Genomic DNA, 144,179 nt, shown 5'->3' on the forward strand with positions numbered 1-144,179 from the left:
TTTAAGACAGTGTACAACTTAAATTCTGACGCATTCTATAAGAAACAAAAGCTGATTCTATGAAAGTGAGGCTAATTTCTTTGACCTAACACAATTGTGCCAGGTGCTGTACCAAATACCATCAACGTAACAAGCGTGAGATAAAGACCCAGCATTCTAGAGCTTTACTGTCCAATGGAGTAGCCACTAGCCACATGTGAGCACTTGAAAAGTGTCCAGTCCAAACTGAGATGTTCTGTGAGTGTAAAGGACACTAGATTTTCAAGACTTAGTCTGAAGAAGAAAAGAATGTAAATGCAACATTGATAATGCTTATACTGAGTACATGTTGAAATGATAATATTTTGGGTATATTGGGTTAAATAAAACATATGCCTAAAATTAATTTCGCTTGTTCCTTTTTCATTTTTCAGTAGGCTGCTAGAAAAAAAAAACATATATATATATATATATAATTATATGTATGGCTCACTTCATATTTCTATTAATCGGCACCTTGGATTTTTAACATCCAAATAAAAGAATGGCCCTTTAATGCCATGTAAGACGACACATACGAAATGCCAGGTGAGAGAGAAGAGAAGGTATAAATTGTCAAGACCCTAGAATATACCTCACAGTCTGTGAGGGGGTGGGGGAGGAGTCTTGGTTGACCCCAAGGAAAAATGACTGTAACACTGATGGGGCAAAAAAAAAAGCAAGGAAAGGAGGAGTGGGGAGCCACCAGGATTTTGTGAGACGTATATGTAGCTTTGGATAGACTGAATTGCAGATGATGGTGGAATCTGCTGGGAGATGTAGGCAGGCACAGCTACGACCTTGAATCTCAGGAGAAAATTTGGATTAATGATGAAATTTCATGGTTCTCCGATAGACGTGATGGTTGAAGTCGTTAAGATTGAATTATCCAAAGGAGTGAGAGAAAGAAGAGAAAATGTCTGACTTTGGAAGACCTACATTTAGTGGGTAAGAGGAGGGAATTGATCCACTGGAGAAAACAGAATGGGGAGGCAACAGAGCAATGTAGAGTCGTCGAAGACAGAGAGGTTTGTGGGTGGGGAGTGGTTCATTTTTTTTTCCCTCTATGGTTTTTATATACATTTGTTCATTCTTCATTCATTATACATTTCTTAAACATCTATTCTATGCCAGGTATGGTGAGAATTGCTGGAGATATAGCAATAAAAACTTGGTGTTGAAAATAATACGGTGTAAGGGGAGGACTAGGTGAGGAAAGCTGGGGAAGTGAAAAGAAAAATGTAGAGATCATGGAATTTTGTACAACTGGTATTTAGTGAGTAAAGCTATCAGTAGATCACAGAACTAGAGCAAGAACCTAAACTTAATCAGAGACAGAATTAGAAGATTACTAAATAAAACATATAATGAAGTTAACCCTATAGATATAGCCTAAACCAGGGTTTCCCAACCTCAGCACATGGAAATTTGTGCCAGACAATGCAGAGGGGATCTGTCCTGTACATTATAGGAAGTTTAATAGCATCCAGGCTCCAATAGAAGCCAGCAGCCCTACCACCCCCAGTCGTGATAATCAAAAACGTCTCCAGTTTCCGACTCTACGAATTTGCTTATTCTAATTAGAGTAGAGAATGGGGAGTTAATGATTAAATTTTACAGAGATTCTACCTGTGTTGATGGAAAAATTTTGGTAATGGATGGTGATGATGGTAGCACAACATTGTGAATATATTTAACAGCACTGAATTATATATTTGCATGTGATTAAAAGGGGAAATTTTAGTTTGTATATATGTTACTAGAATAAAAATTTAGAATAGTACATAGGACTGTACAACCCAAACAGGGAACCCTAATGTAAACCATGGACTATAATTAAGAGTACACTTATAATATTCCTTCATCAATTGTAACAAATGTACCACATGAATGCAGGAGTTAATAATAGGGAGGGTATATGGGAACCCTGAATTTTCTGCACAATTTTTCTCTAAATCAGCAGCTTCTCTAACTAAAAAAAAGAAAAAGTCTCCACACATTGCCAAATGTCCCCTGGTGGGGGAAGGGGCAGAGGAGAGATATTGTCCCCAGTTGAGAAACACTGGCCTAAAGTTAAACAATTAGCAAACAAATTAGGTCTGGTAAATAATATTAGGTAAAGTCATGCTAGCAGGTGATTCCTTTGACTCCTGGTAGGTTAATACAGTAGAATTTTATTTCTTGCTCACATAAAGTCCAATTGGTGTTATAAAGCTGGGGAGGGAGATGTGGTCATTCAGAAGCCCAGGCTCTTTCCAGCTTGTGACTCCACCAACTTCAATATGTGACCCTCCAGTTTACCCAGAGGGTTGACATTCACCTGACAGAGAAAGGAAGGGTGTGGGATCACATAGGTGGTTTTCATTGGCCAGGTCTGGAAGAGGATATGTCACTTCTCTCCACATTCCATCAGTGAAAATGGAGCTATATTTCCACTGCAAAGAAAACTGAGAAACATAGTCTGGCTGTGAATCCAGGAGGAAAGGGAAATGCATTTCATGAACAATTAGCCAGTTGCTGCCAATAAGCCAAAAGTTGCTTGGACTTCAAATTTAGTTTTGTCCTTTGTTATCAGATTTGAGTGGTTGCATGAGTCTAACAACATTGTTGGATAAATTCCCATGTATCTTATTGCCATGGACGGTCACTGTTGCTTTAGAGTTGACAGTACTGAGTTGCAGAAACCAAGAAAAGCAACAAAATGAATAAGGAATGCTCATACTGAGTGACATGCATTCATTATGCAAATTACTTTATCATCAGTTGGGGAACTTAACAATGCTGGCTTTCAGAGAGATACTGAACAGAATGATCAAATATTAAAATTGAAATCACAGAATGGGTTCAGACCTTGAACTCATATCCAGAGTCACCACAGGAAAATGCCTGGCAGACTCCCTCAGTGTGGGCAATAATACGTGAAAAATTAATCATCAAGAAAGTGAAGGAGCTTTCATTAAAATCCTCTGTAGGAGTAACTCACTCAGCTTCGGAAACCTATGACTTATTTAAAAAACAGAAACAGGATCACAGCTTGTATTAAACAACATTATTGCTTCACAGTTCCCTTTCCTATTTTTTTATCTTTTCAATATTTTAGCATTGTCATCATCAACTCTGAAGCCAGGCAGTTCCTAGACTACCAAGATTGCAAGACTAATTTCTGAATACCCCAAACAAAGAGGAGCACCCCTTGGGCACCAGAGGCCAAAAAATAATGCAATGCCCATCCCATTTTGGTACATGTTGGAGAGGGAAAATCTCCCTATGTACTGTTAGCCTGGTTGACCAAATAAATGTCTTATAATTTGGATCTTGTAGTACATTTTTCCCTAGAAACAATATTATAAATGTTATATGTTGCCCAGATCAGCTACAAAGATCTACATAGCCCATGCTGTAGCTATGATACAAAATTATTGGTGGAGATGTCTAGACTAGCCTGTAATAGGACAAAATTTCTTGTATTAGACTTGGAGGTAGCATGGTGTGGTAGCAGCTGGGGCTCATAATAACTAACTCACAGCATTGCTGGATGCATTACAAAGGCAACAAATAAAACACATGTGGCACCAAACTGTGCCATGAATATTGGTTCTATTTCATTTCATTTCCTCCTGCCTTCTGTTTTTTCCCTCCTGAATGCAACTGCTTTTATTTACATTTGTTTCTATGGTTTTCTGACGTACAAACAAAATGACCTTTCCGAAAACAAAATAGGGAGTTGCTGTAACTAATAAGCTAAGCCATCCCTAGAAGCAGCGAAGGGCGCTGGCTAAATCACACCGCGTGCATTCCTCTCACAGTGAAACAAGTCTGCACAGGGAAAATCAAGTTAAAAGAAACATCTGGAGCAGCCGTGATGGGGAAATAAACATCAACTCTGATCGTATAGCCTATGCTTTCTCTATGTGTGAAGAGAGAAGGGATTTATGCCTTGGATATGACATTAGGCCTTTATAAAATTTTTAGCAGCCACTGATAACAGCATTTGTTTTCTTCCCGACAGCCTGTCAATCTGTGTCACTCTACTGGACCAGCAAAATAAATTCCTTCAAGGGAAGGCCAGTGTGGGGCAGAGATGGCTGGCAGATCACCAAAGACTTGTGCTCCTTTCTAGAAGGGTAGAGCTGTTGCTGCCATCCAGAAACTACATGTTCGAACCCCCTTGCTTTTTTTTAAGAGTTTTTTTTTTTTTTTTTTTGGCCTTTTGAATTTTTTGATGCAATTTTATTAAGATATAAATCATATAAACCATACGAAGTATACAATCAATGGCTCACAGTATCATCATATAGTTGTGCATGCATCCCCATGATCAATTTTAGGACATTTTTATTACTCCAAAAAAGAAATAAAAATAAAAACGAAAGCCCCAAATCCTCCCATCCCCCTTATCCCCCCTATTATTAACCTGTAGTATTGGTGTGGTTCATTTATTGCTGTCAATGGAAGAATATTAAGATATTACTGTTAACTATAGTCCATATTTTGCAATAGGTACATTTTTTCTATATATCCCTGAATTATTAGCTCTTTATAATAGTGTCATATGTTTGTTCTAGTTCATGAAAGAACTTTTTTATTTGTACGATTAATCATAGTCATTGTCCACCACAAGATTCACTGTGTCTTACATACCCATGTTTTAACCTCCAACTTTCCTTCTGGTGACATTCATGACTCTAAACTTCTTTCTACCGCATTCATACAGCATTCAGCACTGTTAATTATTCTCACTCTGTCCATTTCCAAATGTTTAAGTTTGACCTGATTAAACATTCTGCACATATTAACCAACCACTACCCATTCTTTATTCTCATTCTATATCCTGGTAACCTATATTCTATATTTTATGTCTATGAATTTACATATTACGATTAGCTCATATTAGTGAGATCATATAATATTTGTCCTTTTATGTCTGGCTTATTCCACTTAATATAATGTCCTCAAGTTTCATATGTGTTGTCATGTGTTTCAGGACTTCATTCCTTCTTACTGCTGAATAACATTCCATCATATGTATATGCCACATTTTGTTTTTCCGTTTATCTATTGAAGGACATTTGGGTTGTTTCCGTGTTTTGGCAATTGTAAATAATGCTGCTATGAACATCAGTGTGCAAATGTCTGTTAGCATCTCTGCTTTAAGATCTGGATGTATCCCGAGTAGCTGGATGGCCAGGTCATAAGGCAACTCTATACTTAACTTCCTGTGGAACTGCCAAACCATTCTCCATGGTAGAGCAGCTGTACCATTTTACATTCCCACCAACAGTGAATAAATGTTCCAATTTCTCCATATCCTCTCCAACACTTGTAGTTTCCTGCTCAATAGCAGCTATTCTAGTAGGTGTGAGATGATAGCTCATTGTGGTTTTGACTTGAGCATCTTTTCATTTGCCCCCTTGCTTTTAAGAGGAGTTATATAACTACTTCTAGCCAATGGTTGTGAATATTTATGACTTGCAGGCCAAAGTAGTTAAAACTCTGGTATAAATCTTCATGTTCTCTTCTCTTCTGTGGCAACCTTGGAGGCCATATTCCTGAGTCACTGCTTGGAGGAGTATTGACCAAATGAGTCCTCCAACAAATAATGCCCACTTTGGTTGTGGCCTGGTGAGAAGAAAATGTTTGTTCTGTCATATTGCCAATATATTGGTACTGCTTATTCAGGCAGTTAGACTTTGCTTACTAATACACAGCATAATTGGCTAGACTGGGGTTAGTCTGATAATCGTGGTCTGGCTGGTTCAGCAAATGCTAACTTAAGGAGGGATGTGAGTTGGGTCCAGAGAGTGCTTTAGAGAGGAAGAGGAAAGAAATTCCGGTAAAGACCTCAATGTGTAAAATACGTTTGCAAGACAGTAAATAGACCAATTTGGCTGGGAGGTGAATTTGAAATGAGATTTTTGGAGGGTAAGGACCTTTTGGACAGAAGGGAAGCAGGGTTTGAATAATACATCGTGAATTTGATCCTATCAGTGAATGGGGGGGGTCACTATTTTTTTTTCTTTTTTGCATAGTACAATAGCAAGAGGAAGATAATGTTAGGAAGAAGTAAGATTATGGAAGATAGAAGAGCCACAAAAGCCAGTTAAGGTGCAGAGAGGTGTTGGGAATAAGGTGGTAGGTAGTGAATTTATGGCAGCAATCTGTATTGTCTGCCCAGCAGCCATTTCCTATTTGTCAACAAATATCCTGATTTTAATTGTGGCAGCAATGTATGCTGTTCTGAAAATGAATTGGAGTTGTTTCAAGTCATTCATTTCTATCATGTCCCTCTCTACCAGCTGTGACTGCCAAAGGACTATGAGAGGCAGGCCTGGCCAATGAGATGTCAGGAAAAGTCGCCTGGGGAATTCTGGGAAATTTTTCTTCACTGATAAAAGGAAATTGCTGCTTAAAGAAAAAAGAAACTTTTACTCTACCTTTACCCCTACCCCCTACTTCTTGCTTTTGAATGTGATTGTAGTAATTGGAGCTGTGGCAATCAGCATGAAACCACATAACAAAGATGGTGGAATGGACGGTTAGGCAGGGTTTAGTTTTTTGATGACATTATTGAGCTGCCAAACCACATTGATATTCTCTGCCTCCAGACATCTTGTTATGTGAAATAATTAAATGTATTTATAGATTAAATGTATTTATAGTTTACTGCTACCTGGAACTAAAGCATCCTTGGCTCATAAACTCCAAAATAAGTTCTTTTTCAAAAGACATCTAAAATTTTCATATGCTGCAACACATGACTGTAACTGATGATTTCTCACATGGAGACATGTCTGAATCCTGGGTAAAGATATTTTAATGCAACACATGTACATAAATATCTTAGGCCCAGATACAAAAGACTAACCGAGAATGAATGAATCACAAGGAACAGAAAACACAGCTTTGAAGTGTATCTCCAGAAAAACAGAAGTGATTGAAAGACGAGAATGTGCTATTGTCCAAAAAGTCAATATTCTATTTTATTCTCACCCTCTTTCTTCTTAAGAAAAACTTTTCTATCCTGGGACTGTGTTTTCACTTGTGTTTTTAAGGAATGCTTTCCCATCAATTGCAATGCCTGGCATGTTGAGGGTCTCAATAAATGTTTGTTGAATGAATAGCTGAAGACAGCTGTTTCATTTCCTGTGGATGCTGTAAAAAAATATGCAAATTTGGTGGAGTAAAACAACAGAAATTTATCATTTCATAATTTTGGAGGCCAAAAAGTCTGAAATCAGTTTCATTGAGCCAAAATCAAGAGTAGGGGAGAATCTATTCCTTACCTTGTCCAGCTTCTGGTGACTGCTGACATTCCTTTGTTTGTGGCCCCATCACTCCAATTTTCAAGGCCAGCAGCTTCAAATCTCTCTCTGCTCTGTCTTCTCACAAGCTTCTCTGTGTCTGTGTGTAAAATCTTTCTCTCTGACTCCCTCTTGTAAAGATACATGTGATTGTATTTAGGACCCACCCAGATAATCCAAAATAATCTCCTCATACCGAAATCCTTAACTTAATCACGTCCACAAAGACCCTTTTTTTATGCCACACTAAGTGACATTCATAGGCTCCATGGATTAGGAAGTGGATATCTTTTGTGGGGCCATTTTCAAGCTGAGCACAACAGCATTCCAAAAACATGACAAACTGAAAACAGAAGAGATACCAAGGAAAGAGAGCACAAACAAGAGAAAAAATGTTTCTATTACTCATATAGATGACTTTGATCATCTTAATAAAGTTAAAGTCTTTCCTTCCAAAGAAAACAACTTGAAGACAAATTTATGTGTTAAAATTAATGTAGTAATAAAGAAAATTTCAAACCAAACAGTCAGTGCTGTTTGGAAAATTCCAAGCCTTGTCTCTGAAAGAAATAATTAATATTACCTAAGGTGAAGAATGGATCTATTAGTAGTTTTATGGGGAATATGATCCCAAACATCATTGCTAGCATAATCCAGTTGGACTCTATGGAACAAAAGAACACTGGGTGAGATCTTTTCCTACACCAACATTATTTTTCAGATTTCTGTGGATAGTAGAGAGAGAAGAAAATATTGCCAAGAATTCTGAGATCACAAAGGCTGAAAGGAAATGTTGAGTGAATTAAGCATTTTAGAAGTTTAAAACTCTCAAAATGCAGAGTTTTATTTAGTGTACTGAGAAAATATATAAAGATAAAGATAACTTTGAGATTCTTAGAACAACAGAAATCTAGACTGTATTATCACTATTATTTTTCTCCTGCTGTTTTACTGTATTATTGCACATCAGGAAACCCAATAAAAAAGCCGTGAAAAAATTATAGAAATAATAAATCTTTAGTTTTATGTTTTTGTTGTTTTTCTGAATATTTTCAAAATCTCTACATGTTCACAAAGCAATGGTTTATATATATGCATTTGAGAATAAGATTTCTTTTAATGTTCACATTTTAAAGTTGATCTAGAATTCCTTGCCTAGTAAATATTTGTTGGAAAGTAAGTATTTTCTGAGTCAGTGACTGAATGAATGATGGATCAGAGACATTTTGGGGAGGTAGGTAAAGTGAACTGATTCTCCCCAGGATGACCCAAATGAGTAACAGGAGCATGAGTCTTGCTTGCAACTAGGAAACCCTGCTACCATGGGAAGGATATCACAAGCACCAGTCCTTGTATGTCAGAAAACCCTGTAGAAGGATTCTCAAATTGGCCTGGAAACAACAGCAAAGAATAGAGGAGAAATAAACTTATTGTTTCATTTTTTTTATTTTTTATTGAATTATTTTTGGATGCATTTTGGAGGTTTATTCTCATCATTCTCTTGGAAAATCCTCCTCCTTCTCCCTCTCTTCCTCTTCTTTTCCTTCTCCTCTTGCCCCTCTTTCTTATTTTCCTCTTCCTTGTTCTCCCTACCTTGTACTTCTCAATATTGTACCAGTCATTGGACAAATTTATCATTACCAACTGTTCCAGTTTGCTAAAGCTGCCAGAAATGCAATATACCAGAAATGAATTGGCTTTTATAATGCGGGCTTATTAGTTCACAAATATAAGTTGTGAACCATGAAAATATCCATATTAAGGCAACAAGAGGTAGATACCTTCTCTGAGGAAAAGGCCAATGGTGTCCAGAACACCTCTGTCAACTGGGAAGGCATGTGGCTGGCATCTGCTGGTCCTTTGCTCTCAGGTTGCATTGTTTTCAACTTCTGATTCCAGTGGGTTTTTCCTTAAGTATCTGTGGGTTCTCACTTAGCTTCTCCAGAGCAAGCTCTGGGCTTCATCTCTTAGTTCAGCATCTCCAAACATCTGGGTCTGTATCAGCTCTGAGCTCTCTCTCCCTCCCTGAAATCTCTTAGGGACTCCAGAAAATGAATTAAGGCCCACCTTGAATGGCAGGGTCACTTCTCCATGGAAACAACCTAATCAAAAGATCCCACCCACAATGAGTCTGCACCCACAAGATTGGATTAAAAAAAAATGACTTTTTATGGGGTGCATAATAGATTCAAACCAGCACACCAACCAACAAAAATTAGATGTGGCATGTAGAACATTTTCTGTCTCAAAATCACTCCTGACATCTGCAGCTGTTTTTAGCTCTTAAAAAAAGTTAACCAAGATCACTTAGTCCCAAAACCAATTGAAATTTTTTAAACAGTTGCCAAAGCCAAATAAATGATCAAGAATAAGGCACAACCATTGGGAAGACAAGCTACTTAACCAGGATTACAAAGCACATTGCCAATATGGATTTAGAACTAAGCTTTAGCCAACTCAGATATAATGTTACTCTCCTTTTTTAAGTCTAACTAAACCATTTAAGTTTGAGATTATCTGGATTGACCATGGGGGTTTAGAGAATTTACATGCTTGATAACAATGACTCTGTGACAGAACAGAAAGAAACTGGTTCAGATCTTTCCTGTTCCCTAAGTAATAGAGCTGATTTGCAGGTTCAGTTTTTCCCATCGTGAATCTAGCTTGTCATTTTTGTTGGTTTGTAATTTTCCTGAAGCCATGTATGCTTCAGTACTGATCAACTGATAGGAGTAAAGACAGAGTCACTGTAGGCTTAGTTGTTGACAACATTTCTGGAGATGTTCCTAGTTCTCTGGTAGCCACATGTATATAAAAGGTTCAGTAGCCTTTGTGGAATGCGTACTCCCTGGGACCATATACAAAAGCTTTGAACTGAAACTTCAAGTGTAAGAGGGGGTGGGTGTGCATGTTGTGTGTTTGATGCTATGGTAGGTCTCCTGCATCAGTCTTGCTGCTGTCAGAAGGAATTAGCTAGCCAGTCCCTCACCTCCCTGAGAACAGAAGAGGACCTCACCTCAAGGGACTCTCCAGTCTTTCTTAGAATTTGAATTGAGGGTAGTTTATCTCAACCATTGTGGCGTATTATGCCCACTAATCCTGGATTCTTGATATTCTTTCCCCTTTATTCATTTATCCATCCATCCATTCATTCATCTATTCAACAAGCAATCAATAAACACTTATTGAGTGCCAAATATGGAACAGATTCAGGGGTGGGGAGCAGCAGGGTGTCCAGGACCTAAAGTGAATGGCTGTGCATTCACCTCACTGATTTTGATCTAATAAGTGGAAACTGACCAGAGATGTCCTTTTCAAATTATATATAGCTATTAAAAATTTATTCAACGACATATTATCCAATATCAACTATTTAATCTAGGTGAGTGCTTGTGATGGTTCATTGGTCTTATAGGAACCAATAAGAATCCCCCACCCCTACCCCACAGTGTCTGCCTAGACTCTCACCATGGATTAGATCCGGAACAGGGATTTTCAAGGTCCAGAAACTCCTGAAAGTGTCAGTGAGAGGAAGTTGAGAAAGCTCTGCTGCAATGGGAACAAGTGTGTCATTTAATTATAACATTAGGCATATTGATCCTGATGAGATATGGTGGCCTTTACAGACAGCTCTAATGCATTGGTACTAATAATATTCTGTGGCTAGAACTGGGCCTTACACTCAAATTTTATATACATGTACATGGATTTAAGGTATTTTGTTTCTTCCAGCAAAAAAAACACACTTAAGTAATGAATTATTGATGGTGGAATTTCAGGCAGAGTAAGAGACATATTTGATAGCAGGTGACCATTTTTGATCTCCCATGAATGTACTTATCCCAAAGGTTTATTATCCTCTCTACTCAGCCTAGCCCAGACACAGAGCCTGATGATGAGTCTGCTGTCTTTCTAGACCATACGTAAGAGATTTGGTGTGTGTGCTGGTTTGAATCTATTATGGTACCCCGGAAAAGCCTATGTTCATTTAATCCAGCCTTGTAGGGGCAGACTTATTGTGGGTGGGACCTTTTAAGTTGTTTCTATGGAGATATAACTCTGTCCATTCAAGGTGGGCTTTAATCCCCTTGCTGGAGTCCTCCAAAGACATTTTGGAGAGAGCTCAGAGAAGCTAAGAGAGACATTTCGGAGAAAGCCATTTTGAAACCAGAACCCAGGAGAAAAAAGACCAGCAGATGTCGCCATGTAACAGAGGAACCCCAGATGCCATTGGCCTTTCCTCAGAGAAGCTTATCTACCTCTTGATGCCTTAATTTGGACATTTACATGGCCTCAGAACTGTCAATTTGCAACCTAATAAATCCCCATTTCTGGTATATTGCATTCCAGCAGCTTTAGCAAACCAAAACAGTATGTGTTTGCCTTATCTGAGATTTTTTATTTTTAATGCTTCCTGTTTGACATAGCTTTATGTCCATTCTTCCAAATACTTTTCCTTTCATTTTTCATTCATTATTTATATTGAGGTAAATTTGACCCACATTTTCCCTTTCATTTATAAGATACACATCAAAATATTTGACCCTTTAAACATTTAGTGAAATTTGTCAGATGATCTTTTCAATAAAAAGGGTTTTAAGGGCTAAAATTCAGGAAGTTGATTTGCCAAATTTAAACATACTATAATCTGAAAAGGTTTAAGATTGCTACAAAATGTGAAATTAATAAATACAGGATGGACCCATAATTTAGAAAAATATATCATTCTTCTCTTTAATTCTTTTTCTCTAACCACTATTTTGTGAGAAAATAACAGAAATGTTACAGAGTTAAATGGATCCATTTGCTTTAAAGTTTTTTTTTTCCTGTTTGTTTAATTTGAAACTTGTAACAATTTAATCCAGCATTTCTGAAAGTGTGTTCCATGGAACACAAGTCCCTCAAAAGATAGGTAACCAAAGGAAAAAAAAAATTCTCTCGTCAACTAACTATGGAAATTACTCCATAGTATATCCCCTCTGGGAGGTGCACAATGTGTGTTACCATCTGGAAACTCTGAAAGAACGAATGGAAGATAATATAAGAACATATTTAATTTATCTAATACAGCATTGCCTGCTGTGCAAGCATATCTATTAATATCCATGGATTGCACTTTGGGAAGTATTGGCTAAGTTTATCATAGTTATTTAAACCTCTATTTCTCCTCTTCAGGGAATGGAGTCAGTGTACTGTAGTGGCCAGATATATGAACTTTGGACTCTGACAATCTCAATTCAAACCGTAATTCCACTTTTACCAGTTGCATGATCTTGAGCAAATGACTTAACCTCTCTAAGCCTCAGTCTTTCCATCTCTAAAGTGGGCATCATAATAGTACCAATCTCATAGGGTTGTTGGGGAGATATAAATGATAAATAAGATAGTGAGCAATATTTAACTAGTTGGCAAGAGAAAGCTCTCAAATTTTTTGTAATTGTTATTTTATTGCTATTATTAGTGGTGTCTTGATGTCTGTACCTAAGCTACTGTTAAACATGGAGGTCATTTTTGTGATTTCCTCTTTGATCTTGTCATTAGGTGTACAATGATAGTGGACCTCTCAATAGGCCAACTTTCGATATAGGGAATCTGCTCCAAACATACCCAAGTTGAAAGAAGTCAAACTCACACGGCAACAAAATGCAGAAACAAGTACGTCGCCTTCCTTTTCATTCTCTCCTTTCCACTCTTTTCTTTCTTGCTCTCCCTTTTTACTTATGCTTTCCAGCTCCAACACTGCTTTTGGCTAATTTTTTCATGTTCCCTTTGTTTCATCAAGTAACAACTGAAATGATTTATGGTTACCTGGCTAATCCACAAATTCAACAAATATTTTCTGAGTGTCTAAGTGGTCCTTGAATTTATGTAACACTCTTAGCACCCAACTCCAGGATATGACTTTGCCAAAGAGCAGAATCTGAATGTTTGCATAACACGAAGAGAAAGAATAAAAAGAAAACGTTTAGTTTCTTGGGCAAGCTACGTGCTAAAATAGCTGAAATTCAAGAAGTCCCTTCATTAAAAGAGAGATTGCAATCAAAACTGGAAGAAGCCATAGACCTAGTAGCAAAGCTTAAATTTTTCTATGGTAAGCACACTTTTCCAAACGCTGTCCCTGAAAGCTGCTGACAGAGCTTTGGCAAAGAATTCTCCCCGTTGGCTGATAAGCTAAACCCTGTTTTATATTTAACTCACTCCAGGGCAGGAGGAGTAGGGTTAGGGACGGGTTGTTTATAAGGGGAGCTCGTCAGTCCTCTTCTTCGGCTCAGCTCCGCTTACGGAGTCCCTTTTCCAACCTCCTTGTTTTCGCATTCATCCTTGAGTGGCTGGTGGAATCGCAAAAGGGAGAGGAAAAGAAGCCAGGGAGAGGTGTGGGAAAAACGAAAACAGACAGCCAGGACAGGGAATTCCTTCCAATTTAAAAAGGAAGTCTGCTGACGTTAGTTAGCTGAATTTAACATCCTTTTATGTGTCACACTTGACTTCGGAAACAAAATGAACTTTGAGGAGGGAGAAGACTCCAAGAGATACTGCATTAAAGCGAAACATGTGGCCATTATCTGTGCGGTGATAGTAGGTGTAGGATTAATAGTGGGACTTGCCGTGGGCTTGACCAGATCGTGTGACTCCACCACACCTCCTGCCCCTTCCTACCTTCCTCCCTCCCCTTCAGATCTTCCTCCACAGGACCAGGGGGTCTGCCCTGCCAGTGAAGATGAAACTGGAGAGTGGAAAAACTTCAGGCTGCCAGATTTCATCAACCCCGTGCACTACGACCTGGAGGTGAAGCCCCTGTTGGAGGAAGACACATACACGGGCAACGTGACCATCTCCATCAATGTGAGCAAGCCCACCCAGCACCTGTGGCTGCACTTGCGAGAGACCAGAATCACCAAGCTCCCGGTGCTGACACGGTCCTCCGGGGAGCAGGTGCAAGTCAAGCGGTGTTTCGAGTACACAAAGCAGGAGTATGTGGTGGTCGAGGCGGCAGAAGAGCTTCCACCCAGCGATGCCTACAGCTTGACCATGGAGTTTTCCGGCTGGCTGAACGGCTCCCTCGTGGGATTTTATAGAACGACGTACATGGAGAAAGAAGAAATCAAGTAAATATTAATGTTTGCTTTATTTCCCTTAAGTTCCCTTATGCCTGCTCTCCATTTCCTTTCCTTTGCTTTCCATTTTCCAACTTTCAATTTGTTTGCTGGCCTGATCATTATCTACCTTTCTGCCTGTTCATCTGGGAAGCAGAGTTTCTCGCCTTGTTGCATTTTCAAAGACTATCTTGAGATTTTGAAAGTAGTCAATGACCTGCATCAAGTCCTGAATTAGTGTAAGTTTTTTACTCCATCAGCAGAAACCATGATAAACTGCATCCTATCCTTAATATTTACATAAGCGTGTGTATGGTAAATTTCACTAGTGATATTCTAGGACTATATGGCAATGATTTTTAAACTGAACTTTTCAAATGATATTGCATTATATATAAATGATAAGTCAATAAATGTCAATTTTTATTTTGTGAATTTGTTGGAGGAGAGAGACGTTGAGAATATTCCATGAAACCAAAGGAATTGTCTTTGTGTCTTTATGTAGGAAGAAGGCAAGACTCACATGGTAGAACCATGTTTAGGCATAGGCTTTCAATAAATATATTATTGAATCCATAGGTCAGTGATGGCACCAAGGATAAATCTTAGAGCTTCTTGCCCATCATGCAGTGGTGATTCTAAGCCTTTTTGTAATGGAAAACATATATTAAATAATTAAGTTCATGCAAGTATTTTTCCATAATCCTCCAACCAAAGATGATATATCTATGTCTACGTTTATGTCTGTCTATTTTTCTACAGCTATGTAGCTATATCTATAGCTATAAATACCCATACATTTATAAAAACATGAGTCTAGAAAAGATGATTCCTTGCCTTGACAATAGATCAGTGACTATTACAAGAGCTACGTGAAAGGCATAAACTCTTACTGAACTCAAAAGCCTTCACGCCTTGGGTGTGGACCTTGCATCAGGGAGGAAGGCTGCACCTGAGTTCTGACAACTTGAAACTGCTTGGACCTTTGCCTCCATAGATTCTGAACAGTTAATGGATAAAGAAGCTAATATCAGAGTTCATAAATACTAGTTTGTGACCAGCCCAATGACTTTCTCTTTCTTGTGTTGTTTTAAGCATCTTGTAGTGCAAAGGAAGTCTTTTTGTCAAAATTCTTCCTATTGTTTGTCAGAGAGGCTCAGACACTAAAAGAAATGTTTAAATATCCCTATTTATTTTGTGATAAACTGAGTAGAAATGATGGCTTGGAGAAAATACTTGTAAGGATAGTGCTCATATAGATGCTATACCATAATATTGCTAAGAATAAAACAAGTTCCTTTATTGTTTAAATATTTTTTCTGTTTATAAAATTATAGATGTTGAAGGTAGAGAAAATTATTTTAAAACTAGAATCAGAAAAAATCTTTAAATGATTTCACTACCCAGTGGTAACTCATGTTAACATTTTAATGTACATTCTAATTTCTAGACAATCAAAATTATAATTGGGTTATACCTATGTATCTACATATCTATCTATATGCCTTTTTACTTAATGTATTACAAGCATTTTCTCTCCTTCTTAAATGTCTTCAAGAACCTGATTTTGAAGGCTGCAATATTCCATTGTGTAGTGTACAGTTACTTCTAAAAGCTATTTCCCTAATGTTGGGCATTTGAGTTGCCTTCAGTATTTTATTATTCTAAACAAGTCAGAAAAGAATATGATTGTAAATACATCATCATGCATATATCTGTTCATTTCCTTAGGTTTAGGATAAATTCCTAAAAATACAATTACTAGGTCAAAAGATATGCATCTGTCAAGAAACTTAAAACGTTTATTATTTATTTATTACATAAATAATTACATTCATTGTAGAAAACTTGGAGAACAGAGGAAATTATAAGAAAAAATGAAATCCATCCATAGATCCATCACTCAAATATAGCCACTGATAATATTTAGGCACAGATAAAATGTGGCATTATTATGCTGTATAGTATTATATAACAAGTGTTTTCAATATATCATCAACACTTTACCATGTCATTTTATATTCTTCCACAAATGGTTTAATAGATGCATGGCAGTCCATTGTATGATTATAATGTAATTTATTCTATTTTTCCTTTAAATTTGGGCATTTAAGTTCTCCTGCTTTTCATCTATAGACATCCTTATAAGTAACCATTTACAAACATCTTCTAATATTTCTATTTAAAAAATCCTAGGAAATTGGCCAAAGCTACATAGGTATAAATATATGTATATGTGTTTATGTATACATATATGTATATATATAATATATTTGTTTATGTATGTGTGTATGTCTCCAAACTGATTTTCAAAAATTGTATTCCAAATTATGTTTCTGCAAGCAATGCATGAATGTGCCTGTTTCTATGAGCCTCAATAATGATGATATGATTTTTTAAAGTGTTTGCCAATTTGATAGAGGAAATGATATAATATTCTGAAGAATATCCACTTGAAATAGATTCCACATAAAATTCATTAGTGCAAAGTGAAAATGAGCCAAAACTTAAAATTATTATTGCTAAGTCTTTAAAACTGCTTCTTTGTGAAGACAATACAAATTTCATCTGAGAAAGAACCATCAGAATATTTTATAAAAATTTTGTTCCCTCCAGGAAGGCCAAAAGATATGGAACAAGGTTCCATTAATAAAATTTCCATTATGTACTTTGTAAGTTTATAAAAGTAGGACATATTGAAATATGTATTATTTGGTCTGACTCTTTGGATTATTTTACTGTACCAGTTGATTTTACCATAAAGTCTCTACCTGAGAATGGACATTCTGAAACTCAGCTGCTACAACTGGTGGTCAGAAAATACTAAATAACAGAAATATTGGCAAGGAAGGCCAGGGGTCAGCTGGGTTCTCATTGAGGATTGATATTCCCGAGTTTGTCTTTTTTTCATTGGTAGTGGTTGAGGCTCTTACATTACAGTAGATGCTGCTGGTTTTTGTACTGCTCACATGGATTTGGAACAATTTTGGCACATCCTCAATAACCTCATTTAGACTGAATGGAATACTTTTTGTCTTTTTTTTTTTTTGTTATGAAATATTTCAAGCCTATGAGAAAAGTGCATTATGTTTCTTTCCATGTCTGTAACATTTTCATAATGCAAGCCTCCAGGGATTCTCATCCACAGCGTCCATGTAAGGAATGCAGGAGTGAGCTGATTGGATGCAGCACCATTCTTTCATACCACATAGTGGGCTTCATAATCTAGGACATTCACAATTAAAGGTTCCTGTCTTTCAAATAGCATCATAAAAATATATTTTAAATATGCTGCCAAAATTATATTTTCTGACTTTTCTTCCCTGGTGTAAAATTTAACTCCAGGATTGTGTACTAGCAATTTGGGATAATAGTATGGCACACATTATCCTGTTGGGATATTGCTGTGCCATCACAATGCAAACTAAATATGGTTGAACTCAGTAATAATCAAAGTTACTTGATTTCTGCAAATACAGCCATGAATCGAATTTCACAAAGAGGTAGAAACTACCGTGCTTCTTGCTCTCAAGACTGAGAGGCAAAGGGCAAGTAGAGAAGGAGGTGGCTCTAGTTGAGAGTTCCCTGGCAGTATTGTCTATATCATCTTGCTAGGGACAGAGCTGCAGTGACAATTGGGAGGAGAAACTTTGAGAAACTTAAGAGTTACTTTTCCTTTATTACCAACCTCTTCTAACTGTTTGGTCCATCCCTTAGATTGTGAGGAAAACCACTTAAAGCATCGAAACCTTGGAAATGTTCTCCCTGCTCACACCCCAACCCCCCATACTCTTTTCCTCACTTGATTTATGTAGGATTCCCAGTTGTTCTCTTCCCAGCCACAATTCCCCTCTGCTCAAATCTCCAAAGTATATAATATTTTCTTTTCCCCAAGGTTCAGCCTTTCCTCTTCAGCATTTGAATTGCTGTTACACAATTTCCCAAAACTCTAATTGCCTGGGATCATTATAGATATTACCTGAAAAAAAAAAAAAAAAGAGGAGGGCGGTTCTGTGGCCAAATTTGTTTGCAGAATAATACTAAATACAAAATGCTGTGGGTTTTTTTTTTCTCAACGGCAGGTATTTTCAGAGACTTTTATATGATAATGTCCTTATAAATCTTAAGAGGCTGCTATAGTATGCTGTGTTTCCCAATCTTATGTGACTGTAGAATCTTCTGTGAGCCTCTGAGAAAAGAGCTGTGTCTCTCGTTTACTGCCTGACACGCAGTGGGCATTCAAATATTGCAGGAATAAATAGAAATATTTCCATATAAGCTCTCACATGACCAGTGTCCTCTGGACATAGTGAAACATGCTGCATTGCCAGATCCTTTCCCACATAGAAGTCCATCTGCCACCAATGAATCCTCTACCTTCCCACACAGTCAGGGTGGAAAATTCCCACTCTTTTCCTTTTCTCCCCACCCAGTGTGTGAGAATAGGGAGTTTGTAAAATCTTTTTTTTTTTGACTCAGGAATGCAGTCTTCATACTTGAAAGACTGAGAATCATTGGAAGTGACAGGAAGTACAATAAGAATTTAAAAGAGGGGGAGATCATTTCTATTTTTGGTATTCAGGATATTCTTTGTAGCATTGGTAGGATTTAAGCTGAAATTGGATATTATGGTGAGTTTTCAATAAGTAGAGACAAGTGAGGAGGTAAAAACAGGCAAAAAGCAAAGACTCCAAGTCAGAAAAGCATAATGGGGACAAGAAAATAAGTTTGTAGGGGAGATTTATAAGAAGAGGCTAGCTAGAGATAAGTCTGGACAACTCATTGAAAAGTAAAAGAAAGGCCATGCAACAGGTATTTTGAAGGAAAAGTTAACAGGCCTTGATGACTATTTGAATGTGGGTGATGAAGGAAAGAGCAAAATCAAAACTGGGCATATGGAAGATTATTGCAATGATCCAGAAAAGAGAAGATGAGGGCCAGATAGGGCAGTGATTTCAGAACAGAGAGAAGACGACACAATGGAGAAAATAGTTTAGAGGTAAAATAGTCAAGATTTGCTGATTGACTGATTATGGGGAAGGGTGGTTAAAGTTATACCCAGGATATTTGATATGAGTAGTAGTCCACACCTTTAATTAAAATTAGAAATAGAAGAGAAGGAGTAGGTTTGGAAGGGGTCGTGCATTCAGCATTTGAAATGTTGAATGCCTGTGAGACATCTAAGAAGAGATGTCTAGTAGGCATTTGGAGATATAAGTCTGAAGCAAAATGTAAGGGCTCATGATAAAGATTTAGGGGTTGAGCAGAAAAATGGCAGAAAATAAACCATTGAGAGGGTCTTAGATGTGTGTGTGTTGGTGTGTGTGGGGGATCTATCCTGACATGCATGGGCATGTATACTCACACGTGTAGTTTTGATCTTGAAATTTTAGTTGACTGCATAAGTCAACCTATTCATGATATGCTTGGGTTGATCAGTCAGTATACCCATATCAAAGAATATATTTTTGTCTTGTGTACTTGTTGCGGGAAGCTTAGTAATTTCCTTTATTTTGGAAGCAAAGAAACAAAAAGGAATCTTACTTTATACTATGCAAAGCCTTAAATGCCTTCTACTTAGGAAAAACAATTGAAAAATAATCTTTAAATAATTATCTGGTTCATTGAAACCACCATAACAATATTTGAGGGTCTGAATAATCTAGAGGGGCTGCTTTGCACTGATAAGCCCCCCAATCTTACCCTCCCCTTCTGAAAAAAAATTCTGGAACTCTTCACTTAGTCTGCATAAACACTTAGCTCTTCTGGCTGTCTCTACATTATCAGAAGTCCTTTGAAGTTTTTCAACCAGGACTTGCTGGATTTTGCTGGCTTAGTTATTAAATTGCTGAGCATAGCCTAAGATTCTTCACTGGAAACAGTGAGACCCAGATGATTTAAGAGATAATCAAGTAGTTTTGTGGTGTTTGTCTTAAGGTTGATTCTGAGTGAGCCAAGCTGTGACTTGCGACATCACCTCCTCTCCCTTCAGTTTTATCTAAAGTCACCCTGTTCTGATGCCCTCGGAGAAGTCAGAGGGTTGTCCTTTCCCTTTTGTAAATTAATAAGCTACATAGGATTTTTTTTTTTAATGTATTGGGTCTAGTATGTGACCTATTAACATAACATAGGGAGGCCTCTACAGAAAAGTGGTTGACTTCAGCACATTTACCTGGCATGATAATTATTCAGGACCCAGGAGTCACTCCTGGACATATTATTCACTCAGCCAGGCTTTTTCCAGTAATTTGCAACATGATTCATCTGATTTTAAAAAAAGAAGTTTAATCACCAAATAAAACTTCACCAAAGAAGTTGTCATTTAAAATTACTTTGTGCTGCAATTTCATATACCTTGTCTTAATTTGCATATGCTTAGAAATGTTTAGTGGCTATAAACATAATTTTGTATCATATTATATGTGCTTTTGTGTTATTCAGGAGTTCATGAGAAAAATAACTGGTTCTCATGTTTTAAAATGGTTATATTACCTATAGTGTTTGCACACAAATTATACTTTGTTCCAGTACAGATATTCCAGATGAATGAATTTATAAGTCCTTAGATTGTGGAAAGTGCTATACCAGAATGCATAGCTAGTCTTGTAGAGCTAACGTAAATAGAATGAGTTATATCATAATCCCATTATAAAAACATCAAAGAAGTTTCAAATATGTTACTACATGTAATCTCTCCAGCCCACCACCTCAACTCTGTGAAGAGGCCTGGCATATTCTGGTAACTGGGTTTTACAGATGCATACTCTAAAATTGGTAGGTTAGTGATTTCCTCAATATCACATTTAAGAGACAGAGATGGGTTTGGAACCTAGGATTTTTTTTTTTTTTTTTTAATCCTTAGAAAAAAAAAGAAAAAAAATGTGCATTTGGTAGCCCTTCTGTTTGAATGTCACTTTACCAATATAAGTCCAATAATTGATCACAGTAATTGTGTTGGAGTTTCTCTGACTAGCATTTGCTGAGAGGAACAGCGAGACAAGACCAGACACAACACACAAAGCTATCTCCAACACTGTTTTATGCCGTTTCTAAAGGCAAGCTCGGGTGACTAAATTAGGAAGGCAATTTTTGCCTAGAATCAAACAGAACTTCTTTAAAGAGAGAAGGTGAGGAAACGATTAAAAATCTTTCTCTTCCCTGGGCACTCAGAAAGTATGTACTCTCTAGCATAGAGCAGAATGGAATAGAATGTTTGAAAACCTACCCAATTCCCTAGGATATTGCTTAGGAAAGTATAATTCCACTCCCTCCTCATTCTCACCTCCTCCCACACACACAGAGGCGCACACACACACACACACACACACACACACAGAGACACACACACACACACACACAGACACACACACACAGACACACACACACACACACACATATATTTCAAAATTAGTTAGTCAGCTTATTTCCGAGGTGTGACTAAACTAAAACATCTTGCAGAAGGAGACTTTTTCTTTTCCTCTGCTTCTGGAAAAAATCAGAAGACAGAAGAATTCAGAAGAAAAAGGCGGTTGACTAAACTTTGGTTTGGACCTTGGTGGAGCTTCTTATAAAACTTTAATACCCTGGGAAAGTATGTAAGTTTCTTTATATTCTAAAATATTTGTAATTTATTTCAATTTTTAATCAGCAAGGTATTAGAAATTTTTATTGACTACTGTAAAGATCACAAAAGCTAATCAATAATCACTCTATTGAAGAATAAATTATTGGCTGAAGCTTTTTTTCGGTAACTTTTTATTTTTGAAATAATTTCAAACACAAAAAAGTTGCAAAAATAGTACAAGAAATGTCTAGAAACACTTTACCAAGATTCACCAATTGTTTACATTTTGTCCAGTTTCCTCCCCTCTCTCTCCATCTGTCAACCTTAGAGAATAATTTGAGACAGTGTGTCCCTTTAAGCCTTAATATTCAGTATATATTTCTTAACATGAACATTCTCTGACATAACCACATTATAGTTGTCAGAATCAGAAATTTGACAGTGAAACAATGCTATTATCTAATCTGCAGTCCATAACCAAACGATCAAATTTTATTGATTAACCAATTATGTATCCTATACATCTATTATGTAAATATAATATCAAAGTAGCTATTTTTTTTCCAGACCACTATCCAGTCTAGAATCATGAATTACATTTAGGATCATGCCTTTTAGACACCTTTAAAATGAAATAGTCCCTTAGCCTTTTTTTTATCTTTCTCAACCCTGCTATTTGTGAAGAGTACAAACCAGTTATTTAAGACTGTCCCTCAATTTTAGTTCGCCAAACTTTCTCAGGATTTAAAAATGCAAGTTAAGCATTTTTAGGGACCGAAAGGATGCTATGTCTTTCTCAGGAAATCATATCAGAAGACACATCATGTTGATTTGTACTATTACTAGTGATGTTAACTTTGATCATTTCATTAAGTAATTATATCCAACAGGTTTCTCCACTGTAGCATTACAGTCTTTCCCTTTGTAAGTAATTTTTGGAGAGATTCATTGAGATTATGCTAATATCACATCCCTTAACAAACTTTCATTAAAGTACCTGTTTTGGCATCCACTGGTAATTTTCTAACTCTTATCATTCCTTCCAAAATCTACTGTGATGAAGGGCTGTCTTTTTCCCCCCATTTATTTATATATTTTTTATGTCAGCAAGATTCCTTGGATTCTTATTTTATTCAATGAATTATAATCCCATTATTTATTTTTATGTTCAAATTTCCCCAGATTTTGCCAGTGATAGTCCCCTCAGGGTCCTTTTGGCCTCTTCCCATGATTCTTTGAGCACTTTCTTACATTTTTTTTTAATTTTTATCTTGAATTACTTTCAAACTTACAGGACTGTTATAAAAAATAATACAAACCCCATTGTATGCACAACTATGTGATGATACTGTGATTCAGTGACTGTGTACTTCAGAGGGTTTGTTTGGTGTGTGAATATATCTCAGTAAAACAGCATTAAAAAATAATAATACAAACCCAATACAGTTAACTCCAACTTACGCCTACTCCCTCAGATAACCAGATCCACCAATTTTAATATTTTGTCACATTTGCCATATCATTCCATCTACCTACCTATCTCTATCATCCATTTTCTACACTTGAGTGTAGATTGTATGCAACATGCTCCCTGAACAGTTAATACTCCATGTATATTTCCTAAGAACAAAGACATTCACTTATGTAACCACCTTAAGTAAGTACAGTTATCAAGTTCAAGAAAGTTAACATTGATATAAAGCTTACAGTCTCTATTCCAATTTTTTTCTCATGTAGCAAAATTTGTGCCTTTTCTCTTCCCCTGCTAGATCCCATCCAGGATCATGGGTTACATTTAATTGTCATTGTCTCTTTAGTTGCCCTACTTCCGTACTTTTTGGCACAGCAAGATGTTCTGGGATTATCTTGTACTTTTCCTGCCCTAGCACTGGGATCAGTCATTTCTCCATGGAACTCTGGTTCTTTTTAGTGGAGAATGGTATTTAGAAATCAACATCTGGGGACTAGCATGCTCCTTGCAACTAGCTTGCTGTTGCTCCTAGTCCCAGTCAACAGACAGAGCTGGGAAACTTGTGTCTCTGTGCGTGTATTTCTATATCAATCCATCTATATCTATATTAAAAATAATTGAATTCATACTGATGCTTGGAATTTCAATTCAATACCATGGGGTACATTCTAGTCTTTCTTCTTTCCAAATTTATAACTCCCTTTTCCAACAGTGAGAAACCTGGTTTCCATTACTCTCAACATATTTTTTTCATTTGCTCAAATGAAATACAGACAAGATTTTGTTTCAGAATTGCTAGCCCATACCACTGCAGAAAGACAAACCTCCATACTAGATAGAATTCAATAATTATTTATATTTTTAAGGTAAAATATATACACTTTGAGATTCACAAACCTAATGGACGTAATTCGATGAATTTTGACAATTGTATCTCTCTTTATACTCCATACTCCTATCAAGATGCAGAATTTTTCAGTCACCTCAGAAAATTCTCTCTCTCATTGAACACCTCCTGAAAGGTAACAGCATTTCCAAGTTTATTTTTACATAGATTAGTTTTCTTGGCTGAGTTTTTATTTTTTTAAACAATTTTATTGAGCTGTCCTCACATACTATATGATCCACCCAAACTGTACAACCAATGGATTTTGTATAATCACAGAGTTGTGCTTTCATCAGTTTCTGTCTCTCCACCAGCTGGTCTGGAGGAAGAGTGGGTCCTGGAGCTCCCTACTTTGTGGTCTTGCCTGGAAGTTCCCTCCTGGCTGAGTTTTTAACAAGCAGTTTTTGAAAACAATATAAATATTGTAATTCTTATAGGTGCACGTTAACCTATGGTATGTTACTTCTGCGATAGATTAATGTTTATAAAACACTTTTGAACAAGATAAGACAGACTCTTATCAAGACTTACAATATCTTCGTAATCTGGCCTTTTTTGACCTTGCCAAACTCTTCTTTTGCCCTAGTCCTTCTGGTTTACTCTACTTCAGCCACAATGGACATCTTTTGGTTCCTCAGTCACACCAAGTTCTTTTCCATCTTAGGGACTTTGTACTTGTTGTTGCCGCTGCTAGAACACATTTTCCTCAACCTTCATCTTTCTGGATCTTCCTCATTAATCAAATCTCAGCAAATCGTTATCTATTCAAAGAGGTCCTCCCTGACTACTCAACTTAATGTTGCTCACCATTTTTCCTGAGGGACTGTCTTTCACTTCCCATGTTTTATTTTCTATATAGCCCTAGTTATTTATTTGTGTATTTATTGTCTGTCATCCTGTAAGATACCAGAGACCTTATCTATATTATCTTAGTTATTCCCTCATAACCTAGAATAATGTCTGGCAAAGATGTTTGTGTGTATGTGTGTATGGGAAAAGGATTCAATAAATATTTGTGGAATGAATGAGTGTCTGGTGGATTGAGTTGTGTACTCCAGACTGGACATTTTCCTGGTCTTGGTTCACGTTCTTGTAGGTGTGGTCTCATTGTAAATAGGATCTATTCAAGATGGTATTTCTTCAAGATCACCTAACTGAATGAGGGACATTAATCCAGATGACTGGAGTCCTTTACAAGCAGAGTGAAAGTCAGACAGAGAGAAGCCATGGGGAGCAGCTAGAAGCTGGAAGTCAGTGGAACCCAGCAGAGAAATAAGAAGATACTCTCATGTTTATTACCATGTGACAGAGAAACAAAGGACCAAGGATCCCCAGCAGCCAAACTCAGAATGCCACAGTCTTCTGGGAGAAAGCATCTCCTTGCTGATGCCACAGTTTTGGACTTCTCCTAGTCTTAAATCTGTGAGCTAATAAATTTCCCTTATTTAAGCCAACCCATTATTTAGTATTTGTTTTAGCAGTCGGGAAACTAAGGCAGCTTTTGGTATCAGTAAGTGGGATCTTACTATGACAAATACCTAAAAAAATGCAGAAAGCAGCTGTGGAATTAGGGTTAAAGGCTGGTAGCATTGTGAGGTGCTTGGTAGAAAAAGCTTCAATTGCTTAGAAGAGACTGTTGGTAGAAATATGGACAGTAAGGGTACTTCTGATGAGGACTTAGAAGGAAATAATGAATGTGCTATTGGAAATTGGAAGAAAGGTGATCCTTGTCATAAACTGGCAGGGAATTTGGCAAAATTTTGTTGTGATGTTGGATTGAAAGTAGAAATTTTAAGTGATGAATTGGTTATTTAGCTGAGATTTTTAAGCTAAGGGAAGAAGGTGCAGCTTGGCTTTTCCATGTAGCTCATAGTAAAATGTGAGAGGAAAGGAATAACTAGGAGCTGATGTCTTAAGCACACACACAAAAAAAACAAAACTAGAAATTTATGGTTTGGAAAATTCTGAGCCCATCCAGAGTGTGCTCTGAGACCGGGGCCAGAAGCAGCTCTATCAGGGACCTCCCTGAGTTTGGGGGAAGGGAGTCCCCATGGGACAGGGCTCCATGTGAAGGTTTAAGTGAACAATCATTTGCTGCAAGGGATATGACTGAACATGGATATAGTCCATGGAAATCAGGATTGAAAATGTAGTTATCCAGGAAGGATGTGTGGAAAGTTCTATTGTCTGATAATTTGGACCCACTTAAAACTGCACACAAAGCAGACAAGGTTTTTGCAAAATTTTGATGGTGGAACCACTGCCAGCCTGGGCTGAAAGGGACAGAGAAGGGATGAATTGAGGGAACAGTGACATAAATCATGAAAGCAAAGTTCTGAACCTTAGAGATCTCCTTGGGTCAAGAGTGAGCCTCAGATGTGGCCCTCTCTCTCTGGCTAAGCCAACTTGAAAGGTGAAATCACTGCCCTCCCCCCTACGTGGGATCAGACACCCAGGGAAGTGAATCTCCCTGGCAACGTGGAATATGACTCCCGGGGAGGAATGTAGACCCGGCATCGTGGGATGGAGAACATCTTCTTGACCAAAAGGGGGATGTGAAAGGAAATGAAATAAGCTTCAGTGGCAGAGAGATTCCAAAACGAGCCGAGAGATCACTCTGGTGGGCACTCTTACACACACTTTAGACAACCTTTTTTAGGTTCTAAAGAATTGGGGTAGCTGGTGGTGGATACCTGAAACTATCAAACTACAACCCAGAACCCATGAATCTCGAAGACAGTTGTATAAAAATGTAGCTTATGAGGGGTGACAGTGGGATTGGGAATGCCATAAGGACCAAACTCCACTTTGTCTAGTTTATGGATGGATGTGTAGAAAAGTAGGGGAAGCAAACAAACAGACAAAGGTACCTAGTGTTCTTTTTTACTTCAATTGCTCTTTTTCACTCTAATTATTATTCTTGTTATTTTTGTGTGTGTGCTCATGAAGGTGTCAGGGATTGATTTAGGTGATGAATGTACAACTATGTAATGGTACTGTAAACAATCGAAAGTACAATTTGTTTTGTATGACTGCGTGGTATGTGAATATATCTCAATAAAATGATGATTAAAAAAAAAAAAAAAAAAAAAAAGAGTGAGCCTACCCATATGTGTAGAAAGGGTGGGTCCATCCTTGAGTTTTGAGGGAGCAGGCCATCTGCCCCAGCACTTGGAGGGGGAGCTTTGTGCCCCGGTTTTCAGGGAGACTGCTGCCACCCCAGTGCTGAGAGATAATGGGGTCTGTGACGTGGCATTCAGGGAGAACCTGGCCATAGTCCTAATCCTTGGAGAGGCTGGACCTGTTCCCCAGTTTTCTGGGAGAGCACAGCTGCTGCACAAGTGCTTGGAAGGGGTGGGGTTGCCACTCCATCAGGCCTGGAGGACATAACATGTATCTGTAGATGAATCTCAGATATTGAAATCTAATGGAGTTTGTCCTTCTGGGTTTTGGACTTGTTTGGGACCCATAACCTATTTCCTTCTAATTTCTCCTTTCTGGTATAGGAATGTCTGTCCTATGCCTGTCCCACCATTTTATATTAGAAGCAGACAACTTGTTTTCTAACTTTCTTAGCTCCACAGACAGGTCTATTTTGCTCCAAGAAGGACCAAACCCATGACTGATTTTAATCAAAGCTTGTACTTAGCATTGTTTCTGAATTGACTTAAGGCTTTTGGGACACTGTGATGGAATGAATGTATTTTGCCTGTGGGAAGAACAAGGCAGAATGTGGTGGATTGAATTGTTTACTCCAATTTGAACATGTTCTTGGTCTTGGTTCACATTCTGATAAGTGTGGTCTCATTTTAAATGAGATCTCTTCAAGATGTTACTTCAGTTAAGGTGTGGCCATCTGAATGAGGTTGAGCTTTAATCTGGATTACTGGAGTCCTTTTAAAATCAGAATGAAAATCAGAGAGAAGCTATGGGGAACAGCCAGAAGCTGGAAGTCAGGGGAACCCAGAGGAGAAGGGAGTAGATGCGGCCATGAGTAGTGCCTTGTGACAGAAAAGCCAAGGACCCAGGATGCCCATTCTTCACAGTCTTCACCTTGTTGATGCCTCAATTTTCGACTCCTCCTAGTCTTAAAATTATGAGCCAATAAATTTTATTGTGAAGCCAATGCATTGTATGGTATTTGTCTTAGCAGCTAGGAAGCTAAAACAAAGTGAATCTAAAATTTTAGCTTGATATACTTATTATGTGCCCTTTTTAATTCATAAGAATCCTGAAGGACAAAATATTCCCTACAGAAATTATTAATGAACATAAGTCAACATTTTTTTACTCTCTCTTTCTTTTACTCCTTTTCCTTTGCTTACTTTTCTAATGACCAAATATATAACAGCACTGTCTTACTATGAAATACATAAACATAAAAGGTGATGGATTCATTGATTTCTGAGCAATTACTCAGAGGAAAATATTTCCACTTTGAAATTATGGAACCGTTAAACATTCACAGAACTTTAGCTTACAAAGCATATGCCTAGTTAGACTCATAAAGGAATTCAGATGTCTCATTTCAAAAGTGGGCTTTAAGCCAGGCCAAAAATCACTTCACCTGAGGGAATATACAAAGCACTGCCTTTGTATAGATATAACACTGAGGGTTGTGTCCCCGATGTAATATAAATAAGGAAGAATGTGCCATTAAGGACTGGAATTGGGGACTCTGGAAAATATTCCTCTACACTGTGATAGGACACAGCTGTTCATTTCTTGCAAGGCCATGCAAAATAAGCCTTTGGGTTTGGCTTTGTGTTTCCTTATTGCTCAATGGCTTTGGAGTGGAGAGTGTGATAATTGGACTTTTTTTTTGTTCATCTGCAGTTAACAGATTTTAAGTTATGACACCCATGCATCTAAATATTAGCAAAAAATCTAAAGCATTCTGGAGAATTTCATTCGTTAACCTAAAAATTCCAGAAAGACTTTCACAATTATTTGATAGTTTTCTTTTTAAGATGGAATCTCATGTTAAAAAATGCAACAGCTATAATTACTTAATTGAATTTTTCCTATAGGAACAGAAACATAGGGGCTGTCAGAAGAGGCAACATGTATTTTTTTTATGTGTTTGTTTCTAAGGAGCATAGCAGCCACTGACCATGAACCAACAGATGCCAGGAAATCCTTCCCTTGTTTCGATGAGCCCAATAAAAAGGCAACTTACACAATATCTATCGTCCACCTTAAAGAATATAAGGCACTTTCAAATATGCCAGTGGCGGTGAGTATTTTAAAATTTTTTTGTTTATGCATAATGTCTGTTTACATTATCAGGTAAATTACCTGATTTGCTACAGACCAGTACCCACTGAAATTTAAAATTAAATGTGCACTAATAGTTTATTTAGAGGGCTGAGAATATATTTCCCAATCTCTTTTTCTTTGAGTCCTAGAAATCTTTAACCCAAGCTATCACAGTCCAGTTAAAAGCCCCTTTGGGGTTTCGAAGCAAGAGAGAATGCAATGGACATACATGAGCTGGGCTCTGCTTAACTGACTGAATTTCCTAGTCATGAGAAACTAAAGGCAAACTAATGTAATTACAGACTTAAAAACATTCAAAAGCCTAGTCATTATCTTCAGTTTGCAATTTAATATAAATCTGGTTTTTCTATATCGAACTATTGAAAAAAAAAACCATCCCTTAAATACTGAGGTACAGAAGCCAACTCCAGGGAACACCATGCCAGTAGATTTTCTGGTGCAAATGCTCGTTAAATGATAAAAAATAACAGGCTACAATAAGTTTTGTTTGTGTAATTATTAACACAAGACTCTTTTCCTCTGTTATTCATCCTTATCCCCATAATGGGTAATGTCATTAGCTAAAGTATCATAACTTCAAGGCTGAGGTTTCTATACCTTATTATACCTTGACATATAAAAGGGTCAGGCTCATACTTAGGTATGATTGTCACCTACCTCCTGCCAAAAGGACATCATGCCCCAAACTTTATCTCTCACCTTTCTGCTCCACTATCTTAAATATTATCATTGAAATTCATCCCTTTTAATTGTAAAATATTCTTTGGAAAAGCAAAAATATAAATAACAATGAAAAAAGTAAAATAAACAAAACTTCAGGAGGGTTAACTATCATCTGCCATCCATGCCTCAGTGTGAACTAGTTTATCAACTTCTTTTTTTTTTTTCTGGCGTCCAGCACCTGAAAACTTGAGTTTTGATTGAAGAAGAGGAAAGAATAAACTTAAAGTATGACACACCAATTCAGAAGATTGGATCAGGGCAAAATACAATTAGAATGTCTTGGTATGGATAGTGGGAGAGTGAAGGTGGGAGGAGGAAGAAGACAAATTTTGCCAAATTCTGCTTAAGGCTCCCCCATATGATCTTTCCGTTTTGCAGAGTATAATTAATCACCATCTACAAGATGTACAATTCATTATCCAAATAATAGTCCTAAAGGATGAAAAATATTCTGGGTAATTAGGAGGTCAAAAATAATAATATTGGGTTTTTAGACAGGGAGAGAGAGAGGAGAAACTTACCTTGCTGGAGCCCCCACACTTTTATACAAGGACATGCACGCACAAACCATGCCTTGTCAATTATGCATCAGATCTAGTCCAGCCTGCCTCCAGCTTTTTATAGCTCCCTATCGCACACACTATCGTAATGTGACTTAGAGAGTGGCTAGAATTGGTGGAGGGGTTGGGCAAATGTTCATGATTGAATTAAGATTGGAAACTGGCAGGGAGCTTTCTGGCTTGGCAGGACTGGCTTGGGTAGAAAATCAGGCTGATTGAGGCAGTAGTTGCACTGGGCAATGGGATCCTTTTCTCTTTATATGGTGAGGAAGACAGTGACTTTAATGACCATATTTTTGGTCTTCAGTGTAGACAAACAGAGGTGGAAAATAGAAGCATACCTCCTGCTGTGCCTGGCACAGCTATTGCCCTTCTGCACATAGTCAAATCGGCTAATATCTATTTAGTTCTTGCTGTGCACAAGGCATTGCCTATTCTTCATTAAGTTTTCAGAGTACTCCCACAAATATTATAAGGATTGTGTGTTTGGTGTAGAAAGATAAACTCCTGTCCAGTTCACATCACAGTCAAAATTTTATTTCGCCATGAGAAATAAAATACAGTGTATAATTCAATCCCTCTTTCAGCTGAAAATACTTCACAATACTAAAAATAAATGATAAAGAACTTCTGACTAGAGAGCTAGGTTTAGAGCAAATGTATCTTTGTCTTGTACATGATTGATCTGATTGATAGATGAAATATTTTCTTTTGTTTTCACAGAAAGAAGAGCCGGTGGATGATAGATGGATTCGAACAACTTTTGAGAAGTCTGTCCCCATGAGCACTTATCTAGTGTGCTTTGCTGTACATCAGTTTGACTCCATAGAAAGAATATCAAAGAGGGGAATACCTGTGAGTCACATTATGCTTTCAAAATTTATCATCTATGGCATTTGTAGTTAATATTCTCCTCTTTTTTTAATAATCTTCCTTCACACAACAGGACATAGAATCTCAATAGTCATCAGGGTCTGTGAGCTTGATGATATAATGAACAATACAAATGTAAGCTAAAAGAAAACAGGTGAAAAATAAGCAAACATGATAGACATAGAATGCATAGCCTTGAATCATTTTAAGGAGAAAAATTATGAATCACAAGCTAGCTCCTAAGTACACCAACATAAATATATTAAAGTATTTGGGCATACTCAATTTAGTAAAATGATTGGGTGTGTGTGTTGTGGTGTGGTAGGGGCCCAGGTAGAGAGGGAGGAGCAAGCCAGAGGTGGATGATAACCCTTAGAGCAAGCACTGAAAAGTTCATGGCATCACTCCAAATGTAAGACAAAGTAGGCAAAGAATAAACATCAAAAAGCAATTCTCTAAGTGTAATAAAGTACAATTAAGCTTATTTTTTAAAATCAAGATGACAAAGTTAGTAATTTCCTTTTGAAAAACCATGTACTTTTATCTAATTACTTTTCTCATTTTGGGGCCCCTTATTTTGCTTATGCCCTAAGCATTTGCTTAGTCTGGCTATTAATTCATCCATCTCTGTACCATATATTACATATATAATACTTCATATAATCTTTGCAACATAATCGTTTTATAAGGGAAAATTATCCTGCCTGTTTTTGAGGGAATTGAAGCTTAACGAGTTTAAGTAATTTGTCCAAGTTCATCCAGGGGGCAAGTGGTAGAGCCTCAGATTCCAAATTCTTCCTAAATAGCATGATGTTTTAAGCCTTCTGAGATATGACATTCTGAAAACTTATTTACCTTTTCTGCAGTAATTGGAGGGGAAGGAATGGGTTCCTCTATTTCCTATGAAACTGGCTCCCAGGAAAATTTACCTTCACTTTGGTGGAGGAGTGGACAATGTGATATCCTAAACCTTGTTTTCTAGCATGCTTCCCGTAATATATCCACGTTATAGCAAGTGGGCAAATGTCCAAAGGCCTCCACCCAGAGGCTTTCTATCGTGATGACTCATCTGCCTGTTTGTCATCCTCCTGTCACATATGATGCTTTGATATCATCTTCAGTTATGGTAAAAGTTACTACCAGAGGCTAACATATAATATTAGGTGTGAAAAAGAGATGCCACCAGGAAGAGAAGTTGTTTTTCTAGATTGTGCTGAATGCAGTCAATGGGACTTCTCTTACTGACTATCGAAGTTACAACATTAATCAAGCCTGGTTTTTATTCCAGCCTCATAGCAAACATGGACTTTTTGTACAAAGGTGCTCTTTATCACCCACAATTCAATTACATGACTCTCTTTCATCATCTGCAGGTATTATCTACACTAATCTTTTTCAAATTATGATTATGTTCTAGGCATGTTTTTCTTTTTTGGGTAGAAGCACCAAGACAAAAACATAAAGAAAATCATTCACTAATGATGATGTAGTTACATAAATAAAAATGATGGAAGGAATCAATCACTAGAGGATACTGTACTTGGAGCTATTTTCTAATAGTGACAGTGAGCCTGAATTTCCAATATGGCTCTGTCACTTGGTCCTCTGGCAAAGGACTTGGACCTGTAAGTTGCTTTACTAGCTGGGTGAGTCATTAGAGCCGTATCAGATTGTTAGCTGGGCTCCAATGAAGGATTTTATGTAAACGATTTAGACTGAAAGAATGGAAAATATAGCTTGAAAAAGATCCGAAAATGTCCTTTAACTGGTAAATATTTCTCAAATTGTTCTTCTATAAAAGCTGAGAGCATAACATTCTACCTTAAATCAGTGACGTTTTCATCATTTGGGTAGGAAATGAAGATAATATTGACACAATATGTTACTTTCTGTTCACTTATTTAATGAGAGGAGCAGACAATCAAACTCCCCTTTGAAACTTCCCAGAGGCTCTGGGTCAGAAATTCAGGGAGTTGACCAAAATAAGATTCCCTCCCCTTCCTTGCACCCTTTCTACGGAGTGCAGGCAACCAGACATTTCCCTCCTGCAAAAAAAATAGCTGTGGGGCGGTTTCCTTAAAAAGTGGAACAGAATCTTACTGGGAGAACTTCAAGGCCTCCACTGTGAATGTTAATGATCCATAGTAAATTCCTGCTCTTCAGGGAGGTTCCCAGGCTTTGGGGAGGTTCGTGTTCTGGCTCCCCACCCACTCACTCTAAATCAGAATCTAACAGTTGACACCCAAGTGCAAAATGTTCCCAGTCTGATTTCCCACTCCAGAGAGAATTACAGGAAAACCAATTACTTAAATATATTTAAGATTGACAAAAGAGGAAACCCACAGCAGCATTCTTAAAGCTGAGTGGGAAACCTAAGACAACCAGGCATATGAGGTAAACAAATATGAAAAAGAAAATTCAAGGTAAATCAACAGAAACACACAATGGGGATAAATAGAGAAACAAAAGATAATTTATTAACAAAATGCTTTATTTATAATAAGATGATTTATTAACAAAATGCTTTATTTATAAATAAATAATAAATTTATATACTTATAAATAAATATATAAATTCATTTATAAATAAATAAATGTTTTATTTATAAATAAAACATTCTCTTGCACGTGTGCGCACACAAACACACACATATAGTCATCCTTTAAACTAAGATTCAAGAAGATCTTGAATCTTAGTTTAAAGATCACCATCAAATAAAAACAGACAGCCATGAGGAAACTAGCAGAAAGAGATAGCCAGAATTTAAAAACATGATTTGCAAAGCACGACCTGGCTCTGACCCCCAGGAATCTATTCTGACTAATTCCTTCCAAAACCAGAGCCCAACAAGCCTATAGCTTCAGTTCCTGCCCACAGGATGTCCACAGAGGTGTTTATATAGTTAGAGCCCTGGTCTGTCTTGTGAGTTTTCTATTTTAATATTGTATCTATCATTTCTCTATGTTAGCAGCAGTAGGGGGTACATTAAATCATCAATTTACTGCTCCATCTTCACCTGAAGTCCCTATATTATTTTTTAAGTAAAAAAAAAATTTAATGTGGCACTAGATCAATGTTGTGTAATACACCATTTCTACTAGAAATTTCATGAATCAAAATACCATTCTTTTTGACTCTGTTTCTGGTAGCATTAATGTGGTACATTAATTACTTGCTTTAAGATCGATTACACTGTACAATCCAAGAATCTGTAAAACCTGCTTAAACTCTCTTAAGTGTGTTCATTTCTGTATGTTGTAAAATACCAAATCAAGACCTATATTCTTCTTAATTTATTACTTGGTGAGAGCATAGCACATACAGTTCAACCATTCATTATGCTTAAAAACTCCTTGTTGCTCATGTGAAAAAAACGGTGTTTTGAAGGCAGTTCAGAAGACTTGTGATGCTGCATATTTTCTTTTTTAAAGATTGGTTGCACTACCCTTTGATTCAAATCTGAAAAAAATGAAGTAACTTGAAGAGTTACTTAGAGTAGTTTAGCAACAATGGAGTCCAGCCAAAGATAGCAGGATTTTTTTCCAACAAGAAATCTGCTCCTGAGGGCTTTTCCAAGTTTAGTTGATTAGGTAAGTAAGAATTTTAAAGTAAATGAAATCACTGAATTCCAACCCAGAAATAAAAACAAACCAACCAACCTTGAACAAAAGCTTAGAGAGATTTATATGACTTTTTAATTATGTGATAGTTCACTCTTGAGTTATCAATTAAAAATTGTGCTTCTGTAGTTCTTAAAAGAGCCATAGCATGAGAAGCAATATTCCCAATAAGCATGTTATTAAATTCATAGCTGAACTCAAACCTCCCCTTGGGATATACTGCAATTCATTTTCCAATCCAGAACAATGTGGATTATAAATATATTTTTGTGTTTAAAACTATAAATATAATATACACATGTTTTAGAAAATTTGGAAGAAAAACAAGAAGTAAAAAAAAGTAAAAGTACCAATATTACCATATAGAAAGTCATTTTAAGTCATTAGGTTTATGAGGACATCTGAGTACATTTGGCCTACAACCTCAGTAACTTTGCCAGAATGTTCTGGTTTTTCACAGTGCTCTGTGAATCAAATTCTGGACAAGTTAAATAGCCAGGGTGACCCTGTTCTTGAGAAAGAGTAAGTTCTAATCGGGCCTTGAATTTCTTTGGGGCATTTGGTTTCGTCTGTTGCAATGAAGATGTTTTAATAGGAGCAATTACCTTGTTAGGGAATATTGCAACTCTGGTCAAGTTCCCTTGGCTTTCATGATCAGAGGAGTGACCATGAAACGGCTCACTAGGAGAATGCTGGTGGAAAGGCTATTCATTTAATTAGGTTGATTCTATACCTGTAGTAATAATTCTAATAACTCAGTAAAAGAGATCACATTGTACATTCTTCCCAAAAATCTTATAGGTGATTCCTGAATAATTACCCATCGAATTAAACCTGTGAATGAATCCTTCCTACTTCCTATGTCTCCTTTCTTCCTTCTGTCTTAGTCCATTGTTTGTCTGGGTTAGAAAGATTGTTCAAGAGCAGAAAGTATGTATGCCATGGATTTTAATGTATGGATTTCCCTACATGGAATTAGTCTTAGTGGGGGAAAAATAACCTTGTTTTAGTAGTCAGAGATATATTTTTAAACTTCTTATTTTAAAATAATTTTAGATTTACAGAAGATTGCAAGGATATAATAGAGTTCCCATATAACCTTCACATAGCTTCCTGAAATGTTAACATCTTACATAACTATTTATACATTCATCCAAACTAAGAAATTAATATTTGTACAAAACTATTAACTGAACTACAGCCTTTATTTGGATTTCACCAGTTTTTCCACTAACAGGTTTTTTTCTGTTCCAACATACAATACACAATACCACATTGTATTCAGTCATGGTGTCAACTTACTTTCCTCCAGTCTGTAACAGTTTCTCAGTCTTGACTGGTTTTTAATGATCTCGACACTTTTGACAAGAACTGATCGGATATTTTGTAGAATGTACCTTAATTGGGCTCATCTGATGTTTTCTTATGATTAGACAGGGGTTATGGATTTGAGGGTAGACCAACACATTTATTGAGGGAGGGGGCTGGATCCTGGCACATTATAGTAACATGACTTATTACAAGTGAGGCTAACTTTGATCACCTGGTTAAGGGGTATCTGCTAGATTTCTACATCATAAGTTGCTATTTTTTTTCCGTAGCCTATTTGTTAGAAATGATCACCAACTAAAGCCCACACCCAAGGGACTACTGGAGGGAGAAGTATCAAAGAATTTGTGAGCATATGTTATAACCACCATAGAAATGAATAAATGTTTTTAGGAAGCTATTGAGGCTATGTAAATATCCTATTTCTCCTTAAAGTTTAACCACTCAGCAATTATTACTGTGCTATTCAAATAGCAGTTTTCTATATCCTTCAGAACTATGTTTGAAATAGGTTTATTTTATTAAAGAGGACATTTGCTGTGACTTTGTTAATTTTTCAGAATGAGTCTCATTTTTATAACACTTTATTTGATTTTTATGTCACTTCTATGAGGTTTTTTTTTTTTTCCTAAATTAATTTCTTTTCTGTAAGTGTTTTCTAGAGTAAGGGCTATTAATCTTCCTTGAAAGAATGCAATTAATTTAGGAGGCCATGGGAGATGGCTAATGCTTAATATTCTTTTAGTTTACAAAAATATAATCAAAATATTAGTAAAAATGTGATAAACTTCTACAGAAAGAAAACTTACATTTTTAAAATGTTTATTTTTTGTTCTTTTAAAAATTGTGCTGCAGTAATGTTAATCCCTAAGGTTCAAACAACTTAAATTTTAACTTAAATGGAAAGTAAGCTGCCAAAAAACACTTAGTATAGCCTAAGTAACAATGCTGAGCTTCTTTCCAAATGGCACATAACCACAACTGAGTTCTGCAGTCACAGTTCTGAACACATTCTGAACCTACAAAACCACAAACAAACAAACAAACAAACAAAAGTCCTCAGTCACCCAGTCAACTTCAAGAGTCTTGGTTTGCTAGGCTCTATGAATCATACCACACACTGTTTGGCTTAAACCATGCGAATTGTTTTGGCTCATGGTTTTAGAGGCCAGAAGTCACAAATCAGGGCATCAGCAAGGCCATGCTTTCTCCCAGAATCAATGGTTCTGGTACTGGCTTGCCACAGTTCTTGGGGTTTTTTGAGCTGGCTTCTCTGCATCCCATCATACAACAGTTATCCTTGGTCTCCTCTATTGTCTGCTCTTCTGGTTTCCACTGACTTCCAACTTCTCTCTCTGGGATTCCCTGACTGACTATGTCTGAACTTCTTCTGTTTAAAAATGATTCCAGTAATATGGATGAAGGCTTACCCTGATTCAGTTAGGCCACACCTTAACTAAAAATAACATCTTCAAAAGATCCTGTTTATTAATGGGTTCACACTCACAGGAATATGGATTAAGATTAAGAATATATCTTTCATTGGGATACATAATTCAACCTACCACACCAAGGTTTTGTATATTATTTATCAATAGGTAAGAGACAAGCTAAAATTCAGGAAAAATACATCACTTTCCTGTATCTTGAAGAAAACAATGTATCACCTATTCCTTTCTACCAGGTGTCCTGCCTCCCCTTCCAAAATTCTGCCTACCCCTGAAGGAACATTTAGAAGAACATAAACTTATAAAACATTGATGGCATATTCAGTAATAACAACTATGGACCTTAAATATGCATTTACAGAATTTAAATAATATGGAATTCTTTTCTCTTTCTTACCCTGGCATCTTCTGTATTAATAATGAAATAAAGATTCCTTCAACCAGATTATTTTATAAGTCTTTATTGAGCATATACTATGTGCACAAGGAGGATGCTAAGCCCCAGGAAGGGAGTGAAATATACTAAAATATAAACTGTGCCTTGGAGAAGCTTGCAAATATAGTTGGGTGTGATAAGACACAATGAAATACTAACATGATTCATATGTGAAACAGAGGCAATCACCCACCCCTGCCCAGGGTCATCCAAGTATAGTTTTGAGTTGTGTCCTGGCCTTACCATCCTTGTGAGTGTTCAAGATCTTACCTTCTGTTTTAGGGACCCTGCAAAGGACCTAGGCCTTTTAAAGGGTGTGTCTCTTTGGAGCAGTTCAGATGAGACTCAGCAAAACCTCAATGAGTGCCCCTTCAGCTAGATGATTGACAGTGGAAAGATAGACTGCTGTTGATTGAAAAGGTGACCATATATTTTGACATCTATAAAATATAAATGATATAGGAGATATTTTGAATTATATGGTACAAAAGGCATAAATGGTAAGCAAGAAGCATACATTGGGGCATACTTGGGCAAATTTGGATGTAGGGTCTGACGTTTACTTTCATGTGTTAATGTGTCTAGGTTATGGCATCCAGTTGTTTGGTCGAGCAACACTGGCCTGATTGTTACGGAGAGGGTGTTTTTTAGATGGATTTATATCTTTGCTCAGTATGGCTGATTACATTTACATCCAACACAGGAGACTGCCTTCAGCAATGAGAGGAACCTCCTCATTCAGTCAGTTAGTTTAACGCTGTGCAGTTAGATCTCATTTTTCTCAAGCTTACAAGGAGGATGCTTATATTTAAATCCCTTTCAAACTCTAAAATTCTAAATACCAGTCTAAAATCCTTATATAAAATGCTTGTGGCCAGTTGTATGTTGGAATTAAGAAATTATCAGATTTGAGAAAGATAATATGGTAAATACTGAGTATTCTAGAATAACTTCAGTGGGATCTCGGGTAGCACCTTATAATCAAACAGCAGTATTTCTGAGCAATATTTTTATAGTGAGAAATATAAAGATTCTAAAAGACCTCCTATCAGTTCAGCACAGATGATGTTGCCAAATTAGTTTGCCTTAAATATATAGAAAGCTTTTGCTTTTCAGAGCTCTTTAGATTTTATAAATGTGAATAAGAGATTGTGGGACCTGGACCAGTAAAAGGATTGGGGTAAAGTAATTACCAATGATGCAAGACATTCTAGTCTATTATGAATAATTGTACCAGAGTCATAGGGTTACATGTAGGGTAAAAGAGGTATGGCATGGAAAGTGCTTATCACATTACCTTGCAAATTATAAGTGCTCAATAAGACTAATAATTAATCTTAATTATATTGTTGAGCTTTCTACTTGGTTTTGGTTTAAGAGGCACAAATACTCATTGAATGTAAATCTAGACATAAATCCTAGAGTCCAAGGAGTACAAGGCTTTATTAAGTTGTTCTGAGGGAAGTAGATGTAGTCAGTGGATATGGCCATTAGTGTCAAGTAAAATCCAGCAAAGGAACACGCAAAGGGAGTTACAGCAACCTACCAGGAATCAGTTCTCATGGATTGAAACCCTGGAGACACTTGAATGAAAGGGATAATATTAAGTCTTCTAAAAGACTTTTTTGCTCTAAGTTCCAACATGATAAAGCAAAAACAACAACAACAAAAATAAAGCAGTTGTATCATAACTCCCAAAGTAGAAATCAGCCCAATACAGGTTTTAGAATTCCCAATCTTTTACAATTGATACCAGCTCAGTAGATTCAGTGTTTTGAGACATGACTGAGAGTGTCAAACACTGGTATGTCAAGGTAATTTAACTTGGTTAGGGAAATGACTGCCTTTAAAAAGTAAGTAAATATATGCATAAAGATAGGTTCTTGAAGGCTTAGAAACTTCTTATTTATACATAATTTTATATGTAAAGTTATAAAGTTTATATATAAACTTTATATTTGACCCTTTAGGAAATCCTTTTATAATAAAGGATTTCTTTTTAAAGAGCAAGAAAAAAATTATATGTGTATCTCCCTCCCCATTCCACTTTATTTCAATATGGCTGGCCATGCACTAAAAAAGAAGTTTCATCTCAATAAAACAAGCACATAAACTAGAAAAACAGCAATTACTATTAAAATCTAGTACCAATTTAAGGGTAATTTACTGAAGTTTGTTATGAACGGAAGCACTGAGGCTTAGCAAATGATACAGGAGAGTTAAGCATCTCTGCCAAAGCCTAGAGAAAGGAGAGGGAGATGCAGAAGGAGCTTATGTTGAGGATGAGGTCAGAGAGCAGGAAAAACTGAGCAGAGGATGAGGGAAGGCACCTGGGGAAGGGAGGATGCTTTTTTTAAATCACAAAATCTAAACATCACAGATGTTCTGCTGTTAAATGGATGCCACATAAGCAATTCTGGAGCTTCAAATGTCAGACAATGATGACAGGTTGATGGAGTCTTTAACATAAAATATGTTTGTGATATGTGGCAGATAAGATATTCATAGGTATGATTTAGCTAATTATGTTATAGAATTAATGGACTGTACCTATTCATTCTGTGATTTCTTAGTTCAGTTGATTAAAGCAGAGGTTTTCAAAGTAAGAGTCAAGATTATGGGTGATTTGTAGACTGGCCAAACCGCCAAGAAAAACATATTCTTGTGGGGTTGAGTTTCTCAGAGACAAAAGAGGAAGGGACTGCTTTTATTTAAGAACACTGCATTCCCACTGGTGCCAACAATAGAAATAAGAGTAAGAAACACCAGAGTATATGGTCATAGAAGCTCACTGATTAAACAGTCAATCTGGTAACTGGGAAATGAGAAAATACTGATAGAAAGAGCACATGGAGTCTCTCCTCCTCATTTCTCCCCCTATGGTGGGAAACCTCACTGTTATCTGTTCTTCCTCTTTCTCAGCTCTTCCCGCTCCCCACACACTATGGCAGGCCTACAGCACAGAGGGTATAGAGAACAGTGGAATGAGTCAAGAGGAGCTGCTCCTCCTGAAGTTTTTTATGGTAGAGAAAAAAGAATCTGAGGGGGTTTGACACACTAACTAGCTCACAACGTAAGTAATGCTGTATGAACGTGATGGCTTTGTTTTCATATGGAGCAACTACCTTTACTTTGTTCAGCAACCACCACCCGAGTGCTCAGTTTCACTAAACTTTCTGGAAAATGCATGTCATTGATCACAAAGACTACAGGAGGGCAGTGAGGAATAATGTCACCCCTTCTGACTAGAAAATGAAACAAAACAGAACACCTCAGAGAATGGTCCAGTGATAATTAAGTGAGTTGTGTTGCCTTTGGAACTGAAGATGAATACATCTTTATTTTTGCAAATAAGGCAAGACCATCAACTATCCAGCGGATGTGAGAACAGTGACACAGCTGGTTAATTTAAGGGGTGCTCTTTCAGAACTCGTCCTTTAAATTACTGGATCTTTCCATTGTTCTTCACTTCTAAGAATGCAGTGTTCTTAAATAAAAGCAGCCCCTTCCTCTTTTGTCTCAGAAACTCAACCCCACAGGAATATATTTTTCTTGGCAGTTTGGCCAGTCTGCAAGTCATCCATAATCTTGACTCTTATTTTGAAAACCTCTGCTTTAATCAACTGAGCTAAGAAATCTCAAGATGTGTGCCTAAATGAATACTAAAATTAGCAGTGCATTTGGAATAATAAAGAAAGAAAACGGGCACTATTTTTCTTTCTTTTTTATCTTTCTTATCTTGGGTCATCTGATGATTAAGTAGAGGGCCGTGTACTTACCAGATGACTGTATCTTCTGTTTTACTTGAGGATTTTGAATCAGGTCAGTGATAGGTAATTTCATTTGTCAACTTGGCCAGGTTATGTTGTCCAGTTGTTTGGTCAAGCAAGCACTGGCCTGACTGTTACTTTGAGGATATTTTGTGGATTTAATTCATAAGAAAGTTAATTGTATCTATGGCTGATTACATTTACAATGAACTGAGGAGCAATGAGAGAAGTTTCCTCCAACCATTTGAAGGCTTTAAAAGGAGAAGCGATGATTTTAGCAGTCAGAAGAGAGAATTTCCATCTCTACTTCAGCCAGCCAGCTTATCCTGGGGAATTCATTGAAACCTTCATCAGAGTCCCTAACTTGCAGCCTGTCCTATGGAATTCAGACTTGTCAATCCCCAGTCCTGTCAGTGAACTCCTATAATAAACCTCATAATATTTGCATACGTATATATTTTTTCAGTTTTGTTTCTCTGAAAAACCCTGACTAATGCAAGGTCCTGGGTTCAGTGGGTATGTTTTATCTGAATTTCTCACAAACTAGCAGAGGCAAGTTGTCCAAAGAACATTTTGCTTTTCCCATATATTCAGAAGCACCTACACATCTATGGTATGCTTGTGTACATATATCTTAGAGTTCAGGGTCCACATCTACTTACCCAACACTGTTTAGGAAGATTCTTGATAATTTTTTTATAAAGTCATACATGCTTAGAATTGGGATAAAAACTTGTTGCATATTTGGCTTTATTTATTTATTTATTTAGAGGCACAAAATAATGTCTTATCGATTTGGCAAACAGATGTAGTTTACCAAGATATCTCTCTCCCCAGAAAATTTTGGATCATTATATTTTAGGTTCTGGGAGTAGAATAGTTAAAAATATCCAGGATAATTTGGGTAGCATGGGATAGAATAGCACAAGTGGAAAAATATGTATCCAAGGGCTCTTCAGATGAAAAAAAATCATATGACCTCATTCCTTCAAAGACAAATTACACAGAGATAGGTCGAGAGAATATGTCTTCTAAATAGAAAATAAATAATATTTTAAATTCTGGGACACCATGACAACCATTGTACTTTAAAATATTTCAGTGAGTCATGAAATATTATCCTTTTGTACACGAGTCTCAGAGATGTGAAGTGATTTGTCCAAGACCACACAGTTAGTATTAGGCAAAAGTGGAATTCCAGTGAAGTTGATCTAGCTCCAAAGCCCACCCTCTTTCCACAATACCATATATCATAGGTGTTGTGTTCTAGCGAACAAAGAATAATTTTTACTGCATTTTTGTGTTTTGTTTAATAGCTCACTGTTTATGTCCAGCCAGAACAAAAGCACACAGCTGAATACGCTGCAAACATAACTAAAATTGTGTTTGATTACTTTGAGGACTACTTTGCCATGGACTATGCTCTTCCTAAATTAGGTGGGAATCGCTTTTTATTTTCTTATTTTTAATATCACCTTTGTTTTCACCTGTTAACTCACTTTCTTCAATTACATCATCATTAGTCGATGATTATCCCAAAGTCTATTTAATGTAAGCCTACAATATGTGTCTAATACATAACAGATGCTGAAAGATCCAGCTAGTTTCTGGATTCCTCCAAGAATAATGTCTATACTCTGTTTTTATCTAACAAATGTACAGGCTTTTAGTTCCAAATAAAGATTAAGTCAACCTGGATAATGATGGAGCCAGAAATAGCAACTTAGATAAGTTGATTTTAGAATTAGTATCCTTCTCAATAGATTCTATTTACTCCCTACCATCAATGATTTGGAAAACAATAGGGATAAATGATGCTATAAGAGTCCCATGTCCTTCCAGTCCTTTTAGTGTTGAACAAGACTAAATCTAAATTCTCCAGTAGTTCAAATGAAGCACTGGTGCTCCTATCAATTTTTTGTTTTTAAATAAGGAAATAAGTTTCCTTTTTAAAATAAAGGTAAAGCTATAATCAAAACTGTATAATTATGATGATTCTATCCATATCAAGAATGCTTTATTAATAAGCTTGAGTGGTAATTAGCAAAGACTTTAAATGTAACATCTATATATATATCTAAAGGATGAACCAACCAACAAATAATTGACTTCCCTATTTCTGTTTCTGCCCTTACTTTAGTAAATTATCTGTGGAAAGCAATTGAAATATCATATTCTCTACAGTGGAACAACTATGACTGAGCAAGTTTGCAGATACTATATTTTCTCTTCAATGGCAACAACTCCAGTTTTTAATTGCTTATCAGCTATTACAGAAGGAGATAGAGAAGCAACTTTTCACCAAAATCAGAAGAATACTTAATAAAGTATTGAGTACATGAACCTAAAAGTCTTTTCCCTTTTATCTCACTTGTACCCCAGGATAAGCTAGGAAGTGGAAATTTCTCTCTTCTCCTGCTACTTTTCCTCCTCCTCTTTCTTCTCCATAGTCTTTTAAATGAATTTCACCCCTTTGGAATTGATTCTATCTTACATTTGCCTTAGAAATAATTTTTTATATTCAAAAGAGATAACTGCACTGGAGTTCATTAATTTTAATGTCAATACTCACCAGAGAACTGAGGTTACAAAAATTTCTTTTTGTTCAAGGATTATGTGCAAATGTATACTCCATAACATTATGTAAAATATTGGCCCTTGGAGGAATATTTCTCCATCCTTTAAGTGCTATTCTTATGACACAATAACCAAGTCAAAGAATGAAGATAGCAGGAAAAGGAAACTGTTGCTGTGGTCCTGACCTCTAATTAAGATAAATTGGTGTTCATCCTTTTATAAAAAGCTTTAAGAATCTTTATGTTAACCAGAAAGAAAAGGCCTTTTATTATATGTTAGATGAAAATTCTGTTTATTTTCATTTTAGTTCCTTATTTAAATACTATGTAGTAATAAAGATAGTGCATTCTGATTATAGTTCATTTACTGCAGAAACTACATTTTCTCCACTAATTCACCTGAACATTTTCTGTTTGGGGATTTAACATAGATTTGATCAACACTGTCTTTTCTTGTCCAATATTATGGTTAAGGTTATAGACTCCAGCCAATATAAGGAGTAGAAAGCTCTCGTAAGACCCCAAGTTTTAGGCTGGAAGGGAATTTAGAGAACATATAGTCAATTCCATATTTCTGCAACTTACTTAATACACATAAGCGTTATAGTATGGTATACTGTTAGATTAGTAGGGCATCAAGTTGACATCAAATTGTGTAGAATTAGGAATAAAGAGTTTTATATTCTCTAATATTCTGTATCTTTGGACAGAAATTTATTTCTGTACACTTAGAAGCTTTGTACTTTTAAGTCCTCATTTGAAAACTTCATTCTTCTATTCCTCACCTCTTTATCCTCTTTTTCCCCCAAAATAGTTGCTCTGTGTTAACTAATTGAAACTGTGAGAAAAAAATGAAGCACAGAGAGGAACAAAGGACATAAACTTGCAGCAGCCTTTAAAATAGCATTGCCATTAGTATCCTTCTTTAAAACAAATAAAAGACATTGATATCTGGAACTAACAGGAAAAGCTCTATGGAAATTTTGAGTGCAATAGGACTCAAAAGTTTACACAAATGGATTACTGTTTTTTACTCTAAGAAATTATTTTTAGCCTTTAAAAAAAACATTCATCTAAAGAACTTAATTTGGTTAAGAAATGCTATGAACAAATGGAAAGAATATATTTCTCACTGGACTCTCTTTTTCCAAAGATAAAATCGCTATTCCAGATTTTGGCACGGGTGCTATGGAGAACTGGGGCCTCATCACTTACCGAGAAACTAATCTGCTTTATGACCCTAAGGAATCAGCCTCATCAAACCAACAGAGAGTAGCCAGTGTTGTTGCCCATGAACTTGTGCATCAGGTAGGCATCAAATCAGTTTGTTTTAAAAAGTTGGCTTAATACCACAGGAATAATTCAAATTAATAATAATTTAGCAAAAAGAAAATAGCCAACTCAGAAAATTCTTCATGAAAGTCTTTCTTAGTGCTGATAAACACTTCACCATAAAGGGATTTAAAACACATTGTTTGCCTTCAGTAAATACACAGGAGCCCTTCCTATAATTCTATATTCCCAGTAACACCTAAATAAAGATGGTAAGCTAAGGAGATCTAAGGTCCTTTAAAAGACAAGGGAAAAAACAAACAAACAAAAAAAAAAAAACACAAAGGAAATATAGCAGGAAATAAATGTCAACCACCTCTGTGTCACAGTGACAGAATTTACATAGACCAGTGTATTAAAGTATTCTAGGCCTTTCTATTTACCAGAAACACAAGAGTTTATAACTGCCTTTTTGTTGCCTATCGTTTCAGTGGTTTGGAAATATTGTGACCATGGACTGGTGGGATGACCTGTGGCTCAATGAAGGGTTTGCCTCCTTCTTCGAATTTCTGGGAGTAAATCATGCAGAAGGAGATTGGCAAATGGTGAGCACTGAATACAGTTCCTGGGATCCCCTAATCTACATGCTTCCAAATCTTTTCCCTCATGCAAAGTTTGGAGCCCTCGGGCTACAAGAGTGGCCCTCAGTCGGGGGCCAAGAGCTGTGGCGACTTGGGAATTCCATTGTGAAAAAGGGGTGGAGCCAGTTGGTTCCCCTTGAATTGTAGCTTGTGTAGAGGCTGTACTCAGGCCTAGAAAGCAACTGACCACCACAGCCTAGGGGACACCCTTATTGAAGTCCCTCCAGAACATGTGTCAAGGCAAGAGGGAAAATAACTAGCTTGGAAAATGCCAGCTTTGTTTCAAGAAAGAATCTGTTCCACAAACCCTTTGAAAAATTAGGGAGTCTCATTTTGTAAACTACTTACCTTACCGGGTTGTTGAAATACTGTGGTGAAGAGAGCAGAGCAGAGGCTTAAGTTAAATCCAAGTTCAAATCCTATTCACACCGTTTCTTAATGTGTGACAGGGAATGTGACCTTGAGCAAGTTCTATAACCCCTTTGAGTCAATTTTCTCCTCTATAAAATAAGACCATTGTTCTCTATCTTGTAAGCTTCAAAGTTCCCAAAACGTGCATATAATTATTATTGTACAGTTGTGTCCATGAGGGTCCTGAAACAGAAGTTCTCACGTTTCTATCAACATGACAGATTTTTTTTTCCAGAAAAGCTAGGCTTGTCTGTTTTTTATATTTAGATCATGTAGATATTCTTACTTGTTTGTGTATATGAGTGTATGAATGTGTGTATGTGAGAAAGCAGGGAATTACAAGAAGTTGTATACTATGTAGACTACTGCCCTCTGCTGGACAAGGGAAGAACAATGTTAAATGCTAGAAGTCCTTGCAGTTTCCATAATCTATTTTAAAAAATGAGAAAGCTATTGTGCAACAGTCACTTCTTTAAAATATTTTGATCTCCATCCGGGTTTTCAACCTCGACACCATTGATATTTTGGGTCAGATAATTCTTTGCTGTGGAGACTTTCCTGTGCATTGTAGGATATTTAGCAGTAGATGCCAGTAGCACCCCAACCCTAGTGTGACTACCAAAAATGTCCTCCACAGAGTGCCAAATGCACCCCAAAGGATAAAATCTCCCCCTTTGAAAAGCACTGATCACCATTCGATATTGATGATTTCATACTTTATTGAAAATAAACTCTATGAGTGAAAAATTATTTGGCCCTGTATTTCCTGTCAAAGTAACCTGATGCCCTTCCTGTATCAAAATGTTCTGCTTAGCAATTAAATCATAATATTTTAATATTGTCTTTTGTCCCAATTTCAGCATTTCAAAATCACTGATTAATTTCAGAAAAATTTAGTATGCAGTTCTTAAATGAAATATTAATTGTATGAGCTAACACATGCATTCATCCATTAAGCAAACACTAAAGAGGACCCAGAAATGAATTAGACACATTTCTTATCCTTATGTAGTTCCCAAATTAGGAACTGGTTGGGGGAAGGATCAGATAAATCAAAATATTCTGTAAGATAGCTTGATAAATACCACAGTAGTATAGCCTCATTTCACAGGTGAAAATTTTGAGGCCTAGAGAAGTAATTTAATTTTCCCAGTGTAACACAGACATTGGTTACAAAGTAAAACAAAGACCAGAGTCAAATTTCCTGACACCAAGATCAGGATTCTTTTTATTTACCTCTTGAAAACAAACTCTAAATCAGTATTATCTTGATTTGCAGTCATCATTTAGCAATAGTACCTCGCCCATTATAAATGGAAACCACAAAACTGGAAATATTAAAGTAATATAGCATGCTCCTAGTTTTTAGGAAATATTTTTAAATTTTTAAATGTTTTTTTTATTTGTTTGTTTTTGTTTTTGTTTTTTGGTTGATAGTGATCTAAGAGCTCTAGATTTCAGAATCTAGTTGTTTAAGACTCAGAATAACGACAGCAGCTAATGGGTTAGGTTTTCAATGTGTGCCAAGCTCTAGGCAGAATACTTTACATAAATTATCTCATTGAATTCTTTTCTTCACAACTCCAAAAAGTAGGTGCCATCATTACCCCTATTTAACAGGCGAGGGAACTTGCTTGAACTACAGACCTAGCAAGTGGGAAGACCTAGGAAGTCTGACTTAGCGTTAAACCTCTCAACCACTCTCTTACACTGAGAAAACTTAGGACTGGCATGACAGGATGCATACTGGAACTAAAGTTTAAGCCAGTGTTTTCTTCCATTAATTACAAATCTTCCAAATTCAACTTAACAAGAGTTGACATAGAAAAAAAAAAGATTGAACATCAATTATAAACTTGGTACTTCGACATGCTGCCTCATTTAATTCTCAGAACAATTCTGTGAGATGATATCAGCATTCCCTTTGCGTAGAAAAGGAAATGGGGCTTGAAAAGTTTGATGTGTGTCCAAAAGTCACACAGAAGTAGCGGAAACCAAATTCAAAAATGCTTGCGTCTTCTGGGCCTGTCTTAGGGAGAAATCAAAGGAATTATAAATAGACAAAGGATATGACATCAGTAAGTGTAGATGAAACATTAGTTTGGGAACCTAACAATTGTTTAAAACAAAAAGAAAGAGGGATTATATTTTTCCCAATTTTTAATGTATAGATATTTAAAAATATGGACCAGTATAAAGGAAGAGGTATATTTCTTTGACTCATTCTGTCATTTCAGCGAGACCAGATGTTACATGAAGATGTTTTGCCTGTACAAGAGGATGATTCTTTGATGTCTTCACACCCGATTGTTGTCACTGTGACAACCCCTGCAGAAATAACATCTGTTTTTGATGGAATATCCTATAGCAAGGTGGGGAAAAGATAACATTGCTTTGAACATCTTCATGTTCAATGGGACTGATCAATGCTGGGTTTCAAAATAAAATTTTTAAAAAAATTTCTCTTTTAATTGTTTCATTGTTTATAACTGTTTTCATTCTGATAGCTGACCATTAACCCTTAAGCAGCAATTTTAGAATTGATTTGATTTCTTTTTTTAAAGACAATAAACCTTCCTTTCCTGCCATATTGTCAATGAGAAACATCATATTTGTGGACTGTATTTTAACTTTACTAATTCTATCTGCACTAACCTTTTTTTCCAAATAAGATCACATTCTGAGGTACTGGCGGTTAGGACTTCATCAAATCTTTTTGGAGGCATGATTCAACCCATAACATTGATTCTCTTCTACAGTATCTCCTGTAGCCACTCTTCTCATCATAGCCCATATTTGTTAATAGTTTTAAAATACGTTAGTCATTTTCCACCTCAGTTTCTCAGGGTTTGCCTACTACAATGAATTGCTCAAAATCTACTGCAAACGAATACATCTTGTTACCCTGGTTGATAACTAAAATTTTAAGTAAAAATATATATACTTATTAAAATGAATACTAGATAAAATTGACTTGAGTGAAAAGTCTTCTATGTCACAGTATTTGAAATTTATAGAATCATGACATTTTTTGGGTTTCCTTCTCATGTTGTTTTCATTATACCTCTCAGGCTTCTTTTATTCCTTTTCCTTTCACATTGTCAATGATTCTTATTATCTTCCTGTTAAAGTGAAAATTTCTAAGTCCACTTAGAGCATATTCTGATAACCCACATGGGAGAAGTTTGTATTTGTTGAATTAATTTCTCCCAAGTCCTAGATACTCCAGGGATTTAAGACACTAGGTCAGAAATAAATAAATGTTTCTAAGTCTTTAGCCTTCTACTGAGTACAAAAGCAATTTAGAATATTTAATAAATTACAGTAAAAATTGCTAACTAAATGGAAAGGCAAAGTTTCTCTGGTCAGTTACTTGAAGATTGTTTTAAAAAAGTTTATAAGCAGTGCATTTTAGTACTAATCTTATTATACATGAAAAGAAAGGGAGCAGAGGTATCCATCAGATTCTTCAAATAAAAGAAAAACAAATGAGATAAACCACTTTTGAAGGGAAAAAAAATTTGTGCCTAAATTATATATCTATTTAAATAAACTATTTAATCAAATAATTCTTCAACTATCTACCTCCATCTACTAAATATAATTTTTGAAGTATGGAGATCTATTTAATAAGTAGCCAGAATTTTATCTGGGAACAACATTATTTCCTTATTCATCACAGAAGGTGATTTTTCTAAGACGTTCCCTTCCTAAGAGTTCCTCTTTCATTAGGAAAGCCCCATCTGCTGGTGCATTTGGTGAAGTGCAATAATTATTTGAACCTCAAGTCAATGAAAGTGATGGCCATTTTAGCAATTTCTCTTTACCTTTTAGTTATTTTAGAAGTCTTGATTCAGGGGTGCAGCTTTAGAAGTATAGATACAAGGGTGTCCCAAGTTGTATTTTTCTCCTAACATCATGGAGCTTCAACATGTAATTAAGCAGAAACATCCAGAAGAAATAATGTCACAAATGTGATAATGAAATACTAGCAACAATAGTGATCATTGGTATTTGTTGCTTACATATCCTTTATTAGTTTAATTCTTCAGTTTTTTCCATCTTAGGGAGCTTCCATTCTGCGAATGCTTGAAGACTGGATAACACCAGAGAAGTTTCAAAAAGGATGCCAGGTATGATTTGTTACTTTTAGTGGTATTGAAACTGAACCACACTGATATGTGGCTGATGAATGTTAAGATATGTGATTAATTAAGGACAGTTCTCTTGCTACTTCTGCTTTCCTTACTTGTAGGTGGTTATAACAAAACCTAAAAAATATGATTTCATATCCAATTAAGCATCTACATTGTATCTGTAATTGTAATTTAGTAGAAATCTCATGGAAAGGTTTAAACAGATGGCTTAGTTATTTCTGATACACTTAACACAATATAAAAATGTAAATTTATCTTTAAGGGTTTTCCCTTATGGTGAATTTAAGACTTTTCCCTCATTGACTTGAGAAATGATTACTCTAAATATTCCTATTATGATGTAGTCAATAAATACAGGAGGTTTGCTTCCTTTCGAAAACAGTAATGACAATTAACCTTCTAAAGCATTTCTTGCATCCCACTTAAGCTTATTACTCCCAGTGGGTGTGTCAGTTTCATTTTTGTTCCTGTAGCAGACTCTAAGCCAATTCTCTTACGCTCTTTATGTTATCCAAGTTGATACAATACATCCCTGTAACTGCCCTGCCTGCAGGTGGGCCCCATTCTGGCCTAGAAATGGAGTTGTCTTTCTACTCTTTTGCTTCCACTTCATCACACCTGCTGTGATATGCTAGGTAATTAGGCAGAGCGGTGCTGATGGTGTCCAGTCCTAGAGCAGGTTAGAGCAGTGCCCTGCTCGTTTCCCTAGTACTTCTTTGGGATGTGGTTCCCCAGTCAATGCCTGCTCACCATTCCTGTAGCTCTTGCTGACGCCAATTCAGTGATGTCAACTGTTCTTTATCTGGCTCTTAGGTGCATCTATACCCTCTAAAGTACCAGAGCCCCAAAGGAAATGACCTGCTTCTCCCGCCATACTAAGGTTCCAAAGGTGACTATAAAATAAGGAATAAGATCAGGATTTAGGAAATATTTAGGGAGCATTCATTTAGGGAGCATTGTGCATTAATAAAATAGTCCATGTGGACATAGGGTGCAAAGGGGAAGTTCTGTGCCTGTGCTTCTGTGTATATTAAAATATCTTATAGTTTTTCCATCAGCTTCAAACTCAAAATCTGATATATCTTCCCTCATTGTGAACACCTTCAGCAAGGTCTTCTGTAGCTTTCTGTACACCAGTGCCCAGAGAGTGCTTGATGCATACTAGATGATCAGAAAAAATGCCTGAAGAGTGAATGAATGAATGAAGAGTCTATGATAAATAATGTAGGATATAGAAATAATGCTCCTTTTAAAAAATTAAGTTAGAATGTCTATTTGCGTAATTTTTCTAAATTAAATTATAATTGATAACACATTCTTGGTATCCTTAAGCTGACTTCAAACTAAATGATCTTGCATATTAACTTCTTTAGAGATATAACAAAAGATTCTTTAACAAGTGAGTAGCTATTCTAATAATTCCATAATACTCTCACATTTCCTTTAGCCCAGTACCTATGGCATAATTAGTAAAAACACAGCTGGGTTTAAAACTGTTATCTCTCAAGTTGAAACTATGCTCCCCCAGCCTGTGACCACAGATGATGCTGGAAAACTGAACTAGGATAAACAGATACTATGTTTTCATACCATTAGAATGCTGTGGGATGTATTTACAAAAAACAAAAAACAAAAAAAAAAAAACACTGAACCACACTCTTTTCCTTCAATTCTCAAAACACTAGCTATTATCTGCAAGTAGTTTGTGATAAATATGGGGCACTCTCATTAGGCACTCAAACGAACTGGACCATTCCTTCACATAGCTCAAGCACATTGTCATCAAACTACAATTGTTTCCCCCAAATCCTACAGTCTGTGGGTTTTGAGTTATAATTCTTTCACTTGCAAATAACTTTCTTCCTAAAGTGACCTTCCGTTAGCTAATCTGGTGTGGCACTGAATCTAGGGATGACCAGCTGTCTGTTCTCTTTCAAGTTCATCACCTTCACCCAAACTCAACCTCAGGTAGCAAGGTTGGTAGATGAGAGGGGAAATGAGAACAAAACCATCAACTGGAAAATCTCATGAGGTTTTGACTGAAATGACTATATCATGATTATTCAAGGTTAAGAAATAAATTCAGAATATTCAGAAGCATTCAATTAAACAAAATAAAATTAGTACCTTTTTATATACTGTTTAACTTTCCATTCAGACTCTGGTTAAGGGAAAGCATGATATTACAATGAAAAAACACAATAACAATGATGATGGAAACCACAAACACTGTTCCAGAATTCAGCATTCTTAAATGCTAGATGCATCTCCTTGAGGTGCAAATCACTTCACCTCTTTAAGCATTAGTTTTCTTCACCCCCAATGTAGGAGCTGTTTTAGATAATATTTAGGGTCCCTTCCTGTTCCAAGATGGCAGTTTGTAAGCTCAAGAGATTGAGTATACAAATATTTGTGAGAATACAAATAAACTCCTCTAAACAAATTTTAAGAAAATATCATTCAATAGAAATTGTCTTTGCCAGGTAGCTACGGTTATCATTATTACTATTCCAAATGGCCAATTACTTTATTAAGATAAAATGAGTGATTCATGTAAAACTCTGAAATGATGGAGAGGTGTTGCTTTTCCATTCTTCTCCCTTCCTTTGCCTGCCCTCTGGTGGTCGTGCTTCGCAGTAAATTAATCAAAAAAGCGAATACCGCGGCAGCATCCCACACCTGCCTCTTCCAGGCTTCTTGGAGCAGTCCTGCTAATGCTGTTTTTATCTCTCTATTCATGGAAAGAAGAGGAATATAAAAGAAAGTGACTTAGGTTCAGCACCACCTTAAAACTATAGCAATGTAGAGTGGAAATGCTATGTGCAAATTTAACCAGTGATTATTTTCTGAGTCTAAACATGTAAGAAGGTTCTATTGCTATAAAAACTTCCACATTTTAAACGGGATGATTCTAGAGTGTAACAGAGTGATAGAGCAGGAACTTTGGAAGGTTCCCTGAAGAAACCTCCAGCAGTGGCCAGGTATGAAATTAGGAGAAGACCGGGAATTTTCTCTGGGGATATATCACACTATATCTGAAAACTCGTATAAAGAGAGGTTTTATGAACAGAATCACCAAAAGACGAGCTCTTTCTTTCAAAGGTTTATATTTATAATGTATTTGAAGAATGAAAATTCTTCTTTAAAGGGAATAATTTCCACAATATGCCACCACCACCACCATCATTATTCAAAAGTTTATTTATTCATTTCCTTAGAGTAGGGGTCCCCAAACTGCTGCCTGTGGACAAAATCTGGCCCACCACCAATTTTGTAATGTCCACAAGCTAAATATGGTTTTTACTTTTTTAAATGGTTGAAAATATTCAAAAGAAGAGTAACATTTTATGACACATACAGTTATATGAAATTTAAATTTAAATTTAAATAAATAATTTTGGGGTGGGGGGGGAAGACAGCCATGCTCATTGTCTGTGGCTGCTTTTGTACCACACAGCAGAGTTGATTAATTGTGACAGGGATTATATGGCCCACAAAACCTGACATATTTATTATCTAGCTTTGTACAGAAAAAGTTTGCCGACCACAGACATAGAGTCAAGTTCACCAAATCTGTCTCTGCATTTCACCCTGGTGAGTCATGTGTGATGCGGCTATCTTGTTTCTGAGAAGAGAAAGCACCACTGTTAATGAAACTAGAGGATGTAGCCAGTAGTGAGCATGTTCACACCACTAATGAATTATGGATGTGTCTCCATAGTCAGTGGATCAAAAATATTTATGGACTTCTGACCATTTGATGAACACTTGACCGACCTTAAGTATCTCCTATTGCCTGTCCCTAAAGAATTAAACTTTCTCCTCTTTCAGTCTAATTTGATTAGACTATACTGAAACAACAAACATATCACATTAATCAGAAAACATACCCATTATGCCTCACAAATAAATTATTATTTGTGCAGTTTTTAGTTTATAGTGTTTTGCGTATGCTGTATTATATGATTGTCATTCTAAATAGACCTGCAATATTTTATGCTAGAATGAATGAGTAGGGGTCCTGCACATGTTGTGGAAGTATGAGAATAGCAATTTAAAAATACTTATCTTTTATATCCAGAATTACTTGGTAAAATACAAATTCAAGAATGCAAAAACATCAGACTTTTGGGAAGCACTGGAAGAGGTAAGAAAGAATATGACTTCAAATATTTCAGTCCGCTTTACCAATGTTTAACAATCATTTCCTTGCCTGATTGTTATCGCCTTTTATTTCCCCTTATTTGTTAGTTAATTAATCTCCATGTTATGTAAATGATAGGCAAGTGATTTACCTGTGAAGGAAGTAATGGACACCTGGACCAGACAGATGGGCTATCCTGTGCTTAATGTAGACAATAGAAGTAACATCACACAGAAACGTTTTCTGTTGGATTCAAGTGCTAATCCTTCCCAGCCACCTTCAGATCTTGGGTAAGGCTTTGTAATGAATTTCAAGAGAAAAGCAGAAATTTCCTGGAAAAGGTCATTTGCCTTAGATCCTCTTCTTGGTGTATGATTGATGGGTGATAGTATAAAGCCACAGGGCCTTTGTGGAAACAAAGGATAGAAACAATGCTGAGTGGTCTCCAGGTTCAAAATGGTAGGTGGAATGCATGCAATGATGTTCTGTTCTTCCAAGATGTCATTAAATAACGAACTTGAGGTACTAAAAGAAATAAACCCATAAAGGTGAAAAAAATTGAGAGGCTTCATATGCATCCTAGAATTCTGGAAGAAGAAAAGTGAAAGGGAAAATATTGACAGAAAAAAACAAACAAACCAGGAAGATGCATATAGATAAAAGTAAGGGGCCTTGCAATGGAGGTGGGAGTTGGTCTCCTTATCCCTGGACAGGCTTTGGGTTCAGTGTCAGTATAAAAAGTAGAGCACAAGAATGTGAAATGAGGCAGAAAATAGGGCAATTTATTTGAAGTCTAGGCTCAGGACAGTTGTGCCAACTGGAACACACACACATACAGATACACACACACACTCTTAGACTTTCTCTGCATCCATTGCCACCCAGCCTCTGCACAGAGCTCCTAGAAGTCTGGCAATCAGCACAGACAAAAATTCAGAGGACTTTTTTCTAAGGAAATTTCTAAAGAGATTGAATCAAAGAGAAGAGGAGCACTAAAGATATCCATTTGGTTGGGACCTGACCATTCCTCACTATCGTATTTACGGGATGGATGGCTGGAGTCTGCCAACCTTATTCATACATGTTCAGAGCTCCCAGGCAGACTTCCCTTTCAGCAGAGAAAAATGCACCTCCCTTCGCATCAGTAGAGGAATTACATACTAGCTACCAAGAATAATCAATTTAGTCCTTCTTTCTTAAATATGAATGGACAGTCAAGGATCACAAGACACATGAAAAAATACAGAAGCATAAAAGGAAAAATCTCATGTGAACAAACAGACAACCTGACCATAAAAGAAACATAGTTGAGGAAACAGGTAAGAAATGTACATAATCTATTCAGAAATCAAATAAGTTATATGCATTCAGCAAGAGCAGAATGTCTTGGGAAAAGACAAACTGAGAATTAAAAAAATACTCTGGAAGATTAAATATTTGGTGCCAAAAAATTAGTCTACCAGTTAGAAATAAATGTGGGGAATTCTCTAAAAATGTTGAGCAAAGACACATAGAGTTGGAAAACATGAGAGAGAAGTCCAGTATGGAAAGTCTAGCACCAAACTAATAGAATTCCCTGAAAAAGATATCAGAGAAACTTAAGGGGCAGAGTATATCACATTAATAACAGAATAAAGAGCACAAGGGCTCTGATTAAAAGGCCCCACTGTGTTCACAGCTGAAAAAGGAGAAAACAAAAAATAGAAACATATCTAGACACATCCCAATGAAATTTCAGAAAGCAAGGGTACAGGAGTTAGCCTGGCATTAGAATTCTTCACAGCAACCCTGGATGCAAGAATAAAATAGAGCAATGCCTTCAAAATGTTGAAGAAAAAATATTCTCCACCTGGATTTCTATACCCAGTTAAACTAAACCAAGTGTGAAAGCAGGTGAAAACATTTTCAAACATGCAGCCTCAGAATCTGATTTCCACCCAACATTTCTCTTAGAACATTACTTAAGGCTGCACTCCAGATGGGGTCAAGGGATTGTAGGATTGTGGGAGAGTGAGGGTGAGGGAAAGAAGGAGAATATTAAAAAAAAAAAAAAAAAAAAAAGGAAGACATGGGACATGAGACCCAGGAAACAGTGCATCCAGCCCAAGAGAGCCATGAAAAGAGGAGCAGGCTGTTGGCTATTTGGTGGCCTCACGCTGCCACCAGTACTCATAGGAACAGAATGACTAGGGCTAAGGTAGGTGATCTCCAGGAAAAAGAGAAATTCTATACAGTAGATACTGTGGTTGGCAAGACGGAGAAACTTGAAGGTTTAATGAAGGCCCCCCATTTGGGTCCACAATAAAAAAGAAAATCAGAAAAGCCAAAAGAAAAGGCTGTAAAAATTATGGCCCAAAAATATGAAGCAGATCATGATTTTATGCCACTGATAGAATGTAAGAAAAAAGGAACATATTTGACCCTGATGTTATAGAAATTTTTATTTTGAATGGCTCAAATGTTGTTTACGTGTTCAGGAGAAATCAGATTATCAGATTAAGGAACTCTCACTCCAGTGCACTTCTTGGCCAACATTAGGTATATTGTATAATTTCATAAATAGCATTTATTGGCTTTTGACTTTTTAAATTAATCAATGGATTACATGTAAAATGTTGTTATGGTGACAGAATAGATTGTAACTATAAACAATCTTGACATTGCAATAGGAAAAAAAAAATAGCTGACAGAGAAAGGAGGAAGAGGGAAATAAAGTCACATCAGTGGTGTGCTGGAGCCAGCTCCCTTCCCACCTCCCTGCCAGCAACATCTTGTTAGTAGCTTGAAATTTGTCAGGATAGAAACATTACATGGAAATCGGCAAGCACTGTATTTTCCCCCGAGAGTCAGTTGTTCCACATTTACCAGCACTTCACTGGATATTCTCATTTCACAGTTAGGAGAGTAGAGATACCGAAATTTGTGAAAAAGAAATGGCTGTATGAATATATTATTTGAAGGTATACTTATAACCTATAGAAAATTTAGTAACTTTATTTTATTAAATGATTGTTAAGGAGAAATGGAAGAGAAAATAGACTAGGTGAGCTAACTCCTTTTCCTCTCTAATGGGGGAGTAATAATTGTCTAAGTTAAGAAGTAGAGGTATTTGGAGTTACAGAGTTAGCCATCAGAAGAGCAAAAAAGAAAAACACATGAAAGGGTATGCCTCTGAGGGTGAAACTGACCTTTTGGAAGGGTGAAGTAGGGCATTGTAGCTTTTCAACACCAGCTTTTCTAGTTTTGATTAATGTGATGGGTTTATTTACAAATTTTAAATTAAGTTCTCCTGACTATGTAAACAGTATTTACAAACTTAATCAAATTCTCTTGTGTATATCATAAACAAGAAACTTCTAAATTTAATCAAATTTTTTCTGAAACCACTAATTAAAATTTTATTAAATTCAATTTACCATTTCAAAATACAAATATCTAAATAAAGAAGTAGATTTATAAGTCTAAGTTTTAAAAAATCTTCCCATACATTTTTATGAATCCAAAAAATTTGAACTCATAAATGCGGTATATCAAATTTGGGGTTTTTTCAGCATGTTAAAAATCAAACATTTAAATTTCCGAGACCAGATTTTGCTAGGCATTTAAGCATGGCCACTGAATTAAGTTTTAATTGAAATTATAGTTATTTCAATTGAAATTACAAATCCAATAAGTCATTTTGTCTAACTTGTCAGATTTTTTTAAACATTTGAAATATTATAAAATCTTACAATGCATACACAACATAGCCAATGACTTCAAAACCTATTCCACTTGTATAAATACAACTCATACAGAAGTTTTAATATTGCATTCATTTCCTTACAACTAAATAGGTTATTTTTGTATACACTTCTGGGTTGTTAACTGCTCCTAACTGAAGGAAACAAAATCGGGATCTCAGGACCTCTAGCCTCTGAAGCAGGACCCCGAATCCGGGTGCACCACTCTGGAGACTTCAGCCCAGCCCCAGGCTACCCAGCTGTGCTCTTTCCTAGAATGAATCCTATCCAAGTAGGAGCAATATAGTGTATTGCCGGTGCCTGGACATTGCTCCAATTTCACCCATGCCCAATTTTTATTGTCCCTTCTTTCAACTTTTTTAACACTGGGTTTGGGTAGAGAGAATTCTGTACCTGGACCCAACCCACTTGGCCTCTAAGCTCTACTGCCTGATTTCACTGAAGATACCCTTCACCCTCCTTATCTCTTTTTGAAAGGTCTCAGTGACTTAATCTTATAGTTGCTAATGTATAAATCATCATGAGATCAATTATTCAGTAGCAATTAGAATAGCATGAAGAGAAAGAATTATAGGGTGATGTATTAGTTAGGGTTCTCTAGGGAAACAGAATCAATGAGAGGTGTCTTTGATTATCAAATTGTAAAAGTGACTCATGCAACTGTGGGTATGCACGAGTCCAAATTCTGTAGAGCCGTCAACAAACTGTCAACTCCAAGGAAGATGTCCAATGAACTCCTCAGGAAACGAACTGGCAACTTCAACGAACTCCTCAGGAAATGCTTCACTGGGCAGCCAAAGAAGAAGTGAAGGTCCTCTAACTGTCTCGCTTATAAGTCTTCAACTGATTAATTGGATCAAATCCAGCCAATTGCATTCTCTCATTGTGGAAGGCACGCCCTTTGGTGAGTCATCAGTCATAGCTGCAGTCAATTGACTGATGATTTAAAAAACCAGCCTGTTGGTTTATTAACCAGCCTCAAACGTCCTCACAGCAATTGTTAGGCCAGTGTTTGCTTGCCCAGACAGCTGGGTCACCTGGCCAAGTTGACACATGAACCTAACCATCACAGGTGAGAAGATATTTCAGAGGGGTACCTGAGCTAATTGGTGGGGCAGGAGGGAGCTTGGAGTAGGGAAGGTCACTGAAGGTTTTCCTAAGGAAGTGATATTTTAGCTGAGCAAATGGGGGAAGCGGGTGGGATGGGGGCAGTGGGCAGGATGGGGGCAGCGAGTGCACAGGAATATTCAAAACAGAAACTACATGTGTACAGGAAGACCCCAAAGCTAAGATGGGGCACTGTACATGTAATAATATGCAGTGCTTACTGAGAATGTATTGTGTGGCTGGCACTATTTTAAGCAATTTAGATGCCATAACAGATGAGGAAATTGAGGCAGAGCAGGGAAAATTGCTCAAGGTCACACAGCTAGTAAATGGCAGAGCCTTGATTTCAACACAGGCAGTCTGGCTCCAAGAAACTGAAAGAATGCCGGTGTGTATGGATAGCAGAGAGCACCTGGGAATGGTGGTAGATGAAGTTGGTGAAGAAGGCAGGGACCAGGTCATTTAGACCACATTGAAGATATTGGGTGGTAATATGCAATTTATAGGATTTTTAAAGTAGAGAATTGGCATGATCTTGTTTCCATTTTTCAAAGTTCCCCTCTGGCTGCACTATGGAGACTGAATCAGCCAGCCCAAGTGGAACCAAGGAGACCAGTGATGTCTATGTTGCGAGGATGCAAGTGAGAGATGAATTGGATAAGTGGCTATAGAGCAGAAGGGTGTGACAGAGGTTCCAAAGATTTGGTTGAGCTCAGATTTCAATTTAAGGAATAAATGAAGTACATGGAATTCAAGCAGATGAATTTGCAGAAAACAGTCACCTTTTAGAGTATTGGTCTCATCTTGTTCTACAGTGGTCATAGCCATGTTTCAAGAGACCAGAAAGATCTTTACAGACATGCTTTGTAATACTTACTCTATGAGATAGGTAACAGAACCTGTTTCTAGCTTCCAATTGAAGGGCTTGGAAACTAAGTCACACTGACAACAGACTCAAGTGTTTCAAAAAATCTGAATAGCCAAGTACTTTATTGTTTAAGTCATCAGAGAAGGAAGATCACTCAGAGCTATTAAATTGGCTCCTTCCAAGATGCGAATTAGCACCTGAGCTGGAGAAACATGGAGAAAGCCAGCTGTGCTCATTATCCTTTGAGGACCATGATGGGCCTTTCCTCCTAGAAACCTCAGACATTCAGCCCTCCCACAGTAAAGGAAACAGAGAAACTGGGTATCTTGCTGTAACGCAAATACTGAAAATTAATAGTTCACACACATGAAAGGAAAATTTGAGTAACTAGACCAATATGAGATCACTCAGGGGGTGTTTAAATATACTTCTGCATTATCTTTTCTTTGTTTTGGAAAGGAAAGAGTGTGATCGAGGAAACTCTTTGTTTTCACTTCTTCATGACACGTGAATAGAAACATAGATCTGACTTGTTTTCTGTAATAATTCAATCACAAAATCAATATAATAGTTCTATGGTTGTTCTTTAACAATTATAAACTGGTTCTTTTATAGCTTCTGAGTTATGTTCTAGCAAATTAGATTGGCCATAATTTGTACTGCTAGAGCCTTTGGATATTAAAATGAAAACATATTTCTCCCTTGTGAAACAAGTTTCCACTGGGAAAGTCTACAATAATTGATACTGCCTGTCATATATACCCACTGATTTGTTAAGCCAGAGACATAGTCAACACTATTTTTAAACTAAAAGAATTTGATTTTTTCAACTACATGTTTTTTATGAATTCTTCTCTCACACAAACAGAAATTTACTACCAAGTGAACTAAATACCAAGTGAACTAAATAAAATTGTAAGTTACAACAAACCTCTACATTTTACTAACCATGATTTAGAACATGGAACTTATCAACATTTATACTTTTCCCTAGTATTTGTCTTTAGTTCAAAAACTGTTCTCATTTTATTTAGATTGTTAGATTCATGGTTTTTAGTGATCATTTATCGTAAAGTCAGTATATTTGTCCCATTTTTGTAAAAAAAAAGTTATATATGTGTTGGAAAAGAAACATAAAAAGTATGTTCTCTGTTAAGAACAATTTGTCAAAAATCAGTAGTAGCTCCTGAATAAATATAGGAGAAAATGGCACATCAAAAGTGATCCTGCCTTATTTTTCACTTTATTAAAAAAAAAATTAGATCATAATATATGCTTTCATGGACTCAGAAAGGAATTAATCCTTTCTCCATCCCTGGTGTTCATCTGCTCTCTGTTCAGATACAATCCTATTTGACAGACAACACGATCAGTTTAATTGTACTATGAGCTGAATGACTTCCCGTAAATATTTTCTCACTGATTTAATATTCCAAAATTAGGGAATTCTTACAGACCAGAACCTTTTTATAATCCAAATGGCCCACACCTGTATACGTTATTGTTTTAATACTATTGTCACGACAATCTCTTATAAATGGTTTCAAGTCTCCCTCAGAGGGATTTCGCTATCACATGCCTTGGAGAATTCAATCAGCATAATCAATCAGCATAAACAGGCAGAAGAATGGGAATAAGTGTGTCCCCTTGGGGCAACCAAAGTCATTTTCCTCACATAGTTGCTAGATAGTAAATTATACCTTTAAAAAATAAAATCAGAAAAAAAAAATTAAAAAAATTAAATCCGATTCTCCTGAGTTTTAGATAACATGCAGGAAAGTGTCATTTCATTTGTGTAATTTGTATTTCTTGACATTTCATACTCTCAAATCTATTATTTGCTCAGGTTACATTAGATTCTGTAAGTGATTATAAAACTACAAAAATATATGGTCTTAGCTTTCTATCATTTTTGTCTTAAGATACTCTTGAAGACCGCAGTAAGTATTTTTGTATGTGATCCTAGTAGTATATTGTATCCCCACTTTTAGGCATGGCTGGTCCCAGAGACCAGGTTTTAGAGTGGATAGCACAGTGCGAAATCCTCACAGCACAGCGTTACATATGGCATCTAGTTGCTGTGTGCTCTGTTGTTTGTTTCCGTCAGGTTAACAAACATTAACTTAGCATTAGGGAGAGGTGGGGAGGAGTGAAATGTTAGTCTACTAGGGAGCACGAAATCAGCAGAGCAGTGAAAGAACAAAGAGTGAAATATGAAGGTAGATGTGACTTTTCAAAATGTTTCTCCGCCTGTCTTTTGAGAAACTGCAAGGGAACTCTCTTAATTTGACTCCCTTAGAAGCAGACCGTGAGATGATTATTTATGAGAAAGTGATTCCTTAAGAAGGATTTCTAGGAAAGGCCTGTAGGAGAATGGGGAAGTAGCACGGGCAGGGAAGGAAGCCCAGCAAATATGCAACATCATGGTTGTTACGCATGCAGGGTCACTTTGGCTCAGTCCTGCAGGGAAGTTCTGGAGACGATGCAGATCACGCTTCAGAGTGGTTCGGATTTGTGAGGGCCAGGAAGCTAAAGTCTGCTCCCACCCATCCGCTGGCTAAGGCTGCATCCAGAGGACACAAATTCCCTGGCACTTCGGGGTCTCCCTGTTCAGACAGCCTTAGGGCAGACCTCTGAGAGGCTGAGGGAAAGCACACCTGGAGCCAGGGTGCACAAAAATGACCAAGGGAACCAAGGGGATGAGGGTGGAGCACCTGCAGTGTCTGCTGCAGGGCCCAAGGAACGGTTTACATACTGATTCTATGAAACTGACAGCCAAAACCGTTCCACTACAAGAAAATCTCCAAGGGAGGAGTAAAAACTCAATCCTAGAAAAGCATTTTAATACCTATAGAACAAAGGATTTTCTTTTCATGTGGCTAGAAAAAATATATTCTCCCTGAATTGCATAAATTTTATTATATCTTGAAAAGGAGAAACGTCAACCCTTATTCTCTGTAAGGGGCTTGAATGATCACAGATAAAAAAAAAGGCGGCAGCTTTCAGATGAAACCCAACCAGTTGATGGTACATGGATTCATCTTCCCCCTAGGTCGCCTGTATTTTCTTACTGATGTGGGATGATATGAGAACAAAGATCAAAAACACATTAAAAACTCTTTTATGAGATTTCAAAACTAACAGGTTATGTATGTATCATGTCAAAATACAAAGCTAAAATCCTTTCTCCCTTCCCACAGTAAAATACCAAGTAGCTAAGGAGAACAACTTTGTAAAACCCCTGAACATGTTTACCTGGTGATTTTTTCTTTGCAGCACACTGGTTCATATGATTCTAAATAAAAGAAATTTAGAGAAGAGACAGAATCTTTGGGGATAAGGGAGGTGGTATAGTTTCAGCTTATTTCTAAAATACATTATTTCCTTTACAGGGTATTACAGATTGTTTACTGAATTCTAAAAATGTTTGGTATTCCTTGATGGAAGCTATAGCATATTAGAGTGCGTGGAAGTATGTGAATGCTTAATAATATACTGTAAAGTATTATATTTACACAGTTATGTTTATGTTTATAAAATGCCTCCAGCCATTTTAGTGAAATAACCTTCATCTAATTTTTTGTTGCAAAGTTCCACATTTCACAGATTTATAGAAATTGAGTGCATTACAGGGCTTAGCCTTGTCATTAAAGTATGTTGTATTATCTATATTATTGTGTACTATATACACTGGATGATCACTTATAAGGAAATTACGATTGTCTATGACTTTTTATTTATTTTTACTTTCTAAAATTATTTTAGTTTTCAGTAATGAAAGTTAATTTTTTCTTTTTTAAAAATTTTAGTTATACTTGGAATATTCCAGTTAGATGGACTGAAGATAACCTATCAAGTACTGTATTATACAATAGATCAGAAAACGGAGGTAAATATCATCAATTGATTTATTTCTTCTTTGAATTAATGTACTACACTAAAATAGCATAAGTGTAAAGAAGCAGCTATAAAACTGAAACTTATGTAAATGTCAGCTAAAATAGGCCTCTTATATAATTAATTGATGATTCCAAAGTTTTCTTACAGTAACAAGAACTTCTCTATTTTGAAATATTCTTTTTAATGATTTACCACAACTAACACAATAAATGCCCATACCCAACCACTGTAAGAATAAGATACAAATTTTCTTTTTTCCTTCTTTTATTCCTTCCTTCCTTCTTTTATTCCTTCATTTATTTTTTTCTTTATATAATAAACCATTGAATTTTTTAAAATGGTATATGACAGGCCCTTTTAACATGCTGCAATTAAATTAGCTCAATCATTTTTCCAAATCAGCATGACAAGAAAGATTCTTTAATAACTACAAATGATCTTTTATAAGTTGTCAACAATAGCTCAAGCACTTTACAAATATATATTTTAAATGATTCCTAAATGAATTACTTCCGGTGCTAAAATTCACCAGTGGCTGTTAACCAGTAATTTAAATTGACACAAAATATATTTCTGTATTCTGTCTCCATTGATTTGTCTTTTCTTCACTGGAAAAATAAATTTGAGTTATACAAAAACAAGGAGACCTTATCATATGTTCTCTCCTCCAAGTTTCTGAAAAAATAATAAATAAGGCATGTTTCAGCCTCAATCTTAGAAGAATCCTGCTTTTTATACTTTTAATGCTGTATTTTGTTTTGTGTTTTGAAAACTATTTCTTATCTAAGGCATACTAGTCTCTTCTTCACCCTATCCCATGAGGACTTGGTTTCAGAATAACATTTGGCATGCACTCTCACTTGTAGATTCTTAAGGGTAGAAGTAGATCACTTATCCTTTGTTTACATAAAGCAAAATATTCCAAAATATTCATTCAGTACGATTTCCCCTTGCAAGTAACTTTTTACCCTACTTCCAGTAGTTGTTTTTTTAAAAGAAAATAGTTTTATTGAGGTATAATTCACCCATTTAAAGTGTGCAATTCATTGGTTTTAGTATATTTACAGATATGTGTAGTCATCACAATCAATTTTAGAGCATTTTCATCACCTCAAAAGAAAAACACACACCCTTCAGCTATTAGCCTCCCATCCTCCCAACATCACCCCCCTCACCCCCTCCCCCACCCAAAGCTTAAGCAATGACTAATATACCTTCTGTCTCTATAGATTTGCCCTTGCTGGGCATTCTATATGAATGGAATCTTACAACATGTGGTGTTTTGTGACTGGCTTCTTTAACTTATGATATTTTCAAGGTTCATCCATGTGGTAGCATGTGTCAGTACTTCATCCTTTTTATTTCCAAATAATATTTCATTGCATGGATATACCACCTTTTGGTTAAGCATTCATCAGTGGATGGACATTCGGGCTGTTTCCACCTTTTGGTTGTTATGAATAATACTGCTATATGAACATTCATTTTCACCTTTGGGTTTTTTTCTTACTTTTATTATGAACTCTTTGTGATCTTTACTTTTACTCTAAACTCTACCAGCTTCTTTTGGGAGGTGGTACTGGAGATAAGACTCCCTTCTGGAATCCTTCTCAACAGAAGTTACTTTTACCACGGAACTTTCTGTTGGTCATTTATTTTAATGTTTATGATAACCTTGTGGTCAACAATTCTGAATTCTTCCAGAACTCCCAGGGCAATGCCTTTTATCTTAGTGTTTTATATACATTTATGTTGTGTTTGAGTACCAAGCTTTATCTTTTGCAGTCTGTCTTCTGGCCATTCAGAAGCACATTTGCCAGAGAACTGAGGAAAAAAAAAAAAAAAAAGATGCTTTAAGAAATGCATAATAGCACAGATAAAAGTATAATAATACTAGGATTCACAGGAGGGATGTCTCTCTTGGCAGCTATTCGATTTGCTGTTTACATATTTAAAAACATGAATAATTCATTTACCCTAACATAATTTATCCAACATCTTCATGGACTGAGGTTTCCATACGAGTGAATTTTCCAGAAAACTAAAGCTTGGTCAAGTGCTTTGTAAGAAAAAATTCAAGAGTTAACAAAAAACATTGTTTTAATATGTATTTTGACTTATTAGACAGAATATACAGAATAATGAATTTAATAATTGTTTTGAGCAAGTAATAACTGAGAACTAACTTATGTGCTAGGCACTGGAGTAGACGTGGAGATAAAGCTGAAGAAAAATGGCACAATTCTTATCTTTGTGGTGCTTATTATCTAGGGAGGATACAGAGGGGACAACAAGCGAATATAATACTGTCTCATGAGTACCTGGTGAGGTGATGCAGAGAGCCAAGGACACCCACAGAAGAAGCACCAGTCCAGATGTGGGGGTTCAGGGAAGGTTACTAAAGGAAAGGCCACCTAAACCAAGACCTAGGGGGCTCAGGGTAGAGCTTAGAACAGCGAAAGGGTTGAAAGGGTGTAGAGGGGAAGTATGTTCTGAAAAGAGAGAGCAAATATGAAAGAAAGAGCAGGGAGTATGACAGCTCCACTTCATCCCTCTGTCATCACATTTAACACATTTTTCTATAACTATTGACTTATTCGTGTCTCCTCTTCACACAGAATATTCCTTGAGGAAATGGAGCTTATCTTTTTTGTTGTTGTTCTCTATGTCCAGCAGGCACTACCAGCAGGCCCCTAATAACTCTTTATTGAATGAGTGAATGAATAAATAAAGAGACTATGGTGTCCACATAGCTTCAATTACAAACCTACCTATATCGGAAACTTCAGAATCATGACTGGTCACTTAGCCAGAAGCAAACTAGGCATCTCTTCCTACTTCAAAGTGCCTGCTCCATTTTTAGGCTATGCAATAAGTTCCTGTTTCCTGTTGGAGAGCATCTTCAGCTCTCAGTTCAGAGCGCAAATGACTAACATGTCCTGAGTGTACCGAACGGGCAACCAGCTCAGGTTACCAGCCCACCCCCCTCCTCCTGGTTTCTTTGATGATTCATCAGTTAACAATTTCCCAGGCAATAGTAGGGCTTTCCCCCAAGGCATTTTTTTTTACATTAGTGTTGTACATGATATTTAAATAATTTTAAAAAGTTAACATGTAATTTCTAACACAAGAAAAAAGACCTCTATCACAAAACCTTCTCTGGCGATTCCTCAATAATCTCTCCTCTCACCTTCTGTAATATATTTTGTTCTGTCAGTTTCATCAGTCCTTTTATTCCTTGTATTATTACTGTGTTTTTTTAATAGCATCATTGCTTTTGGAAGCTACATATGCTGTCTCTTTTCTTTTCAACTAAATGGTGCGTTCCTTGAAGTCACAACCTATGCATCATACTTTTTGTCATTTGCCCACCCTATTCTCAGCAAGGTGAGAGTTTAGTAAGTGCTTAATGAAGGGTTGTTTGCCCCAGACTGCTGTAGTTTTAGAGGTCATCTGTGTATATTTTAATTATGTGTCTGTCTTTGGTATCAGCTATTAGTTTGTCTTTTGCCCATGCATCTACATTTAGTAGTACAACAAGTTTTTGCTTTTAATTTGCTGCTTTCTAACATTTAGAAGGAATTGAATATTATCACACATTAAACCCATAGGGTCTTGGAAGGGGTCTAAGACATAGGAGTATAACTTGGTATAGTATAGTATAACATGGTAGTGACTGTTTCTATAACTTACTTCTGGATTTGAGAATGCATTCTGGATGATTCAGATAACCAAATTCTGACTATCATATAATAAGGCATCACTAAAATTTGGTAATGGTCACATTTAAATGTTTCATATCAAAATAATGATGTGCATTTTTGTTTGTTTGTATTTAATGACAAAGAGAGGGTCTTTCTTCATTCTTTCAAACTAAATCTCTTAGAATGTCCAAACTTTGGATCATTATGGATTCAGGGAGTTTTCCTCAATTATGCTGACTGAGGAGTGCAGTTTCATCAGCTCATCCCTTGTCAATCAAGTCTTGGAAGATTTATTCACATAAAAGAAACATACAAGGGATTACCTAAGAATGCTAAGTTGCTAATTTATACAAATAAAATATATCAGTCAAATGAACCAAAACGCTCATGTCAGCTAATTAGAGTATATAATCCCAGGAAGAAAATTTACTTAGTAAGGATAAAGGGAGAGTTAAGATAGTTCTATTATTTTAGAGATGTCATCAAATGTTGACAGCTTTATATATTGTATTAGCCAAGGAAGCCTGGTTGTTGCATTTAGAGGCTATCAGTAGTGGTTTGATGCAGTAAAAGTTTCTCATTCGTGCATTAGTTGAATGGGGGTGTTCCTGACCAGGCAGCTGTCCTAGGTGGTTTTCCTGCAAGTGATGACTTAGATGCCCTCTCTTCTTCCTTCTGGTTCCACCACGCCTGCATCTTGGAGACCCCTGCTGAATCTTTTGCATCTAGCCAATAGATAGAGGAAGGTGATGGAAGACCAAGCCTGGGAGGGTTTTATGGACCGGCCTAGAAGTGCATCTATTACTTCTGCCCACACTTCCTGGCCAGTTCTCAATAACAAGCCACCACCTGAATGCTAGGGAGGCTAATGAATACAGTCTAGCTGTTAACACAGGAGAAAAAAGAAGCCGTGAGGTGAACAACTAACAGGTCTCTTTCACATACCCTTTTCTCTTTAGGACCAGACTTGTCAAATGTCCTGGAACACACGTATTCACTCACTTAGTTAGACACCCACTTTTCCTGGGCTGACTGGAGACACACCAGCAGATCCTTTCTTCCCATTCCCTAAAATTATAGCTAATGATAAACCTTCCTCACGATAGGCAGGGTGCATTTTTCTAGATTCCTGATCATTATATACTACACATTAAAACTATACCTTCCCTTTTAGGAAGACTCTCTAGGCTACTTGCTAAAATGTAGGAAAGACCCTAGAATTACTGGTAATATAATCACTAATGCTACTTTGAATGGTTGATTTGTTGAAAATGTTTCCAAAAATGGATAATCAATTCATTTTACATTGGATTCACATAGACTTAATTTCAGAAATTGAAATTTTCTTTCTTGACCCTAAATTCTGATAAGATATCCAAACTGAAATTTTTAGTTCTCCTAGTATAATTTGTTTCAGTAGTCAAAAAGTATTCCTCTTGTGTCTTTCAGCTGTTTTATTACTAAGTGAAGTACAAAATTTTACTAAGAAATAAACTGTCATTTTCCACTGAAAAATAATTTGCTTAAAGGATCCATGAAGCGCAGAATTTATATCACCAGAGAAAAATGTTTTTTCCTCTGGAAATCTCAGGCAGTCATTAGCTATCTAGTTGTTTAAAGTTTGTTTTGATTGTATAAGATAGTAACATTAAAGAACTGTTATATGTGCTCTGTTTCTGAAATATACCTGGCTTGATATTAAATAGCCTCTGGATGAAATTTTAAAAGGTAATTATCAATCTGATCTGTCATCTAGATAAAATAGAAAAAAAGGAATCTCCTAGAAAGAGCCTCTATCCAGAAATAGTTCATTCAATACTTTTATGCATAGAATTAGTAATGATTTATACATTGTTATAGAGTATTATTTGGCCATTAAACTCATATTTTCATATATGTGTAATGTAATTGCAAAGTGTTTGCAATATAATTTCAAGTGAAAAAAGATTTCTAATCATAAAATGACTAGGATCTCAGTATATGTGCTATGTATCTGTATGTGTGTGTGTGTGTATGGAAAATGTACACACACATGCATACCCAAACACACATGCACATAGAAGATAAACAACATAATGTAAACTATTGTGGGTAATTTTTATATTCTTTATCCTTTTCTGTATTTTCCAAATGTTCCACAAAAAACGTATACAGCTTTTATTATCAGAAAAAAAAATAGTGAATGGGGGAAACAAAAAGAAACATATACATTTGCTTCTACGCCCCATGAGAGTGGGCATCAATATTTTAGTCCTACTTACTTCATTATATAAGTAAACAACCTAACAGCATTTTGCTGTTGACAACTGCTCTGAAAGTAGCATGAACTTGGCAAGTCATTAACTATTGACTTCCTGGATATCAACTTCTTCATCTATAAAGTGAGAAAAATCACAGTAACTCTAGAAGGGCTTAATTAGGTACATATAAAGCACACTAAAATACTACAGCATTTAGATGGATTGCCAGGAACTTCTCAATGTTATTTATATTTGCTTTGCTATTTATAGAAATGGTGACATTCCCTTTCATAATAATGGAGACAGCTACCATCTGTTGGACACATAACTATGGGGCCAACACTTTATGTATGTTAACTTATTTAATCTTCACAGTAGCCCTAAGACGGAGTTTTATCCATATTTTCCTTGTGGTGAACTGGGACACAGAGAGGTCAAGTGATTTGGCCAAAATCACACAGCTAGTATAAATCACAGAGCAAGGATTTTTACCCTCAGTCTGTCATACTCAAAATTTCAGGCTTTTCCTCCTATAACATATGACTCTATGCTTAGCAGGAGACACTCCTCCTGATACAAACATTCAAAGTGTACAGTTGCCAAAAGATTAGTTTCCTTTCAACAACTCATCCATGGGAGAATGACAAAGAAAGATAAATACTACACGAATGAGGTAAGGGTTTCTAATTTGTCAAGTACCTGCTCTGAAAGTTCCTAAAGAAACTTATTGTCTTGTTGAAAAGATACCCATGTATTATGAAAAAACTACTGTGTCCTGGACATCTTCCAGACCTTGCAAACACTTCCAAAATTTAAATCACCTTTTATCCTAAACATACTCATCCTCCTCTATTCTCTAACGACATCATCATTACTCATCCAAGCCCTCCTCCTCTCCTCTAACTGTGCACATCAAATCCTACAACATTTTCTATTGATTTTACTGGGATGTGTCTACTGAATGCATCACCTCCTTTATATTTTTATCATTTCCACATTGGTGTAAGCCCTCATCTTCTCTTGTCCTAGGCTATTACAGTATACTCTGAATTAGTCTCCCTGTCTCTAGAATCTCATTCCAATATATCTCCCATATATATATTAACTTTCTAGAAAACAGACTTGGGCATGTTATTTCCTTGCTTAAAAAATCTTCCCTATCAATGCAAGTCAAAACCACAGTGAGATACCTCTTCACTCCCATCAGGATGGCTATTATTTAAAACACAGACATTAACAAATGTTGGCAAGGATGTGGGAAAATTGGAACCCTCATGCATTGCCGGTGAGAATGTGAAATGGCACAACCACTGTTTAAAACAGTTTGGCAGTTCCTCAAAAATGTTAAACATAGAATGACCATAGAGCCCAGCAATTCCACTCCTGGGTATATATCCCAGAGAATTTAAAGCAGGGACTCAAACAGATACTTGCACACCAATGTTCATAGCAGCATTCTTTACAGTAGCCAAAAGCTGGGAACAACCCAAGTGTTTATATAATGAGAAATATATAAACAAAATGTGGTACTTCCATACAATAGAGTACTATTCAGCTATAAAAGGGAATGAAGTTCTGTTCATTACAACAGGATGGATGAGTCTTGAAAACATTATGCTGTGAAATAAGCCAGACTCAATAGGACAAATATTGTATGATTCCACTTATATGAAATATCTAGAATAAGCAAAATCACAGGACAGGAAGATTAGAGGCTACCAGGAGCTGGAGGTGAAAGGGTAGAGAGGGGAGGGGGAAGTGGGAAGTTATTACTTAAAGCGTAAAGAGTTTCTGTTTTGTACGATGAAAAAGTTTTAGTAATAGAAAATGGTGATGGTAGTACAATGTTGTAAAAATAATTAATGTCACTGAATTGTACTCTTAAAAATGGTTAAAATGGCAAATTTTGTCTTATATGTACATTGCCACAATAAAAATTTTTAAAAATCTTCCCTATTTCCCATCTCTTAGAAGATGGATTCCTTAATATGACATGGCTCTTCAAGCAGAAGCTCCAGCTTATATTTTTAGACTCATCCTCTATTTTCCAATATCACACCCTACATTTGCACTACATTATACTACTTAAAATTCTTCAAACATATGAAATATTCCCACACCATTATTTAAATTGCATATCGTCCATGCAAACAAAAGAGTAGGTGCACCAAAGAGTGTAGGAGTGATATAAATAACCTTAGCAAACATTGGTCATGTCAGAGCCTTGCTATTATTTTAAGTAAGATAATTAACTTCAGTATCTTTTACTTAAAATATCTGTCTCTTCAATGTTGGACTTCTAAAATCTATTTCCTAGAGCCCTATGCAAATATTAGATGTTACTTTAGAATGAAGGTTAATTTCACAAATCCATTCATGAAAAGGCATTGATGTAATCAATTGAAATAAGGAAGTAGAGAACTTTGCAAAGATAAATAAAACTGGAAGTTCAAGAATGAAATGGATTACAAAATCAAGCATGTTGTATTTGGATTTTAGTTCTATTGCAGATCTTCTTGACATTTTAAAAGCATTACTGAGTCTCAAATCATTTTTCTGCTTAACAACAGCCATTCATCAATTTAGATGTTGATTTTAATAAACTAAATATTTTTAATGTTTACATTTCTATCCCCTCCCCAAGCTACCCCAGTGAATATTCTTTGTGTAGTTAATCCATTATGATTAGGAATATAGGAACTACCCCCAGAAGGCACTCACTTCTCTGTCTTCAGGCATTGTTTTCTTTTACTGAAGGATTGAGAAGTACAGAATTGTTTCGCCCGTTTGGTAAGCTTCTGCCAGTAAGAAGTGTAAGTCAAATATTACAGGATACTTATTTACATTACATATTTATTTTTCAGCTCACTCACTCCAGTGAGGTTCTAAAGTTAGGCAACTAAATAAGAATTAGGCTTTGGGGGTTTGGATCCAAATCAAACTTGACTCCTTGAGCTAATATTTCTTTTCTCTTCTCTTGTTTTTACCCTCTGGGTCTAATTTCTCTGTGTTTATAGTATATGCAAACATGTTGCTCATTAGTGTTTATTTACCACCGCAGGAATCACTTTGAACTCTCCTAATCCTGGTGGAAATGCTTTTCTCAAAATAAACCCAGATCATATTGGGTTTTATCGTGTAAATTATGAAATACCAACTTGGAACTGGATAGCTACCGAGCTCACCTTTGACCACACAGTAAGAGACAGCAATGCTGTGAATTGCTTTTTAATTCTAAGAACATCTTAATGATATTAATTTTTCCAATGCATTTTGCTTTATTTAAGAATCATATTTCTTACCTCTTTTTCTTCTTCTTCCCAGAACTTTTCTCCTGCTGATCGTGCCAGTCTTATTGATGATGCTTTTGCCTTGGCAAGGTGGGTTTTGGAATGAGACAAGGTCATTTAAAATACCATGGGTTTTAATCATAATTTGTTTTAATGAATTATACCAAAGTTCGCCAAACAGAAAGTATTTAAATATTAATCAACTTTAATTGAAAACATCCAAAGCCACTATTTATAACATTGATTGCTTAACCTTAAAGCCACCTACTTTAAGTTTATGTGAGCATCATAGCCAAAAATACTGATATTAACCTCTAATTTACACACAAAAACCCACCTACCTTTGACTTTGAGTAGATTTTGTCTATATCAGGGTTCTCAAGCTAATTAGGAGTGACATTTACAAATGCTCACAAGTGCACCTTCATAATTTGATTCGAAGCCCACTGTAAGATAGTACGGTTAGAATTGCCAAATCTTGTTCAGGTCATTGGGGTATGATACTCTGGGATTGATCAGAATTAAGGTACCATTTAGGAAAACTTATTTTGTTCCTCATGGTCTGAAGGTAACCTGCTCTTAGGGGGAAAATGTCAACATAGATTGGGAAAAGGTAAGAGTAATAAACTATGGTACCTCTGAAATTTTTTCAGGTGGTTTAACACCACGAATGCAAGAAGTATTTATTGAGTACCCAGCACTTTTATAGTGGCTAGGGACACAGCCAATTTATTTCACTGGCTTTGAAGTAGCCTCTTCCTAAGTATGAACAACATACTAAGGATTAGATGTTGCTTCCTTAGGACACTTCTTTTTTTTTTTTTTTTTTTAAATCATCATTTTATTGAGATATATTCACATACCACGCAGTCATACAAAACAAATTGTACTTTCGATTGTTTACAGTACCATTACATAGTTGTACATTCATCACCTAAATCAATCCCTGACACCTTCATTAGCACACACACAAAAATAACAAGAATAATAATTAGAGTGAAAAAGAGCAATTGAAGTAAAAAAGAACACTGGGTACCTTTGTCTGTTTGTTTCCTTCCCCTACTTTTCTACACATCCATCCATAAACTAGACAAAGTGGTGTTTGGTCCTTATGGCTTTCCCAATCCCATTGTCACCCCTCATAAGCTACATTTTTATACAACTGTCTTCGAGATTCATGGGTTCTGGGTTGTAGTTTGATAGTTTCAGGTATCCACCACCAGCTACCCCAATTCTTTAGAACCTAAAAAGGGTTGTCTAAAGTGTGCATAAGAGTGCCCACCAGAGTGACCTCTCGGCTCCTTTTGGAATCTCTCTGCCACTGAAGCTTATTTCATTTCCTTTCACATCCCCCTTTTGGTCAAGAAGATGTTCTCCGTCCCACGGTGCCAGGTCTACATTCCTCCCTGGGAGTCATATTCCACGTTGCCAGGGAGATTCACTTCCCTGGGTGTCTGATCCCACGTAGGGGGGAGGGCAGTGATTTCACCTTTCAAGTTGGCTTAGCCAGAGAGAGAGGGCCACATCTGAGCAACAAAGAGGCATTCAGGAGGAGACTCTTAGGCACAAATACAGGGAGGCCTAGCCTCTCCTTTGCAGCAACCGTCTTCCCAAGGGTAAAACTTATGGTAGAGGGCTCAACCCATCAAACCACCAGTCCCCTATGTCTGTGGTCATGTTAGCAACCATGGAGGTGGGGTAGGCGAATACCCCTGCATCCTTAGGACACTTCTTATGGCCCCTATGTCTGGATTGGATGTCCCTCTTATGGGTCCCTGTACATCACCACAACGTTTTATTGTCATTACTTATTAAAATTTTCCCTTGCCCCCACTAGACTATACATTTCATGAGAGTAGGCACCCAGACCATCTTCCTATTCATCTTACCTCCAGCCTGTGGCTGTTTCTGGCCTGTAGTAGATGATCAATGAATTTGTGTTGAATAGTTGCCTGGAAGAATAGTATAATAGCACTTAACATCATTAAAGAACTATTTCACACAGGCTTCCTAAATAGTATAGCAGAAACCAGAAAACCTCAGCATTTTTCAAAGAGGGAGTTATAGAGTTAAAACAAGGGCTTTTGAACTAGATTAAAATCTTGATTCTTTATAACCTTTATTAAATTTCTTAACCTCTCTCTGCTTCAATATTCTTATAAATGAAATGGAGATGACCTCATTAGACTCTCATGAGGAATAAATGAGATAATGCATATAAACCTCCCAAAAGATTATCTGACTTTTAGAGAGTACTCAATGAACCATAGTACTTGATGTTTTAGTTTTCTTGGCTGCTCAAGCAAATACCATGCACTGGGTTGGCTTATTCAATAGGGATTTATTGACTCATAATTTTGAGGCAAGGAAAAGTCCAAATCAAGGTGTCATCAAGGTGATGCTTTTCTGCCAAAGACGGTATTCTGTGGCTGGCTCGGTCCTGGGTTCTTCTGTCACGTGGAAATGCATGTGGCGACCTCTCCTGACCTCTCACTTCTCTTCTGGTTTCTGCTGACCTTCAGTTTCTTGCTTCCTGTGGCTTTCTCTCTATCTGTCTGATTTCATTCCACCTATAAAGGACTCCAGTAACAGGATTAAGACCCATCCTGATTTAATTGGGTTACACCTTAATTGAAGGAACCTCATCAAAAAATTCTACTTACAATGGGTTCACACCTACAGGAATGGATTAAATTTAAGAACATGTTTTTCTGGAGTACATGTAGTGCCAAACCACCATCCTTGATAATGATGATGTGATTCAAGAATTAATGGAAGAATGTAGTTTATAATTATTGACTCACCCTAAATGCATCCACCGTTGATTAATACCAAGAAAGATCCATTTAGTAAAGCTGTTCTGAGTCTGTAACTTAGATCCATTTTGTAGTTACTAGACAATATGATTCTTTAGTGAATCTTCAAGTTTAATTTCCCAGATATGTAGTAGACAAATTCGTTTCATTCTGTCACAGCAATAAATATTTAGTATTTATTGAGTACCTACTATATACCAGGTACTATTCTAGGACCTGGGAAAGTAAGTGGTAAAAGAAGATGTTCAAAAACTATTTTAAAACATAATAGAACCATTTAGATATTTTTTCTGGAAAATGCCACTGTGAATGCACTGTTACCTTTTCCAAAGTTTGGTATCTCGGTTGTTAGAAACTACACAGAACTGCAATATCTCCATAGTTTAATTCTCATCTCAGTACATAATGCAGTCATTGCTTTTCGCTCTAAGATGAAGTGAACGCCTCTTGAACAACTCTTTCTGAGGAACTGTGATCAAGCAAATAATTCACACAATTGAAAGACTCTTGCATTTGCTCAGCTCCTTGGCCATAGCCCCATAAAATTGTGAAGAGTTGCAGCAAGGGAGAAAGTGAAAAAAAATTGGGAAAACAAAAAATATGTAGTATCACACAACAATAGATCTGCAAAACACCTGAGATACCACCTGATCTAAATTTCTTTCTGCAACATATGAGGAAAATAGGCGTCAGAAAAGGCAGACTCCACTAAAGTTGATGAAGTCCATGACCAGACCGATTTGAAACTTTAAGGGGGGAAAAAAGCAGAAACATGTAGACAAATAAGTAAATGTGTGGTCAGATTAGAATTTACATATTCCTACTCAGGTGTTCAAAAAGAAGTATAACCATTCTGTTTAATAAGCTGGAATAAAAGGGTGCATCTGCAAATAAATGCATTTTTTATTCCTTCTGTCTCTTCAAACCCAGTCTGAAGAGCTAGTTCTCTTATTAGCCCTGGATGGAATATCCAGCTGGGCACACTTCTTAGTTTCCCAGGGCTGCCGTAACAAAGTACTTCAAACTGGGTAGCATAAAATAACAGAAATCTATTGTCTCAGTTCTGGAGGCTAAAAGTTTGAAGTCAAGGGGTCAGAAGGGACATGCTTCCTTCAAAGGATAAAAATCCAGAAAACACCAATGAAGATCAAACTATGGACATACTGGACAAAGATGCTAAAAAATTGGTCTTCAACATGGTCAAGGAGATGAAGGAAAACAGAGAAAGAACTAAAGGAAATCAGGAAAACAATGAATGAACAATAGAGAATCATAATAAAGAGAAAGACATTTTGAAAAGGAACCAAACAGAACTACTGGAGTTGAAAACCACAATAACTGAAATGAAAAATTCCTAGGATTTCAACAGCATATTGGAGTTGGCAAAAGAAAAAAATCAGTGAACTCAAAGACAAAACAACTGAAGTGAGTCAAGCTCAGAAGCATAAAGGGAAAAGAATTATAAAAAATGAAACTAGCTTGAGAGATCTCTGGGATACCATCAAGAATACTGATGTATGCATTATGGGAGTCCCAGAAGGAAATGAAAGAGAGAAAAGGGCAGAAGGAATAGTCAAAGAAATAATGATAGAAAACTTCCCAAAATTAGCAAAAGATATGAAAATGTACATCCAAGAAGCTTAGAGAACACCAACAGGATAAATGTGAAGAAAAATGCACTCCATCACATACTAATCAAACTTTGGACTGCAAAGAGCAAGGAGCAAGTTCTTAAAGCTGTAAGAGAAAAGCAACGTGTTATGTACCAAGGAGTCCCAATTAGATTGAGTGCCTATGTCTTATCAGAAACCATGGAGGCAAGAAGGCAATGGGTTGAAATACTAAAAGTGCTGAAAGAAAACAACTGCCAACCAAAAATTTTATATCTGGTGAGACTTTCTTTCAAAAATGAGGGAGAGATTAAGACATTCTAAGATAAACAAAAGCTGAGGGAGTTCATCACCACTCTTCCTGCCCTACAAGCAATGCTAAATGGAGTTCTTCAGATTGAGAGGAAAGAATAAAGAAAATGTCAACAAAGTCTGACTTTCAGAACTGTTGGTTGTCTGTGGACTTAACAAATCAAGTTTGAGAACCAAAGTTGAGTATGAATGTGTCTTAGGATGGATTACCTAGAAACAGAGTCTGAAATGGGGGTTCTTGTACAAGTGGTTTATTAAGAGAGTACTCTCAGGAGACAGGGAATGAGAGATGCAGGATAGGTCAGGGGGGAAAGCTGAGCAAGAATGTGGTCTCAGCTGGAGTCTAGCTTTCTCAGATTCCACAGAGTTGGTCCAGATTGAGGGAAGCAGTCAATGGGGAGGACTGAGGTTGCATAAACTCTTAGGCAAGAGAGCTGTGTTTGGCCAACAGCTATCCTCTGGAGCCAACATAGCACTCTAAGGGAATCTGGGCAGAGCCCTACAAATACATTTGTTCTAAAAATCAGTGGTTTTCAAGATGTGGTGACCTACCAGCAGTGTCAGCATTGCCGAGGAACTTGTTAGAAATGCAAACTCCCTGTCCCTACCTTACACCCATTGAATCAGAAACTCTGGGAGTAAGGCCGAAGGGTATGTGTATTAAACCTTCCAGGTGATGCTGATGCATGCTGAAATTTGAGGATCATGGTTCTAAATGATACTGTTCTTACTCTGAGGTACCAGATGCCACTGATTCAGTGGGTAGGAGCTGCAGAGTAACATGATTTCTGAGGGATAGACTATGCATCAGCTTAATCCCAAAATATTATCCTTGTAGTATCAACCAGCCAAAAATCACTCCCAGTCCAGTGTTTTGACCTTGTGACTCAGACTTATGGGAAAAAAAGTGATACCAAAGTAGAACTATCGCGTGGCTATCAAATGTATTAGAAAAATAAGGAACTATAATTGGATACTGATTTTCAAGACAAATAGGGCATAATAAATGGTATTTAGTCAGAGCTACTAAACTTTGGATTGTTGGATTTCCTCCTTACTTCTATTGGTGCTACACAGTTAGCTGATTCTGCTGGCTTTGTAAGAAGCCCCATTCCCCTTAATCTTTTCACCTACTAAACTCTGCAGCCCACTTGGCTTCTAGCCAAAGAATTTGGTTACTCTTCCTAAGCTTTCATTAGTCTCTTCTCTAATTTGTTCCTCAGAGTAACAATTATTCTTTTAAGTTTCCTAAGAAAATACTGACTGGACATAGGTTTTGCTCTGTCTACCCGGGAGAATAAAGAATCATTAAAGTTAGAAAATTCTCAGTTAAGTTTAAAATGCAACACAAGATTCTACCATTTTTTACCTAACAAACATTCTCACATAAAAATACTCCCTTTCTCGATCTTGTTTATACTTTTATGGAGGGAGGCTATATGCCCTAAAACAAATTCTTCAACAGAAGATCAGGAACTGAGAAAACAGAGAGATCAGCTCTCAAAATTGAAAACAAACTTGGTATCATACCTAATTAGTACAAATTATATGATGTCAAATATTTTTATTCTTAACTATCTCTGCAATAGATAGAGCTCATCCTCTAATCAAATTCTTAATCTAGTACTATAGAGAGAAATCAAGACAAAATTATTTTATTCTTCATTCAAAAATGCCCTTAAACATTATGCCCCTCAATGTATTAATATTCCTAAATGCAATAATTAAAAAATTAAACTTCCATTATGTATTTTGAAAAGACAGGATTTCCATCTAAGATTCTTTCCAAAAGCTAGGCTAAAAATTGAAGCATAACAGACTCCTGAGAACATGATTTTAAAAGGTTCTAGAATCATTTATAAGTGGGGGGGGGGTGATTTCTTTAACCTTTGAAATGTCAATAGTATCTTTTTAATTTCTGAAAGAAAAAAATCTATTTTTTTATTTACCAAGATAATTGGGAAGTATATAAAAAGGAGATGTTTTAGTGTAAAATATAAGTTCATTTTGAATGTTTTACACATTCATGATTTACTGAGAACTTCTGTTTATGTTTCCTCTTAATATGCAAATATAAATAATTTCAGTATGATACATTTATACTGATGCATTTATATATTATAACCAGCCAGTGAACCTAAAATTTAAAAGTTACGATTCATCAACATTAACTGCACAGCTAAAATAGCTTTTGTTTTAGCTGCAATTTTGCTGTAATGATTTTTTAAATGTACATCTTAATGTTCTATCTTCCTCCTTACTGTTGACGGTAGCATGTGCTAATGTATCATTGTGAACAGACATTTTTGATTGGCCCTCAACAATAAATGCATTTCCTTGATTGTTTGATAGAAGAATTCTCATTAATATTCATGCTGTGATCCCCCTAGTAGTACTTTCAGTCAAATCGAAAGTGTAGTTTATTGTTTTAATTAACTGTGTGTGTTTTTCCTCTCAGAGCTGAACTTCTTGATTATAAGGTGGCTCTGAACTTGACCAGGTATCTCAAAATGGAAGAGGATTTTTTGCCATGGCAGAGAGTCATTTCAGCTATAACCTACATCATTAACATGTTTGAAGATGATAAAGAGCTGTATCCTATGATTGAGGTGATGATAATGTCATGATATCTTATGAAAGTAAATGTTTATCCATTAGAAGAATAGGAAGTTTTCTGAGAGAAGGAGCTAGCTCCTGAGGGAACATGAAGGTGTATCTGCCTGCCAAGTGAAATCCAAGAAAAATGCAGTGACTCAACTAATCAAAGCAAGAGATGTTACCTTTTCTTTTTCCACTTGTAGCGTATCAGTAGTTGTGATTCAGTATACCACTTGAAGTTATCTTAGTGTTAGAAGGAATAAGATAATTAATATTTTTTATTTAAAATAAGACAACATTTTGTAAATAGATATTGACTGGATCTTATTTTACATTGATAAGGTGTAAATTTCCATAAATGAGAGATTTTATTATAAGATAGACATTCTAAATACTGTTCTTTGCTTTGTAATTTCTGTAGCATGACCCTTACAATTTTAGACAAATTTTGGATTCAAATCTCTAGCTCTTCCACTTACTGAATGAAAGGACTTGGATAAGAGGTTTCATATTTGTAAGCCTTAATATCCTTTGTAAAATAGGAATGCGAGCACTTGCCTAATTACGTTAATGGGATACTGAGGAGCAAATAAAATAAAAGTTCTTTGTAAATCCTTAGGCAATATACAAATATTAATTACTATTATTATTTCATCAATTCTTTGAACTTTCTTAATGCAGGAAGTATGTCAGGTGTTATTCTATTACATATGTTGACTAAGAAATGTAAGTTGAAAGGGGCCAGGATGGTTCATATCTTTAGGACTGAAACAAAATTGCAATGTGATAAGACCTGAATACATCCCTTTCCTAAGGACTGACCCAGAGTTCTCTGAACTAACAGAAAAGTTAAGATAGCAATAGGGGGCCCTAAGATTATAACAAATGGGAGATGCTGATAAATAGTAAATTATTATTCATTTTACATGATGCTTTATTTCAGGAATACTTCCAAGGTCAAGTGAAGCCCATTGCAGATTCTCTGACATGGGAAGATACTGGAGACCACCTCAAAAAGTCATTATCTTTTAAAACTAATATTCATTAACATTTGTTTGTGTTTTAAGGCCTGTTGAAAAGTGTTCCTGGCCCAAGCTCTGTGCTTGTTTGTTTTCTAAGGTTACTCCGTGCCTCTGTGTTAGGGCTCGCGTGCAAGATGAGAGACCCAGAAGCTTTGAACAGTGCATCCCAGTTATTTCAGCAGTGGCTACGTGGAAATATAAGGTGACTATTCATCATGTTTTCATTTTTAGAAGACCTTAAGCTGGAGCAATGAGTAATGGGAATCTGTAACACTGTTTCTTCTCTAGTCTTCCTGTAAATCTCAGGCTTCTGGTATATCGATATGGGATGCAGAACTCTGGAGATGAGGCTTCATGGAACTACACTTTTGAGCAATACCAGAAAACTTCATTGGCTCAAGAAAAAGAAAAACTGCTCTATGGATTAGCATCAGTGAAAAATATCACTCTTCTTTCAAGGTAAAGTGGAGCTTTTATTTAACTTAGATGAAAGTATTTAAGGTTTAAGCGTCACTGTTCCTTTAAAAATTTAATGGAAGGACGATATCCTTTCCCAAAAATCCATTCAAAATTATTTTCCCTGCAAGAAACAAAATATCCATGTAAGAGTAGTTTAAACAATAAAGAAATGTAATCTCATGAAAAAATTCTGCAGGTAGGCAGATTCCAGTTTTGTGCAGTGGCTTAAAGTTTTCATCGTTGACTCAAGCTCTTTTTAGATCTGTTCTGCCATCCTCAAAATGTTGGCTGTCTCATGGCTTCTGGTGTGTATTCACACAAACATGTTCAATGGAGTAAGAACAGGAACAAAAGAGTTTCTTCTTTTAAGGCTCTGTCTTTTATACCAGGCAGACAATGATCTCTGCTTACCCTCATGATCTAGAACTGGTCACATGTCTACTACTTGCTCATTCACTGACTAAAATGAACTTGATTTCCTTCGACTGATTTGGGCCAGTCATGCTTCCCCAGGGCTGGGTCAGGGGTCTATCTTCCCTAGGATCAAGAAGACCTAATGAAACCTGAACAAAACTGGACCCTGTCAGTGGAGAAAGAGGAGTGTCTGCCACAATGTGCACACACAATTGTGTTTACATTCCACTCAGAAGGTACACAGACCACTCGAAGCCTATCTGCTCTTTCTCCACCCTGTGTGGACTAGCTTCTGCCCTAATGCATTTTTTGCTTAGTTATGGCTTCTGGATCGTTCACTTCATACATTTAACCAACACTTATGGTGGTCTTTCTATGTAGAAGTATATACATTCTGGGAATAATAATGGATAAGACATGATATTTGCCCTTGGGAGAGGCAAAATGTAAACAGTAAATTACAACGCAGGAGAATATATGCTATAATAAAATGTCTTCTGCATTCTCTCTTAGTGTGCAAGTTATCAACATATTGCCTTTCAGCTCTAAATCTACCCTCCTTTATTCTGTTTTGTCACTTGGACCCCACACTGTAAACATTTCTTTGTTGCCATCTGATCAGTGTTAGGCTTTGTCTGTTGAAGGTGTTGCAGGATATTTCAAGGTATAGCGGAGAAGGGAACTTTTCTTCCTGATTCCACTGTGTTCTTCTTCCTGCTCCTATCATGTAGATGCCAATGGCAGGCAGGATGCTCACCATCTTGTAATGTTTGTTGGCACCCCACAGGGTGGCTTCCTACTCACCAGCTCTGACCCACAAGCACACCAGTAGATGACTCCTGCCTGCTCCTGCCCATCAACCCTAGCATGCCAAATGGGGACCCAGCAAACCTCTCCTATCTGGTGGACTGAAACCATATGCTCTACATCAGGATCTAAATCTCAGGATTCGGGAGAGCAGTGATTCTTTTTTCTTTTTGCATTTTTTATGAGAGAAATTGTAGGTTTACATAAAAATCATGCATAAAATACAGAGTTCCCATATATCACCCTATTATTAACACCTTGCATTAGTGTGGTACATTTGTTACAATTCATGAGAGAATATTTTTATAATTGTACTATTACCTATAGTCCATTGTTCACAATGGGGTTCACTGTGCTGTACAGTCCTCTGTGGTTTTTTAAAAAAGTTTTATTCTGCTACCATATGTACAACCTAAAATTTCCCCTTTTAACCACATTCAAATATATAATTCAGTCCTCTTAATAACATTCACAATGTTGTGCTACCATCACCACCATCCATTCCCGAAACCTTTCCATCAACACAAATAGAAGCATTAACTAACTGTTTCTTATCCCCACCACACCCCTGGAGACCCATATTCTACTTTCTGACTCTATGAGTTTGCTTATGCTAATTATTTCATATCAGTGAGATCATACAGTATTTGTCCTTTTGTGTCTGGCTTATTTTATCAAAATGATGTATTCAAGGTTCAACAATATTGTTGGATATATCAGAACTTTGGCGCTTTTTACAGCTGAATAATATCCTATTGTATGTATATAGCACATTTTATTTAGCCATTCATCAGTTGATGGACACTTGGGTTGCTTCCATCTTTTGGCAATTGTGAATAATTCCACTATGAATATCAGCATGAAAATATCTGTTCAAGTCCCCACTTTCAGCTCTTTGGGGTATATATCTAGAAATGGAATTGGCAGGTCATTATGGTAATTCCATACTTAACTTTCTGAAGAACTGCTGAACCGTCTTCCACAGCAGCTGCACCATTTTACATTCCTGCCAGCAATAAGAGTGTTCCTATTTTCCACGTCCTCCCCACTTGTAATTTTCTGTTGTTTTTTTTTTTTAAATGGTAGCCATTCTAATGGGTGTGAAACAGTATCTCATTGTGGTTTCGATTTGCATTGCCCTACTGGCTAAGAATGTTGAGCATCTTTTCACTTGCTTTTTAGCCACTTGTATATCTTCTTTGGAAAATGTCTATTCAAGTATTTTGTCTATTTTTTAATTAGGTTGTTTGTATTTTATTGTTGACTTGAAAGATTTCTTTATTCTGGATATTAAGCCTTCATCATATATATGGTTTCCAAATATTTTCTACCTTTTGTAGGTTGTCTTTTTATTTTCATGGTTAAGTCCTTTGATGCACAAAAGTTTTAAATTTTGATGAGGTCCCATTTGTGTAGTTTTTTCTTTTGTTGTTTATTATTTGGTTGTAAAGTCTAAGAAACCATAACTTAATTCAAAGTCCTAAAGATGCTCCCCTATGTTTTCTTCTAGGAGTTTTATAGTTCTGTTTCTTATATTTAGTCTTTGATCCATTTTGAGTTCATTTTTGTATCTTTTGCATATGGACATCCAATTTTCCCAGAAACATTTGTTGAACAGACTATTCTTTCCCAGTTGAGTGGATTTGGCACCCTTGTCAAAAGTAAGATGGCAAAAAAATATTTCTGAACTCTCAATTCTCTTCCATTGTCTTATATGCGTGTCTTTGTGCCGGAACCATGTGGTTTTGATTACAGTGGCTTTGCAATAAGTTTTAAGATCAAGAAGTGTGAGTCCTCCAACTTTGTTCTTCTTTTGCAAGATGTTTTTGGCTACTTGGGGCCCCTTACCCTTCCAAATAAAGGTGATGGTTGGCTTTTCCATTTCTGCAAAGAAAGCTGTTGAAATTTTAATTGGGATTGCGTTGAATCTATAAACTGCATTGGGAAGGATTGACATCTAACAATATTTAGTTTTCCAGTCCATGAACACAGAATGTCCATCCATTTATGTAGGTCTTCTTTGATTTCTTTCATCAATGTTTTTGTTTTTCTGTGTACCAATCCTTTAAATCCTTGATTTGATTTATCCTAGATATTTGATTCTTTTAGTTGCTATTGTAAATGGAATTTTTTTCTTGATTTCTTCTTCAGATTGTTCATTGCTAGTGTATAGAAACACTACTGGGTTTTGGGTGTTGATCTCATACCCTGCTCCTTTGCTGTTTGTTAATAAGCTCTTGGAGCATTGTTGTGGATTTTCCAGGATTTTTTGCATATAGTATCATGTTTTCTGCAAATAGGGAAAGTTTAACTTCTTCCTTTCCAATTTGGATGCCTTTAATTTCTTTTTCTTGCCAAACTGCTCTGGCTAGAACTTCCAGTGCAACACCGAATCATAGTGGTGACAGTGGGCATCCTGGTCTTTTTCTTGATCTCAGAGGGAAAGTTGCTAGTCTTTCACCATCGAGAATGGTGTTTGCTGTATGTTTTTCATGGATGCCCTTTATCATGTTGAGGATGTTTCCTTCCATTCCTAGTTTTCTAAGTGCTTTTGTCAAGAATGGGTATTAGATTTTGTCAATGCCTTTTCTGCATTAATTTAGATGATCATGTCCATATTTTTTTTGTCCTTAATACTGTCAATGTGGTGTATTGTACTTATTGATTTTCACATGTTTAAGCTCCCTTGTATACCTGGGATAAATCCCACTTGATCATGGTGTATAATTATCTTGATGTGCTGTTGGATTTGGTTTGCTATATTTTATTGAGGATTTTTGTATCTATATTCATAAGGGATGTTGTTCTGTAGTATTCTTTTCTTTTTATTCTTTTATAGCATTCAGTGTTATCTTTATCTGGCTTTAGTATGAGAGATGTGTTGGCCTCACAGAGTGAGTTGTGAAGTGTTCTCTCCTCTTCAATTTTTTTGGAAGAGTTTGAGTAGAATTGGTATTAATTCTTCTTGCAATATTTGGTTAAATTCCACCTGAAGCAATTTGTTCCTGGGCTTTTCTTTCTTGGGAGGTTTTGGTACTGATTCAATCTCTTTGGTTTGTTGAGATCTTCTATTTCTTCTCAAGTCAGTGTTAGTAGTTTGTATGCTTCTAGGAATTTGTCCATTTCATCTAGGCTGTCTAATTTTTTGATGTACAGTTGTTCATAGTATTATCTTATATTCCTTTATGCTTCTGTGGGGTTGGTAATCATGTCCACCCTTTCACTTCTGAGTTTAGTTACTTGTGTTCTTTCTCTTTTTTCTTTGTCAATCTAGCTAAAGGTTTTTTTTATTTTCTTGATCTTTTCAAAGAATCAACTTTTGGTTTTGTTGATTTTTTCTATTGATTCTTTATTCTCTATTTCATTTAGCTCTGCCCTAATCATTGTTATTTCCTTCCTTCTGCTGATTTTGGTCTTAGTTTGTTCTTTTTCTAGATCCTCCAGTTTTGAGGTTAGGTCTCTGATTTGTGCTCTTTCTTCTTTTTTAATGTGAGCATTTAGAACTATAAATTTCCCTCTCAGCATTGCCTTTGCTGCATTGCATGAGTTTTGGTATGTAGTGTTTTCATTTTCATTCATCTCAAAATGTTTCCTAACTTTCCTTGTGATTTCTTCTTTGACCCATTGTTTGTCTCTGTTCATGAAATATATGTGCTGTGTGATGCTTTTATCTTCCCAGAAGCCCTCTCAGCATCCCTACACCTTATAGGTAAACTGAAGAAACTTCTAGGTCCACCTACACAGTACTCATAAGTCAAAGGAACCAGGAGCACTACCCAAACCCATTAATCTGCTTAGGATGTACTAATGGTCCCTTGCCGTGCTGGACATAGCACAAAGGTAGATACTGAACTCTAGAACTTGTCTCTAGGGACTGGAGGGAGTGATGTTTCCCATGTGGTATGGAATTCCCTCCAAGGCTAGTTTTCTCCAGTCTTACATGGGGTAAATCTCTATGGTCAGGTATGCTAGCCTGGCTCTTGATATACTAATAAAACCATAAAATTTAGAAATATCTTCTATTAAACTACTATCTCACAACTCAATATGACCAGTGATCCTTTTGTTCTAGGTATTATCTCTTACCTCCCTAAAGATTTAAATGAAGTGAGCCAATGGGTAGAAAGTCATGGGGCAACAAGACATGGAAAATGTGAAAACCAATCTGATCTATCAACAGTAGACATCTATTTTTGAGGTGCCTTCCTCATAGTGAATAAAATATGTGCTGGTCTTATCTGCAAACATTTTTTAAATAATAATACCTACTTGTAAGGCCTTAGATTAGAAATACAGTTCAGGTGCAGCCATGGCATAAATTTAATAAAATCTATCCATCTGATAATTTACCTTGGACTTATTTGTGTTATGCTATTATTATATCCAACTAATCTAACCATATAGGTTAAATTAAAAGGTTGCTTCTTGCAATCTGGGGAAGAGAAAATTAGGTTTAACTGTTATCCCATAGAAAATAAGAGTATAAATACTTTCCCTTAATTTATTAGCTAGGTTTTTTTTAATTCAGTCAGATAGTAGATAAGAGGCTGAAGAGTTCCTATTCAATAAATGCCATTAATTTTTAAATTAATAGTCAAAATTCTGTTTTTTATTGTTTGTAGTACTTTGAAAATAATTTTTCAACATTTCTATAGTTTAAATTTCACTAGCCTTCAACAAGTAATTCTTTAAAAATAGTTAAACATAGTAGAAAAATTTTAATTGTCTTTCATCATTTCTCATATGTAATTAACTTTATCAGTGCTTCAAGAATTGAATTGCTGGAATGAAACTATGTTCTATCAAAATTTAGTTAAGGGTGAACAATAAAATATCATTTTGAATTGTTTTTCTGTTTGGCTTTTCTTAGGTATCTGGATATGCTCAAGGACTCAAACCTTATTAAAACTCAGGATGTGTTTACAGTCATCCAGTATATCTCATATAACAGCTATGGGAAGAACATGGCCTGGAATTGGATACAGCTTAACTGGGAATATCTAGTCAACAGGTGGGATGATCAGATAATGGTCTGTTGTTCTCTTTGTTTGATATCATGTACAGGTTTTTTTCTTATTTTCTTGGGTATACTTTCTCTGATAGCTATATTACCTGAAATGCCATATTATCAACAGTAAAAGGCCATGGTATTTTCCTTCCAGAGAAGCAATATACTAGTATTAGGCACAATTCCTTTTCTAGAATTTATTGTCCACAAATGATCTGTAGGATTCTGAGATCTAGAGATATAACCTAATTGCATTGTTTTTAGTTTAGTTATTGTTCTAGTTTGCTAATGCAGAATGCAAAACACCAGAGATGGATAGGCTTTTATAAAACGGGGGTTTATTTCGCTACACAGTTACAGTCTTAAGGCCACAAAACGTCCAAGGTAACACCTCAGCAATCGGGTACCTTCACCAGAGGATGGCCAATGGTGTCCGGAAAACCTCTGTTAGCTAGGAAGGCAGCTGGCGTCTGCTCCAAAGCTCCGGCCTCAAAACGGCTTTCTCCCAGGATGTTCCTTTCCAGCAAGCTTGCTTCTCTTCAAAACATCACTCCCAGCTGCACTCAGTTCCCTCCCCCCACCGCAGTCAGCTCATTTATATAGCTCCACCAATCAAGGCCCACCATGAATGGGCGGGGCCACGCCTCCATGGGAACATCTGATCAAAATCATTACCCACAGCTGGGTGGGGCACATTCCAAGCAAATATAACTAGCACCAAAACGTCTGCCCCCACAAGACTACAAAGACAATGGTATTTGGGGGACACAATACATTCAAACCGGCACAGTTATAAAGCAAATTAACATAATCCTGCCAGTTGTGCTAGATCCCACCCACAATAGGCTTACACCCACAGGAATAGATTACAAGAACATGGCCCTTTCTGGGATACATAACAGCTCCAAACCACTGCAGGTTCTTTGAATAATGCTTAAAAGGGAACTATATTTCCCAGGCAATAGCAGTTTTAAAATGGGATTAGCAAGGACAAGAAAAGAGCAAAATCAAGGGAAGTGATTTGTTTCCAAACTTCTTATTTCTTCAGCCCTATGCAGAAGAAATATTGCTATTCTTGATCCTGATCCTCCAAATATAGTGTAATTTCCATTAAAACTTTATTTATTTGCTAAGGAATAGAAAAGCTATATATACTCCAAATGAAGGTGTAGACATTGGCTAAAATACATTTACTATCTGTAATTCCTCACTAGGAAACAGCCTCTGTTACCCCTCCTGCTCTCTTCTTTCTACCCAGTCAGCCTCATTGCATAGTTGATAATAACGATGAATGCCTTATTAAAAAAGGTCAACTAAAATAACTTTTATTTATTTTCTCTTTTCTCCCCTAAAACTGACCGGCATACCATTGTTTTCATTTGCATTTTTTTTTCCTTTTGAGATCCACAGTATATCTCCAGCCCTGAACCAGGGCTTTGCCGTTTCTATTCTTGTGACTATTGAGTGTAACTGCTCATCCATCTCTGTAAAGATTGGCCTCTGTGTGTGTGTGTGTGTGTGTGTGTGTGCACATGCTTTGTTCATCTGCTTATAATTTTTTCAATGAAATGCTTGGTTTAAAATTAAGTTTAGCTATGAGAATATGCTGTTATCTAGGGGTAATAGTTAATATTATGTGAGATAATACACTCCATTTTGTAAGATGTGTGCCTAATGACATGTACTGTATATTTTGTTGTAATAAAAAACCAGAAAACTATTTCTTTTTTTTTTTTTTAACTTTGTTGTATGTTGCAAGAAATCTGTATAGATGAGACACATGGTTACTTTTAAATTATTGTGGAAAGATAAGTAACTAATGTTCTATTTAGCATATTAAAATGTCACTCCTTTATTGTTTATTAAATGGAGTGTTTCTCAAGGCCTAGTTGAATAGTTACTGGGTGATATATTTCATTTTTAGTTAGTTAATTGTTATACCTATTAAAAATTAAGAAGTAGAAAAAATTAGATCTTTCTGTGTCATAATTTGGCCTTAAAATATATGTATTAAACATAATAAACTCATTTTTTCCTAGAAAAATAAATTGACAAATTATTCCCAGAGCTAGTTCCAAAGCCCTAGACTGCATCTTTTAATGTTTCTTCATAGATTAATGGTCTAATTCTCATGGTCCCAAACATAAAACTGTATGATAAGCACATGCCTGACACAAAAAAAAACACCCGATATTAATTATGATTGGTTTGAATAAGTAGAATGTCACCATGATAATTGGATAAGACAAATTAAAGAGAAACAAGCCAAGCTTCATCCACATATTGCCAAATACTTACTCTCACCTTAAAATAATTAGGCTGCCTTTTAATAAAGCTTTTGTCTTGTGATTTTCATGAAGACTGATGACCACACATTAATGTTCTTGCCAGTTTGAGATTTAACCACAAAGTCCCAAAGACACTTCAGAAATTATTCTTTGCTTATGTTTCTTCCACTAAACTCTTAGATGAAACTGTGAAGTTGAATGAAGCCAGTAAGACAATAGCATGGTGTGATAAAGTTTGATGTTAGTTTATGATTGTAGATGAAAAATTAAGTCAATGGGACATGACTGAAACCATTTAAAAGCTATACCATAAATGAAATAATTTAATAAGCACTTAATTAAAGGTTTTGTGTGCATCAAAATAATTCCTTTTGGACATCATAGTAATACTTATATAAATATTAAGTCCAAGAAGATGATTTTTATAACTATTTTTTGAAATATTTAATATATTATTAAGTTCTTATTTCAAATTTAAAAGTGACCAATAGTAAAGAACATTGACATATTTTTCCCTTCTTTTCTACATTTTATAAGATATTGGTATCTTGGAATGAGCATATTTTGTTCTTACATTTCTTATTCTAGTAGTTGCACACTTTATTCAATCTAGACATTGCTAGTTCCCAAATAAGTCCTTTAATTTTTAGACACCAAGAACAAAAGAAGAAAGAGAATATTATAAAAATTATAGGAGGCGGGGCAAGATGGCAGACTGGTGAGCTGTATGTTTTAGTTACTCCTCCAGGAAAGTAGGTAAAAAGCCAGGAACTGCGTGGACTGGACACCACAGAGCAATCTGTCTTTGGGCATACTTCATACAACACTCATGAAAACGTGGAACTGCTGAGATCAGCGAAATCTGTAAGTTTTTGCGGCCAGGGGACCCGCGCCCCTCCCTGCCAGGCTCAGTCCCGGGGGAGGAGGGGCTGTCAGCTCCAGGAAGGAGAAGGGAGAATTGCAGTGGCTGCTCTCATCGGAAACTCATTCTACTGATTCAAACTCCAACCATAGATAGACTGAGGCCAGACACCAGAGACTCTGAGAGCAGCCAGCCCAGCAGAGAGGAGACGGGCATAGAAGGAAAACAACACGAGAAGCTCCAAAGTAAAAGCAGAGGATTTTTGGAGTTCTGGTGAACACAGAAAGGGGAAGGGCGGAGATCAGGCCTTGAGGCGCATATGCAAATCCCGAAGCAAGGCTGATCTCTCTGCCCAGGGCACCTTTCCTTAATGGCCCTGGTTGCTTTGTCTATTAGCATTTCAATAACCCATTAGATCTCTGAGGAGGGCCGTTTTTTTTTTTTTTTTTTTTTTTTTTTTTTTTTTTTTAAATCCTTTTTGCTTTTTCTAAAACAATTACTCTAAGAAGCTCAATACAGAAAGCTTCAAAGAATTGAAATTTGGGCAAGTCAAGTCAAGAGCAGAAATAAAAGAGCTCTGAGACAAAAGGCAATAATCCAGTGGCTGAGAAAATTCACTAAACAACACAACTTCCCAAGAAAAGGGGGGTGTCCGCTCACAGCCACCATCCTGGTGGACAGGAAACACTCCTGCCCATCGCCAGCCCCATAGCCCAGAGCTGCCCCAGACAACCCAGTGTGACGGAAGTGCTTCAAATAACAGGCACACACCACAAAACTGGGCGTGGACATTAGCCTTCCCTGCAACCTCAGCTGAATGTCCCAGAGCTGGGAAGGGGGAGCAGTGTGAATTAACAGAGCCCCATTCAGCCATCATTTGAGCAGACTGGGAGCCTCCCAACACAGCCCAGCAGCCCAGAACTGCCCTGGGGGGACGGCACTCACCTGTGACATAGCACAGTCATCCCTCAACAGAGGACCCGGGGTGCACAGCCTGGAAGAGGGGCCCACTTGCAAGTCTCAGGAGCCATACGCCAATACCAAAGACTTGTGGGTCAGTGGCAGAGACAAACTGTGGCAGGACTGAACTGAAGGATTAGACTATTGCAGTAGCTTTAAAACTCTAGGATCATCAGGGAGATTTGATTGTTAGGGCCACCCCCCCTCCCCGACTGCCCAGAAACACGCCCCACATACAGGGCAGGCAACACCAACTACACACGCAAGCTTGGGACACCAATTGGGCCCCACAAGACTCACTCCCCCACTCACCAAAAAGGCTAAGCAGGGGAGATCTGGCTTGTGGAGAACAGGTGGCTCGTGGACGCCACCTGCTGGTTAGTTAGAGAAAGTGTACTCCACGAAGCTGTAGATCTGATAAATTAGAGATAAGGACTTCAACTGGTCTACAAAACCTAAAAGAACCCTATCAAGGACAGCAAATGCCACGAGGCCAAAAACAACAGAAAATTATAAAGCATATGAAAAAACCAGACGATATGGATAACCCAAGCCCAAGCACCCAAATCAAAAGACCAGAAGAGACACACCTAGAGCAGCTACTCAAAGAACTAAAGACGAACAATGAGACCCTAGTACGGGATATGAAGGAAATCAAGAAGACCCTAGAAGAGCATAAAGAAGACATTGCAAGACTAAATAAAAAAATGGATGATCTTATGGAAATTAAAGAAACTGTTGACCAAATTAAAAAGATTCTGGACACTCATAGTACAAGACTAGAGGAAGTTGAACAACGAATCAGTGACCTGGAAGATGACAGAATGGAAAATGAAAGCATAAAAGAAAGAATGGGGAAAAAAATTGAAAAACTCGAAATGGACCTCAGGGATATGATAGATAATATGAAGCGTCCGAATATAAGACTCATTGGTGTCCCGGAAGGGGAAGAAAAGGGTAAAGGTCTAGGAAGAGTATTCAAAGAAATTGTTGGGGAAAACTTCCCAAATCTTCTAAACAACATAAATACACAAATCATAAATGCTCAGCGAACTCCAAATAGAATAAATCCAAATAAACCCACTCCGAGACATATACTGATCACACTGTCAAACATAGAAGAGAAGGAGCAAGTTCTGAAAGCAGCAAGAGAAAAGCAATTCACCACATACAAAGGAAACAGCATAAGACTAAGTAGTGACTACTCAGCAGCCACCATGGAGGCGAGAAGGCAATGGCACGATATATTTAAAATTCTGAGAGAGAGGAATTTCCAGCCAAGAATACTTTATCCAGCAAAGCTCTCCTTCAAATTTGAGGGAGAGCTTAAATTTTTCACAGACAAACAAATGCTGAGAGAATTTGCTAACAAGAGACCTGCCCTACTGGAGATACTAAAGGGAGCCCTACAGACAGAGAAACAAAGACAGGACAGAGAGACTTGGAGAAAGGTTCAGTACTAAAGAGATTCGGTATGGGTACAATAAAGGATATTAATAGAGAGAGGGAAAAATATGGCAAACATAATCCAAAGGATAAGATGGCCGATTCAAGAAATGCCTTCACGGTTTTAACGTTGAATGTAAATGGATTAAACTCCCCAATTAAAAGATATAGATTCGCAGAATGGATCAAAAAAAATGAACCATCAATATGTTGCATACAAGAGACTCATCTTAGACACAGGGACACAAAGAAATTGAAAGTGAAAGGATGGAAAAAAATATTTCATGCAAGCTACAGCCAAAAGAAAGCAGGTGTAGCAATATTAATCTCAGATAAAATAGACTTCAAATGCAGGGATGTTTTGAGAGACAAAGAAGGCCACTACATACTAATAAAAGGGGCAATTCAGCAAGAAGAAATAACAATCGTAAATGTCTATGCACCCAATCAAGGTGCCACAAAATACATGAGAGAAACATTGGCAAAACTAAAGGAAGCAATTGATGTTTCCACAATAATTGTGGGAGACTTCAACACATCACTCTCTCCTATAGATAGATCAACCAGACAGAAGACCAATAAGGAAATTGAAAACCTAAACAATCTGATAAATGAATTAGATTTAACAGACATCTACAGGACATTACATCCCAAATCACCAGGATACACATACTTTTCTAGTGCTCACGGAACTTTCTCCAGAATAGATCATATGCTGGGACATAAAACAAGCCTCAAGAAATTTAAAAAGATTGAAATTATTCAAAGCACATTCTCTGACCACAATGGAATACAATTAGAAGTCAATAACCATCAGAGACTTAGAAAATTCACAAATACCTGGAGGTTAAACAACACACTCCTAAACAATCAGTGGGTTAAAGAAGAAATAGCAAGAGAAATTGCTAAATATATAGAGACGAATGAAAATGAGAACACAACATACCAAAACCTATGGGATGCAGCAAAAGCAGTGCTAAGAGGGAAATTTATAGCACTAAACGCATATATTAAAAAGGAAGAAAGAGCCAAAATCAAAGAACTAATGGATCAACTGAAGAAGCTAGAAAATGAACAGCAAACCAATCCTAAACCAAGTAGAAGAAAAGAAATAACAAGGATTAAAGCAGAAATAAATGACATAGAGAACAAAAAAACAATAGAAAGGATAAATATCACCAAAAGTTGGTTCTTTGAGAAGATCAACAAGATTGACAAGCCCCTAGCTAGACTGACAAAATCAAAAAGAGAGAAGACCCATATAAACAAAATAATGAATGAAAAAGGTGACATAACTGCAGATCCTGAAGAAATTAAAAAAATTATAAGAGGATATTATGAACAACTGTATGGCAACAAACTGGATAATGTAGAAGAAATGGACAATTTCCTGGAAACATATGAACAACCTAGACTGACCAGAGAAGAAATAGAAGACCTCAACCAACCCATCACAAGCAAAGAGATCCAATCAGTCATCAAAAATCTTCCCACAAATAAATGCCCAGGGCCAGATGGCTTCACAGGGGAATTCTACCAAACTTTCCAGAAAGAACTGACACCAATCTTACTCAAACTCTTTCAAAACATTGAAAAAAATGGAACACTACCTAACTCATTTTATGAAGCTAACATCAATCTAATACCAAAACCAGGCAAAGATGCTACAAAAAAGGAAAACTACCGGCCAATCTCCCTAATGAATATAGATGCAAAAATCCTCAACAAAATACTTGCAAATCGAATCCAAAGACACATTAAAAAAATCATACACCATGACCAAGTGGGGTTCATTCCAGGCATGCAAGGATGGTTCAACATCAGAAAAACAATCAATGTATTACAACACATTAAAAACTCGAAAGGGAAAAATCAATTGATCATCTCAATAGATGCTGAAAAAGCATTTGACAAAATCCAACATCCCTTTTTGATAAAAACACTTCAAAAGGTAGGAATTGAAGGAAACTTCCTCAACATGATAAAGAGCATATATGAAAAACCCACAGCCAGCATAGTACTCAATGGTGAGAGACTGAAAGCCCTCCCTCTAAGATCAGGAACAAGACAAGGATGCCCGCTGTCACCACTGTTATTCAACATTGTGCTGGAAGTGCTAGCCAGGGCAATCCGGCAAGACAAAGAAATAAAAGGCATCCAAATTGGAAAAGAAGAAGTAAAACTGTCATTGTTTGCAGATGATATGATCTTATATCTAGAAAACCCTGAGAAATCAACGATACACCTACTAGAGCTAATAAACAAATTTAGCAAAGTAGCGGGATACAAGATTAATGCACATAAGTCAGTAATGTTTCTATATGCTAGAAATGAACAAACTGAAGAGACACTCAAGAAAAAGATACCATTTTCAATAGCAACTAAAAAAATCAAGTACCTAGGAATCAACTTAACCAAAGATGTAAAAGACCTATACAAAGAAAACTACATAACTCTACTAAAAGAAATAGAAGGGGACCTTAAAAGATGGAAAAATATTCCATGTTCATGGATAGGAAGGCTAAATGTCATTAAGATGTCAATTCTACCCAAACTCATCTACAGATTCAATGCAATCCCAATCAAAATTCCAACAACCTACTTTGCAGACTTGGAAAAGCTAGTTATCAAATTTATTTGGAAAGGGAAGATGCCTCGAATTGCTAAAGACACTCTAAAAAAGAAAAACGAAGTGGGAGGACTTACACTCCCTGACTTTGAAGCTTATTATAAAGCCACAGTTGCCAAGACAGCATGGTACTGGCACAAAGATAGACATATAGATCAATGGAATCGAATTGAGAATTCAGAGATAGACCCTCAGATCTATGGCCGACTGATCTTTGATAAGGCCCCCAAAGTCACCGAACTGAGCCATAATGGTCTTTTCAACAAATGGGGCTGGGAGAATTGGATATCCATATCCAAAAGAATGAAAGAGGACCCCTACCTCACCCCCTACACAAAAATTAACTCAAAATGGACCAAAGATCTCAATATAAAAGAAAGTACCATAAAACTCCTAGAAGATAATGTAGGAAAACATCTTCAAGACCTTGTATTAGGAGGCCACTTCCTAGACTTTACACCCAAAGCACAAGCAACAAAAGAGAAAATAGATAAATGGGAACTCCTCAAGCTTAGAAGTTTCTGCACCTCAAAGGAATTTCTCAAAAAGGTAAAGAGGCAGCCAACTCAATGGGAAAAAATTTTTGGAAACCATGTATCTGACAAAAGACTGATATCTTGCATATACAAAGAAATCCTACAACTCAATGACAATAGTACAGACAGCCCAATTATAAAATGGGCAAAAGATATGAAAAGACAGTTCTCTGAAGAGGAAATACAAATGACCAAGAAACACATGAAAAAATGTTCAGCTTCACTAGCTATTAGAGAGATGCAAATTAAGACCACAATGAGATACCATCTAACACCGGTTAGAATGGCTGCCATTAAACAAACAGGAAACTACAAATGCTGGAGGGGATGTGGAGAAATTGGAACTCTTATTCATTGTTGGTGGGACTGTATAATGGTTCAGCCACTCTGGAAGTCAGTCTGGCAGTTCCTTAGAAAACTAGAGATAGAGCTACCATTCGATCCAGCGATTGCACTCCTCGGTATATACCCGGAAGATCGGAAAGCAGTGACACGAACAGATATCTGCACGCCAATGTTCATAGCAGCATTATTCACAATTGCCAAGAGATGGAAACAACCCAAATGTCCTTCAACAGATGAGTGGATAAATAAAATGTGGTATATACACACGATGGAATACTACGCGGCAGTAAGAAGGAACGATCTGGTGAAACATATGACAACATGGATGAACCTTGAAGACATAATGCTGAGCGAAATAAGCCAGGCACAAAAAGAGAAATATTATATGCTACCACTAATGTGAACTTTGAAAAATGTAAAACAAATGGTTTATAATGTAGAATGTAGGGGAACTAGCAGTAGAGAGCAATTAAGGAAGGGGGAACAATAATCCAGGAAGAACAGATAAGCTATTTAACGTTCTGGGGATGCCCAGAAATGACTATGGTCTGTTAATTTCTGATGGTTGTAGTAGGAACAAGTTCACTGAAATGTTGCTATATTATGTAACTTTCTTGGGGTAAAGTAGGAACATGTTGGAAGTTAAGCAGTTATCTTAGGTTAGTTGTCTTTTTCTTACTCCCTTGCTATGGTCTCTTTGAAATGCTCTTTTATTGTATGTTTGTTTTCTTTTTAACTTTTTTTTTCATACAGGTGATTTGAAAAAAGAAGGGAAAGTTAAAAAAAAAAAAAAAAAATTATAGAAGGTTACTGAAAAAAATTGTTTTATTATCTGCAATTAGCAGACTTTCCTTGAATCTATGTAATGTTGTCATTATAGCAACTTAAGTGTGATTTTCTTTAAAATTCCCATTTTCTTATTATAGAGAGATATGTTTTGTTCAAAAAACATATAAGCAAAAAATAAGAATGCAAAAATCAGCTGTAATCCCACCACCTAAAAATAAATCCTGTTGTCATGTTACTCTTTTTCCTTGAGTCATTGTTCTGTGACCATTTACTTGTTTATTTACAGAAAGAGTAGCTCGTACATATGGTTTTATAACCTACCTGTTTTACATAATCCTATATTATTAATGTCTTTTCAAGTCTTTATGTATGCTCTCTCAATGCTATTTTTAATGGTTTTATAGTATTTTAATGTGTAACTGTATCTTAGTTTATTTAACCAATCCCTAACTGCTGGACAGACAATAGAATTGTTTCCAACTTTTCACTACTAAAATAATGTTGATGAACAAAATCTTTGAAACTGTATCTCTTTGTTCTTGCTGAATGTCCTTGAAAATTTCCTTAGGATACAATCCTAGAAGTAATATGCTGGGTTAAATGATGCATTCATTTTTAGGATTTCTGATTAATGTTACAGAACTGCCATCCAGAAAAATGTTATTAGTAACTGCATATTTTTCTAATCCTCATCAATACTCAGTGTTGTCATTTTAAAATATCTTTGCTAATTGAATAGATGAAAAATATCTCATGTTAAATTATCATTTTCTCATCTAGTAAGTATTATGGACCCCCTTCTATGGGTTAGGCATTTTTCTTGGTATTGGGATACGATAGTGAGGAGAAAGACTTGGATCTCTGTCCTCATTGTTTAGAGTATAGTGACTGAGAACAATATTAAGTAAAGAATCACACAAATACATGTATTTAGAACTGTAGTAATTGCTGATAGAATAGGTTCAAGGTAATGCTGAAAGACTATAAAGGGGGAACTGACCAAGTCAAGAGAATTTGGAGGTAAGGGCTGATGATGCTTGAGCTGAGTTCTGAAGGAAGGGCAGGAGTTAATTAGAAGTTAATTAGATGAATGAGGATAAGAATTCCTGCCTGAAGACCTGCCATGGAGAAAGAGGGCAGTAAGTGCCAATCCTTTCAATCAAGTTAAGATTTTTGCTTTTGTTCTAAGAGTTATGGTGAGTCATTAGAGAGTTTTAAGTAAGAAAGTGAAATGATCAATTTTACTTTGAGTAGAAAGCTCTGGTGGTAAGATGAAGCACAGACTTAGGTGGGGCAAACGAGTTAGAGGGCTATTGTGGAAGTCCCAGCAAAAGATGGTGGTAATAAGTCAGGCCCTCCAAGGGGGGCTTGCCCTCATTAAGCTTATCTCTCTAATAGCAAAGCTAAGTCTTGTTATGACTTTGTTAAGAGTCACCCCCAGAGAACCTCTTTTGTTGTTCAGATGTGGCCTGAATCTCTAAGCCAACTCTGCAGATTAACTCATGTGGGTCATGACTCCGCAGAGTGTAAGTTCCCCCTGAAAAGGGGGAAAATAAATGAAACAAAATAAAGTTTCAGTGGCTAAGATATTTCAAATAAAGTCGAGAGGTCATTCTGGAGGTTATTCTTATGCATTATACAGGTATTTCTTTTTAGTTTCTAGTGTATTAGAATACCCAGAAGGAAATTCCTGAACCTGTTGAACTGTAATTCAGTAATCTTGATTCTTGATGATGATTGTATAACTGTATAACTTTTATCATGTGACCATGTGATTGTGAAAACCTTGTGACTAACACTCCCTGGATCCAGTGTATGGGCAGATGAGTAATAAAATAAAAATGGAAAAGTATATAAATAATAGTGGGGGATAAGGGGTATGGGATGATTTAGGTGTTCTTTTGTATTTTTATCTTTATTTTTAATTTTTTTAAATTTTTATTATATTTTGGGGGTAATGAAAATGTTCTAAAATTGATTGTGGTGATGAATGCACAACTATATTATGATATTGTGAGCCACTGATTGGACACTTTGGATGGATTATATGGTGTATGAATATAGCTCAATAAAACTGCATTTAAAAAAAACCTATGAAAACTACCAAATGACCTATATCCCTGAAATAAAGTGGGGTACAAGTCTGAAAAAAAAATAGGTGGTAGAATGGATTATGGATGTGGTGGTAAAGATGAAGAAATAAGAACAATAACATTTAGAACTTGATGGTAGATTGGAAATGAGAGAGGAAAGTGATGTAACAAGGATAATGCCTAGGTTTCTAGAAAAGATAAGGTTTGCAGAGGGAGAAACATGAGTTCAGTTTGGAAAATATGTTGTTTGTGAGACTCTTTTAAGACATGCAAGTGGTGATTTTATAAAGGAGGTTATGATCCCCTGTTAAATACTATTTTAAATTTGAATAAATTGAAGACTGAAAAAAGTCCTTTATATTTATTGGCATAAAAGCCATTAAATTCGAGAAAGAGTTTTTCAGTCGAGTAATGGGGTCAAAACCCAAAACGAAGCAAACTGACAAATGAATCAGTGATAAGGAGACAGAGCCAAGAAATGTAGAGAAATCTCTTGAGAAATTTGACTGTCAATGGGGAGGGCAAAAGAAAAGATAATGAGACAGATGTTGATCAAAGGACGGGTGCCCCTCTTTTTTTTATGTGAAAAATATTTTACCATAATTAATATATTTAAAAGCTGATGAGACAGACCCAGTGGAGAATGAAAGATTTGCCATATGAGAGAAAAAAAAATTCAAAGAAAAGTAGGGAGGAATAGAACCAAAGCACAGGTGACAGGAGAAGGGTGTGTCATGTCTATTGGTATGTTTGAAGCTAAAAGATGTAAGAGTTACTATGAATTTTCTCTGTCAAGGAGAAGTCAAGATCATCTTTGAAAAGAAGGAGGGAAGAGAAAGAGTGAGTGGAAGGTGGAAAAGAGTGAAAACGTTTGAAAAAGGCAATTCGAAGAGGAAGAGAATGAATTTGCCAGGGTAATGTAGGAGGACTTTTAGTGTGGAGGGACCATTTAAGATTGTTGTGCATGAATTTATAGTTCAATAATATGGAGAAAGTTGAGTGACCTCCCTTGGCAAAACTTGTCACCTGGTGCAAACCAGAGAAAATGGGCAGTTGATTCCATCCAAAGCTGGGGTTTTGCTAGACATAAAGGATTAAAATACAAGGAGCTTTAGGCACAAATTTTATTAAAAAGGGACAATGTACTAGAAAATAGATGCCTTAGGGTCTTGCATTTTGGATAATGATTGATTGACAGAAAGGATGAATGACATAGTGGACTTAAATTCAGTAGTGTTGGTAACCAGAGTGGGTATCGGAACTAGTACACTGAGAATCATAGTCAATTACTAGAACATTTCATCTTTTTCCCACTGGTACATTTTCACTTTATATTTCTTCTGTAAACTGCTGATTCAGTCCTTTGCTAATTTCATGTTGGTATATTTCTCCCAGTTACCAATTTGTAAGGGTTCTTTATATAGAGAAAGCATTTGCCCTTTTATCATATATGTTACAACTATTGTTCCCCACTTAGTTTTTTACTTTATTTTTATTTGTAGAGGACTTTTTGTATAAAGCTTTTAAATTTGTATGCAATGCACCTTATTATTTTTATCTTCATGGTTTCTTCTTTTGCTCTGTGGTGATTCTTTCTAAGGTAATTTTATTGAAATATATTCACATACCATACAATCATCCAAAGTGTACGGTTGTTCACAATTTCATCGTAGAGTTGTGTGTTCAACACCACAACCAATTTTTGAACATTTTCATCGCTCCAAAAAATAAAAAATAAAAATGGAAATAAAAAGTGAAAGTAAGAAAGAACACTCAAAGTATCCCATATCTTGGTAATTTTTTAATGTAAATTTTCTCCTACTGCTTGCTCATCTCTCTACATATTTTCTTCTATTTCTCCCTAGCATTCCAAGGGTTTAGGTTTTATACAAAAAATTTTGTGGTTGTTTCTCTTGCACTGCAATTAGTTGAGATAGGATTTTTGACCATAAACACAACCATTTGTATTATGGTCTGTAGGGAAGCTTCTGATACTTGCTCTTAAGAAGTGAAATAGCAAAAGGGGTGGGAATAGAATATCATCTCTACAAATTCTATTTTGGCACTTACTTCAGGCATCTTTGTTTAGACAAGTTAATACAGATCACAACCCTGAACATGCAATTAGCTAACAAAGCTTTTGAAATGAGAATTAATATCCATATTCAAACTTCAGGAAGATGTAGGAAATGTATCATGTGTTAGTTAGGGTAAAGTTTAAGCTGCAGTAACAGAAACTCATAAATACAGAGACTTAAAAACAAAGGTAATTTCTCACTCAGGCTGGAATCCTGAAGTAAGCAGTCCAAGTTTTAACGTGGCTATGCTCCAACAGACAATTCAGGCTTTGAAATTACTTCCCTTTTATAACTCAACCATCTCCTTGAACATCATCCTGTCTGGTGACAAGCTGGCTCCCTGGTACTTCCATGTTCCAAACTGGGGGAGGAGGAAAGAAAAGTAGTCTGAGGCAACAGTTTCCCTTTATTTGAGTGAAGAGGCTGAGGTTGCACATATCACTTCTGTTTGTGTTCTGTTTGATAAGAATTGGGTCATATGTTTACACCTCTCTGTGAAATGTAGTCTCTAGCTGGGTGCTTATGTGTATGGGGAAAAAAAGAACAGACTTGGGGAATACAACTAGCAGTCTGCTACACCTAGGAAAGTGGTGTGAATCTGTCTACAAAAAGAAGTACAGAATTTCTCCTGACAAGAATTAAGTGTACAATGTTATTTCCAGTGTTTTTTTTTACTTTGACAATTAATTTTTAAAAACTCATAGAATAAAAAAGAAATATCTGCATCTAGAGAAAATATTTAAAGTTCTAGGCACTTATACTCCCTTTTACTGCCCTAAATTTCTCTTCAGATATACACTCAATGACAGAAACCTTGGTCGGATTGTCACGATAGCAGAACCATTCAACACTGAACTACAACTCTGGCAGGTATGAAGATAAATTACTCTATAATCCTTGCCCAGGAAGAAATCAAATTAAACTCTTTTTTCAAACAGAAATGGTATTTTGTCCATTCAAATCACAGAAGACATGAAAGAGAAATAATACTTGTATTTAATAAAATGCACACATTTTTCTTGTGAACTTGAAAAAAATCCGGTAACCAAGAAACAAACTTTTAAAGCTGAGAAACGTGAGGCCTTGGGAGGGGTAGAAGGTTATATGAGACCATTGAGCAGAACCATCATTCCACAAACCAGATTTGGCAGGGAACACCTTGGCGAATGCACAGAAGATATAGAAACCAGCAGAAGCAGAAGTGGGCAAGCAACCTCTGCTATGCTACTCTCTGTCTCCAACCTGTCAAGCCCTTTTGGCTTGATATTTTGCCAGGAGTCCAAAAGTCATGGGTAATGATTGCTAATCTGAATGAGATGGACTAAATCTGAATGAGGGACCAAGAGGTGTATTTCAATGTTGTGAAATGATACTCAATTTCCAGGGAGGGAGGAAACAAATCCAGATTGCAGCTGAAATTCTTGAAGAACAATTTGGCTTAAAATGACTTTCCTAACTATTTCCCTTTCTTTTCTAGATGGAGAGCTTTTTTGCAAAATACCCAGAAGCTGGAGCAGGAGAAAAACCTAGGAAACAAGTGCTTGAAACAGTGAAAAACAATATTGAGTGGCTAAAACAAAATAGAAACACCATCAGAGAATGGTTTTTTGATTTACCTCGTTTAAGTTAATGTGTTCAAATATCATATTTTAATTTTGTGAATCTATTGTTTATCCTATTAAGCATTTGGCGGCCTGATTATAAGCACTATGGAGGGAGTCTTATATACAGATGCTGCTTTTCTGTTTATATGCCTTGCAAAGCTTTTCAACTGTTCCTCTTTTTGTTATGATGAAAGGTACTAATAGAGTCTTTAATATACTCAGGGATTTCCTCTAAGTGTACTTCATAGGACATTCTTCACCAACTAAAGAGAATTTAACAGTCATTTTAATGTCTTTAAATATCATTCTTTATGTATCTTAAATCTGTGAAAATAGAACACTTTGGTCTTAGCTTTACATTTTTAGTACCAAAGAAACACCACTTAATCTTCTTTCTTGATTGATTTTTCAAGTTTAAATACCATTACTTGAGGGACCAATATTACCATTTTAATCTTTATTTTATTATTCCGAGTTATACAGACCTAATATCATTTTATTCACATGTCTTACGATTTTAAATGCTACCAAAGTAACTTGGCCTTAAATTTTACTCAAAGACAGCATGAATTAGCCAAAGAAATGTCTGACTATTACCTTTGCTCCTACAAAATCAACAAGAGAACTCTCCTCTCCTTTTTAAAATAAATATGAATTGTTACCTGGAAAAAATTTATTGTTTTACTGTATCACTTTACTTTTGATTAAAAATGGCTGCAGTGTTCTCCAAATAATTTAACATGTCACAAATATGATTCAAGAAACCTGGTCTTTTTCATGCGTGGTACTCAGTCATCTTGCTCCAATCCCTACAAATCTCCTTCAAATATGCTATGAAATTAGAGGGAGTGTAGTACTTAACTCTGCTTCATGGATTTTAGAAGAAAATGGTTAAATAATTGGAAAGTGGTCAGGAAAGAGAAAGGCTGATTATTCCATAAAACTACATGGAATTAGAACTTGACTGACCTCACCTTGCAATCCAACTGTGAAAATGGGGAAACCCATGGACGTCTCCAGCATGACTCTGCATATCTGAGGCTGTAGCTTCTTATAGGTAACAAGTTTCATATATAAATCCTTAGATCTAAATCCATACAGAACAGCAGTTATCAAATTTATATGCATGACTTGATTAAAGACATCAATTTCATAGAAGCTGGTGGCAAGAATGTATTTAATATGGCACTTGATGCCTAGTAGATCTACAACGTAAGTCCAATAAGTGGTAAAGATAGTAAATCACTATGTTCCAATATGTTATCTCTGGAAAATCCAAATTTATTTGGAACCTTCAGAAGTATAAGGTAACTTAAGATTGGCTTGATGAGAATTGAAGCACATGAGAACAACCAAAATCTAAGCTATGACTTTATTTACACAACAATGTGCCCTAAACATGTGATCTGAAACTCTGTAAATTTCCTTACTGTTTCTTAATTATCACGTCTCAATCCACAAAACTTTTAAAAGATTAAAAGAAAGAAATTTCTAGAAAACAAAATCAGTATTATTTTCAATTACTTAAAAAGAAAAAACACAGTAATACCATAAATCATCAGGGAAAATCCACTATCTTCATGGGGATTAACATCCTAACTTCAAATTCTGACCACAATCAGAACCAGTACTTGAAGTCTGTGTATTGTTTTAAGTGAATAAACGAGGAAGTGGGCAGTGGGATGATTTATTCTTCTGCTGTAGGTAATAAATACGTATTTTAAAGAAAAATGTAAGCTTGAGGGAGATGGTAAGTAAAAACATCTACAATTAGCCTACAAGTCATTTTTTATCCCATTTCTTTTTGTCATTCTGTTTCATTCCATTTCCAGCACTAAAAATGAGGATGAATTATTTAATTCTCTTATGCCACATGAAAATGAACTGTGTGCACTGTGTCATAATAACTCCACTAGTCCCTTGGGTCCTTCTCAAGCAGTATCTGGTTTTTAAAAACCTGATGACCATCAACTTTAAAGAATTCTGGAAGAAATGATAAGCAAAGTCTTGCAACAAAAAGTTGGGCCAGGCTGCTATGGCCTCTCCCCTAGTCAGCCTACTCCTGTCCTCAAGATCATTGTTAATGCACCCACACAAATATAGTCTAGGAGTTCAAATAATAAACCATGAGCATGAAACTGACAGACAAGAAAAGTCTAAGAAGCAGAAGTATATAGCTGGTTGGTGACATGTTAGTCTAAGAATAGGGTAAGAGCAAAACTCTGTAACAGTAATTCTCAAAGGTCACTGGGGGATGAGGAGAAAGGAGCAGAAAAGGAATTAGAATCACCAATGAAACTTTCCAAACCATGGCTGCATAATAATCATAACAAACCCTTTTGTGCCGAGCACTGTTTCAAACACTAGTACTTCATATACATTAATTTTCGCATTTAATCTTTACAAAAACCCTATGCAGCAGGCACTGCTAATTATCCCCATTTTACGGATGGAGGAACTTGAGATAGAACATTACAAATTTGGCCAAGGCCATAAAAGTAGTATCTGGCACTAAACAGTATATGAACCCCAGCAGTTTATCCCCAGAGCTTATGTAGTTAACCACTATGTTGTGGTAGAAATATGAGCTTTGAAATTAGAGGGGCCTGGGTTTGAATTTCAATTACTTAGTTGCTGAGTACCTGTATTACTTAGGATTCTTTAGGGAAACAGAATCAACAAGAGATATCTAAATAAAAAATCTTATAAAAGTGTATCACGCTTCTGTGGAACTGTGGAGATGCACAAGTCCAAATTCCATAGGGCAAGCAGCAAACTGGCAACTCCAACGAAGGTGTTCAATGAACGTCTCAGGCAGTGAACTGGCAACTTCAATGAACTCCTCAGGAAACGAACCGGGAACATCGATGAACTCCTCAGGAAACGCTTCACTGATTAGCTAAAGAAGTGAAAGTCCTCTATCTCTCTTCAACTGATTGGATTAAATCCAGCTGATTGAATTCTCTCATTGTAGAAGACATGCCCTTTGTTGATGTAATCAGTCACAGCTGCATCCAAATTGACTGATGATTTAATAAACCAGCTTTCTGGTTTATTAACCAGCCACAAATATCATTGCAATAACAGGCCAGTGCTTTGCTTGAACAGACACCTGGGCACCATCACCTGGCCAAGTTGACACATGAACCTAACCATCACAGTACCCTTAACTTGTCTGCTGCTCAGTTTCTTCATCTGTAAAGTGTGAATAAACATAGTAACTGTCCAATGGGTTGTTGTGGAAAGTAAATGCAAAAATGCATAAAAAGAACCTGGAAGAAAACAGTTACTCAATAAATGTTAGCTGCTATTATTGTTATTATTATTATAATACCTCCCAGTCTCCACTTAAGATACTAGTTTGGAGAATATAATAAACTTAGGTTCAAGAATAACTAAACCTAAGCAGCTGAAGGCACTGAAGACATGTAATGAAGACATGACTATGCTATTGTTCACAAAGTGTCACTGGCCCTCTCTGGGAAAAGATTCTATTTTCTCACCCCATCTGCTGCCAGCATGGGTATGTGACTTGCCTGGGCCAGTGAAATATGAGAGAAAGTGATGTCTGTCAGTTTCAGGCAGAAATATCCAGAGCCAGCACATGGTTTGCCGTGTTCTCCATTTTTCTTCTGCCATCTTCTATGCTCCTCCATCTTCTATCTCAAGATTAGCAGACATCTTCTTACAGGCCAAATATGGCCCTTGACCTGATTTTGTAAGGCCTGCAAGATTAAAACAGTTTTTACATTTTAAATGGTTGAAAAAATCAAAAAATATTTCATGATATGAGAAAATTATATGAAATTCAAATGTGGCCCTAAATAAAGTTTTATTGGAACCCAACCATATTCATTCATTTATGTATTGTCTGTGACTACCTTCCTGCTACAATAGCAGTGCTGAATAGTTACAACACAGATCTTATGGCCTATAAATTCTAAAATATTTACCATCTGGCCCTTTACAAAGTTTGCCTTTCCCTGCTCTATCTCATGTTTACTCCTTCCTTCCTTTGGTTTTCAATACTTTCCCCCACTTTTTTCTTCTTCTATATGCTAAGCCAGGTCTCTCAGTCTCCCAGTCTCTCAGTCTCTCACTGCTGACACTATGGGCCTAATGTGACTTTGCTGTGGAGGGCTGTCCTATACATGGTAGAATATTTAGCAACCTCTATTCACTCTATCCAGAGACAGTAGCACCTCTCCCTACCAAGAATGTCTCCAGACAATGCCAAATATTCTTTGGGGTGCCATATCACTCTGGTTGAGAACCACTGCCCAGCCTTAAGCTGTGAATAGATGCTGCAAGCCTTAGCTGTAAGTGAGGAGAATGCTGCTGACTTAAAGCAGAGCCCTGCCTGAGGTTATAGAAATTGAAGGACCAAGAGAAGGAAAAGAAGTTTGGGGAAAGGTGTGATAATCAAGAGAACATTGGATAAGATACTCATTCATTCACATAAAAAATATTTATAGAATGTCTGTTATATGACAAGCATTGTTTCAGTTACTAATTGTTCTAGATTTGGGAGTGGATTTAGAAGACAACTGGAAGAAAAATTAAGCCAAGAGGGCAATGGAGATAGATAGGCCAAGGGTAACGTGGGAATGCATTGGCTAAAATCAGCAATTGACAATATTTTGAATCAATACTCTATTTAGGGAGACCTTAAGTAATAACATTTGCCACACACATAAATAAAATGTTCATGAACTAGTAGAAATTTAGGCTGTCTTGTTTAAAATTGTGCTAGATACTGTCTATTAGCACTGGGCCACCTTCTGTTTCCCTGTCCTCCCATATTGCCGGGTCTGGGATGCTTGCTAAAGACAGCACAACCCAGGCTTCCACACAATTTAGGTTCTGCAAAGGATATGCACTTGTATGAGATTTGGAAGAAAAAGAGAGAAGAGGCCATTTTTCCTATCCATGACAGTGCAAGTGAAAGCAGTCTCTGGTGCAGATATGAGATAGCAGCCTTTGAATTCCACATAGTTGCCATTCACTTGCTCCATGGTGTGGCAAGGCTCTGATGTGGCATCCCTAGTTTCTGATCTTTTGATCATAAAGGTGGTGATACGTAACCTTGAAACCAGAAGTCTGGCACTGATCCTCTAACTTTCATTTCTCCAGCACTTCTAATGGTCTATAAATGCCTAATTCCTTGTATTCAGTCTTTTTTTTCTGCTTGAATATTTCCTGTACTGATTCCTGAGTTATATAAAATGTAATAATAGATTTTGTTCTGGTTTATATTTAACCCAGTGTTCCTTTCCTACCCATTGCTCTTAGCATATAAAAAAAACTTCAAGCTGGGCCCTTTGCTTGGCATGAGTGACAAACTGGATTGAGCCTCAGAGAGACCTCTCCAGCCCTAGTAATTTCTAGAATATGGGAGTGTTCTAGTTTGCTAATGCTGTGGAATGCAAAACACCAGAGATGGATTGGCTTTTATAAAAAGGGGGTTTATTTGGCTACACAGTTACAGTCTTAAGGCCATGAAGTGTCCAAGGTAACACATCAGTAATTGGGTACCTTCACTGGAGGATGGCCAATGGCATCTGGAAAACTTCTGTTAGCTGGGAAGGCATGTGGCTGGCATCTGCTCCAAAGTTCTGGTTTCAAAATGGCTTTCTCCCAGGACGTTCCTCTCTAGCAAGCTTGCTCCTCTTCAAAACGCCACTCACAGCTGCACTGAGTTTCTTCTCTTTGAAGCTCATTTATATGGCTCCACTGATCAAGGCCCACCCTGAATGGGTGGGGCCATGCCTCCATGGGAACACCCCACCAGAGTCATCACCCACAGCTGGGTGGGGCACATTCCAAGCAAATCTAATCAGCACCAAAACGTCTGCCCCACAAGACTACATCAAAGATAATGGCGTTTGGGGGACACAATACATTCAAACTGACACAGGGAGAAATTATGATAGATGGAATTTGCTAACAGATTAGTCCCTGGGGTAATAGAAAAAGAAGCAACCACTGACCTGGGGCAATGTGTTTCCCTTTTGCATCAGAATTGGTGGACACATTAAAATGTAGCATTAATAAATTATCAAAGGTGATTTCTTAGATTGTCAGAGCTGTTAAAACAAATATCACACAATGGGTTGGCTTAAACCACAAGTGCTTATTTTTTCATGGTTTTGAAGGCTAGAAGTCCAAAATCAAGATGTCAGCCAGGCTGTGCTTTCTCTCAGAGTTGGTAGCACTCTAGTGATGGCAGTCCTCTGTCACATGGCGATCTCTCTCTGACTTCTGGGTTCTTCCTGATTTCTGGCATCTCCGTATGGCTTTCTCTCACTTCTTGCCTCTGGCTTCTAATTCTTTGCCCTATTTCCTTTTCTTATAAGGATTGCAGTCATACAGATTAAGGCTCACCTTGATTTGGTTTGGCCACATCCTAACTAATAATAACATCTGCAAAGGTCTTATTTATGATAGGTTCACACTCACAGGAACAAAGATTAAGATTTTAATATATCTTTTGTGGGATACATTATTCAATTACCAGGAACTGACTTTTGCAGTTTATCAAAAGGTGAAACAGAGTTATCATATGATCTAGCTATTGTTGTACATGAATGTAAATAGCATTATTCATACTAGTCAAAAAGTGGAAATCACCCAACTGTCCATCAACTGATGAATGGATAAATGAAAGGTGCTATAACCATACGATGGAATCTTATTCAGCAATAAAAGGGAATGAGGGTGAGGTCACTAAGATCATGGAGTGAGATGATCCAGGGGTCTGTCCTCCCAGAGAAGCTTTAAACAAGAAAAAACTGACAGAACCATCTTTTTCACAGCTAAGAAAAAAAAAATGCAGTTAATGAGTTGCAGTAACTGAGTAAGCACTGAATTAAAAAATAAAAAGGCAACTAAAAATAGTAGAAAAATCATGTAATGCCATTTGCTGGCCCTTCCCCCATCTTTCCCCCTTCCCCCAGCTTGGTGCAGAGGAAACCAGCACTCTAAATGCAGGTCCCTCATCCTGGTTCCAGAAGGAGTAGTGTAATCCCTATGTGCATACCGGGGTACAGGTATGACTGTCCCAATTTATGTAGTGGAAGCCTGAAGGACTGAACCACAACATTCATCTGTGGTTCACCATCACAAAACTTGCTCTGCATGCAGAAGCATTCTGCACAGCAGTTAATCAGTGTAAGGAACAATGAAATTGCAGTAGCCTGAAGCAAAGGATTAATGGCTTTAAGACATACAATAGAGCAACTTGGAGCAGGAAGAAAGACTATTACCTTGAGGGAAGGGGGGTTTGGACCTTTACAAGTGGGGGAATATCTAAGGCCATGATTCCATATCCAGGACAAGACAATGCTCAGGAAAAAAAAAGAAAAAAAAACAACAACTATGTTTTTGCCTCAGGCCATTCTTCAGGTTCATTATTATGATGGCTAAGCTTTGAGGAAAAGCACTCACCCAGAGCCAACCTGAAGAGTGTGAAAGGTGTTTTTTATTTTGTTGGTTTTGGTCTTTGCTTGTTTGCTTGTTTCTATTTTGTTAACCCTTGGCATTTGAGAAAATCTCTGTCACAACTCTAACTGAATTCAGCTTAAGGAAACTTCACAGACTAAATGCCAGAACTAACACATAAAATATCAAAATGTAGAGTATGCAAAAGGGCTTATATGGCATGAAAAGAAACAGGAAATGATGGCCCACACAACAGAGCAAGATAAAACATCAGAAACCATAAACAAAGAAAACAAGACTTGGATATACCAGGCAAAGACTTTTAAAAGTGGATTTATATGCGCAAAGAAAAAAAAAAAAAAAGAAAACATAGATGATAAGTAAAGAATATTAGGAAAATGATACAGGAACAAATTGAGATAGAAACCAATAAAGATATAGAATTCATAAAAAGGATCCAAACAGGAATAATGGAGCTGACAACCACAATAACTGCAATTTAAAAATACCTTAGAGCAGTTCAACAGCATATTGGAACTGTCAGGAAAAGAGAATCAGTGAACTTGAAGATAAGACCATTGAAATTATTTAGTATGAGGAGCAGAAAGAAAAAAGACTGAAGAAAAGTGGACAGAGCCTGAGAGATGAACAGGACACCATCAAACTTACCAATACATGTGTCATGGGAGTCCCAGAAGGAGAAGAAAAAGAGAAAGGGGCTGAAAGAATATTAGGAGAAATAATAGCTGAAAAATTCCCAAATTTAATGAAAGACATGAATATGCACATCCAAGAAGCTCAACAAACTCCAAACATGATAAACTCAAAGAGACGCACACAAGATATACTGTAATCCAATTGTCTACTACAAAATACAAAGGGGGATTCCTGAAAGCAGAAAGAGAGAAGCAGCATGTAATGTAAAGGGAGCCTCAATAAGATTAAATGCCAATTTCTTATCAGTAACCTGGCAGCAAAAAGGCAATAAAATGACATGTTTGAAGTGCTGAAATAAAAAAACTGCCAACCAAGAATTATATATCCAGGAAAATCATCTTTCAAAACATGAAGTTGAGGTGAGGAGGCGGGGCAAGATGGCAGCATAGTGAGGTGTGGAATTTAGTTAGCCCCCCAAAGCAATTAGTAAATAGCCAGGAACAACTAGAAAATACTCTGGAACATCTGATGGAGAACATCTGGGACTGGACATTGCACACCAGTCAGGAATGGGTGGAACACCTGAGACTGCAACATAGAACTATAAATAAAGCTTCCAAAATTTCAGAGCTGGTGCCCCTCTCCAAGTGGCATAGCAGGCTGAGTTGCAAAATTTTGCTGGGGAAAAAGAGGCAGTCCCAGCTGGTAGCAAGATAATGTATCTCAATCAAATTCTAATTGCAGTTTCAATTAACAAATTTGGAGCACTGAATACATGCTATAAGCACAGATAAACCTGGAGCAAGCAGGAAAGGAACCCAGAGGTTTATACTGGCAGACAGCAAGTGGTGATGATGGAAAAAAATACATAAATAATTTTAAAAACCAGAGATTTTTGGAGTCCACTGAGCTCAGAATACAGGAAAAGGTTTGTGTCCCAAGTAAAGGGGCTCCCAGAACCAGGTGCCAATTCTGGTTCTTGCCTGGTGAACTGGAGAGCTGGGGACTGGCTGTGAAATTGGGGAATTCTTGCTTTTTTCCTTTTTTTTCTTTCATTCTAAGTAGCTTGATAGAGAAAGCCACAGGCATTTTCAATTGTCAGCATGGACCCAGGCAAGCCTGGAATTGAGATAGAGAGTCAAAGGAAAAACTCAAGTGTAAGAGACAATTCCCTAAAGGGCTTATTTTCCCAAGAAAAGGGAGGGGCAGGGTCCAGCTCAAGTGGTGGCCCTCCCATAGAGAACTCAAACCCCAGAACCTGGAGGGAAAAAAACAGAAAGAGCCTGAGCTTGGCTTCTGACACATTTGGTCCTTGGCTGGGACAAGGTCCACTGAGAATTAAATGCAATGCACAATATATGCAGGTGGGAAGCTGTGGGCTGACAAACACCACCTGCTGGGCAGGATAGGAAAAGCAGAGAGCCCAGAGACCTCACAGGAATGTCTCACAATCTGCTGGGTCTCACCCTCAAGGAAACTTGATACTGAATAGAGACTCCTCCTGAGAAGTGGGCCCATATGGACTGGTAAAATCTGATTGGAGTAATCAAGGGAAGCATATACCTAGATAACAAAAAAATTACAAATCACCCTAGGAAAAATGAAGATATGGCCTAGTCAAAGGAACAAACTTACACTTCAACTGAGGTACAGGAATTGAAACATCTAATTATCAATCAAACAAATCTCTTAAATCAATTAAAAAATCAAATCAACAAGTTGAGGGAAGACATGGCAAAAGAAATGAAGGACGTAAAGAAGACATTAGGCAAACATAAGGAAAAACTTGAAAGTTTGAAGAAACAATTGACAGAACTTATGGGAATGAAAGGCAAAATGCATGAGATGAAAAACACAGTGGAGACATACAATAGCAGATTTGAAGAGGCAGAAGAAAGGATTCATGAACTGGAGGGCAGGACAGATGAGACCCTACACACAAAAGAACAGATAAGGAAAAGAATAGAAAAATAAGAGAAGGGTCTAGGGAACTGAATGACAACATGAAGCACACGAATACAAGTGTCATGGGTATCCCAGAAAGAGGAGAAAAGGGAAAGGGAGCAGAAAGAATAATGGAGGAAATAATTATTGAAAATTTCCCATCTCTTATGAAAGACATAAAATTACAGCGCCAAGAAGCACAGCATACCCCAAACAGAATAGATCTGAGTAGACCAAATCCAAGACACTTAAAATAATATTATTAAATGTCAAAGACAGAGAGAATTCTGAAAGCAGTAAGAGAAAAGTGATCCATCACATACAAAGGAAGCTTGATAAGACTATATACGTATTTCTTAGTGGAAACCATGGAGGTGAGATGGCAATGGTATGATATATTTAAGATATTGAAAGAGAAAAACTGCCAACCAAGAATTCTGTATCCATGAAAACTGTCCTTCAAAATGAGGGAGAGTTTTAAATGTTTTCAGAGAAACAGACACTGAAAGAGTTTGTGAACAAGAGTCCTGTTCTACAAAATACTAGAAATACTTAAGTATTTAAAAATACTAAAGGGAGCACTACAGGCAGATAGGAAAAGACAAGAGAGAGGTTTGGAGAAGAGTGTAGAAATGAAGACTATCAGTAATGGTAAAAAGAGAGAGAGGGGAAAAAATAAAAATAAGATATGGCACATAAAATCCAAAAGCCAAATGGTAGGCAGTAGACATTAAGTTGAGTGAAATTAACCAAAAACAAAAGGATAGATAGCGTATGGTCTCATTAATAAGAACTAAAATTGATGAGTGAAATTTGAGAGTTGAGAACACAGGTTATTAGGAGATAGAAAGAGGTTAGAGATCGGGCATTTGATGCTGAAGGAGTACTGGATATTCAACAGGATTGATTGCATAGATTCAGAAATGGAATGAATAGCACTGTAGTGTGTGATAGTAACACAATATTGTAAATACTCTGAATAAAGATGAGTGTGAGTGTGGTTGAAAGAGGAAGGCTAAGGGCAGGTATGACACCAGATGGAAAGACAGAAGATAAAGACTGGGACTGTATAACTTAGGGAAACCTAGAGTGGTCAATGATGGTGTTACATGTACAAATATAAGAATGTTTTTAAATGAGGAACAGATGAATGCCAACATTTCAAGGTGCTGAAAATTAGATGGTATAGGGAAAAAATGCAGTCAATGAAAACTGAAGTCTATAGCTAACAGTAATGTTGTAAGATGCTTTCTTGAATTGTAACAAAGGCAATGCACTAAAGCTAAATGTCTATAAGAGGGGGATATAAAGGAGTGATATAGGATTCTCGATAGTGGTGATGTTGTCTGACCTTTCCATTGTTTTTATTTTTATTTTTATTCTGTCTTTTGTATTTTTATTCTTTTTTTTCACCTGTTCCTCTTTCTTTGGGATAAGAGATGGAAATGTCCTCACATATATTGTGGTGGTGAATATGTAATTATATGATTATACTGGGAATCATTAATTGTTTACTTAGATGGATTGTATGGTATGAATAAATGTTTAAAAAAAACAGAGGAATACAAATGCTGGAGAAAATGTGGAGAGAGGGATGTACCTATTCCCTCTTGGTAAAAAAGTAGAGTGGCACAGCCCAGCTGGAGGGCATTGTGGTGCTTCCACAGGAAGATAACTATGGGATTACCACAGTCCTGCAACCCTTTCATTGGGTATATACTTGGAAGAATGGAGAGCAGGGACATGAGTGGACATTGCACATTGGTGCTTATGGCAGCCATATTCACAATTCACAATGGATGGAGGTGGCCTAAGGGTACATTGATTGATAAATGGAATGGTGAACTGTGGTGTATACATACAATGGAACACTGAGTGGCAGCAAGAAGAAATGAAGTTGTGAGTTATGCTCCTAAGTGAATGAGCCTTCAGAACAGTATGTCAAGTGAAATAAGCCAGAATCTAAAAGAAAAACATAACAATGCCTCACTCATATGGACTAACTATAATGTGCAAACTCTGAGAATTTAATCTGGGAGCATAGGTTATCAGGGGAAGGCTTATGGTAAGGTTATTCTTCTGCATCATGTAGATAACTCTTTTTAGTTTTTAGTGTGTTGGAATAGCTAGAGGGAAATGCCTGAAAGTGTTAAACTGCAATCCAGTACCCTTGATCCTTGAAGGTGATTGTATAACTATATAGCTTATACTGTGTGACTGTTGATTGTGAAAACCTTGTGGCTCACACTCCCTTTATCCAGTGTATGGACAGATATGTAGAAAAAAACAAGGACAAAAAGTAAATGAATAATAGTGGGGAAAAAAGAGTATGAGATGTTTTGGGTGTTCCTTTCTACTTTTATTTTTATTCTTATTCTTATTCCTATTTTTTGGAGTATTAAGAATGTTCCAAAAATTGTGGTGATGCATGCACAACTATGTGATGATACTGTGAACAATTTATTGTGCCCTTTGGATAATTGTATGGTATGTGAATATATCTCAATAAAATTGCATTTAAAAAAGTGAAGGCGAGAGAAAGGCATTCCCAAATAGACAAAGCTGAGGGAGTTTGTCACTACTATATCAGTCCTACATGAAATGCTAAAGGAAGTTCCTGAAATTGAAAGGAAAGGACACTACACAACAGATTGCAAATGTCTGAAGTAGTAAAGATCTCTGGTGAAGGTAACTAAATGTGTAAACATAGATGCCAGTAATATTGTAATTTTTGTGTTTAACTCCACCTTTTACTTCTTAAAAGATCTAAAATGTGAATGCATAAAAAGCAGTAAGTCAGAGACAGAAGAAGATGGCAGCATAAAGAGGAATGGAAGTTAGTTAGTACCTCTGGAGCAACTAATAAAAACAAGGAACAACTAGTAAATGATCTGGAATAACTGCTAGGGAACAACCGTGGCTGTCCACACATCATGCACCAATATGGATTGGGAGGAATGCCTGAGATCACAGCATGGAATCTGTGAGTAGAAACTGTGACCTGAGCCAGGAGCTGCCTCCCCCAATGGCAGCCCAAATTGCAAAGCTTTGCTGTGATAGAGAGCAGCACTCTCTTAACAGGGGAATATACCTCAGTCCAACTCTAACTGGGGTTTTAATTGGCAAACATGGACTCCTCAACACAAGTTAGAAATCCCCAACAAGCAGACAGAGGCTTTAAGTGACAATGGACCTTGAAGAGCCAGGGCACTTCTCTGTCCCAGAAGGGGGAGCCCAGAAGACCGGGTGCGATCTCTGGTCAATGAGTGAAACTAGGGGCTGTGGACTGGCCCTGAAAGGGGGCTTCCTGTCCCTTTTTCTCTCTCTCAACATGAGCAGCTCAGTGAAGAATGCCTCAGCCATTTTCAGTTCACAGCACTCTGCGGTGGAGAAAGCCTCAGCCATTTTCAGTTCACAGCTCTCTGACCCAGACAAAGGTGGAGATTGCAAAGTCAGAGAGACATAGAACCTATTTAAATGCAAATGCTAACTCCCTAGGGGGGGATGCATCTTCCCTAAGAGGAATGAGGTGGTGCCCAGCTCTACTACCTGCCTTCCATTCAGAACCAGACCACAGAGCTTAGGGAAAAAAAAGCCAAAACAGAAACTAAGAAGGCCACACCTTCTTACACCAGTCAGGAGCTACAGGCTGACAGGAAGAACCTGCTGGGCAGTTTAGGGAAAGCACAGCAGCTTGAGGCCTCACAGGGTGTGTCAATCTTCTAAGACACACCCTCAGGGAAACCTGATACTGAATATTGCCCCTTTTGGGACCTGAGCTTGTTCTGGTCTGGGAAAACCTGATTGGGGTAATCAAGTGTGCTGCTTTGGATGTATTATGGCCCACAAAACACTGTTATCTTTGATGTAGTCTTGTGTGGGCAGATGTATTAGTGTTGATTAGATTGTAATTCTTTGAGTGTGTCCATGGAGATGTGACCCACCCAACTTTGGATAAGACCTTTGGTTGGATGATTTCCATGGAGTTGTTGTCCCACCTATTCAGGGTGGGTCTGAATTAAATTACTGGAGCACTATATAAGCTCAGACAGAAAGAGAAAGCTTGCTACAGCCAAGAGGGACACTTTGAAGAATGCACAGGAGCTGAGAGAGGAGCTTCAGCTTACAGAGACATTTTGGAGATGGCCTTTGAAAGCAGACTTTTGCTCCGGAGAAGGTAACAGAGGACAAATGCCCCAAGAGCAACTAAGAGTGACATTTTTGAGGAGCTGAAGCCTAGGGAAGGACATCTGGGAGAAAGCCATTTTGAAACCAGAACTCTGGAGCAGATGCCAGCCACATGACTTCCCAGCTAACAGAGGTTTTCTGGATGTCATTAGCCACCCTCCAATGAAGGTACCTGATTGTTGATGTGTTACCTTAGACACTTTATGGCCTTAAGACTGTAGCTGTGTAACCAAATAAACCCACTTTTACAAAAGCCAATCCATTTCTGGTGTTTTACATTTTGACAGCATTAGCAAATCAGAACATCAAGGAAACCAAATGCCTAGACAAGAGAAAACTACAACCTACACTAAGAAAAATGAAGATATGGCCCAGTCAAAGGAACAAACTTACACTTCAACTGAGATACAGGAATTTAAACAGCTAATGCTAAATCAATTCAACAAGTTTAGGGAATACATGGCAAAAAAGATGAAGGGTTTAATGAAAACACTGGGTGTACGTAAGGTAGAAATTGAAAGTTCATTAAACAACTGGCAGAATCTATGGAAATGAAAGACACAACACAAGAGATGAAAGACACAATGGAGACATACAACAGCAGATTTCAAGAGGCAGAAGAAAACACTCAGGAACTGGAGAACAGGACACCTGAAATCCTACACACAAAATAACAGATAGAGAAAAGAATGGAAAAGTATGAGTAATGCCTCAGGGAATTGAATAACAACATGAAATGCATGAATATATGTGCCATGGGTGTCCCAGAAAGAGAAGAGAAGGAAAAAGGGGCAGAAGCAATAATAGAGGAAATAATCAATGAAAATTTGCCATGTCTTATGAAAGACATAAAATTAGATGCAAGAAGTGCAGCATACCTCAAACAGAATAGATCTGAATAGGCCTATGCCAAGACACATAATAATCAGATTATCAAATGTTGAAGACAAAGAGAGAATCCTGAAAGCAGCAAGAGAAAAGTGACCCATCACATACAAAGGAAGCTTTATAAGACTATATGTGGATTTCTCAGCAGAAAACATGGAGGCAAGAAGAAAGTGGTGTGATATATATATAAGATACTGAAAGAGAAAAACTGCCAACCAAGAATCCTATATCTGGCAAACTGTCCTTCACATGTGAGGGAGAGTTTAAAATATTCTCTGACAAACAAACAATGTGAAAGTTTGTGAACAAGATACCTGTTCTACAGGAAATACTAAAGGGAGCACTACAGACAGATATGAGAAGACAGGAGTGAGAGGTTTGGAACACAATTTTGGGTGATGGTAGCACAGCAATGTAAGCACACTGAACAAAGGTGACTGTGAATATGGTTGAAAGAGGAAGGTTAGGAGCATGTGGGATACCAGAAGGAAAGAGGAAAGATAAAGACTGGGACTGAACTCAATGAAACCTAGAGTGCTCAACAATTGTGATAAAATGCACAAACATGTTTTTACATGAGGGAGAACAAATGAATGTCAGCCTTGCAAGGTGTTAAAAATGGAGTGGTATTGGGGAAAAAATACAATCAATGCAAACTAGAAACTATAATTAACAGGAACATTGTATTATGCTTCCTTTAATGTAACAAAGGCAATATACCAAAGCTAAGTGCACATAAGAGGGGGACATAAGGGAGGGGTATGGGACTCTTGGCATTGGTGATGTTGTCTGACTCTTTATTCTACTTTAGTTTAATGCTATCCTTCCTTTTGTTTCTGCCTAGCTGCCATGTTTATTTGTTCTCTTTCTTTTTTCTTTTTCTTTTGTCTCTCTACCTTCTTTGTGGAAGAAATGGAGATGTCTTTATATAGATAGTGGTGATGGTGGGTGTAGCAGTCCAAGAGGGCCATGACAGTCCAAAGGCCAAAGAAAACAATGAGCATTTTATGATACATGAACTTTTATTCAGGGCTTACTTACAGGGTGAGAAGTCATGGAGAGAACATGACGGCTTTCTCAGGCCAGGCAGGCATCACGTTCACAGGGAAGATGACTGAACAATGCAAAGAGGACAGAAGGCCTTTTATAAGGCTTTAAGACAAAGACATTCCTAAGGGTGAGGGGAGCATAGATGCAGGAATAGGTCATTCTGACCTGGGGGGTGGTGCAGGAAAGACTAGAATAACACTTGAACAATTACATTTTGCTCTTTTTGTGAGTCTAAGAGCCTCTCACTTCCTGCCTGCTTCCCATAAAGTTACATTTTAAGGTCAATCTACCCTTTTTCTCTACTGGCTTAGAAAGACAGTAGGTTAAACATTTAGCTGCCTAGGTCATGCAGACTGCTGTGCACCAAAGATCTGCAAGCATGTTTTGCTCAGGCCACGGGTTGCCACAATGGGAATACATATTTATGTGACTATACAGGGAACCATTGATTGTTTACTTAGGACAGAATGTATGGTGTGTGAACAAAATCATCTTTAAAAAGTGGGTTGATGAAGAAACCTTGAGGGCACTATATTGAGTGAAATAGGTCAGACACATAAGGTCAAATATTGCAGGGTCTCACTGATGTGAACTAATAATAATATGTAAACTCATAGACGTGAAATATAAGTTACCAGGTTATAGAACAAGGCTAAAGAATGGGGAATGGTTGCTTATTATGGGCAGAATGATCAACTAGGTTGAACTTAAATGTTTGGAAATGGACAGAGATGACAGTAGTACACTGTGAGAATGACTAACAGTGCTGAATGGTGTGTGAAGCTGGTGGAAAGGGTAAACTCAGGGCCATGTATGTCACCAGAAGGAAAGTTGGAAGTTAAAAGATGGGAATGTACAAAGCAGTGAACCTTGTGGTGGGCAATATCCATGATTAACTGTACAAATATTAGAAATCTTTTTCATGAACCAGAAGAAATGTATGGCACTATAATTAGAAGTTAATAATAGAGGGGCATATAGGGAAAAACATACCTATTGCAAACTATATACTACAGTTAGTAGTATTTTAACATTCTCTCATCAACAGTAACAAATGTATTATACCAATACTATGAGTCAATAATGAGGATGGGGGTTAAGGGTATGGGAGGATTTGAGTTTTTTTTGTCTTTATCTCTTTTCTGAAGTAATGATAATGTTCTAAAATTGAAAAAAATTAATTGTGGTGATGGATGCACAGCTGTATGATGATACCATGGGCAACTGATTTTACGCTTTGGATCTTTGGATAACTCTGTGGTATGTGAACAATCTCAATTAAATAAATAAATAAATAAATAAATAAATAAATCTCTTGGTGGGGGAAGGCAGTAAGTCTATGGTTTTGGATAAAAATGTATAAAGATATAATCTGTGGCAAGAACAATATAATGATGGAGGGATATAGGATATAGCTTGTGTATGCTATTGAAGTTAAGTTGGTATCAAAGCAAATGAGACTGTTACCATTTAGTATGTTAAATTTAAGCCCCATGCTAACCGCAAAGAAAATATAAGAAAAATATGCACAAAAGGAAATGAGAAGGGATTTGAAATAATTTTCCACAAAAGATCTACTAAATACCAAAATAGGCAGTAATGGAAGAATTGAAAGGATAAAAAGTATAAGGCTTAGAGAAACCAAATACCAAAATGGCAGAAGTAAGTCCTGCATTACCAGTAGTTACTTTAAATGTAAATGGCTTATACTTTGTGGTCAAAAAAGCAGAAAAGAGCAAAATAGATTTTTAAAAGAATGATTCAATTACATTTTGTTTACAAAAACACTCACCTTAAATTCAAAGATTATAAGTAGTTTGAAAGTGAAAGGATGGAAAGACATTCTTTGTAAATAGCAAACAAAATACAGGAAGGTGGCTATACTAATATCAGATAAAATAAGCTTTAAGTTAAAAACTGTAAAAAAGGAACACAGACACACACAAAGAAAAAATTTAAAAATTAAAAAAAAAACAAAAAGGAAAACAGAAGGACAATATATATTGACAAAAGGGTCATTTCATCAAGAATATAAGACAATTGCAAAAACATATGCACCTAGTCACAGAGCCCCAAAATACATGAGGCAAACATTGACAGATTTGAAGGGAGAAACAGACATTTCTACATTAATATTAGGAGATTTCAATACACCACTTTCAATAAGGGATAGAACAAAGAGACCAAAGATCAAGGAAATTGAGGACTTGAACAATACTCTAAGTCAAGTAGACCTAAAAGACACATATAGAAAACTCATCCAACAACAGCAGAATACACATTCTTCTCTAGGGCAAAAGGATCATTCTCTAGGACAGAACACATGTCAGGAAACAAAAAAATACAAAATAAGTTCAAAAACACTGAAATCATATAATGTATATCTTCTCTGACTACATATGAAACTAGAAAACAATAACAGAAGGAGAAATGGAAAACTCACAAATACGTGGAAAATTAAATAATACTTTGTTCTGGTTTCCTAATGCTGCCATTTTGCAAAACACCAGAAATGAATTGGCTTTTATAAACGGGTTTTATTTGGTTACACAATTACAGTCTTAAGGTCATAAAGTGTCCAAGGTAAGCCATCAACAATCAGGTACCTTCACTGGAGAAAGGCTATTGGCATCTGGCAAACCTCTGTTAGCTCAGAAGGCACATGGTTGGCACCTGGTTGCTCCCAGGTTGTGTTTCAAAATGGCATTCTCCGAAATGTCAGTGTCAGTTTCCAATGACCATCTTCAAAATGTGTCTTCTCAGCTGCAGCTAGCTGTGAGCTCCTTTTGTCTGAGGTTTTATAGGGCTCCAGTGAACTAATCAAGGCCCATGCTGAATGGGCAGGGCCATGCCTCCATGGAAATTATCTAATCAGAGTTATCACCTACAGTTGGGTGGGTCATATCTCCATGGAAACAACCTAACCCAAAGGTTCCAACTTAATCAACACTTAACACTTCTGCCCCTACAAGATTGCATTAAAGAATATGGCTTTTTCTTGGGGACATAACATATACAAACCAGTACATACTGTTAAACAAATAATGGGCCAAAGAAGAAACCACAAGGGAAATTAAGAAGTATCTACAGAGGAAATAAAATGAAAAAACACACCACACTAAAACTTATGGGGTATAGCAAATGCAGGATAGAGAGAAATTTATAGCTATATGAAGGCTTACATTAAAAAAGCAGAAAGATGAAACATATAGATTTGATTTCATCAAAATTAAAAGCTTTTGTTCACTGAAGGAAGTTATGAAGGTGAAAAGACAAAATATAGAATAGGACAAAATAGTTTCAAATCATATATCAGATAAGAGTTTAATATCCAGAATATAAAAAGAACTGCCTCAACACAACAACAAAAGGACAAACAACTCAATTAAAAAATTGGCAATGGATTTTGTTCTAGTTTGCTAATGCTTCCAGAATGCAAAACACCAGAAATGGATTGGCTTTTATAAAAGGGGGTTTATTTGGTTACACAGTTACAATCTTAAGGCCATAAAGTGTCCAAGATAACATATCGGCAATTGGATACCTTCACGGAAGGATGGCCAATAGCGTCCGGAAAATCTCTGTTAGCTGGGAAAGCACATGGCTGGTGTCTGCTCCAAAGTTCTGGTTTTAAAATGGCTTTCTCCCAGGATGTTCCTCTCTAGGATGCAGTTCCTCAAAAATGTTACTCTTAGTTGCTCTTGGGGCATTTTTCCTCTCACGGCTTCTTTGGAGCAAAAGTCTGCTTTCAACAGCTGTCTTCAAACTGTCCCATCAGCAGCAGTTCCTCTCCCAGTTCCTGTGCATTCTTCAAAGTGCCCCTCTTGGCTGTAGCTCCTCTTCAAAATGTCACTCACAGTTGCACTGAGTTCCTTCTATTTGTTAGCCCATTTATATTGCTCCACTGATCAAGGCCCACCCTAAATGGTTGGGGCCATGCCTCCATGGAAATTATCTCATCAGAGTCATCACCCACAGTTGGGTGGGGCACATTCCATGGAAACACTCAAAGAATTACAATCTAATTAACACTGATAGGTCTGCCCACATAAGATTACATCTAAGATAATGGCGTTTGGGGGACATAATACATTCAAACTGGCAGAGATTTGAATAGACATTTCTCCAAAGAAGATATGCAAATGGCCAATAAACACATGAAAAGATCCTCAACATCACTAGTCATTAGGAAAATGCAAATTAAAATCATAATGAGATACAAATTTACATCCACAAGGATGGCTATTTTTTTGTTTTGTTTTTTTGTTTTTTCATTTTTATTGAGATTGTTCAGATACCATACAATTATCCAAAGATCCAAAGTGCACAATTACTTGCCCCTGGGTACCCTCATACAGCTGTGCATCCATCACACTTAATTTTTGTTCAATTTTTAGAAACTTTTCATTACTCCAGACAAGAAATAAAGTGAAAGATGAAAAAAGAAAAAAAGAAAAGGAAACTCTAATCCTCCACTATCCCTAACCAACCCCCCTCAATTGTTGACTCGTAATATTGATATAGTACATTTGTTACTGTTTATGAAAAAATGTTGAAATACTACTAACTGTAGTATATAGTTTGTAATAGGTATATAGTTCTTCCCTATATGCCCCTCTATTATTAACTTCTAATTGTATTGTCATACATTTGTTCTGGTTCATGGAAGTGATTTCTAGTATTTGTACAGTTGATCATGGACATTGCCCACCATAAGATTCAGTTTTATACATTTCCATCTTTTGACCTCCAACTTTCCTTCTGGTGACATATATGACTCTGAGCTTCCCCTTTCCACCTCATTCACACACCATTCGGCACTGTTTGTTATTCTCACATCTTGCTACAAACACCCCTGTTTATTTCCAAACATTTGAGTTCATCCTAATTCAACATTCTCCTCATATTAAGCAACCACTCCTCATTCTTAAGCCTCGTCCTATATCTTGGTACCTTATATTTCATGTTTACATATTATAATTAGTCCCTGTCAGTGAGACCCTGTAATAATTGTCCTAATGTGTCTGGCTTATTTCACTCAGTATATTGCCCTCGAGGTTTTGTCATCAACCCATTTTTTTTTTTAATATGGTTTTGTTCACTCACCATACATTCCATCCCAAGTAAATAATCGATGGTTTTCTGCATGGTTATACATTTATGTGTTCACCACCTTCACCACTATCTATATAAGAGCATCTACATTTCTTCCACAAGGCAGGAGGAAGAGTCAAAGAAGGTAGAGAGGCAAAAGAAAGAGGAAACAAAAAAATGACAGCTAGGAAGCAGCAAAAGGAAAAATAACCTTAAATCAAAGTAGAATAAAGAATCAGACAATACCACCAATGTCAAGTGTCTAACATGCCTCCCCTATCCCCTCCTCTTATCTGCATTCACCTTGGTATATCACCTTTGTTACATTAAAGGAAGCATAATACAATGATTCTATTAGTTACAGTCTCTAGTTTATGCTGATTGCATCCCTCCCCCAATGCCTCCCCATTTTTAACACCTTGCAAGGTTGACATTTGCTTGTTCTCCCTCGTAAAAGAACATATTTGTACATTTTATCTCACTTGTTGAATACTCTAGATTTCACCAAGTTACACAGTCCCAGTCATTATCTTTCCTCCTTTCTTGTGGTGTCTCACATGCTCCCCACCTTCCTCTCTCAACCGTATTCATAGTTACCTTTGTTCAGTGTACTTACATTGCTGTGCTACCATCTCCCAAAACTGTGTTCCAAACCACACACTCCTGTCTTCTATCACCCTGTAGTGCTCCCTTTAGTATTTCCTGTAGGACAGGTGTCTTGTTCACAAAGTCTCTCATTGTCTGTTTGTCAGAAAATATTTTGAGCTCTCCCTCATATTCGAAGGACAGCTTTGCTGGATACAGGATTCTTGGTTGGCAGTTTTTCTCTTTCAGTATCTTAAATATATCACACCACTTCTTCTTGCCTCCATGGTTTCTGCTGAGAGGTCCGCACATAGTCTTATGAAGCTTCCTTTGTATGTGATGGATCCCTTTTCTCTTGCTGCTTTCAGGATTCTCTCTTTGTCTTTGACATTTGATAATCTGATTATTAAGTGTCTTGGCATAGGCCTATTCATATCTCTTCTGTTTGGAGTACGCTGCGCTTCTTGGATCTGTAATTTTATGTCTTTCATAAGAGATGGGAAATTTTCATTAATTATTTCCTCTATTATTGCTTCTGCCCCCTTTCCCTTCTCTTCTCCTTCTGGGACACCAATGACACGTACATTATTGTACTTTGTTTCATCCTTGAGTTCCTGGAGACGTTGCTCATATTTTTTCATTCTGTTCTCCATCTGCTCCTTTGCGTGTAGGCTTTCAGGTGTTTTGTTCTCCAGTTCCTGGGTGTTTTCTTCTGCCTCTTGAGATCTGCTGTTGTGTGTTTCCATTGTGTCTTTCATCTCTTGTGTTGTGCCTTTCATTTCCATAGATTCTTCTAGTTGTTTTTTTGAACTTTTGATTTCTGCCGTATGAATGTCCAATGCTTCCTTTACAGCCTCTATCTCTTTTGCAATATCTTCTCTAAACTTTTTGAACTGATTTAGCGTTAGTTGTTTAAATTCCTGTATCTCAGTTGAAGTGTACATTTGTTCCTTTGACTGGGCCATAACTTTGTTTTTTTTAGTGTAGGTTTTAATTTTCTGTTGTCTAGGCATGGTTTCCTTGGTTATCCAAATCAGGTTTTCCCAGACCAGAACAGGCTCAGGTCCCAGAGGGAAGAAATATTCAGTATCTGGTTTCCCTGAGGGTGTGTCTTAGAAAATTGCTCCACCCTTTGATGCCTCAGGTCACTGTGCTTTTCTGCCTAGCAGGTGATGCCTGTTAGCCTATAATTCTTGACTGGTGTGAGGAGGTATGGCCGTGTTCCCTCAGGCTCTGGGGTCTGGTTCTGAATGGAAAGGGCCCCACCCCTTTCCTCCTAGAGAAGACAGAGCCCCCAGGTGGAGGTCATTAGCATTTCAATGGTCTCACTCTCTGCTTGTGCTGTCTCCGCCCTTCCCCGAGTCACAGCCCTGGAAACTGAAAATGACTGGGGCTTTCTCCACTGAGCCAAAAAAGAAACAGTCCCCTTCAGACCCAGTCCAAGGTGACCCTCCGGCTCTCCCAGGTCAGTCGTCACCCAAAGCCTCTGTCTGTTTTTGGGGATGCGTACCTGTAGTGAGCAGTTCACACTCGCTACTTAAAACCCCAGTTGGAGCTCAGCTGAGCTATATTCGCTTGCTGGGAGAGAGGTTGTCTCTGGCACCATGAGGCTTTGCAGCTTGGGCTATGGGGGAGGGGGTCTCACGACTTCGTTCCGCAGGTTTTACTTACAGATTTTATGCTGTGTTCTCGGGCATTCCTCCCAATTCAAGTTGGTGTATGATGAGTGGATGGTCTCGTTTTTCCCCCGCAGTTATTCTGGATTATTTACTAGTTGTTTCTGGTTTTTTGTAGTTGTTCCAGGGGGACTACTTAGCTTCCACTCCTCTCTATGCCGCCATCTTGCCTGAGTCCGGCTATTATTTTTTAAAAAGAAAATGGCAAGTGTTGGAGAGGATGCAGAGAAATTGGAACTCTGTTACATCCTGTCTGGGATGTAAAATGGTACAGCTACTATGGGAAACAATATGGTGGTTCCTCAAAATGAAACTAAATCACAGAGTAGCACTACTTCATAATGAAATCTTATATTCTCTGCAATGGATAGTGACAATTTTCCTTCTACCAAGGTGTTTATGAGCTTCATTTCTTAAAATTGTTCTACTTCCAGATTCAATCATTTGTAGAATTAAATCCAAAAGATCCTTATTCAAACATAAAGTTTTGATCCTTAAATTGCATTCTTTACTATCAGGGCTCCAAATGTTTTTGATGTAAAAAATCACAGAGCCTCATTCTTCCTCCCAACCCTACCTCACCATGGTACCCCATTTCCCTGACCACAGTGAGGGATGTGACCACTGATCCAAGCCGGGCAAATCCATGTATTCCAGGTGTTTGACATCTGGATGTTAGAGAAGAGAATTTCTTTTTCTGAGGAAGTTGCTATGCTACTTCCCAGGTTTTGTGGCCATCTTACTACCACATGGAGAGAAGCCAAGCAAAAGCAAGCAGAACTAAGAGAAGAGGGATACAAAGCCTTGACTGCATTATTTAAGTCTCTGATTCTGTCTATATGCATACATCCCCTAGGTATTTGAAATACATATGTCTATAAATCTTCTCCACTTTTCAACTAATTTAAGTTGGGTTTCCATCATGTTCAACGAAAAGAGCCCTAATACTATGCTCCTTTGCAAGAAAAATTTATCTAGCTCAGGGAGAAAGTTTTAGAAAAGGAATTGTTAGGGCTAATAAAAAGGGCCAACAGTAAGTATTCAGTAATTGTTATTGAAGGAAGGAAGAGAGGGAGGGAGGGAGGGAGGAAAGAAGGAAGGGAGAGAACTAGGGAGGGAAGATGGAAACAGTGAGAGGAGAGGCAAGGAGAGGAAAAGAAAAATAGGTAAATCGGACTATATCAAAATTTAAAACTTTGATACCATAAAGAAAGTGAAAAGACAACTCACAGGATAGGAAAAAATATTTGCAAATCACATATCTTATGAGGGACTGGTATCTTTAATATATTTAGAACTCTTACAATTCATTAATGAAAAGTCAAACAACCCAACTAAAAATAGGCAAAGAATTTGAATAGGCATCTCTCCAAAAATATACAAATGGCCAATAATCCCATGAAAAGATGCTCAAAGTCAATAGCCATCAGTGAAATGCAAATTAAAACTACAGCGAGATACCACTTTGCACCCACTAGGGAGGCTATAATTAAAAAGATAGATTATAACAGTTGTTGACAACTATGTGGAGAACCTGGAAACTGGAAACAATACCTTATTGGGGAATGTAAAACAGTGCAACCACTCTGGAAAATAGCTTGGTCGTTCCTCAAAATGTTAGTTATATGACTCAGCAATTCTACTCCTAGGTATATACTAGATAGAAATGAAATCACATGTCTACAGAAAATCTTGTATGTGAATATCCATTGCAGCATTTATTCACAATTGTCAAAGAGTATACACAAACCAGGTGAAGAATGGATAAATAAAACATGGTATATCCACACAGTGGAATATTATTTGGCAAAAAAAAAGGAATGACATGGCAACAACATGAGTAAACCTTGAAAATCATCAAATTTTACACTTTCAATGGGTGAATTTTATGGTATGTGGATTATATGTCAATAAAAATGTTTCTAAAAATCAACAAGAGCAAGGTGTTTATAATACGGAATAAATGGGATCTCTGTATTTTATGCACGATTGTTCTGTAAACTCGTAACTTCTCTAATTAAAAAAATCAACCAGAAATAGGAAAAAAAGAGAGAAAAAAACTCTCCATTCCAAAAAATTAATAAATAGATACTGTTTTTCCCCTATCACAGGATAGGAAAAAATATTTGCAAATCACATATCTTATGAGGGACTGGTATCTTTAATATATTTAGAACTCTTACAATTCATTAATGAAAAGTCAAACAACCCAACTAAAAATAGGCAAAGAATCAACCAAGCTCAAAGAAATTTGTGAAATTCACTGTTGGTGAGGTGATAGGGAAATGTCTCTCTCACCACTGCTGGTAACAGTGTGGATTGAAACAGTCTTTTTGAATAGGAATTTGGCAACATATATTAAATTTTTAAATATGCTTTCCCTTTGACCTAGCAACCAACTTCTAGGCATTTATTCTACAAATCCTGCAGTAAGATTCACAGACTATACAATGAAAGGATTTTCAATGCATAGCTCCTGAAAATAAAAACCTGATGCCAGTCACTAGATTGGTTAAACAAATTATAGTAGTCCTGTACACTAGAATAATACATCAGCATTCATGCCCATTTGCCCTGCATTCTCTCCTTTTATTACAGGATCCTTTTCCATCAGCATAGAAACATGCAACCATTTCTTCAAAAGTTAAAAATCTTGATTCCATTTCTCTCTCCAGGTCTTTCCTTCCCTTTACAGCAAAACTTCTCTGAAGACTTGTCTGGGTTCACCAAAAATTTATCCCTTAACACACTCTAATCATGTTTTCATCCCACCATTCCACTAGAACTGTTCTTGTTGAGCTCATCTTGCTAAATTCAATAATCAATTCTTGTCTTACTTGATATTTCAGCATCATTTGACCCAATATATCAAATGGATCCTTGAAACAGTTTTTTTCACCTGGCACTTAACTCCTTATGCTCTCTGGCATTCCTCCTTCCTCACTGGCCATTTCTTTTCATTCTTCTTTGTTGGTTCTTCCTCATCTGCTTGACCTCTTATAGTCAGAGCACTACAGAACTTGGTCATTGGACCCCCTCTCTTTCTTCAGCCATTCCCATTTGACGTATTCTAGGCTCACAGCTTTAAATATCATCAATATGCAGATGCTATTCAACTGAAGTCTTCATCACAGAATCCTACCTAGATTCATAACCAACTGCTTACTTGACATCTCAACTATTAAAAGGCATCTCGAACTTAGAACTTCTAAAATTTTGATCTTCCCTATCTCAAATCTGCTACCAAAGTCTTACCCATCTTGCTTAATGACTACTTCTTTCTTCCAGATCCTCATGGCACAAACCTTGGAGTCATCCTTGACTCCTCTTCTTACATTGAACATCAAATCCTTCAGCAAACCCTCTAGATCTACCTTCACCATTTTCCTGCTGCCAAACTGGTTCATCCACCATCATCTCTTGCCCAGATGACTGCAATAGCATCCTAATGGTTCCCCCTTGGCCTCAGATAGTCTATTCTCCACACAGCACAGTGTTCCTCATAAAAACTTATTTCAGATCCTGTCACTCCTGTCCTACCAATGTCACTCATAGTAAAAGTCATAGTCCATACAATAGCCTATAAGTTGTAACAGAATCTGCCTGCTACCTCAATATATCTCTGGCCATCTCTCCTGCTATTCTCCCCTTACTCACTCTACTCCATCCACACTGGCTTCCTTGCTCCTTCTAAAACACCTAGAGAATGCTGCCTTCTGAGGATCTGTGCACTTGCTATTCTGCTCGAAAATCCCTTCCTTCAGGTAGCTGCATCTCACTCTTTCACTTTCTTCAGATCTATATTTAAATGACACCTTCCCAGAGATGCCTTCTTTGGTCCCACTGTTTAAAATTGTAACCTCCCTTCCTTGAACAGCTCTTTCTGCCTTTCCTAATATGCATGTGTTTTTATTTAAGTTGTTTGTCTACCATCTGTCTTTGTTCACTATTATGTAAGCTCCATTTCTATCCACAGCTACAAAACAGGGTATTTTAAGGAGATACACTCATCGACTATACCTGTAAATACACAGCTCTCTGGAAAAATATATAGTAGTACAGTTACTCTGAAAAGTGGATTAGAAAGACTGAAGAGGGAGGTTTTTACTTTTCATCATATGCCCTTTCAGCATTTTTTATCACCAGCATATATTTTGTTTTTAATTTTAAAAGAATACCTTTAGCTAGCCCATTATAACCATGAATGCAAATGAAATTAATGTATAAGCAAATACATTAAATGAAAAGGAGTATGAAGGGAAGAGCCAAAAGAGGAGATGGATGAACCCTTCCTGCCCTAGATTACATGTGGATTCAAAATTTATCACAATAGTGCAAAATACAATTTTTAAAAATAAGCGAGTCATTCTGGGCAAAAGAAAAGTAATGATAGGGAAAACAGATATATCAGGTGAATTCAGAAATAAACTTAGCACAAAATGTATGTTGTGATTTCTTGCACACTGGCTAAAAATAGGCCACTAATTGTTTTTAAGAAGTTTTTTTAAGAAGTTGTATTTTAAGAAATAGTACAAGATTGGCAAACCCTTAGCTAGACTGACAAAGTAAAGTAAAAAAGAGAGAAGACCCAAATAAACAAAATAATAAATGAGAGGGGATATTACAATGGATCCTGAAGAAATAAAAAATATCATGAGAGGATATTATGAACAACTCTATGCCAACAAACTAGATAATTTAGAGGAAATGGATAATTTCATGGCAACACACCAACAACCTAGACTGAATAAAGAAGAAATAGAAGAACTCAACAAACCAGTCACAAGTAAAGAGATCCAATCAGTTATCAAAAAGCTTCCTACAAAAAAATCCCAGGCCCAGATGGCTTCACAGGGGAATTCTACCAAACATTCCAAAAAGAACTGACACAATTCCTACTTAAACGCTTTCAAAAAATTGAAGAAAATGGAAAACTACCTAACTCATTTTATGAAGCCAACATCACTCTAATACCAAAACCAGAAAAAGATGCTACAAGAAAGGAAAACTACAGGTCAACTTCCCTGATAAATATACACACAAAAATTCTCAACAAAATACTTGAAAATCAAATTCAAAGATACATTTAAAAAATTATACACCCTGACCAAGTGGGGTTCATCCCAGGCATGCAAGGGTGGGTTCAATATAAGAAAATCAATCAACGTACTACAACACATTAACAAATCAGAAGGGAAAAATCAAATGATCATTTGAATATATGCTGAAAAAGCATTTGACGTAATCCAGCATCCTTTTATGATAAAAAACACTTCAAAAGTTAGGAAGTGAAGAAAACTTCCACAATATAATACAGGGCATATAGGAAAAACACAGAGCAAGGATAGTAATAAATGGTGAGAGACTGAAAGCTTTCCCTGTAAGATCAGGAATGAGACAAGGATGCCCATTTTTACCACTATTATTCAACATTGTGCTAGAAGTTCTAGCCAGAGCAATTTGGCAATGAAAAGAAATAAACAACATCCAAATTGGAAAGGAAGAAGCAAAACTCTCATTATTTGCAGATAATATGATCTTATACTTGGAAAACCCTGAGACATCAACGACACACCTACCTGAGCTAATAAAGAAATTCAGCAAGTGGTAGGATATAAGATTTATGCACACAAGTCAGTAATGTTTTTATACAGTAGAGATGACATAATTGAAGAGACACTCAAGAAAAAGATTCCATTCTCAATAGCAACTAAAAAATTAAGTATGTATAAATAAACTTAATCAAAGATGTAAAAGACCTCTACACAGAAAATTACATAACTCTACAAAAAGAAATAGAAGGCAACCTATAGAGATGGGCGGATATTCCATGTTCATGGACAGGAAGGCCAAACATACCTTAGATGTCAATTCTACCCAAACTGATCTACAGATTTAATGAAATTCCCATCAAAATTCCAACAATCTACTTTGCAGACTTGGAAAAGCTAGTCATCAAATTTATTTGGAAGGGAAAGATGTCTCAAACTGCTAAAAATAGTCTTTTAAAAAAATTAAGTGGGAGGACTTAACACTGCCTGACTTTGAAGGCTATTATAAAGCCACAGTAGTCAAAACAGTATGGTATTGGCACAAAGAAAGACATATTGATCAACGGAATGAATTGAGAATTTGTAAACAGACCTCCAGATCTATGGTCAACTGATTTTTGATAAGGTTCCAAAATTAATTGAACCAAAGATGACCTAAATAAATGAAAGGACATTTTGTGTTTTGTGTTCATGATTGGAAGAATTAATATTGCTGATTAAGATTTGTCAACTCTATCCAAATTGATTTACAGATTCAATGCAATTCCAATCAAAATTTCAACAGCCTACTTTCTGGAAATGGAAAAGACAATTATCAAATGTATTTGGAAAAGTAAGGGGCCACAAACAGCCAAAAACATCTTGAAGAAGAGGAACGCAGTTGAAGGACTTATACTTCCTGACCTTAAAGCACATTACAAAGCTATAGTGGACTAAACAGCATGGAATTGGCACAAGGATAGATATATTGACCAATGGAATTGAATTGAGAAATCAGAAGTAGAGCTTCACATCTGAGGCCAATTGACTTTTGACAAGGCTGACAAGTCCATTTAACTGAGAAAGAAGTTTCTTCAACAAATAGTGCTGGGAGAACTGGATGTCCATATGCAAAGAATGAAAGAGGACCCCTATCTCACACGGTATGCAAAAATTAACTCAAAATGGATCAAAGACCTACATATAAGAATCAGGGCTATAAAACTCCTAGAAGAAAATGTAGGGAAGCATCTTCAGGATTGTGTGTTAGGCAATGGTTTCTTAGACTTTACACCCAATGCACAAACAATAAAAGAAAAATTAGACAAATGGGACATCATCAAAATGGAAAACTTTTATGTATCAAAAGATTTTGTCACAGAAGTGAAAAGACAACCTACTCAATGGAAGAAAATATTTGTAAACCACATTTCTGATAAAAGTTTAATATCCAGCATGTACAAAGAAATCCTACAACTCAACAATAAAAAGACAACCCAATCTAAAAATGGATAAAATACTTGAATAGATTTTCTCCAAAGAGGATATACAAATGGCTAAAATGAACATGAAAAGATATTCAACATCACTAGCTATTAGGGAAACACAAATCAAAACCACAATGAGATATCATTTCACACACACTAGAATGGCTACTATTAAAAAATTAGAAAACTACAAATGTTGGAGAGGATGTGGAGAAATAGGAACACTCATTCATTGCTGATGGGAATGTAAAATGGTGCAGTTGCTGTGGAAGACAGTTTGGCAATTCATTAAGAAGCTAAGTACAGAATTGCCATATGACTCAGCAATCTCATTGCTGGGTACATACTCAGAAGAACTGAAAGCAGGGACTTGTACAAATATTTGCACAGCAATGTTCCTACTGGCATTATTCACAACTGCCAAAATTTGGAAGCAACCCCTGTCCATCAACCAATGAATGGATAAACAAAATGTGGTTTATACATACAATGGAATATTATTCAGCCATAAAAAGGAATGCAGTCCTCACGCACACAACAACAAGGATGAAACTTGAAGACATTATGCTGAGTGAAATGAGCCAGACACCAAAGAACAAATATTGTATGATCTCACTGATATGAACTACTTGCAAGAAGCAAAGTCATGTTAGGAGTTAAAATCTACAATATAGGTTACCAGAAGATAGATTGGGGTTAGATTATGGAGAGTTGATGCTTATTGGACAGAATTTCTATTTAGGTTGATTGTAAAGTTTTGGAAATGGATGGTGGGATGGTAGCACATTATTGTAGTGTAATTAACATTGTAATATAGGTGAAAGTGTTTAAAAGGAGAAACTTTAGGTCATATATGTTACTAGACTAAAAATTAAAAGATAAAACATAGGACTGTATAACACAGTAAACCCATTGTAGGTGATGTACCATAGTTAATAGTGCAGGTGTAAGAATATTCTTTCATGAATTATAACAAATATATGACACTAATACAGGGTGTTAATAATAGGGTGGTATATGGGGGGAAATACACCTAATGTAAACTATGGGTGATAGTTAATATTACTATTTTAATAATCTTTCATCAATCGTAACAAAGGGTAACTACTGCCAAAAAAAAAAAGTACAATTATGAAAAAGTGCTATCATCAATTGTAACAAATGTACCATACCAATGCAAGGTGTTGATGGTGGCGTGGTGTATGGGAATCCTGTATTTTATGCATGATTGTTCTGTAAACCCACAACTTCTCTAATAAAAAAAATTAATGGACAAAAGATCTGATTAGATGAGATAAATATGGAAAACACCGAACAAAACAATTGGCACATAGCGGGAGCCCAATATATGTTAAAATTCATCCACTTTGGAAGTAAAAAAGGGCAGATCTTGTATGCTATGTAGAATCCTGAACGTTTATTTTAAGTCTTATGTTGTAGATTAATACTTTGGCATCTGACACTTAAGAGGTGGGTATCACTTGTCAGAAATCAAAATACCTTGAACACAATATGCCTTTGATAAGATATAAAGCCTTTATCGCCTATTAGAACTTTTCATAAATCTTCACCTTGTATTCATCTCGTATTTTCTTATTTGAAATCTAATTATACCTTGCCTATCTGAAAAGTCCTTTCTGAATATCCCTTATTTTATTAAAAAAGAAGTAGGGAAAAGAAAACGATCATTTAATTCACCATAATGGTTAATAAGAAAAATGTCAGACACAATAAATTTTGGTCATGAACTGTGCCTCAATAAAAGTGAGTTTCTTTCTCATTGCAAAAAGGAAATTTGGAAGAGGAGCCCAAACATCCCAGGCCTACATACTTAATTGAAATACAGAAGCATAAACTGAAACGAGGAGTACCTTTGTTTTCTGTTTGGATACCAACAAAAATCAAACAGAACTAACATTCCATACTAAACAAAACAAAACAAGGAAAATAATTGTAAGTGGGAAAAATACATCAAATGTGAATGGCAAAGTAATACAATTTCCAAAGTAATTTCCTGTTTTCTTACTGGCTTTGGGGGAAAAACTGTTCTTACTAGGTTGCTATTCACATGCTAAAAATTAAGAGCATCCTCTAGTGGCAGGATAAGGATTTTACAAAATGGCCTTGCAGAAACAAAAATGCCTTCTATTTCTTTTGTTACTTGCTCCAAGCAGAAAGTACATTTTATCCAAGGAACCTGAGGAAGCTCGGACAAATTTGCTAATGAACTCTAGAAATCGTGAATGATATCACCCCATCTGAATGTTCTTAATCTTGATATTTTATTTATATCCTTTATAAAAAAATACGGAACTTTAAAAGCCACCTCAATTTCTTCGCAGACTATACTAACTGAATGGGCCATGTATTATCTGAATCATGGTTCATGAGGGTGTATTTTATTTTAAGGAATGAAATGATTAACTAAAACCTAAATGCAGATACTTTGGATGAACTGAACATCCACTCTCATTTAGCTTTTTCCATCTCCTCAAATCACAAGTGACAAAAAATGTTTTCTTGTTTTTTACATTTGCGTTTCTTGTCCTCTAAACTCTAACATACATCTAAACCCTTGCTTTCCCACCACTTATAAAATTTAAAATGAATAAGTAAACTGCTTTTCCTCATAAATTATTGCCACAAAGACACTGATGCTAACTTTGGATAAAAGTCAAAAAGTGGTGCTGGGATGTGAGGTTTGCCTATAATGAGAATCATACTGCTCTAGTGCAAAAACTCTAGCTAGCACTACACAGTCTACAGAAACAACCAGAAAGCTTTATGAACATTCAGGGAAAGAGATTTTTTAACTTTCCACAAAGAACAATGCAGGGAGTTGGAGGAAAATCGCTGAGAGCTGTGACGTAAACTGGGGACGCAGAGTAAGACACTATTCCCTAGGATAACACAAATCACCGCAGAAGAGAGGCCAAGGAAACCAGTTTCACATATCATCTCCTTCCTCCACTTTCAGTTAGGCTCCCCATTTCGGAACGTGTGGGATAGTAACCGCAGCAAATCTCGTCCACCTTCCCTAAGTCTGAAGACCCTTTCCTTTCCTGAGGAGCCCCTGAGGACCGCCTTCTCCACCCGGCAGGCGTCAAGAGAGAGCCAGGCCCGTCCCGGGCGTGGGCTGGGCACAGGGCGCCTGGAGGGACCCCGCGCAGCTCCCGCGCCTCCACCTCCCGGGATGGGGGAGGCTGTCACCGCTTTGACAGTCCTCTAACCCTCAGGCACGACCTCTTCTGCAGGACTTGAGGCCTCCTTATGCTTCTGGGCGGTTCCTTCTCCAGTTCAGACTGTCGCCCCACCTTGGAGGATCAACAGAAGTGCGCAGAGAGGCCAAGAGGACGAAGCCTCAGGCTTCCCAAGATACATGAACAGTTCTGTCAGTCCTGTTGAGAAGGAAACCTCCGGGAAAGAGCAGATGAGACAGAAACATTGTCCAGGACCTAAACGGGCGCTCCCTCTTTGGGGAGAGGGTCAGGGATCGCGGAGTAGGGGGCTACATGGAGCACCGCGCGCATGCACAGCGGGCGGGGCGGGGTTTCTGCTCTTGGAGATCCGGTTGACTCGGGGAAAGGTGGGGCGGGGTTGTACCTTGCTTGGAATTTAATCAAGTCTCCTTGGGAATATTCCTAATTGTTGGTTCACTTGAAAAAGGAGACTGGAAACGTTTTCTTTTTAAACTTTAACAGGCCCTTACTCCCATGTGCACCTCCCACGATTTCCTTCTGAAATTACTTTAAGGGAGAATAAACCATAAAACAATATTAGCTTTCATATAATTAATATTATCATTTAATTGTTTAGAGTTGGCTTGTCTTTCACAGGTCCTTTCAAATAAATTAATCTAGATTATATTTTATTTATTAAAAAGTCCTACTTCATAAGGGTGCTGCAATAATGAATTAATATTTGCTAAGCACTTGAAAGTTGAAAACTACATGAAACTTGATGGAATCACTCTATTATTATTGATACAGAAACACAATAACTTGATGGGACTGGTAACCGTGCCATCTGCTATGTTAACTGAAATTACATAGTAAAAAAAGCTTTGCCTATTCAGGCAGAGGGGTCCGGTACAGAAATAATTACCGAGGTAATTCCAATTCCCCAGAAAAGGGAATCCTACTTTGAAGGATAAGTGAGTCTTCTAGCTGATTTTGTCTTATTTTGCTCTATTATTATTGTTACATTTAAATTAATCATCTGTATAAATGTAATCACCTGGATAACTTGTCAATTTTAATTTTTCCTCCCTATGATTTAAAGTGAATTATCAGGTCTGCATTAACAAACAAATTGAGAATTAAATAGTGCACCTCCTTTCACAGTGCTCCACTGTTTTATTTCATATTCAGGTAATGTGACTGAAATTTAAATAAAACTCCAAAGAATTTCAAATATTTTCAAATCTGTATCATTAATTGCTCAAATTTCTGACTTGTATAGAGGAATAAGCATGATAATGTATAATATTGCTGAGGTATATAGCAACCACATCAAATAGAGGCATAACATCTGGAATTAGATTTCCAGTTAAACTCATTTCAACCAGAACACTCTTAATTATTAGGATGACTGCTTTAATTCCCTTTTTAACTTTGCCAGTGTCAACTTGGCCACAGTCTTAAAAAAAAAAAAATAGAACCAATTGTGTTTCAAAATTAAATAATCTGAAAAGTTTTAGAAATACATTATTTTTTCAACACAGGGTTTTTTAATGTCTTTTTTCTAAGAAATCTGGCAAGCAGCACTAATCAATCATTATGAAATTTCCCTGTATTCAAGTACAGAATCCATTAAAATTTAATATCACAACAGTAGGCCAGACCACTATCATCAACATCATCATGATCATCATTTATATAATTTATTAAATTACTCAGTGCAGCAGTGCCAAGAATTGAAGTAATACTGTGAATTCACTAGAGGGAGCAATTCTTTTTAGTAAATTGGTACTACTTAGCTCCATGTATTTAGTAGTGCTACAGTAGATCTGGAAATTTAACATAATTGAAAAATATAAATATGTGAATTCATGAGATATCTTAGTGGAAATGTGCTGTCATTTAAAGACTTTTTTTGAGGTTTATTTAAACATCTGAGGAAAAAAGAAAGGAAAAACACAAGATAGAAAAGTCCAAGGTAGTGCATTTCCATTTTGTTTTAATTTTCACATATTTGTACCTTGGACAAGAAATAACTGCCCACTAAAATTGGCACAGCATCTAATCCATTGAAAGTTCAAAAACAACCATAAAAACAATAGCTGATTTCCGAGTGTCTGGTATAAATGCAAATAAACTCCAGATTCAGTTGAATAAAGATACTTATTCAAGTTAGCAACGTAAGTGACAGATGTTCAGACTTATTCACATTCCTGCTATACACTCCTATTTTAAGCTCTTCCTAACCTAAGCTAAAAATTCATTTAGATTTGCAACTTATTTGATATACTTTATTACTCAAGATTTTAGACAGCAAACCTTTTTAAGCAAAAATCAGTATGTAATTAATAAATAGTATGTAATTAATAATTTTACAATTATGCCTAATTATATTGTTTTGAATATCTGTAAAATATGTTTTATGATATAGATTTTGCCCTTGAACATAAAATAAACTTTGAACTGTTGTCATTGAATCAATGCCAAATTTAATAATATAAAAGATCCTAAATTTTTTAAATGACTATTCTGCTTGTGAAATAATTCATTCAATACAAATTTAGTGCATTTCTACTGTTAGGATCTGAAGATACAAAGATGAATAGGATCCAACTTAACTCATAGTTAACGATTCTTTTAAAATAAAGTTATTCCACTTTGTCTAGTTTATGGATGGATGTGTAGAAAAGTAGGGGAAGCAAACAAACAGACAAAGGTACCTAGTGTTCTTTTTTACTTCAATTGCTCTTTTTCACTCTAATTATTATTCTTGCTATTTTTGTGTGTGTGCTAATGAAGGTGTCAGGGATTGATTTAGGTGATGAATGTACAACTATGTAATGGTACTGTAAACAATCGAAAGTACAATTTGTTTTGTATGACTGCGTGGTATGTGAATATATCTCAATAAAATGATGATTAAAAAAAAAATAAAGTTATTCTCCAATAATTTGATTACATTTATGTTTAAAATACTATGTTTTTAAAAGCTACCTCAAATATTTTACCAAAAGGAGTGGCATTTCTTCTTTTTTATCACCAGGAAATCATGATAAGGGCTCAGAGTTTAAAGAAAAGTTTTAGAGTCTCCCATATCTGAGACTGTTTAATATACAAATTGCCAATTCTGACAGCTCCCAGTTAAGCATTTACTATTATTTATTTGTATGTGGTTGGGCCAGATGTTCTTCAAACTGCATTCCCCAAACTGTTTTTCCTAACACACTTCTTGAAAAAATTCGTTCTGAATAGTTGTGCTATTGAACTGATGGCTTTAATTTTCTTTTTACTAGGATGGAATGAAGAAAGATAGGTGATCAATGAATCCCTCATAATAGTGTATTGACTATTCATTAAATCTATCCTCTTTTTATATTCCATTACAGCATCAAAAATATTATGTATTTCCACAGTGTTGTAATATACCGAATAAACCATAGACTTTTATGAACTATAATAATATATCAAAGCATCTATGCAATTATATTCCAAATATGGTGATATCTATCCTTTGTTGCACTGATAGTATTATTTCAAATGTTATGTGTGATATGAATTAAAGTGTAAATATCAGAGCCACAAAGGAAAAATCATAGCTGAAATATATTAGGGCTAAGGATTACATGAGGTAGGAATGGATTAATTTTCTTTTAAGTCAAACACTGTGAAAACTAACTTGAAGAAATGACTTAAAAAGAAGGAATAGTTGGACTTTCATAAATGTTCCATATACCAATAACAATGAGATATTTTAATACTGGCATATGATTTATAGGGGCATTTGAGAAAATAGAAATCCATGCATTCTGCATTTTAAAATTTATTTTCTTTTAAAATGGTATGAGGTTAGCTCCCATTTTAGAAAATAAGTGCATAGCAATAAAATGTTATACTTTATATGAAAAGAATTTCTGGCAATGTTTTACTTAGATTATGGTGTAATGTCCTTAAAAGTAAATCTTCAAAGTTGGTTTAATGGTGGCTTTAGAGCTAAAAAGCCCTCAGCCTTTCTAAGAAGGGAAACATGCTGCAGATTAACAGAAACACAATCTTTCTGCCTTTCAAATTGATTTCGGAAACTAGATACGTTAATTTTCCACTATTTTAAGTATTTAACATTGAGTCACAAACAAATAGTCATCCGGTATGAAAAGTGGGTGCTCACATCATTATCTGAAAGATATATTTTAATAAATTTTCCAGATTCTAAACCCAGACCAATTCAATTTTTAAAGGAACTGAATGTAATTGCAATATTTGCTAAAAATGAGAGTCCTCCATTCTCTTTACTGATAATTAATATTACCTCATTTTACCACTGCAAAGAAAGCAAATTTATACCTATTTGGAAAACTCTTGGCCCTTGACTTTTTATGTATTTGCAGTTTATAAATGTTAATCCTAGTGAATCAGGGAACTGGAGAAGGTTCATACGCTAGGAGCATGTTTTGGAAGAAGTGGAAAAAAACAGACATTTCCCCTCAGTTATAAAGCAAAGAACTTGAGAACTTTTTTTTTTTAGAACTACAATCTAAACATCTTGTCATACTAACTAAGATTTTGAAAGACAAGTTTCCATGTTAGAATGTTAATATATTTATGAAGACTTTATCTTATATATTTCTTCAACTTAATCTATACTGCTAAAATAAAATAAAAATAATGACAATTAAAAAAAAAAAAAGAACTTGGGGACTTATCCTGGAGAAGCAATGGTAAGGAAAGAGCTTGAACATAAGATTTTTCTCAGACAGCATTCTAAGAATGGACTTTTATATGGGCTAGTCTCTTGAGGAAGAGCTCAGAGCAATGGGCCTGTGTAATGTCAAAAACAAGTTTATTTCAGACTTAAGCTTGGCATTTTAATATATATATTATTCTAGTGAAGATATTAATGTCTTCATAAATTTGAAAGTGAAACTATTTTTTAAATATTTCACATCTTCAAAGCACAACAGATAATAATAAATCAATATTTACATAATATTCATATATGTTCTACATAAATATTAATCCCAATTTATAGATGGTAAAACTAAGAGAAGATTTTTTAATAACATCAGAGAAATTGCTAAAAGTCTTTGATTTTGTTTTCCACATTTCTGTTTAAAGAAAGTTTACTACATTAGACAAAATAATCTAATATACAAAGTGTCACAGATGTATTGTTGTTCTTATAATTGTAAATATTATCCTAACGATAATTTCTAAGTTATTTTTAAGGATGAGGACATTATCTTCTGTAATGCTTTTTTTTAATTTAAGAGAAAACAATATATCACTTAAAAGACCCCAAAATTGTATTACATTGAGAATGAAGAAATAAGAATCTTCAGAAGTTTTCCCAATTCTGTCA

The 144,179-nt window shown here is 36.5% G+C and overlaps 1 protein-coding gene across 1 annotated transcript; it reads left to right on the forward strand.

Annotated features, from left to right (window-relative positions):
- Positions 1-13,553: 13,553 nt before the first annotated feature.
- On the forward strand, positions 13,554-105,776 carry LOC119529774 (glutamyl aminopeptidase). The gene is made up of 20 exons (XM_037830468.1): positions 13,554-14,426; positions 29,430-29,571; positions 31,622-31,753; positions 43,692-43,812; positions 46,105-46,259; positions 46,715-46,828; positions 49,513-49,647; positions 51,343-51,408; positions 55,514-55,579; positions 55,715-55,866; positions 65,104-65,183; positions 74,200-74,336; positions 74,463-74,518; positions 81,625-81,775; positions 82,708-82,781; positions 82,884-82,988; positions 83,075-83,245; positions 89,337-89,477; positions 104,292-104,370; positions 104,978-105,776. Exons 1-20 carry the CDS (start codon positions 13,819-13,821, stop codon positions 105,128-105,130), a joined length of 2,838 nt encoding a protein of 945 aa, XP_037686396.1. The 5' UTR covers positions 13,554-13,818; the 3' UTR covers positions 105,131-105,776.
- The last annotated feature ends 38,403 nt before the right edge of the window (positions 105,777-144,179 follow it).

This window comes from Choloepus didactylus, chromosome 3 (genome assembly GCF_015220235.1).
Source record: "Choloepus didactylus isolate mChoDid1 chromosome 3, mChoDid1.pri, whole genome shotgun sequence".
Lineage (NCBI taxonomy): Eukaryota > Metazoa > Chordata > Mammalia > Pilosa > Megalonychidae > Choloepus > Choloepus didactylus.

Excerpts from the sequence above, each read along its gene's own strand:
- LOC119529774 (XM_037830468.1), top strand. The coding sequence starts at position 13,819 with ATGAACTTTGAGGAGGGAGAAGACTCCAAGAGATACTGCATTAAAGCG. Across the intron at positions 46,829-49,512 it reads CAGAAGGAGATTGGCAAATG|CGAGACCAGATGTTACATGA; the intron begins GTGAGCACTGAA and ends CTGTCATTTCAG. Across the intron at positions 82,989-83,074 it reads TGGCTACGTGGAAATATAAG|TCTTCCTGTAAATCTCAGGC; the intron begins GTGACTATTCAT and ends TTTCTTCTCTAG.